The sequence below is a fragment of the Gobio gobio genome, assembly GCF_949357685.1.
Source record: "Gobio gobio genome assembly, chromosome: 1".
Taxonomy (NCBI): Eukaryota; Metazoa; Chordata; class Actinopteri; order Cypriniformes; family Gobionidae; genus Gobio; species Gobio gobio.
Window position 1 is genome coordinate 39,892,096 of NC_137097.1, and position 115,561 is coordinate 40,007,656.

General features: G+C 40.7%; 1 protein-coding gene across 1 annotated transcript; it reads right to left on the reverse strand.

Moving 5' to 3' along the window:
- Nucleotides 1-15,059: 15,059 nt before the first annotated feature.
- grin2ca (glutamate receptor, ionotropic, N-methyl D-aspartate 2Ca) lies at nucleotides 15,060-114,765 on the reverse strand. Its single transcript, XM_079829618.1, has 13 exons — nucleotides 114,310-114,765; nucleotides 86,688-87,129; nucleotides 66,954-67,552; nucleotides 61,451-61,565; nucleotides 48,676-48,887; nucleotides 30,796-30,964; nucleotides 30,238-30,391; nucleotides 28,915-29,040; nucleotides 24,618-24,847; nucleotides 19,629-19,789; nucleotides 19,342-19,529; nucleotides 19,032-19,264; nucleotides 15,060-17,262 (listed from the first exon to the last, which is right to left on the reverse strand). Exons 2-13 carry the CDS (start codon nucleotides 87,111-87,113, stop codon nucleotides 15,673-15,675), a joined length of 4,203 nt encoding a protein of 1,400 aa, XP_079685744.1. The 5' UTR covers nucleotides 87,114-87,129; nucleotides 114,310-114,765; the 3' UTR covers nucleotides 15,060-15,672.
- Between the last annotated feature and the right edge of the window lie 796 nt (nucleotides 114,766-115,561).

A 115,561-nucleotide genomic window follows, 5' to 3' on the forward strand; every position in this document is an offset into this window, starting at 1 on the left:
TTTAAAAGCTATTTTTTGTGGGCTGGCCATTTTACTTTCTATTGTGACTTTGTTCCATTTTGTACAAAGCATTTCATAATAAACTTCCTGGTTAAACAATACAGCACACTAGTGTGATAAACAGTAAAATGTATTCCATATGTCGTTGAATATTGACAAAATTATCCACAAATAATGCTTATTTTGTGTGTAAGCCCAGATCAATCAGATCCAAAAAGAAAAAAAAAAAAAAAACCTGTCCTAATTCAAAGAAAACACTTGGGGTTACTTGACTGTAACCCTGTTCCCTGATAAAGCGGAACGAGATGCTGCATAAGCTTTTGCAAATGGGGATGTCTTTGACATAACCAGCTGTGAAAATAGTGTGAAAACACGTCAATGAAATTGACCCGGGAGGTATTTATAGCCTCGGCTGGTGACGTCATAGGCGCACCTGCTGCACGAGGCTATAAATAGATGAGCTTCAGCTGGAGCAAACCAGATCTTCTTTGTTTGAAGACCAGTCCTGAAGCATCATCAGCACGGCCTAGCAATGCAGCATCTCGTTCCGCTTCATCAGGGAACAGGGTTACAGTCAAGTAACCCCAAGTGTTCCCTTTCAAAAGCTACACTCAATGCTGCATAAGCTTATGCAAATGGGAACGAGAATACCCACGCCGCCGTGCTTGATGGTGCCTGGACCCCTTACGGTTGTGTAGGTGTGCACAAGAACGCAAGAAGCCTCGGCATTAGCCTGTGATATCGACTCAAGGACATGAGAGCCCGGAGTGGCATGAGCATCCAAGCTATAAAGTCTTATGAATGTGTGCGGAGAGGACCAACCTGCCGCATCACAAACACTTTGTAAGGGAGCACCCCTTGCTAACACAGTAGAAGGGGCGACTCCCCTGGTGGAGTGAGCCCTTAATCCTATAGGCGAAGCTTGACCGCGCGCCTCATAGGCAAGAGCAATAGCATCCCTGACCCAATGTGACATTGTTTGATGGTGGCAGAACCTCTGTTACGGCCCCCATGGCAAACAAACAGTTGCTCTGACTTACGCCACTGGCTAGTGCGGTGGACGTAGGCCTGAAGAGCATGGACTGGACACAGTCTATGAAGTTTCTCCTGATCCGGCGTTGTGAACGGCAGAGGGCAGAAGGTTTCAAGAGTGACAGAATGTACAGTCGACAAAGGAACCATAGGCAGGTAGTCAGGGTGGGGATGCAAAATCACTTTCACCAAACCTGGGGCAAAATCTAAGCAGAATGGCGATATTGACAGAGCCTGCATGTCCCCAATTCTTTACAGAGAAGTTATAGCCATAAGAAAAACCATCTTTAGAGTCAGAAGTTTGTCAGACGCTGATTCTAAAGGTTCAAAGGGGGTCTCAACCAGACCCTCGAGGGCTAAAACTAAGTCCCATGAAGGGATCTTGGCTCTTAATGGAGGCCACAACTGCCTGGCACAACAAAGTGAGCAGGCAGAAGATGCCTCCCAAGCGGCACCCCATCCACCAGGGCATGGCAAGCCAAAAGAGCGGCCACATAAACCCTGAGTGGAGGGGCAAGCTAATGTTTCAAAGGGGGTCTCAACCAGACCCTCGAGGACTAAAGCTAAGTCCCATGAAGGGATCTTGGTTTTAACAGGTGGCCTCAACCGCCTACCCCACGAATGAAGCGAGCGAGTAGAGGATGTCTCCCGAGCGGCACCCCATCCACCAAGCCGTGGCAAGCCGAAAGAGCGGCCACATGAGACACTGAGAGTGGAGGGGCAGGTGCCTGATGACAACTTTTCTTGCAGAAAATCCAGAGCAGTTGACTGAATCTACATTGTGTCGTACACCACCTTTCAAAGACACCCCATTTATTAGCATAAACTTTCCGAGTGGAGGAAGCTCTAGCACTTAGGATGGTCTCAATAACTGCAGGCGAAAGCCCCGTGTCCCTCAGTTGGTGCCCTTCAGGGGCCAAATATGAAGGTTCCACAGGTCGGGCCTGGAATGGAATATCGTGCCCTCTGCCTGAGACAGAAGGTCCCTCTCTTCGCCGGAATCGCCCAAGGCGAGCCGTTGAGGAGAGACACTATCTCCGAGAACCAAACCCTGTTCGACCAACGCAGCGCTATCGATAAGAAGCAAGACCCTTGTTGGCGAACCCCGGCTAGAACTCCCAGGAGCAGAGCGACTGGAAGGAGGGCATACAGACGCATTTTGGGCCATGTATGAACCATCACATCCAGACCCAGCGGGGCTGGGTGACAGAGAGAAGCAGGGACATTGCGCTGTCTGAGAAGAGGCGAAGAGGTCCAATCCCTGTGGTCAGCTCTGTAAAATCTGATCCAGATCTGCTTGACTACTTCTGGGTGGAGTTTCCACCCCCCCATCTGTAACTCTGTCTGGACAGTAAATCTGCTCCCACATTCAACCGCCCTTGAATGTACACTGCTCGAGTGACAGGAACTTGTTCTGAGCCCAGAGAAAAATCTGTCTCGCTATTCTGATAGCGTGAGCACAGACCCCCCTGGTGATTATATATGAGATATTTAGCTGTACTGTCCACCCGCACTAGGACATGACAGCCCCTCAATTGGGGGAGAAAGTATTTCAGGACCAGAAATACAGCCGTCAACTCGAGGCAGTTAATGTGCCAACTTAGTTGATGACCCTCCCATTCCCGTTGGGCTGGACGACCACTCAAGGCCGCACCCCAGCCCATCAGGGAAGCGTCCGTCGTTAGCAACTTGCGACGACAAGGTACGCCTAGAGTGGGACCCAAGGCAAAAACCGGGGTCTGAACCACATAGTTAGTGTACGAAGCCACATGGCGCGCCACTTTATTTGCCTGAGGATTGGCCCTAAGCCCTCTGGCTTTGAGCCACAACTGAAACGGTCTTATGTGCAACAACCCCAAAGGGAAACCCGTGGATGCTGATGCCATTAGACCTAACACTCTGGTGCTGATGATCAGTAAGATCTTGGTCTAGCCTGACTTTGCTCAGGGAATACTTAATAGTCTTGATTCAAGCCACCTTGGTGACCAAAAACCGAACAAACCCTAGATAAGTCGTTCTCTGGGCAGGAGAAAGAACACTTTTCTTGGTGTTGAGTCTCAACCCTAGAGAAACTAGATGAGCTAACACACTGTGTTGAAGCACCATCTCATGTGATTGTGCTAATTTTAGCAATCGCCTCTGTAATTCAAAATTTGAATGCCCCGGAATCCCAATGGAGCCGGTAATACATCCATACATTTCGTATACGTGCGGTTACAAGGCTAGCCGAATGGAAGACCCGAAATTGGTAAGCTTTTGCCCCCAAGAGCGAAACTCAGGAACTTCCTGTGTTGTGGCAGTCTTTATATGCGAATACATGCGTCCTTCGGATCAATCGTGCCGAATCCAATCACAATGTTGAATATGCGACACAACCGCCTTCACTGTAACATCTGAACCTTGAGTACTTTAACTGCTTCACGGTTTAAGACTCGAAGATCTAAGATTGGACACCCCCCCACCCTACTGGGGACCAGGAAGTAACTGCTGTCACTTGTGACAGTACGAACGCCAACTCCGCCTTCACGGAAGTGGAGACCACGCCGTTCAAACACGGAGGACGACAAATAAATTAGTTTACCAATTTTTACTGTGCTTAACACCCATGCAGAAACGCCTGGCAGAAGTTCACACGCTGCCTGAGATTCTGAGAGTGACAATTTTAACACTTCCTGTTGAGGGGATGTTAGACGTTCTATGTCCTGGATGATAGCAGGATTTAAACACTGAACGTCTAACATTTCACTGGAAACCACTGCCCCCCCGAATCACCAGAGGCGGCGGGGATGGAGTGGTTTTGAGGATAACGGGGGGGGGGGGGGGGGGGGGGGGGGGGGGGCAAGCAAATGTTTGACATGCCCTGTCCCGTGGGGGCAGACTGGGCACCAGACCACCGGACTTTTTATATTGATGACAGTCCCGAGGTCTGCCCTGAGAGGTTGTTGAGGATGACGAGCTGGTCCCCAGTCTTTACGAGGGAGAGCACGACTCGCCACACTCTGCTTATTACCCCCCTAAATCTTGAAGGACCGAAGAGAGGTTATGTGGCTGACAGCCCCTCCCCTTGAATGCATTGAGGAAGAAACTGAGTGAACACTTCCTCATGTTTCTTCCACTCCTTTAAATCTGGCCACTACAGAGTAAACTGAGTCACCAAATGAACCACTCAAATCCTTCAGAAGGTCAGCCTGATATGCCTGCAAGACAGCCATTGTGTGCAGCGCAGCACCAGCCTGTCCCCTTATATTTATAATTCTTATATAAATCATATACAATATATATTATATATATATATTCCATATAAAATAATATACAATATATAATTCATACATATATAAGCTTTGCCCACGACAGCCGACGTTTATTTTCTACATGGCTTCGTGGGGAGGTATGTCTCTTTAATGAAAATGCAGACCCAGGCGAGAGATAGCTCGTGAGCGTCTCCACCTGGGGTATTCTCACATATCAACGCGATTTCGCACCCATGATAGTCGAAAATGTCGACGTCAAGGGTACAAAAACACGTGAAGTAAATGTTTTTTCTAGACAGAAACCTCAAGCTCACTGCGTTCGGGGATCTCTCATTCACGGTACCAGACAAACTGCCCTGGCCACCGCGCGAACAACCACCTCGATAAATTCCTCGTATGGATTCACCATCATGTGAGGAACGATCGCAGGCGGCTGCTCGAGGTCCGCGGACCCAGAGATTCATCATCATTCCCCGCGCGAGCCGAAGAAACGCTGGAGCGCGCTTCGGGATCACGCGGGGAAACATGCATTTGTTGAGCGAGCAAGCGAAAGGGACGGACCCGTCTCTTGCTCGTCAACAAACCCATTCGAGAGCTCCGAAAACTGGTGCGGACTGAAAGTAGCCCAGACGAGCATAAAGCATTCTAACTGCAAAGGCTTGCAATGCTCGCACTCGTCTGACTCAATGCAGCGACCGCATGCTCTTCCCCAAACACACACAGCAATAAACGTGTGCATCCAGTTCTGTTATTTGAAAGAGAACATGGATATACAGCGTTTTACTCTGCTGACTCGTTTCCAACTGATCAGATTTAACTAGAACTCTTTCCACTGTTTCTTTGTAACAGAGATGAGAAAGAGAGAGAAATCTGCACACTGCCATGTTGAAAACTAACTCCTAACAAAGATCTCGAGTTGAGTCTTGAAAGAGAGAGAGAATTTTTTATTTTTTTTTCAGAGACTTTGTAACACACCATAACACAGAGTTGGTCTGAAAACAAAAAGACCTGGTTTGCTCCAGCTGAAGCTCATCTATTTATAGCCTCGTGCAGCAGGTGCGCCTATGACGTCACCAGCCGAGGCTATAAATACCTCCCGGGTCAATTTCATTGACGTGTTTTCACACTATTTTCACAGCTGGTTATGTCAAAGACATCCCCATTTGCATAAGCTTATGCAGCATTGAGTGTAGCTTTTAAAAGGGAACAAAATTTTTGACCAGGAACTTCAATGGTGTTACAGGGTTTTCAACACAGCGTAAGGGTTAATATTAGGTTGGGGGTTGCTTAAATCCCTAACCGTAAATTTGAGCAACAGTAAATACATCCAAAAGAATGACTGAAAATGTAATGATGGCATAAGTTTAAGCAGGGATTTGCTCAACCCTTTCACATCTGAGTTCAGATTCATTTCATCCCCCTAAATTACAAAAACACTTTATGACCCCTGTGAGCCAGCCGATGCTGCTTGTAAACTTTGTGAAGTGGAACAATGAGTCTGTGTATTACAGTAGATTATTGTTGCTGTTTCTTCTGCACATATCATCAACTGTGTTTGGCCTTGAAAGAAATCAATGACTAAAAGGATCAGATATGCTTTTGTTAATTTTTGAAGAGAGTGAAACATAAAAACATACAGAGAGCATCAGCTTTTGTTTCTGCTCTGACAGCTGCAAGGCCATGCCGAACGTTGTGTGTGCGTGTTAGAAATCAGAAATGGTGAGAGAACATCACGTGTTCTTAGTATGTTTTTCATCTTCAAACAAAACTTGGGTCTTCAGCCGACAAAGTTTAAATCCCATCTGGCTAGCGCACTTCCCATAATGTTTATGCGGTAGGTCAGTAAGTGGAGAGTAGGTGCTCTTGTGGCTGTTCGAACACATTCGTCCACATAAACGTTTACACTACGAAAGCATTCTGGTCAAAATGCGATTTTGATTTTCGTTTTAGACCTCATTTACACCTGTTTTTAGCTTTGTCCACTTGTGATCCAATCGACTAAAATGCATCTTATTACCAGGTGTCAACAGGGCCTAAGTGTGCCTAACGCTATTCTTTCTCAGGAGAAAATAATTGCAAAAACAACACCAAAACTGAGCTTTGAGATAAATATTTGAATTTTAAGGATAGTTTGTAGGTGTTGCAGAATGACGTTTCAAGATGCATTTTTTACTTTTCCTGTTAACACATACGGCGTCTATAAAATATGAGATCTATGTAAATGCTTTTGCATTCTCTTGCAAATGTTTTGCCTTCCCTGAGAAACTTTGAGTTTGCACAAAATGTTTCCGTTTGAGTTTCTCAGGGGAAAGCAAGTTTTGCGAGCAAAAGATTTGAAATAATATCTCATATTATTCCCATCACCATGTCACCATGGCTCTGTAGTGTGGCAGGCGCCACTGCAGGTTTTTCATCAAATTCGTTATACTTGAATAGTTTAAAGGACTTAAATTAAGCAAAAATGAACTAACAGCTCTGGGTAATTAATGAATGAGCATTTAAACAATCTGGCCTCGTTTTCTCTCTTTTTCTATAATTAGTGGGAGACATAATGCATAAAATGTGTCTGAATGGCAATGTATATCAATGACTTTTAAATGTTTCGTGGTCATAAGGCATTTGTTACTGTGGGAATGTAGGAAGGCGAATCCTTAAATAATAATTGTACCCTACCAGAAACTGAATATCAGAACTAGAATTTGAATAATAGGTCTGTAACAGTTGGTCCACTGGAGGCAATTGTTGGAGAACCCAAGTGCAGTTTATTTACAAAGATTCAGACATGATCAAACATAGAACAGAAACTTGGCATGTCATGGCAAACATGGTATGAACAAAACTCACCAACAGCGGTTACAGGAAACAATACTCGACAAGGGAACAAGGCAAACATGAGGGCTTGAATACACAAAGACACACCTGTGAACAATCAAGACAATGAACCAATGATAACATGACACAAGAGACCAGGGAAGCACATGACATGATCATATGAGGGCACAATGGAATCACATGACAAACCAGGAAACATGACATTGAACATAACAAAAAGAGAACATGAACATGAAACAAAATCAAGACACTAGACATTACAGATCCCCCCTCTATGGGCGCCCAACAAAAACAAAAACACAAAACATTCAACAGTCCAAAAGGGCGGTCTTTGGGGAGGGATGGTGGGCCAGGCCCGTGCAGGGGGACAGGACATGGACCATGGCAAGGCAGTGGCGGGCTTGGGCCGTGGGGAATGGGTGGACCTGGGCCACGGGGCAGTTCAGGAAGCCAGGGAGGCATCATGTCATTGTCATTGTTTGTATGTGTGTACAATGCTGAGGAAGATCTGGAGCTGAAATTTAGATATGGGAATATGCATTTCATTCCCAACACCCACTGTAAGCAGTAGACCAATCGTAACAGATCTGACCAATCCGAGCCGAGACCAATCACAACAGACTGCATGGGCCATCTGACCAATCAGAGCAAAGTTGACCAATCACAGCAGACTGGACCATCTGACCAATCAGAGCAGAGTAGACCAATTGCAACAGACTGCATGGGCCATCTGACCAATCAGAGCAAAACAGACCAATCGCAACAGACTGGGCCGTCTGACAAATCAGAGCAGAGTAGGCTCGCGGAAAGGAGGAACGAAAGAACAAACCATTTTCTGACTGCAATGTATATTATGAGAAAATTCATTCGTTTTTTGACCATGGATAAATAAATAAAAAACCTTTAAAATAGCATAATTGGGGAACTTTAATGACATCATCCTCCAAGAAGTGAAATCCTTTTTTAAAAGTTCAAAAGTACTGCATAACAGGAAAAACTCAATATTACAAAACAAAGATTACGGAAAATGGCATGACAGAATGAAAAATTAATCAGGAAACTGAAAATGACATTCTTCTCAGTGGCGACCTTGAAGCACTCTTTCTTAATGAGAAATCTTGGTAATGATCACACTAGGGGTGTGTGTGTGTCAATTGAAAAAGAAAAAAAAAGGGAACAGAAAGCTGAAGGAAGGAGGATTTGTTTCGTTCGTTCTCCTCAGCTCACCCCCAGTCCATCATACACATGTCCACCCACATGAATGTATGTATGTATCCACGGTCTGCCATGCTCAAGAGATTAAACCCAATGGCCCGAAGCAGCTGGACGTCCGCCTGGCGTTAGGCTCCATCACATGACCTGAAACAGTTGGTGGCCTCAGCGTTAGGCATCAGTGCCACATAAGGACATTAGGGCTTCCTGTAACACTCAGCTAATGGTTTCCAGGAACCCACCCTACGATGCTTTCAACTCAGAGAGAGCGGACTTCAGAGATGATAACAACGGGCAGTAATTAGATTTCATGCTTATGCTATGCAAATGGAAATCAATCAATGCTGACATCAGCGGGAATCTTCAGAAGAAGCGCCATATAGACATTAATCAGAGTAGATGCCATGTTTAGTTTGTCATGGATAAAAAACAGGCTGTGAGGGATAAAACTACAGTTGAATATGTCATACTTTTTTGTATCTCATTGTCATCATTAAAACGAGGATATATAGGATCTCAAAACATTACAAATATTTTTTTCAAGTCAAATTAGTTCACCCAAAAACTAGTACACTGATGCACCACATTTGAATATATGCATGCACAAATGACTTGGATTTCAAGCTTTAAAAATAAAGCTTCTATATTGGCATCAATGGTTCATGAAGAACCTCTGGAACATTTGGAAGAAGTCCATGGAACCTTTCCATTGCACAAAAGCTTTGTTATAGTCGAAAAGGTTCAACATTTTTTTTTTTTTTTTTTTAATAACTTTTATCTGAAAGGAAACCCCTTTGGGAAACCTAAAATGGTTCTTCCATGGCATCACTACAGCAAAAAAAAAAAAAACCTTTTGGAACCTCTATTTTATGCTTTCATTTTATATAACAAGCAATGTTAACCTTCACCTAACCATCACCTTTATTGTTCCACGCAAGTGTGCCACATGAGTCCTGAAAAGTGAAGCCAAAGCGTCTCGATCGCACCCAGGTGACTGGATGCAGTATAGGTCATAAACCCCGCCCTCTCCATGAAATGTAATGGGACACAGACAAACTAAACACTCAAATTACACTTCAAATAATTTTTTTCCAAAGATGGCTTCTGTCATTTTAGGCAGTTTTTTTAATCACACTGTTCAAGTGTTTATTCTTTAAATAAGTTTGGTTTTAGTTAGTTAGGGAGGAGATATGAGCTTTAACAACTCGAGACCCAAGATGTCAATGCCATATTTGGACACTGGTGGCTTCACTTACTTCAATAGAAGAGAGTGAAGGCGTGTCGTCCATCTTTTTTTACAGTCTATGGTTTCACGACAAAAGTTCAAACCCTGGAAGACATGATATAAATTAGTAGCCTATACCAGTGTTTTTAAATATATGATATAATAATTAATCCCAATTAATCATATATCGATATTTGCTGAGAAAAGCCCAAAAGGATTGAATTGACAGTTTGCACTCTGACTGCATAAGAATATGCGTTGCATTTTAGGGAATTTTTTATCTTATTTTATATTTTATTCGATTTTTAATTCGATTTTTTATCAAGTTTGAAATTTGGAATTTTGGATATGCCTAGAGCATTTTCTGCTGAGGTGTTATTTTATTTTTTTAAATAATAAAAAAATAAGTTGAACGCATTCAATCAACAGCCTTATTGTGATTGTAATAAGTGCACTGTAAGTCGCTTTGTATAAAAGCGTCTGCCAAATGCGTAAATGTATATGTGTAACCGTTCTAATCTTTCCTTTCTTCACTTTGTGTTGTCTGCTGGACTTGTCCTCTTTCTCTCTCAAGCCTCAAGCCATTTCTCTCTCTCTTTCCTCACACACTCCTCCTCTACTGATAGGATTCGGAGAGCTATTCTCAAGGTGACTCCTAACATCTGGGAAAATTTATGGAGTGTGAGGTAATTTATTCAGGGTGAGGATGTGCAGGGAATGCTGCATCATAGCTGCTCTCTGTATGAAGAATATAAATTATTGTGTGTGTGCATGTAGCTATTGGCACAGAGAAGTATCATGAAATTAACATGTGATGAGATGACAGAAGATCACTTGGGTGCCTCTCAAATTTAATACATCAAGAATGAGCGTGTGGGTTAATTGGTGGAACTGTTGGTAACTGACAGTGTGCCACTTCATTGGAGCACAGAGATGCCAGTTTGCCCAGACACAGGAGCAAAGCACTGTCCCCAAAGAAATATAAATCTAATCAATGGATGTTATGACTCACTCTGGTATAAATTAAACACTATGATAACGGCCTTCATTGAAAAAGAGGGACAGAGCCATAGAAGTGTTGTTTTGATTCCAATTACAGATTTTTTAATTCAATTTAAGTTATTTCCAAGAGTCATTTCCACTGAATTAATTCATCTTATAATAAACAGTGCAGCTTACCTAATGAAAGGTATGAAAGTCAATATATTGTTTGCGGCTGTCCTTTAAAATCTTATTATTTCATTTGATCATTTTACATTAGTGCTGTTATGGTGTTTTGTTCTGTGATTTTGAATGAATTTGATTGAAACAATCACTCATAATACTTAAAATGATGCTCACTTGTCGCCTCCATAATGATGAATCATTGTACGAATCGTACATTGTACGAGTTGTTTCGATGAACTGAATCAAAAGATTTGAGTCAATGTTATGAAACACATTCCTTTGCTAGCTCTTAGGACATGTAGTTAGGAAATCGAGGGAAATAAACAATCACCCGGATTCAAATCCCACCTTTGCAATCGACTCACTATTCTCAACCGCTCGGAATCAGACAATTCAAGGGCCAAGGGTGGGAGTCACTTGTGATTGTTTTTTGGATCGATTCCCTGAGTCCAGAATAGCAAACCGTTAAATGACAGAGGCAGTGTAAAATTATTCATCAAAAATATTTAGCTGAAGCTAAACAGTGAAGAAAACGGAAACTCTGAATTGTTTTGCTAGCGGGTTAACAGAATTGCACGGATGTATTCTAAACATACAAGATTAATCAGTAAAGAACATAAACATTGCACTCTCTCTTTAATAAATGCATTAATAGTATTAGTCTGCTATCAGTAGCTCAAGCCTACGATACTCTAAAATAACGTTTTGAAATTAGCAATAGAGGCTTGGATTTAGATGCGTAGGCCTAAGAAGTTTTTCCTACACACAATAGCGTTTTAAGGACAAAAACCTGACAAACGTCTTGAAATACTTGAATTAAAATGAAAACGGTGTAAAAATGAACATTGCTCAGAACCGGCATTGTGACTTTAGCCTGTAGCATTCAGACTTTCTTCCGAAAAATTCGGAATCTAGTTATGCTGTTATTTGATCCATTATCCGAGCAGCTCATCTCTAACCACCCATGAGAGTCCATTTGCGTGACCAGCAGAGAGGGACCTCCCAATTGGGGCCAGATCCATCTGTACGCCCATAAAATAATGGATGATGAAGATCAGATGCCATCATGGTCCACAATCTGCTGCTGCCCCGCTAATGCATTCACACCGGCTTTACTGCCCATGTGCCACCTAACTCATGGTGCACACTGATGAGCTCCCCAAGATGTCATGGCATCTGCCCACAAAATCGAGGCTCATGCCAATGCACACAGAAAGGGCAGTACTTATAGTTTACAGCCGGGGTCTGTTAGAACCTGGGTGGACGCCAACCAGATTGTTGGCATTACTATTTGCATTAATGCGACATATACTGTCTGGCTCATATCCGCTTGTTTTATAGACAGTATTGATGTTTAAAAAAAATTCTTAGAACCACAGCCTATAATAAAATACCAAACCACAAAAAATAAGATAACGATACGTTCACAAGAGTTTATTTCAGAAACACATAGCAACAAACAGCGACAGTGATTTAAAGCGATAATGCAGTCAGAAGTAAGTGAAAGTTTTTGGATTTGAGATTGTCCATCTTTTATTCGAATGTGATGTGGTGAGTGTCAATAGCAGTGAAAACACTGGATCTCCTGTCTCAGCTTTATAGGAAGAGACAACAATAATTAAAGTAGGCCTCCAAAATCATTCATTTTCTCCAAGATTTCTCCATGATAACATTACATTGCTCTTTTTATTTGAGCATCCCGATCAGCCCTGTTTTGGCTTGTGCCTTTATAAAAATTATATTATTTTGTTTATTTATTATTTATTTTATTGTATTTATTTCCCAGTTTGGGAATTCTGTTTTATAGACAGTATTGATGTTTAAAAAAAAATCTTAGAACCATAGCCTATATAATAAAATACCAAACCACAAAAAATAAGATAACGATACATTCACAAGAGTTTATTTCAGAAACACATAGCAACAAACAGCGACAGTGATTTAAAGCGATAATGCAGTCAGAAGTAAGTGAAAGCTTTTGGATTTGAGATAACATAAGCGTTGGCAATGAGATTGTCCATCTTTTATTCGAATGCAATGTTGTAAGGGTCAATAGCAGTGAAAACACTGGATCTCCTGTCTCAGCTTTATAGGAAGAGACAACAATAATTAAAGTAGGCCTCCAAAATCATTCATTTTCTCCAAGATTTCTCCATGATATTCATTTGCACATCAGCCCTGTTTTGGCTTGTGCCTTTATAAAAATTATATTATTTTATTTATTTATTATTTATTTTATTGTATTTATTTCCCAGTTTGGGAATTCTGTTCGAAAAAAAAACATGTATTAAATATTTATAAAATATATTATTTTTGCCATTACACACTTTAAGACTTTTCAGATTTCTCTACATTGTTCTTTAAAACTGCAGCTTTTTATTCTTTAATTCTGCATTTTGCAGTTGCTGTTGTCACCCACTCAGACAATTGCAAACTCTCCCTTTATTTCCCTACACAACAGAATTCAGCATTCATTGATCACAGCTTTAATGACATTGTATGATCTGCCATGTCAACAATCCCGCCTTTCTTATTAGATACAATTAAATAAGGCCTCTTGAAACCATTATTCATCTCAGTGCAGTTATGAAAAATGATAGCTCATATTAGCTTAAAAATTGATTGCCCGAAGAACTGATCTGTCATCAAGCTTTGATAAATCTTAGCTGTGAAGTGCTTCCAGTATTGATGTTGTATTTGTTTCCTTCAAAAGTTATCGTGGAAACCTTAACCATGTGCTCTTCAGCCACACCCATTTTCCCCCAAAATCCCGCCCACCTGAGGTGCTGCTCAAGCACCTGAAATAGATCCATCCATCACGTCCTAGTTGTCATCGTCCGTTTCTCTCTCACTCATGTACATTCATGAGCCTCAAAGTCATCTAACTAGTATCTGCCAATGTCCGATTATTCATGTTGTGGCTCAAACACCATCATAGATTGGAGTGTGGAGATGAGAGGATAAGCCTCAGATTGTTTCTCCATGCAAACTGCATTCTCTTTTTGAGATGAGACAATAAATCTTGTGATTGGGAAGTTGGCGGATACAGTTGTTCTGATAACAATGACCGGGAAAATGAATTGCACACATTCACAGTCCAAATCTCCCTTAATGAAAAGCTTCTTCTGTCAGCAGCTTTGAATGACACGGTTACATGTGCTTTCTCTCTCTCTCCACCACCCCACCACATCCTTGCTGAAAGGAGAGTTCAAGGTTTCATTCTTCATTCAAGAGCTTGATCAACATGGTCACTTTTCCATCTTGTTCCATCTCAAGGGTACTAAATGAAGGTGGGTGGATGCCATAGGTCGATATCGTGTCCCTGCTAATTGGCTCACTGCCCAGATGTGCATCATCCTAAGTTGGCGTGATTAAACATACTATTCCCCATGGTCAATCAGCCCATTCGTCCAACCGTTATTATACTGACCTTTGCACTTTACAGGCGGAGCGCTGGAGCCCTTCCAGTCCTCCTGGGGCCCTCAGGAACGGCTAAGACCACAACGGTGCTCAACAGGAAAGATGAATGTTAGCGACCCACGTCACATCTTAAAGACATAGGAAGGTGAGAGGGATTAAACAGTTCTCGGAGAGCATGCAACAGCCACGCTGAGTCAGCGTTTGACCTACTCGCCATGCATCGACTTCACCACAGGCTGCTTCAAAACAGGAGGTCAGCAAATAAAAGACTGCTGTTTAATATCATACTGTGTTCGTGTATGCCTTTTTAATGCAGTCCATACATTCCCTGTGATTTACAGCAGAATCTGTAGATGTAATGGTTTTTCCATTTGGATAGTAATACATTTGCCCCTATGTAAAGTGAATCAAGAGTGAAATTGTATTCATGAAACATTCTTCCTCCTAGGTCATACATAATCTTGGCATACATTTATGTGGCTATATTCATGCAGCATTTTGTAGACACTGGTTGTCTAGACTCTATATTCCCAAGAACTTTAGGTGAGCAAGACATTTAAGTGAAAGTGTCTATAATATTGTTCACCAGTTACTGGATTAACAGTTAATTAAACTACGAAATGCATGAGATTTCATAAAGTTGTACATTTCGAAGCTAGTTCTTATTTTAAAAAGTTCCTTCTTTGGGAGGATCTGTAAAAGCCTGCCACACATTTCAGCACTGGGGGCATTAATCTTTCTTTTTTCCTTTTAATCTAATCATTTTCAAATTTCCAAAATAAATCCACCGTACGTTGGTAACACAAGGCCTTTTGGGAGGTTGTCTATACAAGATGATGTCTAATGACTTGAACATGCATCGTTTCCACTCTAATTTGTTGTGCTTTTTTTGCAGAAGACACAAAGACAGCAGTCCTTTTCAATCGGCCCTCAGGCCATCCCATCGTTTATTAAACCGTGAAATAGCTGTGGAACTACAGAAGGTAAATCAATTCTTCACCATTCTAAAAATCAGATCTTAATTACATCAGAGGAGTGACAAAATTTGACAATGAATGGCTTTCTCAAACCCCTGGGTTTAGAAAATTCTTGGAAGACATTTTTGTGTGGCTATGTTATAAAATTCTCCAGCGGTTCTCCAGATTCAAAATGGTTGAATACCCTGACACAAATAAAAACTAGATTTTCAATTTAAACCCTTTTGGTTTTAAAGCTGCCTTAAAACATGCAACATCCAATTGTTTGCAGAGAATGAGTGTAATTGGTGTAATGGCATTTAAAAACAGTTTAAATAACAATCAATCGATTATAGATTAAGAACAGTTCATTATTATTTTACTCTTATTTTTTAAAGTATACTGAAAGAAGTCTCCACAGTAATCACTTGTACATTCCCCCATCCCATCCCTGCTGTCTTAGGGTGTTATTGCACTGAGATTACCACCTTTAGCTTTTTTTCTTGACTTCGTTCTAGATAGCAGTTCCCAGTATTTTACCCTCACTGTTTGGGGGAAACTGTCTCTGGAGATCTCTTCAAACCTCTGACTCCAGACTAGATACCCTACCCCAGGGCCGTGGGGCAAAGGGACTATGTACGTTCCGTGCTACTAGAACCTGCCTGCGGTCCCTGCGCACGGAAGAGAATGGCACAGTGTGCAACGACTCCTCGTTTGAGCGCCCAGCCCCCTCATAGCTTCCAATAGCAGAGTTCTGGTACAATACGGGTCTGCTGCCTAACCGGGGCACCAAGGCGGCATTATCCGGGCAATGGTTGACACATGGAAACAGGTGGCAAGTGTCTTTGGAGTGCTCGTGGAAGTGAGCGGGTCCCTGCGGTAGAGGACCCAAGTACACCGGCAGGTCTGTGTAAGAGTTCAGGTACGTTGAGTAGTGTCCTTGCACTAGTGTGGAAGAGGAGCGCCGCAGGGCTGCCGTATTCTGTAGAATCGCCTCCCGGTACGAAGGAAGGCGGATGGACTTTGAGTACTTGAGCTTCTGTGTCTTGTACGGGTAGGAGCCCATGTGAGCTGGGTCCAGATAGGCTGGCTCCACAGCCATGTTGTAGCGAAGGTTGTTACCAGCGCTGCCATACATCTTCGAAGGCTTGGGATTGGTCACCACCACTCGAGGGAACAGATCAGGCATGTTGATGCAACTGGTAGAAGATGCAGAGGTGGAGGGCTTCTCATCCAGCTGCCGGATCCTGTCACCACCCCACGTGGCCCTGAGAAAAGAGGCGCGGCGGTTCATTTTATCTTTCCCCAGAAGAGGAACGTCATCCATCTCCGGTTCTAGATACAACTTGGTACAGGAGTTGCAGCTAGAGTTGGGTCTCTGGAAGTGGCTTCTCAAGCAGGGTGTGGTATGGGAATGGTTTTCCACAAGGTGGTTGCTTTTAAGCTCAGCCAGACAGGACTGGGGAACATCATAGTCGTCCCTCCGTCGAGTTTCCGGAGATGCTGCTACATAGCTGTGGGACCTCTTTTTGCGACCCAGACCTGCCATGTATTGTTTATGGCTTCCCGAAGGTTCCTGGTGTTCCACAAAGATGTCCGGTACCTGAAAGTCACGGTAAGAGACGTAGCGAGAGGTAGGGTGGTGACAGGACTGGTCCACGTACACGTGGGGTTTCGGGGCTGTCGGAGGTGGTGGGTCTCTCATGGCAATATGGGGACTACTGAGGCTAGATATAGGTAGTGTCCGTTCGTAGATGTGGTGGTGGCTGGTGCGTGCGGGAAGAGTGTAGCGCAGTGAGGTAGGCCGTGTTCCCACATGAGGCTTCTCCAGCAAGTGCTGAGTCGTGTTGTCCACGTTTTGAGGGTATGATGAGTGGTTGTCCATAACGCTAGCGATGCAGGGCAGGCGACTATGGCTGAAGTCTGTTCCTATGAGGCAGGTAGGAAGACTAGGTCTGGCTGACTCTGGATCACGCCGACTCCAGTTCTCTATTGTCTTTGTGGCATTGTCCAGGGAGTTTTCAACTCTTGCAGATGAGACAATGTCCTTAGCGGTTTGGAGCATCTTCAGCATGTTGGCCTGAGTGTAACTGGTGGTGACATCTGGGTTCTGCATGTTCCCTTTACGGTCCGTGTCTTCCACACCGTTAAAGCAGCTGTAGATTCCCTTCAGGGAAGAAATAAGAAAAATTTAGACTTTGTGCCATAGCAAACATAATTATTACTCTTTTCCCCTCATAATAGCATAATACAAGCTATCTATTCTTAAAAGCTATATATTGTGTGTTGTCTTACAATACTGAAAAATAAAGTACAGTCCTAATGAAGGGCAAAGTTCTGATAAAATCCAGTTGCTATAATTTTGCTGCAATGACCAAGATGTATTAAAGTGCCCCTTTTATGTTTTTTTTCAAATATTCCCTTTCATACAGTGTAATAGCTGTTTGTGAATGTAAACGTTCTGCAAAGTTGTAAAGTCGAAAGTGCATGATAAATAAAGTTATTTTCTTACAAAAGAAAGAATCGACTCTGAACCGCCTAAATGAGTCGTTTGTGTTTTGAATCCCACTACATCACTAGAAAACACATTTGCATAACGCCCGCCTATGCTGTACATTGTCCACCCACGAACAACTTGGTCAGCCTTCAAACACGTAATTTTACTGACTGCTTCTCAAATCAACGGGGAACCAGCTTGTTCCTCAGAATCACAACCTGTAAATATGAATAATCATTGATGTGTATATTTTCTGCCGGGTGTTCAAAATATGTAGTTTTCTGTTTAATATTGTTTATATTGTCCGGCTAACCGGCTAACTCACATTATTACTGTCTTACTGAAATACTTCTGCTGTCAGCTGTGGGCCACTATTACCTAAAACTGTGACTATTAATGCAGATTGTCATTCTTACTACTTTGAGTAAAGATGAAGGATGGAGCAAGATTTAGTTTTTTACAAAATTTAATGTTACATCAGTCATTTCACGTTAGTGCTGGGCTAACGTATGCGCCGTTATTGATACAGTTCCCACATGTGCACCGCAATAAATTAGAAATATACATATGGGTTTGTTGATGGACATAAGTTACTCTTGTTAATGTTATGGTAATGGGCTTTTGGCTTCAGAAACACGTGCTGTACATGATAGACCAATCACAACTGAATGGTCTATCTGACCAATCAGAGCAGAGTAGCTCGCGGAAAGGAGGAATTTAGAAAGACGAGTCGTTTGAGAATCATTGAAAACTGTGATTTTGTGTGTGTCAGAAAGTATTTTTTGACATTGGATGCATGTACACCTGTTATAGGAGTCCTAAAACAAAATTTAAAATAGCATAAAAGGGGCACCTTAAAATGATAAATTACTATCTTTTACCACATAAAAATTCTATTAGGCTGATTTTACATATGGTTAATTACCTAAAGAACTGTTAGTGACTGATAAGATTATCCGTTTATCAGTATTATAGTTATCTCTGAAAGTGGCTGTAATTAGCCAATAGAAAAGTAGCTGCACATACATTTGTAACATTCCACCTTTAAATGAGGTCTTTAAGTTTGTTAAGCTTAAGAATGTGCTTTAAAAGGGCTTTGGAAACTATTCCATAACCGTAGGACCCTAATTAAATTTTAACAGCTTTTCCCTTGACTTTTGGTGCTCATTCACAGCCTGGAGTTCCTCTGAAAATCAATTGCACCACATTTATGTTTCTGTTAAGTCTCTGTTAAGGTACGTTTAACCTTTCTTTGCAAAATTCTCTTTTTAACTATGTTCTTTCTTGTATATTTTATTTATATATTTTTTGCTACATTTTGCTTTGGTAAAAACAAACATAGAAAAGTAAAAATGCCTCATTTTGAATGAATTACTTTGCATTATGCACCATATAGTAGACTGGATTTCTAAGAATAAAATTTAACACATAAAATTTACCCTGCTAATAGCCAGCAAGAAGTCCAAACGCTCAGACTTGTGGACAGAATGCCGCAGCTTCCAGTACAGTAGATGTTCCCATGCAAAGACAAGCAGACTGAGACCCATAGCCACTAGAAGCATGTAAAACACTCCGGCCATGTTGTCAATGTCGAGCTTAGAGCTCATCACCTCTTTCTTCTCGTTACGACAGATACCAGTGAGCCACACCGTCTGCAGCTTCTGAGTTTCACCTGCGATAATACATAATACATTTCAGTCACACTTTTGAAGCAGAGCTCCTCAACCTAATGTAAGTTTCTGAGGTTACCGTCAGCAAGGAACTGGAGAAGAGCGAGGTCTATGGGGCGCTTCCAGCGAGATTCTTTCTGAAGGGCGATGCCGTAGCCTGTCGTAGCAAATACCTTCCCGCTACCGATGGTCACCAATTTACACCCTTCGTCTTTACCGGCCATGTAGTTAAGCACAGCCGCATCATATATGAAGGCATCCAGCTTCCTGTTAGCGGCAAAAAAATGACGTACGTTAGCGGAAAAGAGAATACACTGGAGGCAGACTTGTTTCAGAGATTCGGGTGAAAAATGACAGTAAACACACCCAGTTTTTAGGCTGTTGAGAGCATCTTCCACACCTTTTTGGTTGTACTTAACCATGTGGGAATGCATTTCGGGATAATTGCTCCTTATGTTTCGTTCTGTGCTGCCATTGGGCACGGTCCCAAACCGGAATGGAGGATATTGGTCTTGTGGTCTCTGGAACTGAAAGTTAGCATTTCAACAAGTTAGCATGTTCAAATTGAACTTTAAGAACAAAGTACAGCCCAAGTGGTAAAAGTACATGCCTGGATGAGTTACGTAGTTAAGGATTAGTGCATTTTAATAGATTCCAGCACCGCTAGATATGCCAGTAATGGCTTTTGGCTGGGAAAGCTATGCTGCTAGAAAGTGTGATTGATTTTTCTTTAAGCTGGATTTTTGCATGGGAATTTATTCTAGGTTCAGCCTTCGTTTTCACCCTCATCCAAGGTTTCCCACGATTCTGTATCTGCAAATGCCACATTAAATACATTCTAAATCCAAGTGAGAATATGACTGAAATTAATCCTCAGGAAGAAAGCTGGAAAAAAATGGCTGCAGTGATAACACTCGGACCAAAGCCACTGGGCCATCAACGCTCTTTTCTGTCTCAACCCCCAAGTGCTTCTCAGTCAATTAATTCTCTGCCCTGTTCAAATTGTAACATTTGAACCTCAGGTTTTCCTTATAAAGACGAGGAATTATCTCAGCTGCCTGGCCAAACATCCGAGGAATTCAATATTACTTTTCCCTTGCTAAATTTCTTCTCATTTAGTTTCTACATGATTACGGCCATGTTCATTAAGTGCAGTTAATGTAATATTAAAATAAATGTAATATAGCCACTAAGACAGCACTTCAGAACTCAAGGCATGAATAATTGTGCTGTAATATAGGTAACCTTGCTAGTGTGAATGAAGGAGAACTGTCTCTAAGGAACAGGTGGATGTAATTGTATTCCGGCTGAGAGCATGTGACAGACTCCAGTGCCAGTGAATGTGTCGTTTTAAGTGTGTATGCTGTCATCTGAGGGAAGACAGTATAAGTGTTGTCTTTCATCTGTCCCGTGGCCCTGAACACTTCAAAAGTTTACTGCTAACTAAGAAAAAATAGAGCATAGAGCAGATATTTCTTATAGGGATATATATATATATATACACTTGTTTTGACATAACTGTTGTGCATTAAAGGACAACTCCGGTGAAAAATGAACCTAGGGGTAATTAACACGTGGTTACCGAGTGGATCGTTCTCTGGAATGCATTTTCATGAAAATCGAATGTAAAGAGTTTTCTCTCTAAAAACAGATTAGCTTATAACACTAGTCTATGGGGCATAGAATAAGTAAAATTAAATCGTTAGTTAATACCACTAACAAGGCTCAAAATAGCCTCACACTAACACGGTAGCATAATGAGGGTCCCTACATGCAAACCGAAGCATTGAGAACTTTGTAAGTGTACAAAAAGTTTAATAAGAAGATACTTTATAAAGACAGTACATTACGCGTATACAGGTATACTCGTATACGTAATGGTATTACGCGTATACCATTACGCGTAATGGTCTTCTCACTGGCCTTCCCAAAAAGACCATTAGAAAGCTGCAGCTCATACAGAACGCTGCAGCCAGGATTCTGAGCAGAACCAGAAAATATGACCATATCACACCAGTCCTCAGGTCTTTACACTGGCTTCCAGTTACATTTAGGATCAATTTTAAAGTACTATTACTTGTATATAAATCACTCAATGACCTAGGAACTTAATACATTGCAGATATGCTGATTAAATACAAACCCACTCAGATCATCAGGATCAAGTCAATTAGAAATACCAAGGGTTCACTCAAAGCAAGGAGAGTCTGCTTTTAGCTATTATGCCAGCCGTAGCTGGAACCAGCTTCCTGAACAGATCAGATGTGCTCCAACAGTAGCCACTTTCAAATCCAGACTCAAAACACATCTGTTTAGCTGTGCATTTACTGAATGAGCTATGCCACCGTCTGATTGCACCATATCTTATGCATTTACTCAATGAGCTCTGTGCTTTGTCCGAACTGCTTGCACTTTAATTATGTGTTTCAATTTAACCCTGTTTTATTTTTAGTTTTTAATTATACTTTTATTTTTTATTATTTTTTATTTTGTTAAGGCTGTCTGGGTGGAAGAGGTTGAGAGACGGGGGAGTGATAAATCGAAATCCCTCCGCGCGAGGACGATCCGTTTATATCTGCTCTGACGGATAGATCTGTATAGCCTTGGTGGTAAGAGGAAGGACCGTGTAGATCCGCTCTGACGGTCGAACAAAGTAGAGATAGCCCTGGTGTTCCTGTCCAGGAAGATTTGTCTGTAAGGGTAATGTTTAAATGCACAGTTACCTGACAAATATTTTTTGAGAACTCCCTCCGGTGCGAGGAAGACCCGTTTAGATCTGCTCTGGCGGGTAAAACATCTAGAGAATGCCCTCAAGTTAGGCCAAGAAGATTTGTCTGTAAGGGTACTGTCTAAACGCACAGTTACCTGACAAATATTTTTAAAGTAAACCTGACTCTCCATTTTCTTCCACCCCAGATAGGGGATTTCATCTTTATTTTTATTTCCTTTTAATTCCTATTATAACTATGATACTATATATTTTTTTATTTTATTCACTTATGACTATTTTAACTTCATTTCTGCGTAAAGCACTTTGAATTGCCACTGTGTATGAAATGTGCTATACAAATAAAGTCGAGCCACGGTTGAATAATCCGCCATCTCCTTAGTTTGTATCCTTTGGAAGCACATGTCTCTGTTGCGTTCAGTTTTTTTTTAATTATTATTTTTATTTATTTCTTTTCTCTGTTGCGTTCAGTGCTTTCTTCTGGAAACAACGGACCATATGAGATTCCAAGCCACAGTTTAACACTTAGCACAGCGTTCGTGGCTCGATTTGTCGAGACTGTTTTCCAAGATGGCTCCTGTCTGTATACGCGTAATGTACTGTCTTTATAAAGTATCTTCTTATTAAACTGTTTGTACAGTTACAAAGTTCTCGATGCTTCGGTTGGCATGTAGGGACCCTCATTATGGTACCGTGTTAGTGTGAGGCTATTTTGAGCCTTGTTAGTGGTATTAACTAGCGATTTAATTTTATGTATTATATGCCCCATAGACTAGTGTTATAAGCTAATCTGTTTTTAGAGATAAAACTCTTTACATTCGATTTTCATGAAAAAGCATTCCCAGAGAACGATCTACTCTGTAACCATGTGTTAATTACCCCTAGGTTCATTTTTTCACCGGAGTTGTCCTTTAAGTTCACCACAAATGAAGTAATCAAAAAAAGTAATCAATTACCCTCCCTTCGTTCCAAACCCATAAGACTTTCGTTCATCTTTGAAAAACGAGAGATTTTTGACCCCCCATAGACAGCTATGTAACTACCACTTTGAAAGTTCATATACAGTTATAAACATATAAAGTTCATAAAGAGATCGTAAAAATAATCCATATGAATTGAGCGGTTTAGTCCACATTTTCTGAAGAGACACAATCGTTTTATATGATAAACAGATTTAAAGGTATAGTTCACCCAAAAATGAAAATTACCCATGATTTACTCACCCTCAAGCAAATTACTTTCTTCTTTCAGACGAACACAATCGGAGTTTTATTAAAAAATATCATTACTCTTCCAAGTTTGAGATTTTGAAGTCCAAAAAAGTGCATCCATCCATCATAAAAGTACTCCACACGGCTCCAGGGGGTTTATAAAGGCCTTTTTTGTAAGACAAATATCCATGTTTAAAAGTATATAAACTAAAATAACTATGATGGATGGATGTACTTTTTTGGGTTTCAAAATTTCAACCCCTATTCACTGCCATTATAAAGCTTGAGCTTGGATATTTTTTTATATAACTCTGATTGTATTCGTCTGAAAGAAGCTTGTCATATACACCAAGGATGGCTTGAGGGGAAGTAAATCATGGGGCAATTTTTATTTTTGGGTGAACTAACCCTTTAATTTAGGCTTTTATTCACATATAAACTTTGATCAGCTAGTTCACTCTCTCCCTGTCTCTTATTCTAATAAAAGTATTATTTTAACATAACAATATAAATTATTAATTATTATTATTAAAATAAGTTAACAATCTAGTATATATATATATATATATATATATATATATATATATATATATATATATATATATATATATATATATATATATATATATATATATATATATATATATATATATATATATATATATATATATATATATATATATATATATATATATGCTGCAAAAAACAACTGTACTAAACTGCAGCTGTCAAAGTTTGCAGTTTGAAAGCATTAGCCTGGTCTGTATGTGATATTCTTACCCTCTGGCTATTTTGCCCTTCAGGCATTTCATTCTTTGTGTAATGCCTGTCAGACACACTCCTGAATCTGAATTCCTACCAAAACATCTTGCTGTCAGTGTCTAAATCTCTGGTAGTCAACTCATGTGGCTCTTTAATGACAGTGTTGTGGCTTAAAGTCTCACTTTGTCTTCAAAATTGCTCTTTAACAGTTTCCATCTGAAGCTTGTCAGTTCTAACAGCTTTCAGCATCATTACAAATCACTTCACCTTGATATGTCCCTACACAACCAATTAGAACAGTGTCACACAGGTAGGATTATTTGGAGAATAAAAATGTTGCTTTAATGTTAGATTTTATTAATTGCGATAATTTTTTATATTATTTATATATATATATATATATATATATATATATATATATATATATATATATATATATATATATATATATAAAGAAAAATAGATATAAAAATATCAGCAAATAACACAAATTAGTGATTAGTACTCTTATCACAGTATTTAATCATGAAAGGGTACATTTCCACATATATTAGCAGCACAAATCCCTCTTATAGTTCCACAGAGTGATGCCTTTAATTAAAACTCGTGCTCTAGAATGGCCTTTTGGATAAGAGAGACACTGGCAGCTCTTACCTTCTTGTCACTAAGTCCAGAAACAGTGTCAATGTACTGCTCCTGGATCATGAAGGCGGCCAGGTTGGCTGTGTAGCTGGCCAGGAAGATCACGGCAAAGAAGGCCCACACCAGCACCATGATCTTACTGGTGGTGCCTTTGGGGTTTTCAATGGGCACTGAGTTGTTGAAGACGATCCCCCACAGCAGCCAGACTGACTTCCCAATGGTGAACGTCGGCCCACCTGGATCTGAGATACACAATATAAAGCTTCTTCAGGGTTTTTGCCATCATTCTTCATTATAGAGTTGATGTTAGGTTAAATTTAGAAATATTTTAAATTGATTATATTTATATAAAGTGAAAATAGCAGTATTTTATAGGTGATGCTATTTACACAAACTGAAAATAGCAGTATTTTTGTTACCTCAGTGTATTACCGTTATAAAACCATTAGCACATTATAAAAAAGTATGCAATAACAACATATTCAGTGTATATGATATGAATATTTTAGTGCTGTCAATCGATAAAAAAAAAACGAATTAATGACACATTTTCTATAATTAATCACAATTGATTGCAACTAACATTAAGTTTTTAAATATAATTTTATGTAAATAACGTAGAAACAACATAAAGATTGTATTTTATAAATATTTATAATATCTTTTTATTAAGCATTATCACCTGATACCAATACTGATGTCTCTATTACATGGACTTTTCTTTTCTCAATTTTAGCCATTAATTATAGCCATTCAACATTACAGTATAATTTAAAGCTATCGACTTTAAAATTTAATAGGCTTTAAATAATATAACAACATTTAATTTAAGTGAACATAAGCCCATTGTAATAAATGTCACATTTAGCTTTGCCTTAAATATATCAAACACTTCAGAGTCTTCACTGGATACATTATAAATGAAATATAGATTAGTCCTTATTAAAGCTACAAATGTTATTCAGTCAAGAGCAGTTAGTGATTTTCTCTTTTTCTTTTGTTCTTTGATTAACTTTAATGACAGACAGCAGTAGGTTTATTAGGCTGCTGTCACTTTAAGACCTGACACACATGGCGCAGATCTGACACAACTCTTTGCGTTCATTTAACATGTTTTAATTCATTTAAGACGCTGCTTATGAATACTCAAAACAGTAATTTTGACAAAAATGCCAATGCATTAACACGTTCATTTCGACAGCACTAGTATATTTATTAAAATCATAAATGAATGCCGCTTTATTGGGACATTAACTTGTCCATAAAGCCCTCCCCTACACCTACCCAATAAACACTTTATTACCATTATTAAATACCCATTAGGCACTTTATTTCCACTTTTTTGAGTTTTTTTATTTAAAAGAAACGTCCAGATATATGATGGAAAAAAGAGAAGAATGAGTTTGGAAAAGGTGGATTCGAACCTTACTCTCCTTGCCACTGCCCCTGTTATCAGATGGGTTTCTTAATTTTGTCTGGCTCAATCAGACAATGTCAATGTCAATTTTATTTATATAGCAGCTTTAAGAACCAAGGTTGACCAATGTGCTGCAGAATAAAAAAACATAACGATAAAACAATACAATACAATTATAAAAAAAAGTTTTTAACTTAGATTTAAAAGCAGATATTGATGATGCAGATCTAATACAGAAGGGCAGAGCATTCCACAGTCTGGGGGCAGCTAATGACATGGTAGACTACATTTCAGCTTCGACCACTGTAAACGCTCAAAATAACTAATTGGTTTGAGTAGAGCCAACTCAAATTAAACAAATTAGTTCAATCAAATTAACTTTTTTGAGTATTTAGAACTTTTGAGTTCACAAAACATTTTAAATAATCTGAATTGACCGTTTGCAAAGACCCGCCCCCTTTAGTTACTGTTGCTATGTCCGACAAGCCATGGCACTTTCACCCCACACATCATGATCTCACGCAGTGAAATACACATCGCAGAGCAAAGAGGACACTGACAAGCGTGGACAGACAGGACAGAGCAGGTTACTTTTAATATGAAACAAAGTATCAACTCTCAAATTTTGTCATTTTTTAAATAATTTTTTACAATAAATACAGTTTTATGGCTCTTTAATGTGTTGTGATCACTGTAGCGTCTCAGTTAAAGCTGCTCAAGAACCGATCATCTCTTCCTTCTAGTTAACTTATAGTATCAAATAAACATGAATGAACTTCAGAAGGAATGTTGTTTCAACCGCAGAAAGACGTCAGTACACACCATTTTTCAAGTTCAAGTCCACTGACGTTAATCTACGAACTCTCCTGACTGCTTTCTCTGACAAAATGGCGGAAGTCGGATTATGATTGGACAGATCGCTTGTCAATCAAACTCCTGGCAAACGGTAAATTGTTTCATTGTTTTTAGTTTTATGAACTTGTTTCTTTTAATTTAGACAAATTTAAATTGAACTGAAACTGGGCTGGGATTTCTATTTTTCTATTTCCCAGCATGCTTCGCCATGACACTCAAAAGGGAGAGTAAATGCTAAAATTAAGTGTTATATAATGATATTTGTGCAAGATTAATGTTAAGGTGGAGATTCAGTAGTGTTTAATGAAGAGTTTCTGTTAATTCGGTTCATGCTATCAAAGCATTGTTACCAATTAGCAAGATAGCATTTATAGAATTAGCTAGTTAAAGCTAGCCACATTTCCACTTGTAAAAATATTTAAGTTGATCATTTTAATTTAAATGTATGAATTAGCTTACTCAAATATTTTAGGTTAAGAGCAATTAAAAGGTATGAGTACAAAGCTTCTGCTTACTTAAACTTTAAATTTCTTAACTTAAAAAAATTGCATAACCATCTCTGGTTGGACAACCGGAGAGACAAAACTGGATGATCTATTGTCAATAAATCTGAAAGGTAAGGAGGAGCCAAAACGTTTGACGATTTAAACACTTAAAGAACACGCAACCAGTGCAAAGAACATAAAACCGGTGTAATGTGGTCCCGTTTTTTAGTACTGGTTAAAAGTCTGGTAGCTGCATTTTGAATGATCTGCAAGCCGGATAGAGCTGACTGGCCAATCCCTAAATACAGCGAGTTACAGTAATCCAATCTAGATGTGATAAAGGCATGAATTACTTTTTCAAACAGAATAGGTTTTACATTTGTTAGTAGACGAAGCTGAAAGAAACATTATTTGACCACTGTATTTATCCGTTTGTCAAATTTTAATCAGACAATGGTGGGCGGAGTTAGTGTAAATAGCCTCTGTCAACAGGGTGGGCTATTGATTACTTTGTGTAAATAGACACTCCATTAAATAATCCACTGGTGTATAATATTAGGCATTGTTATTGCCCTCACGGCACATTCTTTTCGAGGTCAGTTACATTCATAAATGAGATGTGTTGTTGCATAAGCGATGAGATTAAATAGAAAGCAAATAGAGACTTTGCTTAAGTATCTTGCGCTGTAGATGTTTTTCCTCAGGCCCCATTTACACTAGTGCGTTTTCGTTTTAAAATGAAAACGATCCTCGTCTATTACTGGTGTGTCAACTGCGTTTCAGAAGCTATCTCTGTCTACACTGCACGACCGAAAACGCATGTCACATGACCATTCACGCACACTGGGCATGCGCATACAGTAAACTGTTCTGGTCTGTTATTGTCGTGTTCAGGTAACTGTTTGCGTAATGTGGGCAGCCACACGATCATTTTCAAGTCTCCATTTTGGTCCATTTACACCAAAATGCAACCCTGGCATTTTCAAACTAAAACGGAGTCTGCAGTGTTTTCAAAGGTATCCATTTTCGAGGTTCGAAAATGCCGGAGTAGTAGACGACAGGTGTAACCTTAGCAAAAGTTAAGCGTTTTAAAAAGCAAAAACGTACAAGTGTTAAAGGGGTCTCAATAATCTCATGTGTGTCTCCTCTAAAGAGTCTCAAACTGTGCTCAGATTTCAAAGCCTACAATCAAAATATCTCAATACAAGCTCAAACATTTCTCAACAAACTCTTCCCCTGATCTAAGCAGGTCTCCACATTCATTATATAGCCCTTACTGTATATCAGTTATCTCATTTGTGTCTATTTTTATTTCTCCAAAATTGGATGACAAACAAATGAGATTAAGTTAAACTAATTAAACATAATTTACCTGTGCTGTGAAAGCACAGTTTCTGAGCAATAAAATATTCCTCTAATTACACGCATTACCTTTTCTCCTAGCTTATGTTCTGTCAAACCTGTTATGATTGATGAACAGAGTATCAGGTTGCCACTGTTTCTGACATCTGTCACAGGTCCTGAGGTGTTAGCAGAGGCGGTGAACACTGACCTTTGGCACTGACCAGGCTGCGGTTGTAGCCCACAGGACTAAAGTATTCAAACACAAACACAGTCACTGCCACGACTGTAAGACACATGACAAACATCATCACCCACACCGCTGGGCTGTAGGGCTCTGAAAGAGAGAGAGAGAGAGACAGACAGAGAGAGAGACGAGACAAAGACAGATGAACCAAATGACGCCATTCCCAAATTACATGGTTCTATTGTGGCAGGACTGCAAAGCCTATTTAAATTCTGATACATGCAAAATGAGGTGCAAATTAAAGTCAACATGATTCATATGCCATTAAACAAGAGTCACACGCGAGTAACACTGCACTGTAAATATTTATAACATCGTGTTTTATGAAATAACAGTATGCTTTTGTATTTTACTATGAATTCTGGGTTCTGGGGAGGTTTATTGTTATAATGGAAAAATGTGCAAAAGGATTTATGGGATGGCTAACCGACCACATCGGTGAATATAAAATAGTGTCAACACAGGATATAAGATTCCCAAACAAACACTGATGTAGTGGTTGAAGGTTGAACTGGGCTGGCAGCTGTTGATCTTTATCACAATACTGCTGTTTAATTACAAATTCTTTACAGAAAATGATAAATACGCCTTTCATTGTCACACATGTCACATTCCAGCCCACGTAAGAATAACCTCCAATCAATTTTTGCCACTTTATGAGCACATTTTAATAAAAAGAACACTGTTCAGGGAAAACTTTAGTTAAATCCTATGGAGTGTTCTGTATCGCTTATTTGAGTTTGCTAGTAGACAGTAGCCCCTTTCACACAACAATACCGGTAAATTACTGTAAAATAACCAGAATTACTTAACCGCTTAATACACAAATATGCTGTTCATAAAAGCAACAGCTTAATGGCTTTTTACCGGCAAGAGATTCACATCACATCACATCACACATCAGCAGCAAAATACTGGTAAATTCTGTGATGTCAGTCATCAGAAACTATCTTTAAATGCTGCACCGTTGTCTTCATCCAATGTGAGGAGAAGCATTTTAGTTTGACTATCTGAGTGCATGCATAACGGAAGATCAAACATATAAGCTTTTGACCAGCACAGTTGGTCACGTTTTTACAGCTAAAGCAATGTAAAAGTGGAAAATGTAAAATTATATATATAATTTTACATTTTCCACTTTTACATTGCTTTAGCTGTAAAAACGTGACCAACTGTGCTGTCTTTCTGTGTTTACAGTAATTACTGTTTCTGAATACTGTGAAATGTCAGTCAGGTACTGTTCCTTAATAGTGCTAATTTAGTTTGTTTTACAGTAGTATTTCTTACCCAAGAAGGCTGAAGGAGACACGGTTCCATTGCTCCTGGCCACCATCACACTGATGCCAGTCTCCACAAACGGCACAGAGAAGTCAATGATCTCAGAGCGCTCCTCATTTATGGTCAGAGAGCCAATGGCCATGTCTGCTCGCTTATAAAATACCTGAGAAGAAAGATTAGGGGGGAAAAAAGAGAAATTTCAGTTTATATAAAATGATTATGCAAGAGAGGTTAATTAAGATGTCTATACATCTTTAGCAGACAGTAATAAATAATATTATAAATAATATAAAAAATAAATAATATAAAAAATATTCATTTTTTAGTGAATTGTTGTTCTTTTATTGTCCGTAAACATGTTTGTTGTGGCTGTGCCTGTGCTAGTCCAATAATCACTGGGTGTGTCTGTGCGTCCAAGTAAGCCCTACGTTATGGGGACAAAATGTCTTCACAAAGACGGCAATAGCCAGAATCATTGGGGACATTTTTTGGTCCCCATGAGGAAAACAACTTATAAATCATACTAAGTGATGATTTTGGAAAATGTAAAAACTGATGTTTCCTCACCTCTCCGATCATACCGTTCCAGATCCCTCGTACCAGCTTGCCATGTTTGCCATTGGTGACCAGGTAGAGGTCGTAGGAGAACTTGATGTTGCGAGAGAGCTTTTTCAGGATATCGATGCAGAAGCCTTTGCAGCATAGTTTGGTGTATGGCTCAGTGTGTCCGACTATCCTGTGGGAACACAACGGGAACTTTATCAACTTATTTACCAACCGATGATAACAAACAAAACAATCAAAAAAGTCGGCAGGATGTTTTGTCTTCAGATTCAGCACTTTTCAATGGTAGTATTCACATGAATTTGAAAACCAAACCTACAAAGACAAATCACAGTCATTGCAATAGTGTTTTTTCCTCTATGTTCTTCGAGTGTGAACAAAAAGGGTTTATAAAATTACACATTTCAGAGTTTATAATGATGAACTGACCAAAACAAAGTCAATTTTTACAACTTTTGTAAATGTGAGTGGTGCATGACTGTGCAAAATGTACTGCCATTATGAGTCATTGCTTGGGGTTTACTAGGGCACCCATGCCTCAAAATTATTATGGTCTCTAGGCATGGGTGCTGATTTATGTTTCTGTACTCACACTTCCCCCACCCCCAAATTCATTTGCAAATACATTATCAACCAAAAATAAATACATCTTTATTTACTTCTGTTTCCATAAGCAAATGCTATCTGGGCTACGCAAGGTGAGAATATATGCTACAAATACCCCTCAAAACATTCTAGCTAATTACTCAATAATTAAATATTCTTGGTTTTAGTTTTTAAAGATTACTTTCCCTGAGATGGTGCGCTTGATGAATTCATTACACGAAAGTTATTCTTGTCTCGTGAAGAGAAACAAACGGACTGCAAATACATTACCAAAACCACCCAAACAAAACCACATTCTTCCCATGCGTGTTGTTGCATGTCTCTCTCTTGCTGATATACCTGATGATTTTGAAGTTAATTGCTTAAAATGCTATTTATTATCCTGCAAAAACAGAAAGCACACTTTTGTGTCAGGTTGTTATGTTGTAATACTAAATATAACAGGAGCATTGTGTGTATTATGACCCACTGGGACCCGATGTGAGATCCACCAATCAATCAGAGAGGTTCCCGAACTTCAATAGATTTTTTGATTGGTTAAAATGAATGGAGCATATCTCGTGTTCTTCATTGGCGACTATGTCTCTAGGGGTCCCTCCTTCAGTGTAAGTCAAGGATTTACATCTGCCAGGAGAAAATTGTAGGCTGAGTCGAATTGAAAGATTGCAGCTTTAAATTCTACAAGAGGCCATTCATGAGCCATGAACCATCATTGTAATCTTTGTTTTTGAGCAAATATTCCCACACGTAAACAAATACTCTCTTGACAAGAACACGGGTAAGTTCACAATGTAGTTGAACATGTTGCATCTGCATAGTTTGAATGATTTTAAAATGTCCCTGAATATTAAGACCAACCCTACAACTATGGCCTAAACATACTCGTCTTATGTCTTTCTGTGCAGCTTGAAGTATGCAAGAAGTTTCAAATATAGGTCAACTGTAATGGCCAATCAGAACATGGCCTTGTATATAATCTATTTGTTTCTGTCATTAGTTACTCAAACTATTTTTTTAATTATGTTCAGTGCCAAACCATTTGCCACAGTCAACAAATTAATATAAACCAGGCCATTTCTGTGTAGATACCTAAAATGAAAAACCTTTCAGAGATGGTTGTGCCTCATTAACATTACATTGTTTCCTCAATCTTGGCCCGTTTCCTGTTTCCTCGATTATGAATGTCGAGTCGAAACTTACATCCAATCACAAGTAATTAACGACAGCTCCAATAAATCCATTCACACTGTCTAATGGCAGTGACGGAGACTGTTTGGGCATTTTCTATGGCCAGACAGGGAAAAACAATGCATTCTGAATGTATAATACGCAGTCTTTATGGTTATAGTCTTTAAATAACATCAGTGCACACATGCAAAAGCAAGAAAACGTCCTCTGGGAAGGGTAGGGGAACCTAAAAATGGCAAGGAATTAAAAAAGGGAGGATTACGAGAGCATTGACAGCGAGAGGATGCGTGACGTCAGCAGTGAGTGGGCCGTAGTGGCCGTCACAACGGGTCCTTGTGTTTTGTCGCAGCTGTGACAGATGGAAGAACAGCCGGGCCAAAGCAAATCCAACTCAAATTAATCACAAACAAATAAAGATGGAAGAGAAACGGCCTGCAGGATGACTGGCCTCATGTTGGATAAGAGCTGGTACTGTACATACAGGATAAAACTGTTGCTCAGACATTCGCTTTGTTCTTATAGAAATGGATGTGATTGTGGTATTTACATAGTCATGTTATATTATTCTGTCTCCATCTGTTTGGCCTTGTTTAGACTAGCACAAAAAAAATCTGAACAGAAAAAAACATGAAATCCAATACATTAAATGACATTTTTACAAGCACAAGCCAAACAAAGATTTGTGCTAATTTTTCTCAGTCCAAATGATCAAATCAGATTTCATGTGGTTTTTAGATCAAATCAAACAGCAGCAAGCAGCAAAAAAGTAGAGTTCATTAAAACATATTAACTTATTGATTTAATTTTCTTCTTGTTTTATATTTATTTCAGCTTTATTTTAATGAATCAATGTTAATAGTTTTAGTTAACAATAACAACACTGAAACAAATACGAATAAATTAGAATATACATATTACATATGTATCTCTTTCTTATTTTAAGCTGTTATCCAAGATGAATGTTTCGATTCTGCCCTCACGAAAGACAATATATGCCAGAACATCCATTGCAAAAGCATGGTGAACCTACACAAGTTGAGGTTGTTACTTCAGCAACAATGTGGAAATATTAATACAACTGGATACAGAAACACAGTAAAAAGTGATCAGTTGACTTAACTTAAAAAAATTGAGGAAACCTGTTGCCTTAAAATTATTAATAATTAAAGTTAGTTCACCCAAAAATGAAAACCCTCATGTCGTTCGACACCCGTAAGTCCTCCGTTCATATTCGGAACAGAAATGAAGATATTTTAGTTGAAATCTGATGGCTCTGAAAGCCATCAGATTTCAACTAAAATATCTTCATTTGTGTTCCGAAGATGAACGGAGGACTTACGGGTGTCGAACGACATGGGGGTAAGTAATGACAGAATTTTCATTTTTGGGTGAACTAACCCTTTAAAGCAGCACTAGGTAACTTTTCAACCTTTATAATATATTTTCAAGACTCTTGTGATGATACATCGACTTACAATAGGTTGAATGACACGTCTGCCATAGCCTGACGGGGTCTGTATCGTTTTTAATCGTACTTTTAAACTTCGGGTTTCGGGTAGTAACCCGAGAAAAAAAAGAACTACAAAATTCGACTGCTTTACGGCATATACGTCACTTCCACCACCACCCCCACTTCCTTAAATTCGGACGTGCGAGCCCAACTATCATTTGTTTGCCGAATGTTATAGTCATGGCCGAAGCAGCACAGAAAAATAAGAAAGCAAAGGTTTTGTCGGAGGAAAGCAAAAAGAGGAAACGAGAAAGTGATCGGATTAAAGGCAGGACGAGGATCAACATTGGGCCAGCGTTGGCTCGTTGACGTGAACTGAAGGAGGAGGGGCTACATTCTTGCAAGTAAATATGTAAGACGTACAAAATCATATTTTAGGATACCTAACATGTCTGTGATATTTGTTTATTTGTCTTGCCTCAAGCTATAATGCAAATCGATTTTTCAAATTTGCAGATTAATCTATGGTAGCTTGATATTATAATATTGACGATATATGGTTATTACCTACCACTCAAACATTGAATTAAAGTATCATATAGATTCTGTAAAACGGGAACCAATAGACTAGGCTACAATAATGACGCTGGCTTGTAAACGTGAGCATCGCGATCATTTGGCGTTTAAAAAAAATAAATAAACCCATGAAATTATATTCATATGACATGCTGAAACATATGCCACTGTACCTGGGATGAAGACATTTCACACGCGACGCAAGCAGAACACCTGAATCTAAACTCCGGCAGTGTTCAGGGCTATCATGGTTGTCATGTCAACAAACGCACGTGCGATGCATCCCCTGATGTAGAATGACAGTTTACGACAGTAGTAGAGGACAATACTGTTTCCCAACTGTAGGGGGACCCCGAGAGCAAAACCTACCTAGTGCTGCTTTAAGTCAATAAACTTCATGCGTAATTAAAAAAAAATAAGTTATGCAGAATTGTCAAGTTCACATAACCTAAATTTCATTACATTTTCATTACAAAAATTACGCATGGTTTATTAACTTAATTTTAAGGCAATGTGTCTCCTCACTTTTTTAAGTTAAATCAACTGAATGTAATTTCAGAAAAGACTGGAGCTGTTGTCTGTCCATTAGCACATTAGTGACTGATTTTTGCCAAAGAAAACATTTTCCCAAATGAACCCTAACTGTGACACACCCTTGAAATCATAGACAGATGATAGATTAAAAAAAAAACATTGGTTGATAGTAATGTTATTTCAGGACAAACCTAATGTTGATCCAAGAACATGTCCTACTTAGCAAATTCAGTCTCTGATCTATGATGACACAAGTTTGAGTCGGATTTCCCATTCCCCGTCCCCTTCCTGTCCACTCTCCAAAAAGCAGAAAGTAATTCAAGAAATCAATAAGAAGTGCACATTCTTGCTGTTGTAGTGAGGTAGAGCTGCTGCTGGGAGAGTCAGTTAATGCATTCCTGAAGTGGTATAAATGTCCATCCAGTTCACATTAGCAAGACGTGGTAGAACAGCCATCCAAAACACTTTTTCTGCACATCAACAGGGTTACTTCCTAGAGAAATGCAATCGATAACCTTAAAATGTTTCCCGACTACATCTGATTCGAACTTAAATCTGTGCCTTTAGGAGCATTTTAGTGGCTCAGGTTTCTGTACTTGAGCAGTATTTGTTTTTAGAGCTCTGGTTCATTTCACAATGCCGGAGGAAAAATAAACAGCACAGCCTTCACCGAGATCTTCAATCTGGATTCACAACACAATTACAACCCTGGAAAACAATAGCGGGGTTTAATGTGGGCAATAAAGTATATCAAATATTCATACAAAGAAGCAGTATAAAGTTAGATTTGAAAGAAAATCTGAGTGCTTATGCAAAACTTGCTGCCATATGCTTTAGACGGAAGTTCAGCCAATGTCAAAACAGATTAGCATGAAAATTACAGAACACAGATGCAGCCAGATCATTTCCATAATGACCAACACAATCTAGCAAGACCAATGCAAGTTATCATCTGGTTTAAGAAATTTTTTTGGCCAGTAAATAATGGCTCAAATACCAGTAAATTGACGAGTGCAAACCTAAGTATATCACCTTACGTGATTAATTTAAATACTCTCCTCCCATAAATGTTGTGTGTGAAAGGGAAACTCCTACAAATGCATGCAATAAGGTCAGCTGCAAAAATAACCCTGTCCAAGCGCCAATTTTTCACTGCGTGTCTTTAGTAAATTCTGACAGTAGTTTGTTTAATGCCAAAAGAGGGTTTGTGCTGGAGCTGTTGGTAAATCTGGCCTCAAGTCTCTGTGATATTCCAACCTGATCTCACAGCAATTCGTAATTTTTTTTAAAGAGGTGGCTAATCCGTACGAATTTGATGAGTTGGTCAATTTGTATGATTTCGTATGAATGACCTACACCTAACCCCCGCACCTACAGTGAGGAAAATAAGTATTTGAACACCCTGCTATTTTGCAAGTTCTCCCACTTGGAATGGTCTGAAATTGTCATCGTAGGTGCATGTCCACTGTGAGAGACATAATCTAAAAAAAAAAAATCCAGAAATCACAATGTATGATTTTTTAACTATTTATTTGTATGATACAGCTGCAAATAAGTATTTGAACACCTGTCTATCGGCTAGAATTCTGAAACTCCTCAAAGACCTGTTAGTCTGCCTTTAAAATGTCCACCTCCACTCCATTTATTATCCTAAATTAGATGCACCTGTTTGAGGTCGTTAGCTCCATAAAGACACCTGTCTACCCCATACAATCAGTAAGAATCCAACTACTAACATGGCCAAGACCAAAGAGCTGTCCAAAGACACTAGAGACAAAATCGTACACCTCCACAAGGCTGGAAAGGGCTACGGGGAAATTGCCAAGCAGCTTGGTGAAAAAAGGTCCACTGTTGGAGCAATCATTAGGAAATGGAAGAAGCTAAACATGACTGTCAATCTCCCTCGGACTGGGGCTCCATGAGAGATTTCACCTCGTGGGGTCTCAATGATCCTAAGAAAGGTGAGAAATCAGCCCAGAACTACATGGGAGGAGCTGGTCAATGACCTGAAAAGAGCTGGGACCACCATTTCCAAGGTTACTGTTGGTAATACACTAAGACGTCATGGTTTGAAATCATGCATGGCACGGAAGGTTCCCCTTCTTAAACCAGCACATGTCCAGGCCCGTCTTAAGTTTGCCAATGACCATTAGAATGATCCAGAGGAGTCATGGGAGAAAGTCATGTGGTCAGATGAGACCAAAATATAACTTTTTGGTCATAATTCCACTAAACGTGTTTGGAGGAAGAAGAATGATGAGTACCATCCCAAGAACACCATCCCTACTGTGAAGCATGGTAGCATCATGCTTTGGGGGTGTTTTTCTGCACATGGGACAGGGCGACTGCACTGTATTAAGGAGAGGATGACCGGGACCATGTATTGTGAGATTTTGGGGAACAACCTCCTTCCCTCAGTTAGAGCATTGAAGATGGGTCGAGGCTGGTTCTTCCAATATGACAATGATCCGAAGTACACAGCCAGGATAACCAAGGAGTGGCTCTGTAAGAAGCATATCAAGGTTCTGGCGTGGCCTAGCCAGTCTCCAGACCTAAACCCAATAGAGAATTGGAGGGAGCTCAAACTCTGTGTTTCTCAGCGACAGATCAGAAACCTGACTGATCTAGAGAAGATCTGTGTGGAGGAGTGGGCCAAAATCCCTCCTGCAGTGCAAACCTGGTGAAGAACTACAGGAAACGTTTGACCTCTGTAATTGCAAACAAAGGCTACTGTACCAAATATTAACATTGATTTTCTCAGGTGTTCAAATACTTATTTGCAGCTGTATCATACAAATAAATAGTTAAAAAATCATACATTGTGATTTCTGGATTTTTCCAGAAAAATCTGCATGTCTCACAGTGGACATGCACCTATGATAACAATTTCAGACCCCTCCATGATTTCTAAGTGGGAGAACTTGCAAAATAGTAGGGTGTTCAAATACTTATTTTCCTCACTGTAAGACCTACCGATCAGTGCAGTATAGACAAATCGTACAAATTCATATGAGCCATGTTGTACGAATTAGCCACCTCGTACAAATATGTACGAATTGGTCGTGAGATAATGTTGGATATTCTGGTCTTAGCGCACCTCTCCTCAACAAGACAGGTAGCTTTAATTGTCATTCATGTCTGTGGCGCACATGGTGCTGGAAAAGTTACCAAAGTTTCTGACTTAAGGTTAGATGTTTGTTCAAATGCTTGCCTTAGAAAGCAGCAGTAATAAAGAAGCATGAATGAAGGAGAGAAAGAAAGAAAAGGAGATGGTGTGATGGTGCTGCAAAATGCACAGCGCTCAAATAACACGACGCTCTCTAACCTTCCCTGTAACCTCTTGACTAATGGTGTGCACCATAAAGGGGATTAGAGGCAATGAGTCACACTAAACACCCACCCACATGCACATGCTGTCATCACCATAAACCACGGTTACTATTTGTTTAACATCAACAGAGATACAACACAAACAGTCCATCCCTTCCTCACGTCACAACAGCTGGCGAGATTCATTAATTCAACGTCTCTGCAGGTTCACATTCAGTGGCCTCAAAATGTTTTTTGCACATTATTGGACTGCAAGTGTGTCATAAGTGTCCAAATACTTTTTGTGAGCCACTGTTTTCCATCTTGTGGGTGTTTTTCCCAGCCATGCTAACTTGTTTTGTTTTTTGTTCAGCTGTTTCAGGGAGCCCTCCGAAGCACTGATTTGGCCTCAAAGTAATGAGTAGAACATCCTGAGGGAATGACTCTTAAATAACATGTTAATGGGCCTACCACAAAGCTGTGTGTGTGTGTTTGGAGAGGGGAGGCAGACCGTGAGAGGTTTGAGACCCTCCGCTGAGTCCAGCGCAGCTTTAATCAGCTCTGCTAATTACTGCTCAGTTCTCATGAGGTGAAGCCGCAGTCCTGTGAGGATCCAGTTATCTTCATCCAGAGCTGAACGCAAGCAGGTTGTGAAGGACTGAAAACAGACAACTGACCCTAATGCTTTGCAAATAGAGCTGTCAATTTAAAAAAATTAAAATTACATGATTTGCTGAGACGCATTAATTAAATTAACTGCAAAGAACAGCATGTATCAATAGTTGCTAAAAAAATTAACATAGTAAAAAAAATACTTGTGGCAAAGCTTTAAATAGATAAAAAGTGGCTTTAGAAGTCAATATAACAATATAATATAATATAATATAATATAATAATTCATTTTTATTTCCATAATACTGAACATAATGTGCTCAAACTAGAGCTCAATGAATTAAAAAAATAATGTATTAAATTAGAAAATAATTATATACACTGTTTCATTCAATTAATTGCAAATATATATATTCCGGCAAATTTAGATTTGCTCTGCAAGTAGTCTGGCAAAGACCCCATTCAAACCCATTTCTAAACCCTAGAAATCGCGGCACCAATTAGAAACGTTGGGGCATTAGACGATAACGACAGCGCAGCGACATTGAAGCAGATTTGTACGTGGAGCATCACTCGTTCGAATCAGCTATTGCGTCTGTTTTAAGCGATTTAAACTTTTCCTTTTCGTTAAAACCCGAGCAAAGAACAACACTCGAAGCCTTCATATCTAAAAAAAAAAAAGATGTTATCGCTGTCTTACCGACTGGATTCGGCAAAAGTCTGATACCAGCTTGGCCCTTTGGTGGCTAAACGAATGGGTCTTAGCGAGAGCCCTCTGGTAGTGTTAAAAGGGTGGTAAACCACGATTTCACTATTCTAACTTTAGCTAACGTGTAATGTTGCTGCTTGAGCATAAACAACATCTGCAAAGTTACAACGTTCAAAGTTTAAAGCAAAGGGAGATATTTGCTTTTAAAGAAATCAGTTTCTAAGAACTACAGCAAACGGCCAGTAGGCGACTACAGACATTCCTCCAGGGTTGGTGACATCAACAGGCTCAATATTTACATAAACCCCTCCTCCGAGAATATTAAATAAGGGGGGGTGAGGCCATTTTGTATCGCAGCGCTGTTGTGGTATAACGTTAGTTAGGCTGGAGTGTTGTTGCCGCGATGCCAAGGAAACGCTGTTATTTTCATCCGGATTGCAGGTCTGGGGTACTTGCTCCGTTCAGCCTTCCTTGGGACGGGGGTGCGTTGCAGAGCGTTTAACATACAGCATGTTATATGCACGTGTGTTTGAGTCAGCGGGAAATCAGGCGCGCGCGGGGCTCCCTGCAGCACATATAACAGAGGACATCCACCGTCTTCGCGATTTCAATGCCAGATTTGCACAACGTCAGCTGCGTGAAAAAAACACTGCCGGTGCGTGGATGCACGACGCGCGCGCTGCACATTTCACGGAGGACAACACAATCTTCCACAAACTTCGCGAGTTCAATACAGGATATGCACAACGGCTTGTCCTGAAAGCTGGATTTACAAACAGAAGCTGTTTACGGGCTACAACCTGTAAGTCTGATTTATTTTTCATCGATGTGTTTTCCTGTAATAGGTTGTAGCAAGGAAGTAAACAGATGACAACGCTGTTCTGCAAACCAGTCTGTTAAAAGCTCATTCATACTTAACGTTATCCGACGAACACCTAACGTTACAAACACTAACGTTAAAATCTCAACAGCGAACCTGGCATTAGTGTAAATTATTCTTTGATTAGAGCTTTTATGTATTGTTTATCTACAGGCATGCTAAACATGGTTCTGTGTGTGATTTGGCTAACTTACTAGTTAAAGCCAGTGCTTAGTGTTCGTTTTGGGTTAGTTCTTGCGACAGATATTTGGCTATAATCGTTCTAAAAATACAAAAGTTAAAGTGCCATTCAGTAGCGATCATTATAGATCCGCAGTCTTTACTCTCGAGGACTGAACAGGTTCTGCTCGATCATCTTCACTCAAATGTTCTGGGTCTGATTCGGGCTCATATGGTTTTATTGACGCCGTTGTTTCTAATACTGACCAAAGCACAGCCTCCGGTAAGGGGCGTGACGTTTCCGACGTGCACTGCGGTTAGCGAATCACAACACACTGGGCCAGCTAACCAATCTGAGCCCACTGCGTATTTTTGAGGGACTGGCTTCATACAACCCGGAAAGCATCAGACCGTTTTACAAGGAGGGACAGAGCAGTGTAGAATAAAGGTCAAATATAGGAAAAATAAGGCAATTTTTTTTAAAACGAAGCATGAACACATGTTACAGTGCACCCCACAAACACAGTCAAGCCTTCAAAAGAATGTGTTTTACCACCCCTTTAATGTTTTACAAAATATAGTTTAAGTCCTTTTCAGGCGTGAATGTAGTTGTTTAAAGCTCAAATATGTGGTTTATTTATAAAGAGAGCGCCTTTTTTTAAATTTGATCTGCTGTTTTCGGAGTTGTGAGTTCCAGTGGTTCAGCGGCGCTCAATCGATCATTGAGCCCGCCGAGAGGCGCCTTTCCTCGGCCAGTCCTTCTGCCGTCTGCCGCTGGCTCTGATGTCTCTGTATGTCACAGGGTGTTTTGGTGATGGTTCATGTTCCTTGTTCCTCGTTCATGTTTTTAGTTTATCATGTTCTTGCTTTGTTTTAGTGTCATGTTCACAGTCTTGTCATGCACTTCCTGGTCTTGTCATGTGATTCCCATGCCCTCATGTGTTGTCATGTCATTGGTTCATTGTCTCATCACTGTTCACAGGTGTCACTTGTCTTGTCATTAGTCTGTGTGTGTATTTAAGCCCTCATGTTTGCCATGTGTCTTTGTCAAGTATTGAATGTTGTAACCCGCTGTTGGTGAGTTTCGTTATTGTCAAGTCAAGTCAAGTCAAGCCAAGTCAAGTCTTTGTTTTATGTTTGGATCTAGTCAAGTCAAGTCTTTGTTTTATGTTGAGATTTATGTTTTATTGTAAATAAACTGCACTTGGGTCCTTCAACTTGCCTCCAGTGGATCTTCGTTACAGAATACTTGACCCTCAACTATGGACCCAGCAGTTGCTCTGCTACGTTTACGCCAGGGGAATCGTCCTCTGGAAAATTATGTTCAGAACTTTTGTGGACTATGCAGTGAGGTAAACTTTAATGACGTGGCCCTCAAGGACATTTTTAGGTTTGGGCTTAGCGACCCTATCCGCTCACAGATGCCAGGGGGGAAGATCCATTTTTCCCTGGCCCAATATATTGACTATGCACTTCAGTTGAGTGGCTCATCTTTTACTGTGGGAACGGTGGATGAGGAGCTCCACGTTCCCACAGTACTCTCCACCCCAGTGAGCCCAGCCCACGTCCATGCTCCAGCCCACGTCCATGCTCCAGCCCACGTCCATGCTCCAGCCCACGTCCATGCTCCAGCCCACGTCCATGCTCCAGCCCACGTCCATGCTCCAGCCCACGTCCATGCTCCAGCCCACGTCCATGCTCCAGCCCACGTCCATGCTCCAGCCCACGTCCAGGCTCCAGCCCAAGGCCCCGTCCAGGCTCCAGCCCAAGGCCCCGTCCAGGCTCCAGCCCAAGGCCCCGTCCAGGCTCCAGCCCAAGGCCCCGTCCAGGCTCCAGCCCACGGCCCCGTCCAGGCTCCAGCCCACGGCCCCGCCCAAGAAAATGTTGGGGGGGGGCAAGGGGTACATGGAGGCCATGAAGGCCCCGCCTCTGTGGCCTGATGAACTCCCGTTACCGCCATGGCCTGATGAACTCCCGTTACCGCCATGGCCTGATGAACTCCCGTTACCGCCATGGCCTGATGAACTCCCGTTACCGCCATGGCCTGATGAACTGCCGTTACCGCCATGGCCCGGTGAACTGCCGTTACCGCCATGGCCTGATGAACTCCCGTTGCCGCCATGGCCCGGTGAACTGCCGTTGCCGCCATGGCCACCCACGCCTGAGGGTCCAGGTCCTCCCACGCCTGAGGGTCCAGGTCCTCCCACGCCTGAGGGTCCAGGTCCTCCCACGCCTGAGGGTCCAGGTCCTCCCACGCCTGAGGGTCCAGGTCCTCCCACGCCTGAGGGTCCAGGTCCTCCCACGCCACAGGGTCCAGGTCCGCCCACGCCACAGGGTCCAGGTCCGCCCACGCCACAGGGTCCAGGTCCGCCCACGCCACAGGGTCCAGGTCCGCCCACGCCACAGGGTCCAGGTCCGCCCACGCCACAGGGTCCTGGTCCGCCCACGCCACAGGGTCCAGGTCCGCCCACGCTCCCAGGCCCGTCCAGGTCATGTCTGGGTCCGGTGCCCCTGCACGGGCCTGGCCCACCATCCCTCCCCCAAGACCGCCCCCCAAGACTTTTTGTTAAGACTCTCGGTTAGGCCATGGGTGTTATGGTATTGTTTGGGCGTCAGGGGCCGCCCATAGAGGGGGGGATCTGTCACAGGGTGTTTTGGTGATGGTTCATGTTCCTTGTTCCTCGTTCATGTTTTTAGTTTATCATGTTCTTGCTTTGTTTTAGTGTCATGTTCACAGTCTTGTCATGCACTTCCTGGTCTTGTCATGTGATTCCCATGCCCTCATGTGTTGTCATGTCATTGGTTCATTGTCTCATCACTGTTCACAGGTGTCACTTGTCTTGTCATTAGTCTGTGTGTGTATTTAAGCCCTCATGTTTGCCATGTGTCTTTGTCAAGTATTGAATGTTGTAACCCGCTGTTGGTGAGTTTCGTTATTGTCAAGTCAAGTCAAGCCAAGTCAAGTCTTTGTTTTATGTTTGGATCTAGTCAAGTCAAGTCTTTGTTTTATGTTGAGATTTATGTTTTATTGTAAATAAACTGCACTTGGGTCCTTCAACTTGCCTCCAGTGGATCTTCGTTACACTGTAGTGGTTAAACCGTCTCATCTTGTGTAGATCTAACGGCTGATCTTTGCTCTCATTAATCTATAATTTGTTCCTAGACAGATCATTTTGTCTGAGGGCAAAGTGAAGTTTCATAACTTTATATTTTTAAGATATTAAACTTTACCGTTGTAGTCTCCTAGCGCTGACTTTGACTGAATTGCTTTATTTATTGTATAGCTTCTTACACCTTTTACTTATACTTTTATAATTGCTATTGATGATCACACATAAACTGACATTTAACAAAAAGAGACTGGGTTGTGTTTTGTGTCATATTTAATTTATTACAGTGATAATCATAGCCTATATTATGCCTATATTATGTGTGTGTGTGTTTTTTTTAAATGTAAACGAAAAGAGGCTGGGTTTTTTATATTTCGTTTTGTTATAAACATGCATTGAAGATAATATGCATTGCCTGCACTACATATATACTGAGTGATACTGTCAAGAACGCTGCTTGTCCATTAGCAGAGTAGGCGGACTAGTGTCCTCCCGTCCTCGGGAGTTCATTCTCCGGAGTCAAACTTGGTAAGTAACGGACGCAAGTCAGAAAAAAAAAAAAAAATTAAACATAATAGCCACACGAATGTGGTTCAGGCAACGCGTAGCTAGGCCTGCATTGATTATCTTATATATTTATAATAAAACGAAGTATAAAACACCCTGCCTCTTTTCGTTTACATTTTAAAAATAATATATTAAACACTAACATGTGGTTTAGGTAAGGTGACCAGATTTCTGAAATGGAAACCGGGGACATTTCCTATTTGAGAACACAAGTACAGACAAGAACGCATATTGAGAAACGGCCAGAGTCTCAGATGTTTCTCCGTCGCTCTGCATATGTCATCTCCCTCATCGCTCTGATTGGTTTTAGGTCTATCCAATTGCACCGAGAGGCATTTGAGCGACGCCCGTTGGTGACGCCCCTTTGGAAATGATTTGTCTATGAAGCTTTGCCAGACCATAACTCAGTTACTACTGAGAATGGTCTGGTTTTAACCAGGCTACCGAGGATCGCCAGTTTGCCAGCAAATACGTGAGAAAATGATTGAAATGTTTAAAAACAATGTTCCTCAAAGAAAGATAGGAAGAGATTTGGATATTTCACATTCAACAGTGCATAACATAATTAAAAGATTCAAGGAATCTGGAGGAATTTCAGTGCGTAAAGGACAAGGGCGCAAGCCTAAGCTGAACAACCGTGATCTCCGATCCCTCAGGCGGCACTGCATCAAGAATCGTCATTCATCTATAAGCGATATCACCACATGGGCTCAGGACTACTTTGGAAAACCTTTGTCAAGTACCACAATACGTAGTTACATCCACAAATGCCAGTTAAAACTGTACTGTGCCAAAAGGAAGCCCTATCTTAACAGTGTCCAGAAGCGCCGTCGACTTCTCTGGGCTCGGAGGCATCTGGGATGGACCATCACACAGTAGAAACGTGTACTGTGGTCAGATGAATCAGTATTTGAGGTATTTTTTGGGAGGAATGGACGCCGTGTGCTCCGGACCAAAGAAGAAAAGGATCATCCAGACTGTTATCATAAACAAGTCCAAAAGCCAGGGTCTGTCATGGTATGGGGTTGTGTCAGTGCCCTTGGCAAAGGTAACTTGCACTTCTGTGAAGGCACCATTAATGCTGAAAAGTACATAGAGATTTTGGAGCATTATATGCTGCCTTCAAGAAGACATCTTTTCCAGGGACGTACATGCATATTTCAACAAGACAATGCAAAACCACATTCTGCACACATTAGAAAGTCCTGGCTGCGGAGGAAGAGGGTACGGGTACTTGACTGGCCTGCCTGCAGTCCCGACCTGTCTCCAATAGAGAATGTGTGGCGCATTTTGAAGCGCAAAATGCGACAACAAAGACCCCGTACTGTTGCCCACCTTAAGACTTGTTTGCAGGAAGAATGGGACAAAATTACACCTGAAACACTTCATCACTTGGTGTCTTCAGTCCCTAAACTTCTTTTAAGTGTTGTGAAAAGGAATGGCAACATTACAAAGTGGTAAATGCTTTACTGTCCCAACTTTTTTTGAAATGTGTTGCAGGTCTGAATGACAGGAAAGGATGCATATTTACAAATGACATGAAGTTGACCAGACAAAACATGAAATATTTTTTGTTCATATTGTCTGCAATGAAATACAAGTCAAAGTAAATTTAGAAATCACTTCTTTTTTTTTTTATTTGCGTTTTCCATACTGTCCCAACTTTTTCTGATTTGGGGTTGTATATATATATATATATATATATATATATATATATTTATATTAATATTTGCAACAACAAAAAAGGCAGCAAATGAACAATAACAAAAATACATTATTGTGGCAGATTAAGTAGGTTGAGTAGACAAAAAGTAATATAATAGTTTTATTTCTATATTAGTAAACATAAGCCAAATCATCACAAAATCATGGTAATGCAAGCTCAAATTGCTTCCATGACATTATTTTTTTGATAAAAAGTACAAATAAACGTCCTAAAGCTACATACCGGAAAATGTTAAGTTAGTAGCATCAGTATTTTTAGTTACTCCCCAACCGCATTGCAAGTGTGTGTAAGATTTCCCTCAAACTGCTGCAATTAATTGACCTGAAATAGAAAACTGGCCATAGAAAAAGATTTTCTACACATCCCTGTTATAGTGGCCCTTTTGGCAAGGCTGAGAATGTAAAACTAATGTGTGTTGTGTTGCATTATGAATAGCATTATCAAATTTCCTTTATCCTTCTGTTTCCTTTAAGTAGTTTCTGCTGACATCTGTCTAATATTGTGGTCCCACTTTATATTAGGTGGACGTAACTACTATACTTACATAAAAAAAATAAGCACAATACTTATTGTGTTCAAGTGTTTTGCAAAACACTTTTGCTGATATTGAGGTGGGATACGTGTAAAGTTAGGGACAGGTGTGGTGGTGTGGGTAAGTTTAAGGGTAGGGTTAGGTGTAAGGGAAGTGTCAACTGTGTAATTATAAATGTAACTACAGAAATTAATTACATATGTAATTACATGCAGGTAATCATTAAAATGTAAGTACAATGTAAAAAACATGTATGTACACAATAAGTGCACTGTATCAAATGATTCATTTAAATGTTAGTACATAGTAATTAAGGGCACCTAATATAAAGTGGGTCCAATATTGTTTTATCTAATTCATTATTGCAGAAATCTGGAATCTTGTAACAGCAACACCTGACCATCTGGAACCAGAATTTTTTCCCAAAAGAAGAGCAGCAAAACAGTTATACAGTCACATTCTTTCATTCTGTTCAGTAATATTATAACGGCTCAGACCATTCTATCCCTTAAGATGAGCCCAGGTCTCCTTAGTTATCCATTGATAAAGTGCTGAAGCGTGCCTGTTTACAGTGAGTGTACTGTGCTCTGTGCTTGACTGACAACGACCACTGGAGGTTGGACTGGAGAAGGGTACCGAAGAGGCTTCTGGGTAATTCCCTCATCACTGGCAAGGTGAATGTACACTACTTGTCAAAATTTTGAGGTCAGAAAGATTTTTTTTGTTATACTTTTATTCCCCAAAGATGCATTAAATTATGGAAGCCCATTGCTGCAAAAAAGGGGGTGGGGTGGGGGATCATGTGTTTTGAAGATCATAATTAGGACATAAAAAGTGGAAATTATAATACACTGTCATGACCATAAGATAAAAAAGTCAAAGTTATGACATTAAAAATAATGACATAAAAAGCTGCAACTATGAGACAGAAAGACTAAATCTTCTTTCAAAGACTTCTTTCAAAATGTTGAGGAGAGGATTTTTTGGGGCATTAAAGGGGACATTATAATATACTGTCATAATCATAAGATACAAAAATCTAAACTATGACATCCCAAATTATTATGAGATAAAAAGTCATATGACATCAAATTCAAAGTTATAACATTAAAAAATAATGACAAAAAGCTGAGATAAAATACTAAATCTTCTTTCAAAGACTTCTTTCAAAAACAATACGAAAAACTTACCAACCAGTGTATAATTGAAATGATGTTGCTTTACATGTCATTGTTGTACCCTAGAGCAGTGTTTCCCAACCACGATCCTGGAGGCTCCCCAACACTGCACATTTTGCATGTCTCCTTTATCTGACACACCCATTTCAGGTCTTGGAGTCTCCACTAATAAGATGATCATTTGAATCAGGTGTGTTTAATTAGGGAGACATGCAAAATGTGCAATGTTGGTGGGCCTCCAGGATCGTGGTTGGGAAACACTGCCCTAGAGCATGTCAAATAAGTTAAATAATGTTTAAAATAGTTTTAGATGGTATATATAGCATGTCTCACCACATGACGTGCGGCCAAAAATGTTTTCATGTCAACACCAAATTAAGACTAGTGATGACCCTCCTCGATTTTCCTCGGCTCCATTTAGGCTTTGAAACTACAACCTTTGGGTAACCAGCTCAAAACTTTACCTCAAATACACACCAATACACCTGTTTAGGTTCAGGTTGTTTGTGGTTATCTTTTAGTTCGCCCAAAAATGAAAATTCTGTCATCATTTTCTGTCATCATTTAAATGTCTCAAAATGTTTTCAGTGTTATTTAGACCACAGCGTTCATCTGTTTTTGTTGCACAAAAGAAAGAAAGTCACATAAGTTTGTAACGGCACAAGAGAGAGTAAATGATGAATGAATTTTAATTTTGGGGTGGACTATTGACATTCACATTGTGAAGAGCAAAACACAGTTACTTACGTTTCTGTCTTGTTCGACTGCCGTCTACAGGGGACAGTGTTACTGAGACAGGTGCCAGTAATGGGATCCACAGCTTCTACAATTACAAAAGGCCTTTCCTCCAGTGTGGCGACTGTCAAGTGCCGGTTGTCAGACACAGGCTCTAGGAAGGTCCCGTAACGTGGCCAAACAGGGTACCTCGTCTGCAGGATACCATACTCATAATTCCCCACCTGTTAAAAAGACAGACCGCTTTTAAAGTGTTAGAGTTGACAAAAAAATATTGTATACTCGTAAAACAAAGGCAGAAACACAACATTTGGTATTTATTTATCTTCATCTTTCTCTATTTGCTGTGTTTACACTTGGGTTGTTATGTATTCATTGTGCAGAATTAGAGGCTTTTGTTAAATTTCCTCTTGAATGGGTTTAACACACATCATTGTTAGCCCTGTTAGAGCAAAGACAAGACCCATGAGAAAAATGCCATATACAATATTAAAACTTCTATTTCAACCTAATCAAGGAAATGAAAGCAAGGCTGTATTTAAATTACTTCAAGCCGATCCAAATCTCTGAGCAAGCACTTTCTGACAGTTACGCTTCATTAGTTTGGATGCAAGTAATCTTTGTGTGATAATTATATTCATTAGATTTTATGGTGCTTAGCAATATAGACAAATTGTAATATATTGGCTAGCTCCTTTCATCAACATATAGACCACAGCTCAGGGAAAACACAAAACCACATAGTGTAACTAATTACTGTTTTTTATTAGGCAAGACACTGCCCACACTTAATCATCCAGTGCGAAATCGGTCCCTGACTAGAATCACTCGTGAGGCTATTTTTCTGACAAATACTTATGTCGTGCTAATTCAGAAATGCCATAAATAACCATCAAATAATGTACAGTTCTTTGGGTTTCTTATTATCAGGACAGTCCTAATATCACAGATTCACAGAATACCACAGATTTGGTTAACAATAGATAAATTACAATAATTAATTCTGCCCTTCAGTGAGCCAAAGCTGCTGAAATATATGTCATTATACATGAAATGCAACACTACCAGCTGCTATCAGTGATAATAGAAATGGTTGTAATCATATTGCTGTTTTTCATATGTATACTGTAAGTTACCACTTATTATGGCAGTAAGTCAGTTATCAGTTCTACTTATGACAGTGTTGATAATCATATTGCTGGTTATCATACTGCAAGTAATCGTAAAGCAGTCCTTCCAGAAAAATGCGGCTTTTTTTTGTGATTGTTGCGGGCAAAAATCCATGATTATGCGGCACGTTTTCTTAAAAAATGTGATGGAAAATGCGGGATATTTATGCAATTTTATGCGATAAAATTGCGGGAACTTGCAAAAACTACAGTTTGATGAAAAAGAGAAAAAAAGCACTACATCACAGAAAGTGCTGGGAATATTTAAGTTTTCATCTTGTTTTATTGAAGACCTTAATAAACACATGGCTCAAATTTACAAAACATTGAGTCAAACAAGTTCTGTAGCTTTACAAAAGGAATATGCTACAACTTCTGAAAAAATTAATAAATAACTTCCTGTTTTACAGAGGTAGCTATACAAAAGACATTTGAGTGCTTCCAATGCACAAAGAGCAATCTCTTAAAGGGTTAGTTCACCCAAAAATGAAAATTCTGTCATTAATGACTTCCCCTCATGTTGTTGGACACCCGTAAGACCTGAAGATATTTTAGTTGAAATCTAAGAAAGGCCTCCATTGGCACAATGCACTGTGCACTCTCAAGACCCATAAAAGGTACTAAAGACATCGTTACAAAGTCCATCTCACTACAGTGGTTCTACAATAACTTTATGAAGCGACGAGAATAGTTTTTGTGCGAAAACCCCCCCCCCTAAATAAAGACTTATATAGTGATGGACTATCAAACTTCTATAACTTCGAAGCGTTATGAATCAGTGAGTCAATTCAGCGGTTTGGATCGCCAAAGTCACGTATTTCAGCAGTTTGAAACGCAATCTGAATCATGATTCAACTCGCTGATTCATAAGGCTTCGAAGCTTCATGATGCTGTTTTTTAAATCGGTCAACACACCGGGAAACTGCTTTGCGCGGTCTTTTGCTGTTATTTTTGTTGGCAAATGGGAATTTGCGTGCTTCATCATGGTTTCACTTCGGGTAATTACGTCACTTCAAAACGTTCCCATGGCAATAGGGGGAAATGGCGGCTCTTGTGTGAAGTAAACAAACATTTTTCAACTTTCTGCTAATATATATGACTTTTTTGCAACATATGCGGGGATTATGAAGTCATGCTAGCCCGCATATTTTGCACACGGAAATAGGCAATTTACTCGGCGAAAGTGCGGCGTATTTGAAAAAATGTGGCCCCCGCATAAATATGCGGACTTTGGCTGATTATGCATTAAATCATGCGATTGCATAATCGCGTTTTTCTGGAGGGACTGGTAAAGGCATTTATATATGACAACATATGTGTTTACGTTGTTTTAACGCACCAAAATAAGTTAAGCAATTTTCAACTATTTTATAAGTTATACAAGATTCAACACATTTTTTAAAGTAAGTTTGATATAATTTAAGTCTTTAAATTACTTTAAACATCCAAGTTGATTGTACTTAATTTAAGGTAGCAACTTTTTTTTACAGTGTACTGCTAGTAATCATAAAGTTTGTCAGTTTATATTGCATCTTATCATAGTATCGCTTATTACAGTGGAAGTTATGATAGTGTCAATTATAATAGTGCTGGTTATCATAGTGCTATTAATCACAATTTTAATCAGTACTGCTAGCTATCATTGTATTGATTATCACAGTGCTAGTAAATGTCGGTTATCATAGCGTTGGTTATCATAGTGCTAGTAATCATAAAGTTGTTTATACTTATAGTATCATATTGCTGATTATCATACTTGTAGTAATGATAAAGTTAAAACTTGTTGTTTAAATAATGTCAGTTATCCTATCATAGCCCTGGTTATCGTACTGCTAATAATTGTTTATACTGAAATTGTTTATAAAAAGCTGTTTATACTGGTAGTTATCATACTATTGATTATAATAGTGTCAGTTATCATAATGCTGTTAATCATAGTGTCTGTTACCAGAGTTATCATAGAGTTGGCTATAGAAACCCTAATCCCCAGAGTCTTGGTCTTGGTCTCAAACCCTCAGAGTCTTAAGCTGCGTCCGAAATTTCATACTGTCTGAGTAGGTACTACATTTGAATTTGAACTAACCTTCGCAACCGTTAAAAAAGCATGTTCAATAGTATGAATGTAATCCGGACGTACTACATCCGCCATGTTGTCATTGTCATGTGACCTACCAGCGTCAGTTAAGTCACTTCACCTCCATTCATAAATGATTTAATTAGGGAAGTATTCGATTTTGGATGCAGCTTTAGTCTCAACCCCTCAGAGTCTTGGTCTTGGTCTCAATCCCCCAGAGTCTTGGTCTTGGTCTCAACCCCTCATAGTCTTGGTCTCAACCCCTCTGAGTCTTGGCCTCTACCTCTCAGAGTCTTGATCTTGGTCTCAACCCCTCTGAGTCTTGGCCTCTACCCCTCAGAGTCTTGATCTTGGTCTCAACCCCTCAGAGTCTTGGTCTCAACCAGTGCTTGAAGTGGAAAAAATAAAGTGCCGGTACTCACCAGAGGGGGCGGGGCTTTGTTGGGGGCGTGGTTATGGGGGGATTGTTTAGTCAATAATTCAAGAAGGTCCGTATTTTAAAGCTCTTTCTAACTTGTTCTCAGCCTTAGAACTGACATATAGTTCTTGTAATTGTTTAACTATATAATTTGTTACAATAAGGGTTTATTTACAAAGCAAGACCATTGACGGCACCTAATTAGGCTACCATGCAGGCCAATGTTCACTTTTGTCTTTCTTTTTTCTAATCAAATAGCAACACAGTTAGAAACTATAGCTGGGTCATTCCTGGTTTGCGGTAACATTTTGGCTTCATAAATGTTTAAAAAAAAGGACATGATTTTCATGTTTTTAGCATTCTACCAAAATGGTGACATGCTTAACTAGTCGGAATACATATTGGTCAAGCTCAGGGACTAAAAAAATAATAATTATGGGTAGATTCATTGTTCAGACACGGGCCGTGAAGGTGTTCCACCCTGTTAGGGACATATACATAGTTATCACAAAATGTTAATCATGTAAATGTTAAACAATAACAAGTTTTTCTTGGATAGTATATGTCCCTTATGCCATCATGGTATTTTTTTTAATTCTTGAAACAATAAAAAAACTATTATTGATTAATAGAATGTCTTGATTATTAAGAACAGGTACTTTTTGTACCCATTTTTGCCAACAGGATGGTAAATAATAAAAAAATGTGTTCAAAAACATATTTTGTATATGCTGTTAATGATCCACACCTTCCAAAATAAAACATAAGTATGCAAAACATTTAACGTTGCTGTCAAATTATTATTTAAAAAAAGGACTCGCCTAACAGGGTGGAAGACCATAACAGTGGATGAGTTTTCCGTCATTGTCCTGCATGATTTGCCATCAGTAATGTGTGGCACTGCACCTATATAACATGGTTTTATATATAATATTTATATATGCATATATGTGTTTATAGAATTTGCACTATACACTAAATACGATTTATTCTATTAGAATTTCCACCCTGTTAGGTTTATAGATCTAACAGGGCGGAATCAACAGGGTGGAAAATTTTAAGATAAGTTAGCCGTAGCTCTTTGAGGGACAAACGTTTAGCTAGCTAACCTTCTACAGATAAACAGAACTTTTATAACTATGTCAGAAATGTTTTAACATTTTTTTGACCGGACAAACATTCTTCGTAACAGAGCCTAACAGGGTGGAACTTTAAGAGTGGGACAAGCAGGATAACATTTCAAAAACTAAAAAAAAGGTGAGAGTTGAAGCTTACTTAATTTTGTACGGTTGAATTCCAGCAGGAAAAACTAATTATGTAATTTCCTGAAAATTGTCTCAATGAAATTGTGGTCTTTTTTGGAAGTCGAGAAATACATACTAACAGGGTGGAAGATGACTTCAGGGACACAGTAAATGAAGACAATTGTAAAAAAAATAACTATAGTTTCACATGATTTATATGTATAACTAGAGGTAGTTTAGCCTATTCTATAACATAATATAAAAATATTTTGAGATTTTTATCATTTCATAGTTAATAGTTCTTGTGGAAGTTGATTACTTTGCACTGAGGACATGATAAAATGGAATGCATATATCAATAAAAAGGTGTGTAAAATACAAAATAGTATTTTTAATACCTATTATATCTGTTGAAGTGATAAAGAGGACCTACATTTATAATTTAAGCCATTTCTTATGTGACTCATTTTATAGAAAATATGAGTAAGTAAATCATAAAGACAGAAAAGTCACTGTATAAAAGGGAACGACCCAGCTACAACATGCGGCTGTTGTCATCGGTAGAAGTGATGCCACTCTCGTCCTCGTCACCACTTGTGACCGCGACACAAGTGCTTTGTATTTTAACCATAGATTTTAAACGAGCAGCTATGGTTGCGCGTTTCACACACCCTCTCCGGACCACTTTGAGTTGTTGTCGCTGACAGCGGCAAAAGCGACGCATGCGCTTTTCACTTGTAAAACTCAAGGGTGTATGGGTAATGTAGTCTCTGCTCGCAAATGAGCGTACCGGTACGCTAAAAGCACGTTCTGGGTGCACAGAGAGGTGGCGGTACGCTCAAGAGCTATATTTGGAAGTGGCGGTACTGAGTACCGGCGCGTACCGGCCCACTTAAAGCACTGGTCTCAACCCCTCAGAGTCTTGGGCTCAACCCCTCATAGTCTTGGTCTCAACCCCTCAGAGTCTTAGTCTTGGTCTCAACCTCTCATAGTCTTGGTCTCAACCCCTCAGAGTCTTAGTCTTGGTCTCAACCTCTCATAGTCTTGGTCTCAACCCCTCAGAGTCTTGGGCTCAACCCCTCATAGCCTTGGTCTCAACCCCTCATAGTCTTGGTCTCAACCCCTCAGAGTCTTAGGGCGTTTTCACACCTACCTTGTTTGGTCCGGATTTTCGGACTTTTCAGTTTGGTCCGAATCAAAATTACAGATGTGAAACCTCCCCCGTACCACGGTCCGGACCAAACAGACGAAATTTGGTCCGACAAAAAGAGGTAGTCTCGGTCCGGATCAAACTGAACAAAGGTTCGGTTCGTTTCTAGTGTGAAAGCATTTTCTGTATGGTTCGTACTTTCAGACCATTTACAGGAAGTTCCTGTTTATGTTTAAATATTATAACGTTATTTTTAAATTCAATCTAGGCTACATTGATTATGAAAAGTGAAAATATGCGCAATATGTCAGTAGACAGAAAGTCAGAAATAATTTTGAACGAAATTGTGTATGATTTTGCTTAGAAAGCATTTCTTTAATGGGAATTTCGTTTTGTATAAATTGTATCTTAATTTTAATCAACGTTTAATCAGATAATTGCCTGGATTTAATAAATAAGAAGCAAATAGTCTATAGCAGACAATAATCACGGGAGCGATCACATGCTTTACACATGAACTGGAGCGCGTCTCAAATAAACCGAAACTCAGCAGGCAACTTGCCTCACAAACATGAGAAATATGTGTATATAAAGCTTGAAATGTCCACTTTTAAGCGTAACGAATAAAAAATAGTCAAGCAATGCGCACTGTTCAATAGTGGCAACGATGATATGCGACCGTTCATTCAACTTGTCAAAGACGCTGACGTCAGACGCACGTCCGTTTACAAACCAATCAATGTCCAGATGCCGCCCACATAGATGATGACGAGTGGACGCAAGTGCGTCATGTAAAGTTCTTTAGTCCGCTCGCATGATTGCAATGTGAAACCAAACCAAAACTAACCGAATATATAAAAAGTATTAAAACATGAACTTCGGTTCGGACCTTGGTGCGGACTTTCAGGTGTGAAAACGCCCATAGTCTCAAATCCTTAGAGTCTTAGTCTCAAATCCTTAGAGTCTTGGTCTCAACCCCTCATAGTCTTGGTCTCAACCCCTCAGAGACTTTGTCTTGGTCTCAACCCCTCAGAGTCTTGGTCTCAACCACTCAGAGTCTTGGTCTTGATCTCAACCCCTCTGAGTCTTGGTCTGGGTCTCAACCACTCAGAGTCTTGGTCTTGGTCTCAACCTCTCAGAGTCTTGGACTCAACCCCTCAGAGTCTTGGTCTTGGTCTCAACCGCTCAGAGTCTTGGTCTCAACCACTCAGAGTCTTGGACTTAACCGCTCAGAGTCTTGGTCTCAACCACTAAGAGTCTTGGTCTCAACCGCTCAGAGTCTTGGTCTCAACCGCACAGAGTCTTGGTCTCAACCACTAAGAGTCTTGGTCTCAACCCCTCAGAGTCTTGGTCTCAACCGCACAGAGTCTTGGTCTCAACCGCACAGAGTCTTGGTCTCAACCACTCAGAGTCTTGGTCTCAACCCCTCAGAGTCTTGGTCTCAACCGCACAGAGTCTTGGTCTCAACCACTCAGAGTCTTGGTCTTGGTCTCAACCCCTCAGAGTCTTGGTCTCAACCACTCAGAGTCTTGGTCTTGGTCTCAACCGCTCAGAGTCTTGGTCTTGGTCTTGGTCTCAACCCCTCAGAGTCTTGGTCTGGGTCTCAACCGCTCAGAGTCTTGGTCTCAACCCCTCAGAGTCTTGGTCTCAACCGCTCAGAGTCTTGATATCAACCCCTCAGAGTCTTGGTCTCAACCACTCAGAGTCTTGGTCTCAACCGCTCAAGAGTCTTAGTCACAACCCCTCAGAGTCTTGGTCTTGGTCTCAACCCCTCAGAGTCTTGGTCTCAACCACTCAGAGTCTTGGTCTTGGTCTCAACCGCTCAGAGTCTTGGTCTCAACCCCTCAGAGTCTTGGTCTCAACCGCTCAGAGTGTTGGTCTCAACCACTCAAAGAGTCTTGGTCTCAACCCCTCAGAGTCTTGGTCTTGGTCTCAACCCCTCAGAGTCTTGGTCTGGGTCTCAACCCCTCAGAGTCTTGGTCTGGGTCTCAACCCCTCAGAGTCTTGGTCTGGGTCTCAATCCCTCAGAGTCTTGGTCTCAACCCCTCAGAGTCTTGGTCTCAACCACTCAGAGTCTTGGTCTTGGTCTCAACCACTCAGAATCTTGGTCTTGGTATCAACCCCTCAGAGTCTTGGTCTGGGTCTCAACCGCTCAAGAGTCTTGGTCACAACCCCTCAGAGTCTTGGTCTTGGTCTCAACCGCTCAGAGTCTTGGTCTCAACCCCTCAGAGTCTTGGTCTCAACCACTCAGAGTCTTGGTCTCAACCCCTCAGAGTCTTGGTCTTGGTCTCAACCCCTCAGATTCTTGGTCTGGGTCTCAACCCCTCAGAGTCTTGGTCTGGGTCTCAACCCCTCAGAGTCTTGGTCTCAACCACTCAGAGTCTTGGTCTCAACCACTCAGAGTCTTGGTCTCAACCACTCAGAGTCTTGGTCTTGGTCTCAACCCCTCAGAGTCTTGGTCTGGGTCTCAACCGCTCAGAGTCTTTGTCTCAACCACTCAGAGTCTTGGTCTCAACCCCTCAGATTCTTGGTCTCAACCACTCAGAGTCTTGGTCTCAACCACTCAGAGTCTTGGTCTTGGTCTCAACCCCTCAGAGTCTTGGTTTTGGTCTCTACCCCTCATATTCTTTTATTGGTCTCACACTGGTCTTCGTCTTGACTTGGTCTCAATTTAGGTGGTGTTGACTACAACACTACTGGACGTGCAAACTTTTTTACCATTAGAATTTATCTTTGCTTTATAATATGTCATTTGCGTATTCACAATTCAACTTTTTTTTTCTATCTTGCAGTAGTTTTAAAAGACACAATGGAGAGTCTTTACAGTGTTACTCTGAATCACAGTACAGTGACTGAAGCAAGGCCAACCTCTCACCTGAGGGCACCTTATTAGCAGCTTTTGACAAAAAGGTGTCATTGGAAGATGACACTAGCTAAGTAATAAGGAAAGATTTATCATCAGCTTTCAGCCTCACTGTGTTTGAAAAGTACAATCTGCTGCCTAATAAATTACCTACACAGTAAATTACATCAACAAAGCGAAGAGGCCTGGAATGGAAAAGCACTCTTTCAGCCCGGCGCTGAAATAGATGTGCAAAACAGACGTAGATAAGAGCTGTAGGCGAAGAGCTGAGGCAAAGGACAATGGACTTTACACTGAGAGACAGATCGCCAATGAGAACTGAGAGAGTCACGTGTACAACACAGAGAGACACTCCATTTCATCAAAAGAAGTTCATCATGCCTGCTGTAGTCATGCACCAAGACACCTTGTGAATATGTGAGCAGGATGAAAGAAGCCATTCTTTGAAGAAAGTAAAGAATCTCAATCTTTGTTTATCAGGCTCAAAGAGAGAAGATAAGAAAGCCACATAGTGACTGCAACACAAAGGGAGAAATCTGTTAAAGGAATAGTTCACAGAAATATGTAATCTCTGTCATCATTTACTCACCTTCATGTTGTTCTGAACCCGTATGATTTTTTTATTATTCCATGGGACACAAAAAGACAAAGACTCTTGCCCATTCACTTGCAATAGAGGACTGGTCTTTAGTTACCAAAAGGATGCAAAAGCTTCATTAAATTGTCATCAAATTAGTCCATAGAACTTCTTATGTCTTCTAAATTCATATGATAGCTTTGTGTGAATAATGTCATTATTTACTGAAAATCATAAACAGCTGCCATTGGTGTGAGAGAGAAGTAGCAATTTCTGATTTGTGAAAAATACCTTTTTTTGAAGCTTGATAGCTCTGATTCCCAACAGAAAAGAGCGACAGAGTCTTTGGAATTATTCCTTTTGTATTCCACAAAGAAAGTAAGTCATGTGGGTTTGGAATGACATGAGGGCGAGGAAATGATGACAGAATTTTTATTTATGGGTGAACTGTGCCTTTAAAGCACTAGACAGCAGTGAGATTAAATGGAGAGCAACATCAAATATTACTCATCAATCCTCAGTTTTGTAGTATCTCAGCTATACTATCTACATTTTAATAGCTCCATTGAGAAACATCTGTTACTAAGCTGATATTTAATCTAAGTCCGCTAAATCTCCTAAATTATGAAAGCGCATCATCTGAGCAATAGCTTTTTCCCAATTTTACTCTTGTAGGATGTTATTTGTTGGTGCATGTATGCTTATTAAACTGAAGAAATATATAAGCGAATTGGGGCAGAGGAGCCAGTGTCAATGTGATGCTACACCAGAGCTGGTCTGGTACAGTCCTCCTCTCGGGCTGCAAAAATGTCCACAAAGTCTCAGTGTCGCGTTCAGATTCTCACTGCTTCGCCGCCCCAACTCCTCAACAGTAACAGTCTCAGGTTATTGGGGGTGAATGGAGCGTGCAGTGTTAGTGGCTGGGATGCACTGGTCTGAGCTCCAGTACTCCCCTGGGGCTCCTCCTGAGTCTCTGTAGCTCTCGTGTGGCGGCTGGGGGCCGGAGCCGGCAAGCACTGGCGTCCAGGAGGCAGCTGCGGGGCGGCGGCTTCTCCATGACGGCTCCACTCTGACCGGAGTGGTACAGCCTCATTACCTAGGCAGAGGGTGGCCCCCAACACATCGACACGTGGGCCAACAAGTCCAAGCCAACAATGCACTCATCTCTTATGTCGGCGAGCCAGAACTCTTGTCTCCTCTGGCTAGTCCCCACCACCACAGACAACAACTTCATCCCAGGCATTACTGTCCTTTCACCCGTGACGGTGAGCAGTTCGATATTAGTGGGGATCCAGTCCTCTGGAAGAGAACCGGCCGTTCCTGACAACAGCAAGCAAATGGTAGACCCCGTATCCACCAAGGCGCTGCAGGGCTGCCGTCAACAACACAGTCCAAGTGCAGTCCTCTGGCAAGCCCGCAGCACCCCACAGTAGGGCCTTCGTTGTGGAGGGGTGCCGAAGAACGGGGTGAGGGTCCCATCGGCCCCGGGGGCTCGGGGCAAGGCAGTCCCTGGCGAAATGCCCTGGTTCACCGCAGCGGTAGCAGTCTCAGTCGGGGGTCACTGCTGGTTGGAACCGGCTGACAACCTCCTCCTCAGACCGGACCCTGACTACCTCCCATTCAACTACTCTTGTCAGGTGACGCTGGAGTGGAGATCAACCTGTCGCCGATCCAACCTGTAGCACCTCCTCAGCTCGCTCAGCCTCTCTCAGCGCCTCACTCAGATCTCGGGGTGACAACAGGCGGACATGTTGGCGGAGTCGCTCAGGTGTAAGGCCCCGCAGGAAGGCGTGGAGGCTCAGCTCTTCCCTCGCTGCTGCCGGGAAGGTAGGGTGACCCCTCCGCACGTAAACCTGAATGTCAGCGGCGAAGGCGCCCACACTCTCTCCTTCACATCGACGTCGGTTAGTCAGCTCCTCTCTGCTCTGTTCTGCAGAGGTTCTATGCCTGAAGCGGTGATGGAGAGCAGCGGAGAGGGCCTGGAGATCACGCCACTCTTCAGGGGACAGATCGATGAGGACTTGGAGTGCGGGACCCTCCAAGGCGAGTCGCTGCCTCCTCGCAGATCCATCTATCATGGAGAGCGGCCCACTTTTTTACATAATGCAATAATGAACTAAACCCACCAAAAATAACTTACTTATAAACACACATAACTTTGCTAAGGAAAAAACTCAACCATATTGCTTAAATAACGCATTAATAAACTCCAGACAAACAAATAGCCATAATAGACCTGGCTGCTAGCGCTGACAGCCGGGTCATTACAATATATATTTGGATGTTTTGAGAGTCATGCTCTTGCTAGCTCTGTATCAATGTCTAATAAATGTACAAAAACAAAAACAAAAAAAAAGACAGAATACCATAGTCATCCCATTCCACCTTGTTTTAAATAGCAGAAAGTGTTTGATTACAGCAGTCTTCATGTTTTCAGCACAGCATGGTGATTGTGTCGAGCCTGCCACCAAATCAGAATGGCCAACATCTCATTTGGAGCTTTGTTCTATTTTTCATGGCTTTCTCTCTCAGTGGTGATCCAGACAAGCATTGCATCACTCTCAGTTCCTGATATAACTTCACTCCACCTGGAGGGGAAAAAAAGCGTGGCCTATGCCAGGGAACTTTGGGCAAGATTCCATACCTAATATGAACCGAGTCCAACCTGAAGAAAATATCAATAGTGAGTAATTGCTTAAAGACAGCTGGACGCAGTTTTTTGAGGCCCTGAACCAAAACAAACAGTCTTTATGGGCACCTTTCCCACTGGCTGTTCAAACAGTGTTGGGGTTGCATGAAAGTAATCACTGTGATATTGTTGTGCACATTTACATGAATGAATTTGAGAAAGACTATGTTTCATTTTTTATTGGCTGCTACTGCTGATGGTTGAAGACGGGCCAAACACATTGAATGTGCTATCATTCATGCTGACCACTATAAAAACGTAGGCCATCTGAGAATAGTTTGGTCATAAAACCAGACGGTGCACAGAAGATGTCATCCAGCTCTGGTAAAAACATAAATGTTTAATAGGACGTTTTTTCACCCCTTCCAATTTCCATTCTTTAAACATAAAAAGTGAAAGTTGACACTTTTCAAACTAATAACACTAGGTGCGCGTGCTATTTATCAATGGCATTTTGAATCACAACTAGCCTGAAGGCAATTAAACCTGCGGAGGTGCATTCAAATTGATGACGCCATTGGTGGTACAACCTCTTAGTACATGACAGGATGAAAATTATTTTTTTTATAATTTTACAAACAAAAAAAACAACAACATTCTTACCTTATCCCACTGTCTCCCACGGTCCAGAGTGATTATAATCATGGAAGGGTTGACCAGATATCCATCATTGTTGAAGGAAAAGTCTGTGTTCTCCCATGACACATTCAGCATATGCCTGTGAAAAGAGTCGGACAGATATTTTATGAAATTTTTTTGGGAATCTCCACCCAGAACACCCAAGCAACTGCAAAGCAACATATAAAAAAATCACCCAAAATACCCAGCCATACAACCCCATAGCAACATACAAAAAACCCCTCATTACACACAAGCTATCAAATGCATAGCAACCATCTATTAAAACCTAGTAATCTCATAGCAACACACTAAAAAACTCCCAGAACACCCTAGCAACATACAAAAAAAAAACACGGAAAACACCCAAGCTATCAACCGCATAGAAACAGACGTAAAACCACCTGTTACGCCCTAGTAGCCTCATAGCAACGGCTATGAGGCTAACACAGCTTGGGTCAAATGCTTGGCAACACTTGTAAAACCACCTGTTACACCATAGTAGCCTCATAGCAATTGACTAAAAACCTCCCAGAAAACCCTAGCAACCCCATTGCAACATACAAAAAACACACATAATACCCAAGCTATTAACTGCATAGCAACACACGTAAAGCCACCTGTTACACCCGAGTAACATCATTGCAATGCACTATAATCCTCTGAGAACACCCTAGCAAACACACAGCAATGCAATAAAACCCCCCAGTACACCCTAACAACTGCATAGTAACGCACACCCAGAATGTCCTAGAAAAACAACATAATGCAATAAAAAACAGAACACCCTATAGTGCAGTCTCTTCGGCCCATCGTTGTGTGGTCTGTACGTTTTTCTGTCTCACAATGTCTCTGGTCTCATATAGCAGCAGACTTTTTTACTGATTTTTGGCCTCTCTGGGTTTCACATCCTGGTAATTATTGTTGGGCAATGACAAAACTTTTCAAACCTTTTCTGCTGAAACAAATTCCCAAAGTTGTAGAAAATGCCAAAACCATGCCAACACTCGGAGGCTTGGCTTGGCCTCCCCAAGGACACGGTCTCTGAGTTTTGTCAAGATTCTTCACTTTTCAAGGCTCTTCACTATAGCCATCTAAATCAACCTGCCTCCAAACGCAGGGTAGACCTCAGTGTAGAACTCATTAGCGTCAGGAGAATCATCCTATATCCCACCAGCAAAATTTTGCTGTGCTAAGACATTGCAGAGCAAGTTATGTACCGACGGTAATGTTTAAGGTTAGAGGGTTGAAAAATGTCTAAATCTGAGTATTGAAATTCAGCAAGATAGGACCTACTGTAAATGTTACCTCAAATCACAGATTGCATTGGCTCCTAAATGATCTAACTTTGATTTTTACCCACTGAACAATAAAATAGGTGAAACATGAGACAAATCTAGAGGATCTGAGCCAAGCAAACACATTTCAACCACACACAGTCAAGTCAACTTTATTTATATAGCGCTTTTAACAATGCCGATTGTTTCAAAGCAGCTTCACAGTGTTAAAAAGGAAGATAATGCAACAGAATTTCCGTACAGCCGTTCCGGAGAAAACGGTGATGTCATCAGTTCATTTCAATTATCATACAGTGACAATGTGGGCTTTAGATCAGTAATTAGATCAGTAATTTAGTTTATATGGTTAATTTAGTTTAATAATTAGATTTATTTGGATATTTAGTTGAAAAATGTATTGTCCCCAAAAAGCACCCTAGCAACCACATAGCAATGTGCTAAATTCCACTCAGAACATATTAGTAACCCCATAGCATCTTAGCAGTGACTATTCTTTTCAGAACATTCTCTTTGGAAAATATAAAATCTATTTTTAAACATTGTTACCTATCATCCAGCTCATTTCTTGTTCCTCTGTTTGTACTCCAGACAGATTTTGTGGTTTCTTTCATGTTTTGTCTGTCTCTGTGGAATTTGAACTGATCATTTTAGCTTTGAACCTTGGCTGTTTTGTCTTTTATAGTGTGAATGGTACATATTCTGAATACTCTCCATTAGAGACATCAAGAGTGCAATTTCTCTTCATAATACAAGCCAAAAAAGGTGTACTATTTTTACACATGGGCACTGACATTATTATTGTAGTCGATCAGCTAAAGTCTACACAGCACCCCAGATCAAGTGGAATATATTATCAGAAGAACAAACTCCATTAGCACTTTGAAAGTCTGATACTGAACATTGCATCACTGCCCATGTTATTGAAAATATTTGCTCTTATGCTCAAAGCATTATTAAATCAGATAATTACAGCCACATGATTCATCATGCACCATAATTCGGTCTCACTGTGGGTGGGATATTGGACAGCCTCATCTCTTCTATACACATCACACACACACACACACACACACACACACACACACACACACACACACACACACACAGCGTCCCAGCGGAGGTGATGAAAGCCCCCTGAGTATTATGGGCACGCTTAAGTGTCATCTGTGTGAAAAGCCAGCATAATCTGATAATCTGCTGTAATCTCATTAACAGGTAAAATGACTTAATCGCAAGAGCATTAAAATCAGACTTGATTAAAAACGGCCCATCAATAATGAGGGCGACTGTTCTGGATCGAGTTCATTTCAGTGGCATTTTATCGTTATGTCCCAAAACTGAATGAGTAACGAGAAAATAAATCCCCTCAAAAGCAAGATTATATTGTTGAAAAGTAATTCTCCTGGGGGAATGTTAATGTGTTCAGCTCTGCCTCACTGCCTACAAAGGCGGCTGTTTCTAAGAAAGTATGCTAACTGTCATGTAACCTCATGTATGAATTATTTAGAATGCTCTCCATAGGAACTCAAATACAAAGTCCCTTTAAGGCAAGTTACTTCAGCTGTCGGCCATTTTTGAAACGACTCTCGGGCAGCTATTTCAGACGTACAAGTGCAGCTCCTATCTCTTTGAATGGGGAAACATCAAATTCCCCAGAGCTGTTCGCCAATCTTACGATGAAATTTCATACTTGAAATCACCAATGAAATCTGACAACAGCTGTGTCATTTTTTTTCTTCTTCTAAATGCTCAAATCATGACAAAAAAAAAAATTCAGGATTGACTAGCCAATGTGCATGTGCAGTCCTAAACATAGTTTTAACTGGTTTAAAGTGATCTTTCAGCCTGGCCAAGCTAATTTTTTATCTCTAATCCTGACCTGTTGAAAAGTGTCCAAAACCCCTCTAAAACCAGCCAACAGATCCTCCTGATCAGGCTGGGAGACCAAGTAACACCAACAAACCAGTTCAGACTGGTTTAAGATGTTTTTTCAGCAGGGCCTACACTATTATCTACAATTCTCAGTAGGGGTGGGTGATATATGACCAAAATCGTATATCACGATATAAGTAATTTTTTTTCATGCTAACGATATCATGATCTAGTTATTTTTGCTTACATTTATTCAAGTTATTAAAGTTACAAAAGTGATTTAGTCAAGAGCAGTGAAATTGTGATTTGTTTGATTAACATCAAAGGATTTAATGTCATTAATTACTCAACCTAATGTCGCATAGGAGACTGACACGGAAGAGAAGATATTGTTAAATAAAGTCGTTATTTTTGTTTGTTTTTTGCACACAAAATTATTCTCTTCACTTCATTACATTTAGGTTGAACCACTGTAGTCACATGGACTATTTTAATGATGTTTTACTACCTTTCTGAGCTTTGAAAGTGGTCGTTGTGTTGTCAGAAAGCTCTCGGATTTCATCAAACATATCTTCATTTTGTGTTCCAAAGATGAACGAAAATCGTATGGGTTTGGAATGACATGACGGTGAAAAATTAATGATTTATGGGTGAACTAACCCTTTAATAAAGACAGCAGGTACATTTGGATGCTGTCACTTTAAGACCGGCTGCACAGATCCAATATAATCCATTCCACCTGCATTCTCTGAAAACTAGTCTTAATATCCCATGCAGTGTTGCTTCTCAAGTATAGTATATGTATATTGTTTCACCTAGGATCTTTTGATATTTTCACTTAATATTTTTGCAGTGAATGAACTCTTAAGGAAAAATACTACTTATGTGCTTATGTTAAAAGAATAACAGCACATAGGTTTTGAAGGACATGAGGGTGAGTAAATTCTTCCTTTGATTCTGGAATAAAACCACTTGTGGTCTCTCACAGCAATGCACACACACGTTCACAGATCTCCCGCATGATTTACAACCCAATGACCTTGGGCTGCACCAAACCTGGAGCACCTCTCTCTGCCTCGGCCGCTCAAACTCTGGCCCCCTTTGGATGATTAAAACATTTTCTGACCAAATAGGATTTGTTGTGTTCCCTGGCACAGATGGCACCAGATTGCTCTTTTGGGCAGCCCTGGCAAGAAAGGGCACATCACACGTTATATCTTCGCCCTGATCCCTGTATCTAAATCCGGATGGCACAGACTGGGCAATGTGCAGCAAAGTGAGCACCCTGGTTTTTGGCCCTGCTACAGAAAACTGTTGGCAGAAGTTCAAACTTTCCTGTCACTTTATATCCATCAACCCTAACTTTGCTTATGCGACCCTGTTGGGTCTGGAGTTTTTGTAACCTTATCGTAGATTTCACAACATAGCACAATTGGACACATGGATTTCCCAAATACCCCCGTCTGTTGTTCAAAATCTCTCCCATACCATGGCTGCATCTCAATTTACTTATCACATCTAAACAGCAAGCGGTATTAGGATTAGCGAGTCCCAAATCAAAGTACATTAAAATATCATGGCAAAGGTACTCCGACATTGTCTTATTTCTGATGGAATTTAAAGTACTATTGCTTAATTTCTATGACCTATTTCTGATGGACTTTTTCTGATAGAGTACATTACCCACAACCCCTTGCACTATAGAAAAGAAGACCTTTGTTATGCCAAAAATATCAATAAATGTGAGGAAATTCATTAATAGGGATGCACAACATCTGCCGATATCTTTTTAATTCATTGGTATCCACCAATTGTGTTCGTTTATCCTATTTTTACACTTAGATTAGCTTTGTCGCATCATCCAAACTCACTTAAAAGTCTTGATCTTTAAAAGCTCTTATAATTTAATAACACTGTTAAATGTAATCCTTAGTAAGTTATATCATTTTTCATAGATAGATAGATAGATAGACAGACAGACAGACAGACAGACAGACAGACAGACAGACAGACAGAGAGACAGACAGACAGACAGACAGACAGACAGATAAATAGATGATAGATAGATAGATAGATAGATAGATAGATAGATAGATAGATAGATAGATAGATAGATAGATAGATAGATAGATAGATAGATAGATAGATAGATAGATAAAACAAAGTAGAATATAATTTTAATGTCAGCTATCAGCCATAACATGAAGACAGTTAGCGGTATTATACTATATTATACTGACATTTAATATCATTGCATCCCTGGTGTTTGAATGTATGAAGGTTAAGGCTAATATTAATATAATATTTTGAAGACTCACCTGTAGAGACTGTCATTGGTGGATGGCCGAACCGGACTCAGACAATCCATGTGTCCATCAGGAATAAACCCTCTCTGCTTGCGGAAGCCCTCCACTCCTTTCACGACGATGGCAACACCATCCCTGACTCTGTTTCTCAAGCTCATCTTCCAGCGATCTGAGATAATGCTGAGCAATCCAATGGGGAAGCTGTCTGGAGGTGGCACGTTGGGGTTTCCCACTGCAAGGCTGGGGATAAACCAGATATACCCCGGTCCAACCAAACCCACTTCCCTGGCCATGGTGAAGAGGTACTGGGCCTCATCGTGCGAGCAGTACACCAGCAGCACCTGCGCGTCAATCTGCTGAAGTAATCGGTGGGCACGGAGGTCATTCATGCCGTCGGCAGACATGTCAAACGTCAAGATGTCCTGCATCTCCCAGAGGAAGTAAGATGTATCGATAAAGGAGCGGATGTAGTCCACATAGGAGTTGTATCCTGGGTACAGGCTGGTCACCACCACAAAGCTGTCCCAGTTGTACTCCTCCATCATCTTGAACATCCCATTAATCTGCTGTTCAATGGAAGAGCCCAGCTGAAGGAAGGTCGAACCGTCACCCTGCCAGAAACACAGGAAAGTCAGAGCTTGACATCATTCTCCCAATGGCTTTCTGGCTGTTAAAACCAAAATTCAATCAAGATTTCATAATGGTGTGAAATTGTCTAATTGCAATACTTTACTACTAGGCTACTACTAATAATAGTAACAATAATAATATTAAAGCTGCAAGAAGCATTTATCGGGGTTCAAGCAGTTTAAGGCCTTTAAGTATATGCATTAAAAGATATTAAGCTTTATTTTGCAAGCATGTAACCAAATAAGTCATAGAAGGAAAAGACCATTTACTGCCAATAAAGGCAAATTACCTTAGGAAATATATAGTTTTCAAAGCTTTTTAACAGCTATAGCGCCACCTATGGCCCAATCTCCATTAAAGTTTGCATGCTTGTTTAGAACCATATTTCGCATATGCTGACCTATTTTTGTGAAGTTCCACGTTTTCGTATGGAATTCATAGGCTTTTGCATGCACTTGACCACACCTATTCTATTACCCTATTATAGCTATCCAAAGGGTAATGTTTACATTTTTTTGGTAATTATTAATCTAGAGAGTCCAGAGAATTGTACTGCATTGGTTTTATTGAGTTTGAGTGAAAAACCTAGAACTAGTTCGCTAAAGTAGGTTTTTAACAGCAGTGGTTCTTGAGGCAAAGTTGTTCAGTATGAGGAGATCTGTCAAATTATATGAATATTGTGTGGCTATGTGAAACACCACGTGATTACAGAGGCTTAAAACTCTTTAGTGCCACCTAGTGGCCGATTTATTTAAAAAATCTCACAGACCTCTAGGGCCATGAGTTGAACTTGCAAACCGAGTTTCGTTCCGATTGGCTTCCGTCAACCTTGTCTAATAATAGGTGCTCACACTCCATTGGCCGATGGTTTGGTCTGCCTGATCAGTTTTAGATGGAGAATGATGCATCATGGGAAAATTAACAATAACAATAGGGTTTCAGCACTTTTTGAACCCTTAATAATAATTATTACTATTATAAACCTAAATTAAATATAATAACTCTTGCATATTACTTAAGAATACTATTTATTATTATTAACTATTTATTTATATTTATATATTAATATTAATCATCGTCATCTTCATCTGACAACATAACTTCATGCATTTTTATAGAATATGATATTCAGTGTTCTGTGTATTGACTGTTCAAATCAAATGTGAATGCAGCTCATCAAATGAAATTATATATTTTATTATTATAATTAATGTTATATAATAAGTTATACAATCATTATAATTATATTCATACAATATTTTTAAAAATATATAATCCTAATTTATATTAATAATAATTGTTATTATTAATATTATTATGATAAATGTAAACTTAAATGTAAAAACAATTACATATTACTATAGCATACTAACTACTAAATATTTCTATTTAATCATCATCATCATCATCATCATCATCATCATCATCATCATCATTATTATCAACATCTGAATAAACAACAGCATAACATCAATATTGAATCAAAATGACATTCAAAAATGTATTCTGAACTGTATAATCTTACAGCTCATTTAATGAAATCATAGAGGCGTAACTATTTGTTTTATAAATGTTCTTTAATTGTGCTTAATGTGGCACAAATAAAGCACACCCTGCAAATGAGTTTACACAAAAAAAGTTACATGGCAATTAAAAAGTCATTGCATATATATGGCCCGTAATTACATTCTTCAATACTATTCAGGCGAAACAGGTTTTGACTTTGAGGTTGCATGTCCAATCATCCATGCACAACAATTATATCATTTTACAACATAATACCAGTTACAATTTTGTCCAAAAAACGTGATTTCATCCAGAAATTGTAAGGTAAATTACAATGCATGTGGAGAATATAAAGGCAATAAAAAATGTGTCCAAAAACACATTTACACTCTCAGAAAACAAGGTACAAAAGCTGTCACCCTTTCAAAAGGCACAGCTTTGTACCAAAAGTTTACATGTACCTACAGTAAATGGTACATATTAGAACCATTTTAAAGGATATTGTCCCAGTGACAACTTTTGTACCATTTTTTCTGTGTATCTGAAATAAAAGCTACCTTATTTAAAACATAATGAATACACTACCTAATAAACTGTCAAATATCCAAAACTTCCTGAAATCTGAGCAAATATCTGACTGCCTGAACATGACATTTGGTTATAAAAGGTTTATCCACAGAGAAAGATTGCAAACATCTCAGATAAACCGAAGAGATGATATTTATAGTGTGTATAACAGCATTTATCATTTCAGAAACCGTATGGTGACTGAATCTAAACTTGACCGAGTTTTTCTCTAGGAGATGAAGGCCAACTGCTACCACCAGAGGATATTCATATTGAACCGTTTCCGGAGAGAGACTTTCAGTGTTACACAGTGATGTCCTTCAGACAAACGCATTGGGAAAGTAGGCTAAGCCTGTTAACGGAAGATGTTCCGGTTTATTCCACCTGTTCGCTGACCTCTTTAACTGCTCTAAAAATCACAATGCTTGAATGTTTGTGTCATTGAATGACCATTGCATTAAAAAAAAAAACTACAAGGTGTGAGACAAAAGAATGGTTAGAGTAATATAATGGGTTGGGTATTCATAAGCTGGTCCCATTACAAAAGTACAAGCCTATTTTCATATTGCTATAGATCTCTGGAGCTCAGACAGCAAATCTGAATCAAATCTGAGTCTGAACATTTTGACAGGATCGACCTCAATATTTATCACTCTGTAGATCTGCGTCTGTGTCCTTCCGTTCTTGAGTCTTTGATTGCTGTTCTAAAGACTTTTAAATCACCCTAATTAGCTCCTTATCAGAAGTGACTCATTTCAATTGAATCCCTGACAGGATGACTACAGTTCGCCAAACATCCAAAGCTGTCATTAGATTGTTTAATGTTATTGATTCGGACAGATTTTTAAGCTAATTCTGCCTGATTATTATAGTTAAAATACCACAATATTTGTCCGAGTGCTGTCACGTTTATGGCAGGGGTTTTCAGGGACTCCCAAATACAATGCACTTGAAACCTAAAATATCAAGGCAGTACATGAATAAAAAACTACATGTTTGAGGAAAGAAAAACAAGAAAAAGAAAACTGCAAAATTAAAAATCTGCCCTCTATATTTTTATTGTACAAGCCATAAGGAATTATTCAAATAATACTAGCAAAATATGTACTTTGTAATATGTTGAAGGCATACAGAATCTAATATTTGATGTATAAAAGTAAAGAGAAACATCTTTCAATTACATTTTAATTTTTAATAAATAAATAAACAGAAATATATATTTCATAATGTTACAAAAGATTAAAAGATTTCTAGTCATATAAATACTGTTCTTTTGAACTCTCTATTAATCAAGTAAAAATTAAAAAAAATCATGGTTTCATGGGAAATAGTTATTTTAACCCTCTTGTGCTCCTCACATGGCAGTCCAAAATAACAATTGTTTTTAATCTTTTGCATTTTTAAGGTAGTTATAATCCATTTATTACCTGTTGACCAATTTTTGAGCATAGACTTGCAAATGAAATTTCGTAAATCTTGAATGCTTTTTGGAGCATAGACTTAAGTTTGGTGTCTTTTTAAAGACACTTTGTCGGATTATTGCTGAAATAAAATAAAATAAAAAAATCACAAAAATACTATTTTAATATTTTTAATGAAATATATATTTAACTCTAAAACTGCAATAAAATTAAAGCCATGAATCTATACAAGTTGTGTTCCAAATTTGAAATTGATATCTCAAAAAATTAGCTTTCAGTAAGATTTTGTTTCGGCGCAGTACCAAAACTTGAAATTAGTTTTCCATTCGTTTCCATTGCGGAAATACAAGTGTGACAAGTTTTTTCTGGAACACAGAGTACTGACGAATAGGAATCTCGCTCACAAGAGCCAATCTACTTTGAGTGTAATAAAAGAGCCAATGCACATTGGCATGCAATGATTGCACCAGGTGCTCATGCCATGCAGCGCGGGTATAAATGAGACACAGGTGATTGCTTCAAATCAGCCTTTTGCTGAGGAGCCGAGTAGGTAGACGGCACCCCAGCAGGGTACAGAGGACATGGAGACGGGACGTGGCATCTCCGTTCCCTCCTTCAGGGAACGAGGGTTACATACGTAACCGAGATGTTCACATTCAGTCTGTCACTCTTGACGCCAAATAGGAATCCCTACCAAAGCGTCATGGCCTCTGCCCCCTTCTAATGCCCCGTGTGAGCCACCTGAGCTCTCTTACCTGATGAGACGTGGGCTCACACCGGGAAGTCCATCACTGCTGTTCCGCATGACCCGCTTAGTGATATATTGGATAACACTGGGAAAGCGTGCCCTAGTGAAAGGGAACGCTGCAAAGCCCCCTCGAAGGAGTTATGAGGAGTACAAGCTGAGCCGTAGCCCGCAACAGAGGGAGGGGGCTCAATCCCCTGACGGGAAGGCTCTCCCAAGGGAAAGACACGGGCTTCCCGTAGGAGCGACCGTGGACAGATATATGGGGTCCCCGCAGGGTCACTCATATAACCCGAACCCAATACCGGTTCTCAAGGATTCAGCGGCAAGGGGCCGAGGGTGATGGAGGACTCACAGAGTTTGCTTCTGGAGAGTAAACACCATAGCGCAGCAAGCCGACAAGAGCCGGGGCCTCTCAGTGTTTCTACCCATTTGAGGTGAGAACACAGGAGGAAAGCGGCTCTACACGTAGGCTATAGAATCTAGCGAACATGTTCGGTGTCGCCCAGCCCGCAGCTCTACAGATGTCTGACAGCGAGGTTGCCACGTGCCAGCGCCCAGGAGAATGGCAACACTTCTAGTAGAGTGTGCTCGCACCCTGAGCGGACAGGGCACACCTTGTGCTTGGAAAGTCAAGATAATGGCATCCACTATCCAGTGGGCCATCTTCTGCTTGGACACAGCCTTTCCCTTCTGCTAGCCTCCGTGACAGACAAAGAGCTAATCTGAGGTCCTGAAGCTTTGAGTTCTATCCACGTAGATCTGCAGAGCACGGACGGGACAGAGCAAAGCTAGGGCTGGGTCTGCCTCCTCCAGGGGAAGCGCTTGCAGGTTCACCACCTGGTCCCTGAAGGGAGTGGTAGGAACCTTGGGCACATAGCCAGGCCGAGGTCTCAGTACCACGTGGGTGTCACTCGGCCCGAACTCTAGGCACGATTCGTCGACCGAAAAAGCCTGCAGGTCCCCTACCCTCTTGATGGAGGCCAGTGCAGCCAACAGCAAAGTCTTCATAGAGAGAATCTTTAGCTCTGCTGACTGCAAAGGCTCAAATGGGGCATTCTGAAGTGCTCAGAGCACCAGAGCAAGATCCCAAGAGGGTAATGAAGGAGGACGAGGAGGATTTAACCGTCTCGCCCCCCTGACGGAATGTAACCGTCTTACATTCTACGTGGTCGTGATAGGCGGATATTGCAACAACAGAGACCTTGAGGGTGGAGGGCGATAGCCTATGCTCCAACCCTTGATGCAGGAAGGAAAGCACAGACGCGATCGAACATCTTCGGGGGTCTTCTCGGCGAGAAGAACACCACTCGACGAACAGGTTCCACTTCAAGGCGTAAGCCTGTCTTGTAGACAGTGCTCGTGCTGAAGTGATGGCGTTAACTACCTCTTGGGGTAAGTCACCTAGAACCTCTGTGTCCCGTCCAAGGGCCAGACATGAGGCATATACTAAGTTCTGGGAACCAAGCGCGCTGTCCGCTCGACCGAATCCAATTCCATACCGACAAAAGAGTGGAATACTGAATTTGTTTTTTGTGCAAGTTAGATGAGTAAATGCCTGCTCACATTTAGTCTAGAACTACAACAACCATCAGCGCACACAATGCCTCTGCACGATTTCTCTGACAGGAGAACTGTCAGTCAATAAATGGGAAAACAAAGTAACTTACATTACTTATTTGAAAAAGTAACTCAGATAATTTGTTGTAAGTATTGTATTGTTACTTCACTAGTTACTTGAAAAAGTAATCTGATTACGTTACTCGCATTACTTGTAATGCATTACCCCAACACTGGAGTGTGTTTTAGGGAAGTTTAATTTGGGCAAAAAGTGCCCATATGCTATTCATGTTTTTAACCTACAATCACACATACACACTCACTTTTTCACCCCTTCTCTCTGGTTTTCTCTAGATATCTCCCCTCATTATTCAACTATAGGTGTCCTGGTCCAGTGAGAAGATAAATATTATAGCTTAGCTGCGTATGCATGCTTTATCTCCAAAGCAAACTTCTCTCTGTGTGTCCCTCCATGTGTGTGAGAGATAGAGAGTCCACTGTGTTGAACTCACACAGACTTGTGGCTCTGTGCACGGCCAGATAAAGCAAATCTCTCGCTTTGTGTCTCTGAGGAGCTTCTAGGCAAACCCAGTAAACCAATACAACTTCATATATATATAAGAAATCATATATATTGGCAAAAAGAAAGATGTGTTCATTTGCTATTCCATTTCCTCTTGCCTGAAAACAGTTAAAATAGTATCAGTGTCTATGCCACTTGTGCAGCCGAAAGGAGTGTGAGCGCCACATTGATCCATGATTGACTGCTGAGAGGAAACACACAATGATTTCATCCTCGTCGTACGGTTGACGTATGAATGCTTGCTTCGCTACGAGATTAGATTCTGTACGTGGCCCGCAAGAATAACACAGTCCAAATAAATAAATTTTTGTTGGCTAGATTGGATTCAGGTTGTTGCGTAGGATCAGAAGCATTGCCATGAATGTCTAAAGGTTTTTACCTTTTTTTCCCCAAGGTAACAGATGACCAAACTAGCCATATGACTACTGTATGTTTGGCTCGGTAAGAGAGATACGGAGTAATGTTACAAGATGTAATTGTATGTCATGAAGCACAAAACTCTCAGAGCAAAGTAAGTTTCTATACTAATATCCCTCCATGTTTTATTGTTCAAGCATACTTCTTAAAAACAGGAAATGGGATGAAGGAGAAAGAACTTGGTTGTCACATTTTGTATCTGTTTATCTGTTCATGTCTGAGCTTCTAGATAAGTTTTCTAATCTGTTAATTAGTTCAGTTCTCCTCCGTTCTCTCCCTGTTTGTTCTTATGGTTACTGATTGGTTTAGTTGTTCAGGTGTGTTTAGTTAATTAGCCCCTCTTGTTTGCTGTCTATTTTAATTCCTGTGTTTCTTTCAGTTCTTTGTCAGTTCTATATTGTAGGGGAGAGCGGGGCACAATGCGGGGTTAGTTGTAACACACATGGTTTAACACTTTCCACACATGCCAGGATGACGAAACTTAGTGTATTTACTAGTTGCCATATCAACATTATTTAGAGAAAAAATTGCATCAAAATTAAAAAATCTTTGGAAGATATGACTGAACATTTATGTAACTATAGCAAAAGTAAAATTCTTAAGTAAATTTTTCATCTCTGTTTTTTGTGTTTATTTAAAATAAGATAAATCTGATTTTATTGTAATCTTATATCTGTTATTTAACAGTTGAGATCGTTCTTTTATGCAGATCTAACCAGCAGAAGACACAAGTCGGGTTTAAATCCCAGTTGCACAGGTGCGGTGTGTTGTAACGCTGCGTTACAATGAGCCCCTATTAGAACTACGCTTTAGTTTCTAATTTCTATACTTTTATGAATTCTACTGAGAAACCATGAGAAAAAGGTGAATAAAGGCTGAGAGTCAATGTTCAGAAATTATTAATTATTATGTCTTTAACTATGCTGTATAGCTGTGTTTTGAGGTGTGTTTGTTGCATGTCAAACTTAATAATTTGTTTATTTTTAATGATTAAAAATGCCATTATTTTATTTAAAAAAGTTAATGATTGTATTTTATTGACAAAATATTTTAGTTTGTCTCTAAATATTTTTTTATTAGATCAGATAACATTTTAAGCTGTCATTTGGTCATGTTACAATGTGCCCTTCGCTTTACCCCACCTATGCTATGGGGCATGTTGTCACATTTCACTTCCATTCTTTCAGGGTAAATCAAGAAAAAAGTATACACTGTATTAATTAAACAAAATCACATAATTGTACTAGACGTGGGAAATTAATGTGGGAAAAAATAAATACTCTGGATTTACACAAACGAAAGTCAAAAAGTGTTAGGTTGTGCCCCGCTCTCCCCTATTTAGTTGGTTGCTCTGTTCCAGTTTGTGAATTTTGTGAAGTTTTGAGTTTGTTTGTGAATAAAGACTGCTGCACTTAGATCCTGTTTCATCTCTGCTGCAATCAACTTGGACAGAAGAACTGACCTTTAAAATATGGATCTAGCAGCAGTAAATCTGGACTTGGCTGGCCGTGACCTGACTGAATACCTCATGAAGATCCTGACCAAGAGAGGCTACCGCTTCACCACCACAGCATCTGTTCCAATGAGATAATTTCCTGAGTCTGTTCCTGTGAGAGAAATTCCTGAGCTCCAGCCCCTGAGTCCAGTGACAGCTCTAGCCCCTGACCCCAGAGTCCAGCGACGGCTCCAGCCACTGACCAGAGTCCAGTGATGGCTCCAACGCATGACCAGAGTCCAGTGATGACGCCAGCCCATAACCAGAGTCCAGTGACGGCTCCAGCTCATGACCAGAGTCCAGTGACAGCTCCAGCCCCTGACCAGAGGCCAGTGACAGCTCCATAACCAGAGTCCAGTGACGGCTCCAGCCCATGACCAGAGTCCAGTGACAGCTCCAGCCCCTGACCAGAGTCCAGTGACAGCTCCAGCCCATGACCAGAGTCCAGTGACAGCTCCAGCCCATGACCAGAGTCCAGTGACAGCTCCAGCCCATGACCAGAGGCCAGTGACAGCTCCATAACCAGAGTCCAGTGATGGCTCCAGCCCATAACCAGAGTCCAGTGATGACGCCAGCCCATAATCAGAGTCCAGTGACGGCTCCAGTCCATGACCAGAGTCCAGTGACAGCTCCAGCCCCTGACCAGAGGCCAGTGATGGCTCCAGCCCATGACCAGAGTCCAGTGACAGCTAGACCTGTCACGATTATAAAAATAATCGTTTGATCGCGATTAATTGGTCTAATCGCGGTCATTACAGGTGATCGTTATTATTGCCCACTATTAGAAGACACAAGGGGGCCCTGTAGTTAGTAGCGGGAAGTTCGGATCATTTTACAGACTCGGATCTTTGAATCTCGTTCAGCAAAATGAAAAAAAAAAAAAAATTTGAGTCATTTCAGCATAACAGGAAGAACGAAAGACTCGGACCCCGCGGAATGCGAACCTCGAAAGATGAACTAATAATTTCTCTTTCCGGTTCTGACAGCATAGTCTACTATAGGACTGACAGGAAGAACGAAAGACTCAACCCGAACTCGAGGGATGAACTAACATTTTCTGTTTCATGTACAGAACCTATGGGATTTTGCGCACACGCGCGGCCAACAAAATGAACGGATCACTCTCTGAGACAACTCGGTAGTCCCGAGTCATATTAAGAATCATTCGTTCATGAACGACGTACCTGCAGCACTCTACTTCTACCGGTCTCCCTCTGAATTCATTACGCTGAGCATTACGTTCAAATTATATTGCCCTGTTGATTTCTCCATCCTGAGTTAGAGCAGCCCAGTTATTCAACAAAGATGGATTTAGTTTCAAAGCCGAAAACGACAACGCCAATCAACATGACATCATGGCTTTGCTTAACTTTCTAAAGCCAAATGGCGTGTTATCTGTACGCATTTTGAGCTATCCGCGTGTATGTCTACGCTGTGTGATTCCGCGTGTATGTGTACGCCGAAACAAACCATAATCTCCACGTGTATGTCTACGCAGTGTGATTCCGCGTGTATGTGTACGCCGAAACAAACCATAATCTCCACGTGTATGTCTACGCAGTGTGATTCCGCGTGTATGTGTACGCCGAAACAAACCATAATCTCCACGTGTATGTCTACGCAGTGCGATTCCGCTTGTATGTGTACGCCGAAACAAACCATAATCTCCACGTGTATGTCTACGCAGTGCGATTCCGCTTGTATGTGTACGCCGAAACGAACCATCATCTCCGCGTGTATGTCTACGCCGTGTGATTCCGCGTGAATGTAAATGGATTTATAAACATACTAAATTATGTTTTTTTTTTGAAAATGTAAAAGTGCAGAATGTTTCTTGTGATGGGTAGGTTTAGGGGCTTAGGTTTAAGTGTGTGTGTGTGTGTGTGTGTGATGGGTAGGGGCAGTGTAGGGGATAGAATGAAACGGCGTTGATAAACACGTTAAAAAGCGATTATGCGTCTTGATAGCACTCCAAAATGGCATAGCGAATTGGCGTGTCATACATAGGTTTCCTTTAATTTCCAAGTTGGCGAGAAAGTAGCCTACATGTGCATATGTGCAACAAGTACTGCTTCTGAAAGAATGTTCAGTACAGCTGGCAACATTGTCACCCCAGTTAGATGCTGTCTTAAGCCAGAAAAAGTCAACATGCTAGTGTTTCTTTCCCGTAATCTATCAAGCCATTAAGGAGCATGATTGTTTTTATTTCATAATTTGATTTTTATGGCCTGTTCTGTTATGGTCATAGTTTATATTTGTGATTCATTGTTTCTGTTATTTACAGAATTTTCAAAGTTGTAAAATATATTTATATTTTACTTTAGTTTGGAATGAGATATTGACAGTCCTTTATGTGTTATGGTAAATTTATGGTGATTGTTTCTATTATTTATACTTTCATATACATTTACATTGTTTCTTTAAATGTACACATTTCTGAAAGATACATATTTTTCATTGATTAAATTACTTTAATATTTAAAGGCTTTAAGTGTATTAATGTGTTATTGCAAGTGACAACTTACAAGGGATTCAATTAAATAATCACAACAATTTGTATGACAATTAATCGACAAAGCCCTAAAACAGGCAATTAATCGCCAAAGCCCTAAAACAGACAATTAATCGTCATAATCGCAATTATTTATTGGACAATTAATCGTCAGCCAAATTTCATAATCGTGACAGCCCTAGTGACAGCTCCAGCCCATGACCAGAGTCCAGTGACAGCTCCAGCCCATGACCAGAGTCCAGTGACAGCTCCAGCCCCTGACCAGAGGCCAGTGACAGCTCCATAACCAGAGTCCAGTGATGGCTCCAGCCCATAACCAGAGTCCAGTGATGACGCCAGCCCATAACCAGAGTCCAGTGACGGCTCCAGCCCATGACCAGAGTCCAGTGACGGCTTCAGCCCATAACCAGAGTCCAGTGACGGCTCCAGCCCATGACCAGAGTCCAGTGACGGCTCCTGCCCCTGACCAGAGGCCAGTGACAGCTCCATGACCAGAATCCAGTGATGGCTCCAGCCCATAACCAGAGTCCAGTGATAGCTTCAGCCCATAACCAGAGTCCAGTGATGGCTCCAGCCCATGACCAGAGTACAGTGATGGCTCCAGCCCATAACCAGAGCCCAGTGATAGCTTCAGCCCATAACCAGAGTCCAGTGATGGCTCCAGCCCATGACCAGAGTCCAGTGACAGCTCCAGCCCCTGACCAGAGGCCAGTGACAGCTCCATAACCAGAGTCCAGTGATGGCTCCAGCCCATAACCAGAGTCCAGTGATGACGCCAGCCCATAACCAGAGTCCAGTGATGACGCCAGCCCATAACCAGAGTCCAGTGACGGCTCCAGCCCATGACCAGAGTCCAGTGACGGCTTCAGCCCATAACCAGAGTCCAGTGACGGCTCCAGCCCATGACCAGAGTCCAGTGACGGCTCCAGCCCCTGACCAGAGGCCAGTGACAGCTCCATGACCAGAATCCAGTGATGGCTCCAGCCCATAACCAGAGTCCAGTGATAGCTTCAGCCCATAACCAGAGTCCAGTGATGGCTCCAGCCCATGACCAGAGTACAGTGATGGCTCCAGCCCATAACCAGAGCCCAGTGATAGCTTCAGCCCATAACCAGAGTCCAGTGATGGCTCCAGCCCGTGACCAGAGTCCAGTGATGGATCCAGCCCATAACCAGAGCCCAGTGATAGCTTCAGCCCATGACCAGAGTCCAGTGATGGCTCCAGCCCATAACCAGAGTCCAGTGACAGCTCCAGCCCATGACCAGAGTCCAGTGACGACTCCAGCCCATGACCAGAGTCCAGTGACAGCTCCAGCCCATGACCAGAGTCCAGTGATAGCTTCAGCCCATAACCAGAGTCTAGTGATGGCTCCAGCCCATGACCAGAGTCCAGTGACAGCTCCAGCCCCTGACCAGAGGACAGTGACGGCTCCATGACCAGAGTCCAATGATGGCTCCAGCCCATAACCAGAGTCCAGTGATAGCTCCAGCCCATAACCAGAGTCCAGTGACAGCTCCAGCCCATGACCAGAGTCCAGTGACGGCTCCAGCCCATGACCAGAGTCCAGTGATGGCTCCAGCCCATAACCAGAGTCCAGTGACAGCTCCAGCCCCTGACCAGAGGCCAGTGATGGCTACAACCCATGACCAGAGTCCAGTGATGGCTCCAGCCCATAACCAGAGTCCAGTGATGGCTCCAGCCCATGACCAGAGTCCAGTGATGGCTCCAGCCCCTGACTAGAGTCCAGGGATGGCTCCAACCAATGACCAGAATCCAGTGACGGCTCCAGCCCATGACCAGAGTCCAGTGATGGCTCCAGCCCATGACCAGAGTCCAATGATGGCTCCAGCCCATGACCAGAGTCCAGTGACAGCTCCAGCCCCTGACCAGAGGCCAGTGACAGCTCCATGACCAGAGTCCAGTGATGGCTCCAGCCCATAACTAAAGCCCAGTGATAGCTTCAGCCCATAACCAGAGTCCAGTCATGGCTCCAGCCCATGACCAGAGTCCAGTGATGGCTCCAGCCCATAACCAGAGCCCAGTGATAGCTTCAGCCCATAACCAGAGTCCAGTGAAAGCTTCAGCCCATAACCAGAGTCCAGTGATGGCTCCTGCCCATGACCAGAATCCAGTGATGGCTCCAGCCCATAATCAGAGCCCAGTGATAGCTTCAGCCCATGACCAGAGTCCAGTGATAGCTTCAGCCCATAACCAGAGTCCAGTGATGGCTCTAGCCCATAACCAGAGTCCAGTGATAGCTTCAGCCCATAACCAGAGTCCAGTGATGGCTCCAGCCCATGACCAGAGTCCAGTGATGGCTCCAGCCCATAATCAGAGCCCAGTGATAGCTTCAGCCCATGACCAGAGTCCAGTGATGGCTCCAGCCCATAACCAGAGTCCAGTGACAGCTCCAGCCCCTGACCAGAGGCCAGTGACGGCTCCATGACCAGAGTCCAATGATGGCTCCAGCCCATAACCAGAGTCCAGTGATAGCTCCAGCCCATAACCAGAGTCCAGTGACAGCTCCAGCCCATGACCAGAGTCCAGTGACGGCTCCAGCCCATGACTAGAGTCCAGTGACAGCTCTAGCCCATGACTAGAGTCCAGTCATGGCTCCAGCCCATGACCAGAGTCCAGTGATGGCTCCAGCCCATAACCAGAGTCCAGTCATGGCTCCAGCCCATGACCAGAGTCCAGTGATGGCTCCAGCCCATAACCAGAGTCCAGTGACAGCTCCAGCCCATGACCAGAGTCCAGTGACGGCTCCAGCCCATGACTAGAGTCCAGTGACAGCTCCAGCTCATGACCAGAGTCCAGTGACAGCTCCAGCCCATGACCAGAGTCCAGTGACGACTCTAGCCCATGACTAGAGTGCAGTGACAGCTCCAGCCCCTGACCAGAGGCCAGTGATGGCTCCAACCCATGACCAGAGTCCAGTGATGGCGCCAGCCCCTGACCAGAGGCCAGTGATGGCTCCAACCCATGACCAGAGTCCAGTGATGGCGCCAGCCCATAACCAGAGTCCAGTGATGGCTCTAGCCCCTGACTAGAGTCCAGGGATGGCTCCAACCCATGACCAGAGTCCAGTGATGGCTCTAGCCCATGACCAGAGTCCAATGATGGCTCCAGCCCCTGACCAGAGTCCAGCAATGGCTCCAGCCCCTGACCAGTGTCCATAGAGGACTCCAACCCGTGAACTCGCTCCAGCCCATGACCAGAGTCCAGCGACGGCTTCAGCCCCTGACCAGTGTCCAGAGAGGACTCCAACCCATGAACGTGCTCCAGCCAATGTACCCGCTCCAGAGTCTGCTCCAGCTCAAGAGCCCACTCCATTTCAAAACTCCCTAGCTCCTCCCAAGACATTTTTTTTAAGCGATGGCTCCAGCCCCTGACCAGAGTCCAGCGATGGCTCCAGCCCCTGACCAGTGTCCATAGAGGACTCCAACCTGTGAACTCGCTCCAGCCCATGACCAGAGTCCAGTGACGGCTTCAGCCCCTGACCAGTGTCCATAGAGGACTCCAACCCGTGAACTCGCTCCAGCCCATGACCAGAGTCCAGCGACAGCTTCAGCCCCTGACCAGTGTCCAGAGAGGACTCCAACCCGTGAACACGCTCCAGCCAATGTACCCGCTCCAGAGTCTGCTCCAGCTCAAGAGCCCACTCCATTTCAAAACTCCCTAGCTCCTCCCAAGAATTTTTTTTTTAGGGGGTGCTATACATCCTACGGTGCTCCACGGAGGCCGAGCTGCCCTGGTCCCCTGAACTGCTCACCCTCCCACCCCTTGGATCTCTGCTGCATCTCTGCTGCAACCAACTGTGACAGTGGTACATTTGCATTTGTCTGTCTCACCATATTATTACAGTAATATTTTAGGTTACTATGGTTACATACACCAGGTAATTTCTGTTAAACAGCCACTGATTGTAACTACTCTAAAGGAAATGTGTCTTAAAGTCATAGTGACCTTGTCCTGCAGTTTTGAGTGCCAATGGTCTTGTATGATTGGATACTGAATTTTACTTAGTTTTAGTGGACATTCTGCCACTTGGCAGGCCTGACACTTATTCATAAGACTAGTACAGACTAGTAAAATAAGGCTCAAACTTGTAAAAAAAATAATAAAAAATATTCTGCATGGCCGCGACATCAGACGTTTAAATATTTTGACAATAAAGTTGCAAGGAAAGTGTCCTCAAAGGGGACATTATTCTAAAACTCTGTACGGAATTGAATGTACAAAAACAATGACCAACGAGAACCAATCTCACATTTACCTTGCCATAAACATTATATATTGCCAAAACAATGACATTAAGTCAAGAGGAATGACTAAGCACTTCCTCCCCAAAGAAAGACAATTATAAAAACATTTAATGTGGCAATGTACTAGGACACTAAGACAGTGGAAATTCACTTTGTACCACTGATTATAGATACTACAAACAAACTGATGACCCTAGAAGATAAACGCAATGTGTTATGGATTAAAATGTGTTGAGATTATTCTCAAAACATTATAAAAAAAACCTGAATCATAGGGTTTTTTTAGGGGGAGGGAGGGGGTTAATTTTAACGTGGCACTAAAATGCCATCACATAGTCCTCAGATTGAGACAATTTAGGCCACCAGATCTGCTGCAAGGGAGACTGATGGAATTTCTCTGTTTTACTATATGCAGGAAAGGTGGGCAGCAGGGAGGCCATCTGGTGTAACGGTGGCATTCATCAGTCAGAACCTGAGATACCTGTCAACAGTCCACTGGGTGCAGCTGTGCCCGCCTGCCAATGAAAGCTTTAAACTTAGAGCTATAAAATAATAGTTCAACCCTTTAAACTCTCATCATATCACACATACTATGGCAATATGTCTTTACAAGTATATAAGAACATTTTGTATAGGCTAGTGGTATTGCATACCCATGTTTCATGTTTTTATAAATGAATGTCTTAAGATGGTGAAAATACGACAAATACATTTTCTCATGATTATGACAGTTTACCAGACTAAAGTTAATAAACACATCACAGACAAAACAACTAGGATTGTAGAAAAATATCTTACAAAACAATGTGGGATAAATATTAAAGCCATTGAGAGAACTTTTCTTTTGATTCTCCCACTAAGAAATCCTATATTTTCATCTCAATAAGCTCTATAAACACAATATTACTTGTTCTCCAACAAATACAGATCATCATAACAACCGTAAATATACTACTTAACCTAAGTGCATGAAGTTTGGGATGATTATGCACAAAAATACCACCTCAAAGACAATAAAAGACTCTCTTAAATATGTTTCCAGGTTCAATTTTCAGATTCAGTATGACAGAATTGATGATTTCAATACAGTAAACACTAATCCATCTATCATTCAGAACATACGTAAAATGTAGCCTAATACTTTTTTTAGTCTGGTCAAAAATGCAATAACATTTATTAAATGTTGGACTTGCAATATTCTCCCGCTAGCTGTTATGCACTGCAGTCCTTTAGTAATAACGATTTACATAGCCAGAAATATTGATTAAGCATTAAAAACAAGGAATTGTTATTGTTATTGTTATTGAGTGTTTTGAATATAAATAGTCAGATGGCAAAATACTGCTACAGAATCACAAAGCAACAGTTTCAAATCTCTAGATGCCATAAACTAGACGTCAGCAGCAGTCCATTTTATAGCTTCATCTGGTGCCCTAAATAAACATTATATTTCTATATTTATCCCTGGACCTGCTCTATGTCATTGTTCATAGCCATTTGCATAGAACCAATAAAACAAACAGGGATCATCTATTGTCCCTCTCAGCTCCATTTTAAACTGAAGCGAAGGTCAGCTGATCTTGGTTTCACTGCAGTGGTCTGAACAACACAGTGACGCATGTAGAAAGAAGATGGAGCTAAAACTCCTGATGTATTATAGTTCTCTAATGAGTCATCCATATCCAGACTCTTTCACAAATAACCAACGACTCTAGACAAACTGCTAGAAAAAAGAAATTACTTTGAAGATTATAATACATGTTATATGTGCGCAGTAATTTTCTATGATGTACCGCCAAACTGTGACACTTATCAAACACACAAAAGGAGACAACAAAAATATTCACATTTCCAATCTGATTGGTCTAAAATTAGCAGGGTCCATTATTTGAATGCACCATCGCTGTGGTATTATCAATTTCATATTTATCCGGCCCTAAACATCATTTATGAAAAGATAAAGTAAAGCAAATTAAAGCTTAATGTTAACTGCACTACAAAACTTTGGAAAACCAACCCAATGGCAAACTAAATTCAAGCAGGGGAAACCGATTGAGCTTATAAATAATGAAAACATGATGAATGATGATTCTCTAATTAGCTATTTCGCCAGTTCTGTGCCGAAAAACATGGGTTTCTGGAAATTAACACTGGACTCAATGCTGTGTCCCAAGACATTTTTAGCATTGAGAGAATTGTGCCTATTTTTTTCATTACTTTTGAGTCAGAAGTATTTTATTAACAAAGTTTACAATGGCCAATTAAATCCACCAGCTTCTTCAGACCTCTTCAGCAGATTTTGCTTTCACCCTAGAGCTATTGGTGCAGACCAAATCTGTTTGACGTCAGAGATTGGTTTATTTGGTTGCCGTGAATGTGTTTTACATTTTTTAAATTATTACCTTAATAATTACCTAGCAAAAGTTGTAAACAACCGCCAGTAGCGTTCATGGTGGTACTAATTTCATAACATTTACATTAATGCATTAAGCATTTTTCTAAAACAACTTACTGTACATTGCATTCAAGCACAATTTTTCTTTTCAATTCATGCACCATCATGCTCTTCTCTTTGAGCTACAGGAATGTTACTCATGTTGATTACGCTGTACCACTGTTTCAACTCAAAAGTAGCAAAGTAGTCTGCATTTAACATAGGGCACGCGTTCCCTGGTAATCGAACCCATGACAATGCCGTTGCTAGCGACATGCTCTACTGTTTTGAGCTATAGGAATACAAGAAGTAAGATGTGAAAACAGCTTTAAGTTCTATTGTAGGGACTTTTATTTTGACACTATGAATGCTGTTATGTATACTTGATTCTGGGGTTCTAATAATTTTAACAAAGTAAGAGGGGTCATACAAAATGCATGTTTTATTTTATTTAGTACTGTCCTGAATAAGAAATTTTACATAAAAGATGTTTACATATAGTCCACAAGACAAAAAAATAGCTGAATTTATAAAAATGAAGCCTTATTCTTAATAATGTGTGTCATTATGTGGATGGTCCACAGCTGTTTTTTGTTTTGTGATGGTTGTTCATGAGTCCCTTGTTTGTCCTGAGCAGATAAACTGCCCAACGTTCTTCAGAAGGAAACTTTGAAGAGCTGTTCTTCAAAAAGTTTTCACCCCCCGGCTCTTAATGTGTTGTGTTTCCTTCTGGAACATCACCGAATGTTTGAACCTTTTTTGATAGTTGTGCTTGAGTCCCTCAATCGTCCTCAGTGTGAAAAGATGGATCTCAAAATCCTACAGTCACTGCTGGAAAGGGTTAAAATATGCAAAAGATGCTGGAAAACTAAAGAATTTGCAGGAACTGGAGGATTTTTTTGAAGAACGTTGGGCAGTTTAACAGCTCAGGACAAACTAGAAACTTAAGAATAACCATCACAAGACAAAAAAACACCCGTGGATCACCCGAGTAACAACACAGGGTATTAAGAATCAAGGGTTCATAAACTTTTGAATGGGGTCATTTTTATAAATTCAGCTGTTTTTTTGTCTTGTGGACTATATGTAAACCTCTTTTATGTTATATCATCTTTTAATATCTTATTCAGGACAGTCCTAAATAAAAAAAATAACTCACATTTTCACAGATTCTACAAGGGGAGTGTAAATTTCTGAGCAAGACTGTATATCAGACCCCTGTCCCTATTTCCTCCATAGATGTGCTATTATGGCGCTCTCTTTCTTCTAAAATAATAACATTATTTCATCTCAAATCAATATTTCATGTTTATTTATTTATATATTTGCTAAGCAGCCGTGCAATTAGCGAATGTGCAGTCAGCCAAAAATAAACCCCTTCTGGGTGATTCAGGACCTCTCCACTTCACATCAGGGTCTCAATGACCCTGTCAGGGTTTATTTGCATGCTGACTGTACTTTTTCCCTAAAGAATCTTTGATGCAGACCGTGACCTGTGAAAAACCTGTGAAAAAACTGAGGGAATTTAATCTCAGCATGAACACCCAAAAATCAGAGTTTACCCATCCAGGTCAGGCGACTTTAGAAACTGGCACAGTGCTCGACTCTGACCTTGTGAGGCAGAACGACGGCAGATCCCCCACTGATGCCCACTATGGGCACGGCCGTCTGCGTGGAGATGAAGTCCAGGATCTGCGCCACGGCCTCAGATCCAATGTTATCTTCAAAGACCACCCCGTGCACCCTGTTAGCAGCCAGTGTGTCGCAGATGCGCGTCAGTAGAGTGCGTGGGTTGGTGTTGTTCACCAGCACAGTGATGGGGTTCACCTCCAGCGGCAGGTCCAGGAAGTTCTCCCGGCTCAGTCGCCCCTTGATCTCCAGCTGGTAGGCGGAGCCGCTGAACACCACCGCCACGTTCACGGTGGGCTCAACCATCCCGAACGGTCGGCACTGGCAGCGGGGGGTGGAGCAGACAGACAGCAGCAGCAGCAATGGCAGCCACAGTGTGTCGCTGAGACAGCCTAGATGAACGCCCATCTCAGTCTCCTACTGCCTAGATTGAAGAAAACACAAAAGGGGCGTGAATTACAGGGGATGCTGGGGTTTAATGGTGGTTGACCTCCTAAGTAAGGTTTGAAGCACTACAGAAAAAAGTCAAAACAAAAGTAAATGTGTTAATGCAGCAAACATTAACTACGTACATATGAGCCCAAATAATCTGTTAGTAATCGGCTTGATCGGATTGAAAAGCCTTCATGTAAAACACCTCGCATGTAAATGAAAATGATTGGATTCAGTCGGATTGGTGAAAATGTATGGATGTAAACATAGCTAATGTGAGGGAAAACCAATGTTTTAGTAATCATAGCTATTTTGCTGCCTTTATGTCAAATTACAACTCTAAGATTTGACTCCAAAATTTACTTTTAACTTTAAAATTTATCCATGTGTGGTTTTGTTGTTGATGGCAGAAAGAATCTCAAACTGTAGCAAAATATAAAGGAAGTTATGTTTGTAGTTGCCTAAGAAAGACACTACCTGCACATTTGACATTGTTATTTTATTTACATGTATAAAAAATAAAAATAAAAAAAAGAACATTTGGATTTCATGCGATGAAACTCAGCCGATAAATAAACTCATTTTATTATTCAGTATGGCTTAATCAGCCTAACCATAAAACTAGGTTACACAAAAAAGTAAGTGTAAAAAGAGACAGATCAGGTAGAACTAGTTACTTAAAGTAGTCAGCATGTTTTCCTGTTAAGCTGAAGTCTACTTCCTCAAACCATTTCCTCCAACAACCTTCATTCTGGCTTGTTATGCCAACATTTCACCATCCATTTAATTCCTAATGATACATGATACTATTCATGAACTTTTGTGTTGAGATTTAAAAAAGATAAATTAATACTTGTATTCATTAAACATGCATTAAATTGATCACAAGTGACATTTATAATATAAATAAAGATTTAGTGCTTTATTTAATGCAAATAAATGCTGTTCATTTAACTTTATATTCATCAAAGAATCCTGAAAAATAAAATGCATCATGGTTTCCACAACATTTTTTAAGCAGCATCTGTTTTCAACATTGATAATAATCATAAATGTTTTCTTGAGCAGCAAATCCTCATATTATAATGATTTCTGAAGGATCATGTGACACCGAAGACTGGAGTAATGATGATGATAAATTCAGCTTTGATCACAGGAATAAATTACACTTTACTATATATTCACATAGTAAACAGCTGTTTTATATAATAAATGCAGCCTTGGTGAGCAGAAGATACTAAACATTAAAAAGGATGTCAGTTAGCACTGCATTATTCATATACTTTATTGTCAATAAATACCTTGAGATGGCTTGAAAAACACACATGAACCATCTACTGTCGAAATCATGTGTTTGTCGTCGCGTTTCATCAGTCATAATTATTTGTATTCAGCTGCTGGTTCAGTGCTGTGAATGCCTTTGGAACGTGATTACTTCTACGAATCCATTTTGGACTTTCTGTGAGAGAGCGCCCTCCGGCTTCGAGAATTAGAGTGTTGCACGAGAGAGTTAGCACTACATGATGTTCAGATCGCCTTGTTTTTGGATACGAATAAAATGACAGGTCATGTATTTTATTTTGTGTCTTTGAATTTAAATCAAGATTTATTCACATTGGCTTCTACGTAAACAAACTTGCCCGTGTAACAGACGTAGGCCAGTAAGAGCGGTGCGACTAGACGTCGGTTCGAATCCCCCACGGAGCGGGTCGACTTGGACCGGTGAGACTCGGTAAAGTGCGGTTATATCGCTATGTTGATGTAATTCAACGCACAGCTTCGTTGTTTATAGAGAGAGAGGCTGAACAGACACCGGTACGAATCTCTTTCTCTTGATAATTAATTCAAATAAATGCTATAATTTATTCATTCAAATAAATGTATTCTTACGCACTACTTTATCTCTGTGTCTGATTCAAAGCGGGCAGAATGCTAGATCTAACTAGCCATAACTGATGAAAATAGCCGTCGTTTTACAGTTTTCCGGTCAAATATTGCGCTGCAAACATCAATAACAGCTTTAAGTTGTCAGTGTTGGCAAATGGTCAAGCGGGCTAATCCACTGCTAGCTGTGCATTGAACGATTTTAACGCACAACGTGGAGGCAAAAAACAAGCGGAGCCAGATCACGCTGCGCATGCGGAAACAAATGTGCGCATGGAGTGTTCCATTTGTTGTTTGTTTGTTTGTTTTTGCCTTTAAATGCTTTTCTGAAAATACGCTTAGGCGGAGATCAGTGCCATCTGAAAAATAGCCTTATTTGGGGTTATCGAAGGAAATAGAAAAAATGGGGGCAATTGCGTTATTGATGTTGATCCACCTGAGTCTGTGCTTGTACGAACCGGCAAGAATTCAATATTCCCGATATTTCTTTTTCAATGGTACTACAAGCCCTACAGTGTGAAGCAAACTGTGGAATGTTTATATCCTGAGCTTGGAAGTCTAGCCTATCTCCACACAAGCTAAAACATAAATGCTCAAAACAAAAGGATTCATCCTTTAAAATCCGAAAGAGGGGTCGAAAAGGAGGTGTTTGTCAGAAACGGAAAAATCGAAGTCTTTCCTAAATTCCTCTTCCCACACTAGTTTTGCTTCAGGTTTTGGTGAAATACCAGCACGATTTCAGGAACGTTTGCGCGATGGCTCTCACGAGACTTGGCTTTCTGAAGGGGATTTAGATCTGAGTCTACGACTTGATGACTTTGGTGTGCCTGTTCGCATGGACCGAGATACAATGGTAACCGGCAAAGCGCATGGAGGTGGCCGTATGTCTTTATATTAGAAAGAACTGGTGCAAATCTGTGTCTGTCAAGGAGAGAGTGTTCACGAAAGACATTAAGCTATTGTCTGTGGTGTACCTCAGTATTTGCCACAGGAGTTTCCCAAGTTATACGTGACAGGTTGTTTATATTCATCCCCGAGCAAACGAGGAAAATGCAACAAGGGAGATTGAGCGTGTGCATCTCCTGACCCACCAAATTTTATCCTTGGAGATTTTAATAATTGTACATTGGAGAAAGCACTGGGCCATTTTAATCAGTATGTAACCTGTCCTACACGTAAAGACAACATTTTTGATCTGTTTTATGGATCCATTAAAAGAGCCTAAAAGTCAATTGGCAAGTCCCCCCTAGGAACTTTAGATCATAACATGGTATTACTTGTTCCTGTATATAAAACTGTTTTGAAATGTGAAAAGTCACAGTTAATCAAGGTGAAATCTTGGCCCGAAGAGACAACACTATGTTTACAAGGGTGTTTGGAATGTACAGATTGGACTGTTTTTATGGACTCTGGTAATAATGACATTGATGAAGTAAAAGACGTGATTAGTAGCTAAGTTACATTTTGTGAAGATACGTTAATCCCTGTGAAATCATTTAGGAAATGTCCAAATAGTAAACCAAGGTTTATGAAATCAATCAAGACGTCTGACGTCTCGTCTAACAAAAAGAAATAGGGAAATCAAATTTTAAATTAAGAGGACTGAAAAATGTTTATGCAGTCTATGGAAGATCTTGAGTTAAAACTGAAAAGAGGCAGATCTAGGTTCTGTTTGGGAGGGGATGTTTTTAATAACAGGTCAGGCTAGTAGCAAGCAAATTAATAATGAAATTAGTCTGAATGGTTTCAGTTCAGATGCAGTTCTGTCTCAGGATTATGATTTTGCACAGGAAATTGTTCTTTAGACCCCTTTCAATTTGCATATATAGGGATAAACGAGGTGTAGAGGATGCAGTAGCAACCCTTCTACACTTAGTACTTCAGCATTTACCAAACATTTCAAACATTTGCCAAATTACTCTTTATTGATTTTTCATCTGCTTTCAATACTGTTCAGCCAGTGTCATCTACCAGGTCACATCAAGGATGTCAAGTCAACTGTATTTATATAGCGCTTTTTGCAATGGAGATTGTTTCAAAGCAGCTTCACAGTGTTAAACAGGAAAATAATTCAACAGAATTTGATTCGGCTGTACAGCCGCTCTGGAGAAAACGGTGATGTCATCTAGCTCATTTCAATTATCATACAGTGACAATGTGGGCAGATCAGTAATTTAGTTGATGCAGTTAATTTAGTTTAGTAATTACATTTATTTGGATATTTAGTTGAAAATTTAGTGTCCCCAACTAAGAAAGCCAGTTGGATGTGTCCTCTCTCCTTTATTATTTATTTTGTATACTAATGACTGTAAGAGTAACTTTGAAAATAGACATATTATAAAATTTGCAGATGACTGTAATTATTAGTTTATCGAGTGAGGGGGACTCAATGCATGGTCCTGTGGTTGATGATTTCATTACCTGGTGTCAGGATGCTTTTTTTTTTTTTAAACTTAATTTTATTAAAACCAAAGAGATGATTATTGAATTTAGCTCGAGGAAGCAATCTATTCAGTACAAGCAAACAACTATAAATGGTATGGGTGTTGAGAAGTATAAGTATTTGGGCGCCATTTTAGATAATTTGACTTTTTCACCAAATACCGAACCCCTGTGTAAGAGGGGGCAACAGAGGTTGTCCTGCTGGAGGAAACTAAGGTCTATTTATGTGGATAAAACATTGATGTGTATGTTTTACAGATCTTATATTGAGTCGTTTTTATCTTTTTCATTGCTTTGCTGGTTTAATTCCATAAACATGAAAAATAAGAACTGTCTGGAAAAGATTGTAAGTCAGGGAAGTAAATAATTGGGAAGAAGCAGATGTGTATGGCCCAGCTGTATCAAAGGCACATGTTGGGAAAAGTACAGAGTATATTGTTAAATGAGTCACACCCCATGCACCATGAGTTTCACCTCCTGCTCTCTGGTATTCGTTTTAGAACTCCTATTAGCAAAACAAATCGGTTTAGACATTAATTTATCCCCTCAGCTGTCAAATTTTTAAATGTTGGGTAAAATGTTGTTGTTTGACGATCGTATGTATTTTTATACATACCCGTGTATGGTGATTGTCTTGTGCTTGCATGATGCAACCAAATTGGAAATGAATAAAGATGAACTGAACTGAATTATCCGAACTAGTCGTGGATTATCCCTTACATGATATTACATTAGGTTACTCCAACAAAAATAATTTTAGGAGTCAGATCAGGTAAAAATCATATTGTTCCTGAATCATTATTCCCAGGGGAAAAATGCTTTGTAATCCATGTAAAAACTTTTCCAGACTCTGAAAATTATTTCATAACTAACTCCCAAATCAGGAACATTGATGGATAAAATGGTCATTAAGCAGATAAAAAGGAAGGCAGTTTCATGTTGACCTCAAGGTCCAGTTTTAAAGCGTATAATTTGCACTCTAAAGTTACACATGGAATTTAACTGTAGTGCACACAAAGAGCAAAAGGTGTGGCATTGTAAAAGGATCAGTTTCATCCATGTAACAACATTGCCATAATACTTCATAATCCAAACATCCAAGTTGTTCTGTTGTCAGTCGGCATTAACGTAGCAAGCAAACCTTTTAGATCTATTTTGTATTAAACGTTAGAGGCCATTAGAGTTGTATTGCACGTTTAGTCATGCTCAGGAGTCACTGGTTGTCCAGCTGCTACTAAGAGCCACTGCTTTCAAACCACATCTAACAGATGGCCGGTAAAAAATCTCCTTTTCTCAACAAATGGAGAATGTGGGGAATTATGACCCCTAACTTGTGTGCCTTTTTGGCCTTTATTTTTGGAGAGTGTCTAAAATAATCTCTGAAATGCAAAGTCATAGGCAATAGATGCTAGAAACAGTGGCCTTAAAGTTACATTAAGCCGCCAATATGCATAGAAAAACCTTAGACATTGAAAAAAAATTGAGGTTAATTTGACATTTCACTTATCATCTTCCATTTATGATTCGCCCAATCTTCCTTTTAAATCAGATCCAGCAATATCAAAGCAGCAAGCCTTGAACAGCATCGGTATTGACATGTAGGGTTATCCGTCAGACTCAGCACTGTTTTTAAAGGGATTCTGGTCTTTGAATGGCTTTGGCTGTCCGGCCGCCTGGAGGCGAGTGCTGTGGAGATGCCACTTTTAACATGCTGACCAAATTTACAGTGTCTCATGAGCCAGACACCATGTAATCCCTCCGTAATCCCCCCTAGTATGTCATGCTTCGCGGCCTGATGGTATCACCTCATCTGATGGTCTCGTGTGGCACAGAAGTCTGCTGTAATGCCTTTATTCCTGCACCGACCCTGCACAGCTGGTCCACATGTTATATGTGTCATATGTACCATACAGTTTAAGAGGTTTAAGGTCAGTAAGATTTTTTAATGGTTTTAAAGGAAGTCTCTTTATGCTCGCCAAGGCTGCATTGACATGATTTTAAAAAAAGTAAAAATAGAAATATTGTGTAATATTATTACTATTAATTGCTGTGATGTCAAAGTTGTATTTTCAGCATCATTACTCCAGTCTTCAGTGTCACATGATCCTTCAGACCCCCCCCCCCCCCCCCCCCAAAAAAAGCATTAACTTCTAAAAGCATAAAACAATCTTACAATCTTAAAGCATAAAACAATCTTACAAACCCCAAACTTTTAAAGAGTAGTCCTAGTGTGTATTTCTCTAACCGATATATAAATAGACATTGTAACAGAGACTTTCAACTTTCAGGAATGTTATTACCTTGAAATTGTCTTGTTTCAACAGTATGTGCTAACCTTAAAGGGACAGTTCACTCAAAAATGAAACTTCTGTCATCTGGAACGTGCCCTCATGTTGTTCCAAACCTGTATGACTTTCTTTCTGCTGTGAATGACGACATAATTTCAATTTTGGGTTAAAATATCCCTTTAAAGCCATTTACTGTAGCATATGCAAAGGATAAATTCTGCTATCCAATGAATTATTGATAAACAGCGGCGTACAAAATTTTACAGATTGGCCAATTGGCTCATCAGTGATTTAATCAAACACTTTGCTTTTGTCGATATGGCCTTTTAATTCAGGTATCTGTCAAACAGACAAATGAACCATATTAAAACATGTGGTGAATTTGATTAAAGCACATTATTGGTAAACATGAGCTAAAACAAGGTGATTTATATGGTGACAGTGACAGATTTCAACACAGCAGTTGGCAGATTAAACATGCATGCTTACTCGGAGGAAAGAGACGCACGACACACAGTCCACATGGCCTTGTTACCCTTACACAAATATACATCAAGTGGAACAAAAAAAAAACAGGCACAATCTCATTTTTTCCCCCCAATGTTCTGTCATACGAGTGCACTGGCTACACACTCATTTAAATGCACAAGCTTGTCTGTTTGGTTGATTGATTACATTTACTCGTTTGCTATAACAGCTGTGAGAAATGTTCAGCAATTTATTGATATAAATTGCTACTATAACTGATGTGAATGCAGACGGTGTGGTGCATTATTCATAAGTAAAGCCATGTACATGAGTTAATAGGGTTGCTGAATCAAACCGTTTTTAAATATCTGTCTTGACTAATGTTCATCAGAAATTAAGCGGCACCTGTGTTGAATCTCACAAAACCTGTCACGAATGTCACACTGCATCATTAACACATTAAAAATGTAATTAATAAAATGTATGCAAAATTAATTTAGTTAATGATATAATTAATATAATTTAGATAATATAAGTTCCCTTTCAAAATGTAATTATTAAAATGTATGCAATATATGAATGTATTAGAAATTAATTTAGGTAATAATATAAAATAATATAATATAGACAATATAAGTTCCCTTTCAGTCGGTCACATTCAACGTTACATCGACATAACCGACGTATTGGGATCATGTGTAATGAGGGTTACAACAGAGATGATAAGAAGTGACACTTCCTCATTGTCATTACTATAATGCAAAAAAGATATACTGTTTGTACAACATTTATGAATAAATAACTAGAAAAGAATCATAATAATATTATTAATAATAAGGTACTTTACCCTTTTAAAGCTGATTAAACTTGCTTTTGAATAATATAAATTATTATAGTTAATATAATATAATATAGACATTATTTTCATGACAATTAACAACTCAACTTCCAGCTCTCAATACACTAATGCAAAAATCATATATTTAAATTATTTACAGAATTAATAAATACATGAATGAACAAATAAACAAACAAACAAAAAAATATTTAATTTTTTTATACCAAAGGTAAAAGAGGGCAAATGTTTGGATGACTGAATCTGTATAATCTACAGTTTAGAGCTAAAATGCACAGCCTGACACAACATAAAAAATTTTTTCTCTCTATACAAGCTTAAAGGTGCAGTAAGCAATTTCTGAGAAAAACTGAAAGTGGATCAGACCGAGCAGCACAACACACTTGTAGCCAATCAGCAGTAAGGGGTGTGTTCTCTCATGATGGGGGAGGAGAGATAGAGAGCCAATCAGCTGTAGGGGGTGTGTCCTCTCTTGATGGGGGAGGAGAGAGAGCTGAGCAAGAGGAAGATTTGAAGAAAGACTGTAGAAAGAGAGATGGCTGAGAGACATTACAAAAGAGAAAAGCTCAGAGGAATATCACTGGAGAAAGAAGAGTTGTTAAGGCAAGAGCTTTAGGATAGGGATGGGCATTTCAAGCAAAAATAATATTCGAAGATCGCTGGGAATCATTCGATTTTTATTCGAAAATCGCAACTCCTCCCCCGCATGCACGCATGTAAGGCTACACACATATAAACAGAGAGAGGGAGAGAGACCATTCACACTCTCAATCTGTATGATAACAAACTGTTTAATTCATTAGGGAATAGGCTATATCAACTCAAGCCATATCATTATTGTAACATGCTGAAACATATGACTGTTATTTGACATTGCCCCAAGTTACCGCAACCGTTATAGCCTATGCCACAAGTCTACAGTGTGCGCGTGAGGCGGTGTGTTCTTCTGTTGTCTCAGGGTGTTTTTACTCGGGCAGTTTAGTTCGAAATGGAGCATGGTTCGCATGAAAAATTGCTAATGTGAAAGCTTACACACAGAGCTTGGTGTGCACTGAGGTACCAAACCCGAGAACACACAACCGGAGTTCGGTTGCACTCGACGTGCCACGATTCACGTGAATGTGCAAACAACTCTCGGTGCGCACTAGTTCTGGAAGAAAAGTAACCAGCCATTGCGTTTTAGCCAATTACAATGTCATTAGTTCAATAACATATGTATATGTAAGTGATGATAGTGTTGATGATTTACCTGAAATACGATCGCGAGACTGCAGTGTATTCGCGCATAGAGTGCAATCATGGCAGCAAATTAATGGAAATTCACTGTCTCCTCAAAAGAGTCTGTTTGCAAGCAGCAAAGCCGCCTTCAAGCGACACACATACGGTTAACCCAAGTGTCATTTATTCAGCTGCACATAATAGCACCAAATTAATAATAATAAAAAATAAAAAAACAATTTTTAAATATATATTTTTTATATATATATATTTATATATATATTTGACCCGCGTTCTGTTTTCTATCATGCCCGTCCACGTTTGTGATGACGTAAGATGAACGCAAATGCACCAGGGGGGTTCAAGTTGAGTGAGAAACCAGACCAGCGCTGCAGAGGCGGAGGGAAGAATCACGCTCGACCAGCCGCAAACATGCCCGGTATAAAACACCCTGAGACATGACTGACAGCTTTTAGGTGCGTTATTGGCAGCGCCTCCCTCTGGTTACATGAACGCGTCACCACCACATCAGCACCGAAAACATGGGGATTTTTTTTGGGACGATAATCGCACAAACTATTCGATATTCTATAATTACATAGACTAATCGAATATTCGAAAATTGCGACCCATCCCTACTTTAGGACCCGCATTAATATTAGAAAAGCTTTCTAGCACAGGAAAGACCGAAGCGGGAAGGGCTGAAAATGGACGCAAAGTTTGTGTTGTTTCTGCGACATACGTGAATAACATTGGTTTTGCAATGTTTCAAAGGACCAAGATATGCTGTTGTTTTAATGTTAGCTCTAGTAACTGAACAGTTCTTCTTTGTCCTTTGTTCGCCATCTTAGCTTTATTTTTCTAACTCAGACATCTTGAAGTACATATCAATTCTCTAATTGCACCCCGAGGAATGAGGAGCGAGGAAGCTTCCTGAGGAGTCCTAAGGGGGTGGAGCTCAGACGCAAAGAAAGGAAGCGAGGGAAGGAAACAAGGATGCACAAATAAGAAATGAGAAGCACCCACTCTCTTGCATTGCGTGCTCATGCATTTTGGGGGTGGAGCAACGAAAGCAGGGGTCTGTTTGTTTGGGGGCCTTTTAAATATCAACAGTGTTCAATCTGTTTCTCAGAAATCTCTTACTACACCTTTAATAAGTAGAGATAGCTTTAAACAAGCAATTTGTTGGTTGTTTTCCCTGAGAAACGTAAACACTTGCTCTGTTCGTTTGAGTAACCCAACAAGACCAATACAGAGACTCAACCAACATACTCTTTGTGGGTGGGACTATCTGTTTGTCCAACCAATAATGGAACAAAGAGGAAAGTATCCGGAAACAACAGTCATTATTTTTCCAATTCCCTTTGGTGACTCTCGCGGCACACAGATAAAACACTTCACCTTTAAGAGTCGTAATCCAGTCTACCAATCTACAAGTCTATAATTTATACTCCATTTCCCCTCGTCTCTCTCAAACAGTCGCACTATTTTATTCTCTCACTCCCTCTGTGGGTTTAATATGTGTCACTGTCCTTGTCTGTCCCAAGCAGCTATGAGTAGAAAGTTTGTGTGTCTGCTCAGATTAGTGACCTCTCTGATTTGGCTCTGTGTAAATCAGGGCTGCCTCTGAGAACATAGACAAGATTAGATCAAAGTACAGACTGCAGATCCAGCCTGGCATGAAGCGCCCCATCACACTCGACTCCCTTCTGTTCCTTACTCTTTTTTGGACATGTGTATTGTTTGTGCAATGTCTTGAGCAATAAAATATGGAGATTAAGTGTGCATACTGCAGGCCTGATCAAATCTCTTGCAGCATGAACTTAATACAGTGCTTCAAACCTCAAAGAAATGTTCAACACCCTCTAGTGGATGATAGAAGGAAGAAAATCTACAATCACAAAGTTCTTATTGATTGCTATTGATACCGTACATCAATTTTAACAAGACTACCAAAATAGCCCAACATATTTCTGTATGCTCCACCCGTTTCAGAGCGGAAATCTGGTTTTGTAAGTTCTGAGGCTTTCAAAATTGGTAACTTCAAGGTCATTGTCACGTTTAAAAATAACTAAATTAAAAGTCCTCACACATTGGGAGGAACTATACATTTCGTTCTTATAAGTATTTCCATCCCTCCATGAGCTCATTTTCCATTCATTTACAGCATTCTGGACCTTTTATATGTCAAATAGAATTATATTCCAACTCCAGTTCTATCACACTCCGATTCCGTCAAATTCCTCATAATGGTACAGTGACATTTAAAGATGCTCTCCTTCCCATAACTCCCTACTTCACAAGGCACATATCCACCAGAGTTGACTGTAATATCAAGAGGAAAAAAAGGAAATACTAGGCCAACGTATTAAGCTCTCAAAAATCTTCTCTTCCTGTGCTTGACCTATCAGATGAAATACAATTGAATATTGCACAAGAATTACAGCATACCGGCAAAAATTCATGCAAGAGCCAAAAGACTCTTTAACATCCTGTGTAGCTTTACATATTATAATCACTATATAAATATAGAAAGTGACACGTCCTCATTGTCATTACTGTAATGCAAAACATCTATATTGTTTTACAGCATTTATGAATAAATTAATAGAAAAATAATGAAAATAATAATAACAATAAAGTACTTTACCCTGTTAAAGCTGATTAAACATGCTTTGAATAATGTAAAAAAAAAAAGTTTATAAAAAAATTAACAATATGGTGTATTATAATGTCTAAGCTTATTTAAAATGCTTTGAATAAATGTTTGGCTGGTTAAACATCTTGCTTAGCAAACTGTTCCCATTAACATGGTCATGGGCTTGTAGGGGATTTGAAAGGGTAATTTCAAATTACACACACCTTCACTGATCTCATTTTTGGACAAACAGCCTTGTCAATAAACAGACGCTATTATTGTCACATCAGATCAAGGTCAGTGCTCCATTTTAATCTGAATCTTCGTGACTGGCGTTGACAAATTTTTTAAACTGAAGCATTCATTCAGCCTGCCATCAGATTTCACCTCTTAGCTATATCGTAACTCCACAACTGTCTGTCTGAGTCTGTCATCGACCATGACAATCTCCAGGTTCATATTTACTTGTGTTGTCTTGATTAAATGATGCCTGTCATTATGGCCTTGTGATAAACATCAGTAACAAGCTGTCACATTAATGCGAAAATAACTTTCTCTCTATTCCGCCCACTTCTACGGCTCTCAGGCTCCACAGTATGCTTCCAGGTTGCACGCAGCTGACTGTACTGTACGGTATTGCCAGAATTATCAGAGCACACACTAAAATAATGAAATAAATATTAACTAAATAACATTAAATGTGACATGAAACACCCCAATGTGCATAAATGTGCCATACAAGAAATTTGGTGATAATATAATTACTAATAACAATAACAATTTACTGTAAAAGTACATATTTTGTCTTGTTAAATATTATATTTCCACCAATAAAATCTCTGTTATGACCTGTCATGTTTATCATTAATATAATTAATTTAATATATAATATAATTAATACAATACAATATAATTAATATAATATAACAAACTGACATTATTTTAATGACAAATAATCCCTCCACTTTTAATTGTCAATACAGAAATGCAAAAAAAAAATGTTGTATGGTAACCCTCGTTTCCTGAAGTAGGGAACGGAGATGTACATCAGAGATGATCTGACGAAATGGGATCACGCAAGGGAGACCAATCCTCTTTGAGTGTAACCAAACGAGCCAATGAACATTGGCATGCGGTATTTGCATCCTGTGCCCCGCTCGCACGATGCGGATATAAATACGAAAGCAGATACCACTTCAGATTACTTTTCACTGAGGAGCCAAGTCTGTGACCCGGTTGCAGCAAAGTACAGCAGGTAGGGCGACGGGACGTACGTCTCTGTTCCCTCCTTCAGGGAATGAGGTTTACCATACATAACCGAGACGTTCCCTTTCAGTCAGTCACTCTCGACGTACGTCAGAGATGATCCGACGAAATGGAGTGGAGCCCGTGGAGTGGAGAGCAGGAGAGTGTTCTCTGTCGAGGAAAAGACACTTGATTAGCCATTAGGGTAGCTGTATTGTGTAAAAATATACATATGGGGTGCTGCAGGGACCACTGCATATGGACACCCAGCCTACTACAGGTTCAAGCTTCAACGAGTAATAGGCCTTGCATCAGATGCTCCACCACGTCTGACTGCCGGAGGGTGATGGAGGAACTCACCTGATTAGCCGTTACTGGGTAACCAATTGGTGCAATGAACGCATGTATCTGGCCTGACGGCGAGAATGCTGCAGAAAGCCGACACTTGAGCGATCTCCCCGCGCTACTGGCCACTGGAGGCGAGTACACAGGGGGAAACTGGCTCTACACGAAGGCTATAAAATCTAGTTAATGTGTTAGGTGTCACCCAGCCCGCAGCTCTACAGATATCTCTCAGCGAGGCACCTTGAGCCAGTGCCCAGGAGGAAGCAAAACTCCAATTACAGTGTGCTCGCAACCCAAACAGGCAAGGTGTGTCTTGGGCTTGGTACGCCAAGACAATAGCATCCACTATCCAGTGGGCAACCTCTGCTTGGAGACAGCTTTTCCCTTCTGCTGGGCTCCGTAACAGACGAAGAGCTGCTCTGAGGTCCTGAATCTTTGCGCTCTGTCCACGTAGTACCAAAGAGTGCAGACGGGACAGAAAAAAGCTAGGGCTGGGTCTGCCTCCTCCAAGGGCAGTGCTTGCAGGTTCACTACCTTGTCTCTGAATGAAGTGGTAGGAACCTTGGGCACATATCCAAGCCAGGGTCTCAGGATCAGCCGGCCCGAACTTCAGGCACGATTCGTTGACTGAAAAAGCCTGCAGATCCCCTACCCTCTTGATCGAGGCCAATGCTACAAGGAGGACTGGCTTAACTGACAGGATCTTCAACTCCACTGACAGCAAAGGCTCAAAGGGACCAGAGACAGGTCCCAAGAGGTTATGGGGTGTGGACGAGGAGGATTTAACCTTCTTGCACCATAGGAACCTAACGGTCAGATTGATGTTTTCATAGTGACTTACCTTCAACTGCATTGTGATGTACAGCAATCGCGGCAACATACACTTTGAGGGTGGAGGGAGACAGCCTTCCCTCCAACCCATTTTGCAAGAAGGAAAGCACAGTTCTAATCGAGCAGCTTCAAGGGTTTTCCCGGCATGAAGAGCACTGATCGATGAACAGGTTCCACTTCAACTCATAGAGGCGCCTTGTAGAGACTTGGATTTTCAAGAGGTCTGGACGTGGGTGCCATAGGGTGCAGCGTCTCTGAAAAAGAAAGTCCTTCCTCAGAGGAATAGGCCAGGGAGGTGCTGTCGCGAGGAGCATCAGTTCTGGGAACCAGATCCGGTTGGGCAAGTAACAAGACCTGCTCCTCGTCGTTCCTGACTTTGCACAGAGTCTGTGCAAGAAGGCTCACTGGGGGAAAAGCATACTTGTGTAGGTCCCAGGGCCAGCTGTGTGTCAGTGCATCCGTGCCGAGGGTTCCGTCAGTCAGAGAATAGAACAACTGGCAATGGGTCGAGTCCGGAGGGGCAAGCAGGTCTACCTGTGCAGCACGAAGAGGTACCATATCAGCTGGACCACCTGAGGAAGAAGTCGCCAGTCTCCTGAAAGCGCAGGCTGTCATGAGAGCTCATCGGCTGCACGATTGAACATGCCATGGATGTGAATGGCATGAAGCGACCTCAGATGCTTCTGACTCCATAGGAGGAGATGTTAGAAACCGTACCACAGACGTAGGGCAGTGAGGTGGAGGGCAGGGACCCGACCCAAGAGGCAAAGTGTCCTGAAGTGGGGTCTGAGTGCGCAAAGCAGCACCTACCTGCCTTCACGGTTGGACAGAGGGTACGAGAGAAGGCATGGTAGCATTCTCAAGCCCTACGCTGCTGTCCGCTGGAGACTAAAGGAGAGGCTGAGAGTGGCGAGGCTTGTGGCATCGCACACTGTCTTTCTCACCTCCTTCCTCAGCAGGGAATGAGAGCGGTGAGGCATAACATCGTGCACTGTTGTCCTCGCACCACTGAGAAGAGGGGAACGAGAGTGGCGAGGCTCCGCGGGTCATGAGAGGGGGGAACATTTTAGTGCAGATTTTGCCACCTTTTTGATGTTCCATATTTTGGCACCCATTTAGTTTTATGATGCACATCCGGGGGAAAAAACACGGGGGCTGGCAAAGTGATTTACGCATTGCACTACGCCCCAGCCACCCGGGGAAGCATGGCTGTCAACTCTGAATCTGATTCAGCATGAGCACACATATAATCTTAATTTCCAGAGCATAATAGCCCTCTCTTCGATGCAGCGATTGACATCTGTCCTCTGCTGGAGCCCCGAATGAAACGCTAGGTCCCCTATGAAAAGGTGCAGCAATCCCATCTGTAAGCTACCAGGCATGTGAGACAGTAAGCGTGGCCGTCAAACTTGATGGCACACAGCGCGCTGAACACTCAAGCCCTTATGAAAAAGGCAAGACAAACAATTCCCCGATCTAGCTAAAAAAAAAGGCTACTTTGGCTGACGTGGTCATGCTCTCATGAGAGAACATGAACCACCCACGAACAGCATACTGCAATGTGATTGAGGAGGTGGTCTTGTCGGGGAAGCATTCACTGCATTCACTGTGATCCTCAGGTCACCAAAGTGTATTAGCCAAAGTAGCCTTTTTTTTAGCTAGATCGGGGAATAGGCAAAGGGACTCATAGTCTCGACCGCACATCTAGAGTGCAGAGTGACGTGCTGGGTTACTGGGTTACCGGTGCTTGAGCCCCTACCCCTTTAATCGTAAAAGTGCCCTTTTCGATCGTACCACAGTGCCCCCGCAATTTCTACCGGAGGCAATTTAACCAACAACAAACTGAATAATGTAATTAATATAATATAATAATTAATGTTATTAATATAATATAATATCATATAATACAATATAACAAATATAAGATAGATATCTGACAGGGTATCTGACCACGCTTTAACCACAAAGTCACACCAACATGCTTTTGACTCCATAGGAGGAGATGGCGGGCGAGTTTCTCTAGTTGCCCTGCATCTTCTTATGCGCTTATCACACTATGCTTAACTCTAGGTTAAGGCTACTTTAATCCCTGGGATATGAAGTCCTGAAGTCCTATGAAGTTCCAGAGCTTTTGCGGTTTCAACTCTGAACCCAAGGTAAAGTATAAGCAGTGAAACACTACACGGTAACCCAGGGTTAAAAATGACCCCAATGAAAAGCCCATTACGCATCAGGACACACGACTGCCCTGAGACTTTTGCTGATTCTCTTGTGGTTTGTATTTGACAGTGTATTTTAGCATGTGCACGTGCTCACAGGACGCTCATTAAGGCTGCTGCATGACTGTGGCTTAACGAGCCATTAAAGAGCCATTAAGACTCATTAAAGCACAGTCATGCAGCAGTCGTGCTGGCTTAACATGGCACTGACTGATTCTGAGAGCTGCTGCAGGTAATCAAAAGCCTCACAAGGTGACTGATCCAACATTGTACAGCCTTCTAGAACTTTCCTACGTCCGAATATCACTGCATGTGAATGCATAAAAAAAAAAAAAACATCTTTAGTCACCGGCAGTCACAACGATCCAGATTAAAATAGAGGGTTGACCTTGATCTGCATTGGCAGATACCAAATGTAATTGCAACTAGATTTTTACATTATCTAAACAAAATATAAGTGGTGTTTGCCTGTGCATGCCAACATAACGCGGTTAGGTAACGCATAAAGGTGCTGTGGGTGGTTGCCAAGATGTTGCTATGCGGTTGCTAAGGTATACAGTATTAAGTGGTTGCTAGCTGGTAATTTACTAAGCAAAAAGAGTCTGCATAAAATTCTCTATGACATTCTAGTTCCTCTTTGGTGTGTTTTACTGTAAACAAAGCATGTATGACTTGTAATAGCACTCAAGTTGTTAGCTAACTGCTACAACATGACTCCTCCCTCCCTTGAACGTTGTAAAAAATCCTTCCCTCGCAGGTGAAAATTACCCAAAGCCCTATAATGATACTTTTTTGCCCATTCAGATACACATGTAGACATTATAAAATCATTGTTTGGTAAAGTTTTAGCAGTTTTAGGGTTTTCTATGTGTACCTAAGCAATCCTCTTTTATGACTAACAAACATGGTGGCTATCTCTTTTCTATCTATCAATTTTTTTACACTCTTGATATCCACTAGTAAATAATGAATTATCATAAAAAATGTGACATGACAGCCACAGAAGTGTCCTGCAGTGTGACATGCTATACCTAAACAAAAACAAAAAAAAATATTATGCATGCATTTTTTTATGATCTGATATTTTATGGTCCGATCAAAAAAAAATTATAATAATCATCACACTTCCAATAGAAGGTCAGTACAAGATCATTGTATTTTTCCACACAGTGTGCTTTGCTTTATATTGCAAATTTTAAAAACTTGACCATCAGAAAGGACACGGATCTGGTCCTGGACCAGCGCCTAGGACATTCCGTAAATATCTCTATTAACCCAGAGTCCTAGAAGGATGCAAAGAGTCCATCCATCAAGATCCTTTCCCCCAAACACGTTTCTCACTCACTGTCAACCTTCTTAGCACAACAAGCCGATTTTCTTTTTTCTTTTTTTGGTCTGTTTTTGCGTGAGAGTGAGGATTTTTTTCCAGACTGTTTAACTGTAATAACATCTGAAAGGCAGCAGATTACGCTGGAATTGAAAATGTGTTGCAGGGGCAACGATCCATTTTACTTGACACATGTAGCCGTAGACTCCATATATCTTATATGGCACCACTGTTAAAGCTAAACTCTAGTGCATGTTGGGTAATGGTGTGCAGCAAAACCATACTGGGTTGTCTTGTATGCATAGATACAGTGTGTGTGTGTGTGTGTGTGTGTGTGTGTGTGTGTGTGTGTGTATGTGGTTCATTATCATGCTATTTGGAGTGTGGGATCATGATAAGACGGCCTTAAGCTGAGGTTGTGGTCTCTGCCACAGAATCTCCCCTCATCCAGATGTCATCAGACTGCTTTAACAGCAGCGTATTTGATTCCCTCGGCTCACACATAACACTCGCTTTCTCCAGCTCGCACTGCCACAAACCCACTAGCACAGAATAATCCGCGTATAAACATACCACTTTGTTTTGTAATCTGGCTTGTGGATTGACACCCATCCACCCCTCGTTCTGCCATGTGTTGAAAACGTAGTAACTTTCAGTGATCCCTTGCACAGGGAAGGGACACAGCTGTGTTAGTTACATATGAAGTGTGAAAAATACTATTTACAAAAATAATGATCTTCTACTATACTGAGTTATTTCACCCAAAAGTGAAAATTCTGTCATAATTTACTCACCCTCATGTTGTTCAGAACCAGTAAGATTTTCGTTTATCTTTGAAACACAAATTAAGATATTTTTAATGAAACCTGAGAGAATTCTGTTACGCAGCACGTTTGAGCTTCAGCAAGAACCAATGAGGTTCATTCTCATTTAACGCAGCACGTTTGAGCTTCCTCAAGAACCAATGAGGTTCATTCTCATGTGTTACGCAGCACGTTTGAGATTTCAACCAATGAGGTTCATTCTCTTGTGTTACGCAGCACGTTTGAGCTTCAGCAAGAACCAATGAGGTTCATTCTAGTGTTACGCAGCACGTTTGAGCTTCCACAAGAACCAATGAGGTTCATTCTCATGTGTTACGCAGCACGTTTGAGATTTCAACCAATGAGGTTCATTCTCTTGTGTTACGCAGCACGTTTGAGCTTCCACAAGAACCAATGAGGTTCATTCTCATGTGTTACGCAGCACGTTTGAGATTTCAACCAATGAGGTTCATTCTCTTGTTACGCAGCACGTTTGAGCTTCCACAAGAACCAATGAGGTTCATTCTCATGTGTTACGCAGCACGTTTGAGATTTCAACCAATGAGGTTCATTCTCGTGTTACGCAGCACGTTTGAGCTTCCACAAGAACCAATGAGGTTCATTCTCGTGTTACGCAGCACGTTTGAGCTTCCTCAAGAACCAATGAGGTTCATTCTCATGTGTTACGCAGCACGTTTGAGATTTCAACCAATGAGGTTCATTCTCTTGTTACGCAGCACGTTTGAGCTTCCACAAGAACCAATGAGGTTCATTCTAGTGTTACGCAGCACGTTTGAGCTTCCACAAGAACCAATGAGGTTCATTCTCATGTTACGCAGCACGTTTGAGATTTCAACCAATGAGGTTCATTCTCTTGTTACGCAGCACGTTTGAGCTTCCACAAGAACCAATGAGGTTCATTCTAGTGTTACGCAGCACGTTTGAGCTTCCACAAGAACCAATGAGGTTCATTCTCATGTGTTACGCAGCACGTTTGAGCTTCCTCAAGAACCAATGAGGTTCATTCTCATGTGTTACGCAGCACGTTTGAGATTTCAACCAATGAGGTTCATTCTCGTGTTATGCAGCACGTTTGAGCTTCCACAAGAACCAATGAGGTTCATTCTCATGTTACGCAGCACGTTTGAGCTTCCACAAGAACCAATGAGGTTCATTCTCATGTTACGCAGCACGTTTGAGCTTCCTCAAGAACCAATGAGGTTCATTCTCATGTGTTACGCAGCACGTTTGAGCTTCCACAAGAACCAATGAGGTTCATTCTCATGTTACGCAGCACGTTTGAGCTTCCTCAAGAACCAATTAGGTTAATTCTCTTGTTACGCAGCACATTGAGCTTCCTCAAGAACCAATTAGGTTAATTCTCTTGTTACGCAGCACATTTGAGCTTCAGCAAGAACCAATGAGGTTCATTCTCATGTTACGCAGCATGTTTGAGCTTCCACAAGAACCAATGAGGTTCATTCTCATGTTACGCATCACATTTGAGATTCCACAAGAACCAATGAGGTTCATTCTTGTGTTACGCAGCACGTTTGAGCTTCAGCAAGAACCAATGAGGTTTATTCTCGTTTTACGCAGCACGTTTGACCTTCCTCAAGAACCAGTGAGGTTTATTCTTGTGTTACGCAGCACGTTTGAGCTTCAGCAAGAACCAATGAGGTTCATTCTCATGTGACACAGCACATTTGAGCTTCCACAAGAACCAATGAGGTTCATTCTCGTGTTATGCAGCACGTTTGACCTTAAAGGTCCCATGGCATGGCATTTTTCTATTATTTTATAATGTTTCCTGAGGTGTACTTATATTGTTAGTATGATTTTTACATCATAAAATATCATAATTTAGAAATAAAAGGCATTTTTCTATACTGCTGTTTGCCCTGTGGCTGAAGGCCCTGTTACAAGAGGCGTGTCTGCTGTGAGACTTCAGTAAAAACGCCCACTGTTGTGATTGGCTGACATCTTTGCATTTGATATGAGCGGAGGGGGCGTGGTTTAACGAGGTCTACGAGGCACGAGCAGGCACGAGCTGCTGCCAGAGAGACGGATGGACCGGAGTTCACTTCACATCGGTTCTGTCAGTCTCAGTTCAGTGAACTGTTTTAGTAACAGCATATACTTCAGGTTATTAGTCTATTTCTAGTCGGAGGGACTGTCACTCATGTCAGAAAGTTAGTAACTTTAGTAAATTATGGATCAGCGCTGACTGGAGACGCGAACCGTTTAGAACGATTCAGTCCGATTTGGTGAACTGATTCGGTTCACTAAAAAGAACCGGTTCAAAAGAAAAATCGTTCGTGAACCGGACATCACTAATGTACCAGAAACTGAGCTCAGCGATTGCTAACAAAGTTATTTATAGTAACTACTGAGTTATGAGAGCGCTGTCAGTCAGCGCGAGTTTATTGTGTTTGTATTTGAGAGTTCTGAATAAACACCAGTCACACCGAGTCCGTCTTCATCATTATTACCAACTTTGTAACACATGCAAAGTACCATTACAGCTGTCGAGATGAACGAGTTATGAGTAAGTGTTGATAATACCATTATTTTTAGATGTTCCTATCATATGGAAAGCGTCAGTGACGCGCATTGAGTACACAGCGCAAACAAAGACACAACAGCAGTAATCGAATGTAATCCAGTTTATTGTGGGAATAGCTGGCTAGCCTAGCCCAGATACCCTCACGCTTACCCCCCTTCTGCTTAATCTCGTGCCGCGTAAGGCGCCTCCGCTGTGGGCCAGATGCAGTACTGGGGGTCAGGGATGTTGGAGGCCGACCGGACAGTTCAGCCCGAGCCTCGGCGTGTGTAAGGTTTATCTCTAAAGATGTAACGACTATATGCACATTGTAGAACCGATAGACGCGACGAGGACGTACAAAAACATTGACTCACAAGATAGAAAACACGAAAACACCGTTCTGTCGGGAGAGAGAGAAGCTGCAGCGTGTGCACGAATAATAAATAATTAGCTACACATAAGAAATCACTGATCACAGATCAGAAGGAACTGAAAAAAGACTTCTGTTTTCATTTGTACATCCAAACACTGAGAAACTGCCAGCGTTCACTCGTTCACAAGCAATGATGCAATGATCTCTCGAGCGCTTGCATGGGCTAGATTCTCTGGGCGGGGGAAAGGGAGGTAACCCTTCCTGCTTGGACGTCAAACCAGGAGACTTCAGGATTGGCTCGTCTGGCCTGAACCTCATAAAATGAAAATTTCATGCCATGGGACCTTTAAGTTGGAATTAACTATTGAACAAAGCTAAATACATGAGGATATACCATGACAACTAAATTTAAAGGTTAGATCAGGTAGAAAAAGCTCCAACAAACGCAGGTTACTACTTTTGATAGTGAACTCAACAAGTCAAAAGAGTCCACGACCAAATCTGATATTCCCTGCTTTTACGCAAGTCTATGTGATTTTTTCAGGTAAAGTTTGATCACATTGAAATGTAAAGCACTCTAAAATTTAGGGTTAGTGATTTGAACAAACTCTTAACCTTAAGTATGAACAATAAACAACTATAAATGCAAATTATAAATATACGTTTGCAAACGCATTCTTTTTTTTTTTTTTAAGTTACATGAATATTACACAGATGCAATATTGACATTAAGAGTTTAATGCTGCAGTGCAGGGGAGCAGGGATATGCTGGTTTTTGCTGTTGTTTTCTTTGCATCCTACAGCGTTGTGTTTCTTCTTTGCCAGAGGACATTATAGTGGACAGGGTGCACTTGGATTGCATTCTGAATGCAAATACAAGCACGTGTTTTGTTGACAGTAACACCTGAGCGTGCCAACAGAGGTTCCCCGCATCCGAATTTAGAGAGACTTGTGCATAATCACGTTTCCACCTGCAGTTGAAGGAGAAATGTTCATTTCCTGCCCGTTTCTCAAAGGAATTACACTGATTGACAGATTATGTGGCCATGGGAGCTTGTTGCTTAAGAAATGTACAATTTCCCCTACATGACCTTGGAGCAATCTTGCAAGCTCTGCTTTTTCATCTGGCCCACAGTGGGTGTGTCATGGTTGTCATGTAATCGTGTTGGGTTGTACTCATTTGCATCAATCAATCAATCAATCAATCAATCAATCAATCAATCAATCAATCAATCAATCAATCAATCAATCAATCAATCAATCAATCTCTATCCATCCATCCATCCATCCATCCATCCATCTATCTACTGTCAGCCTATTGTTCTATCGTTCTGCATATCATCTATCTTTCTGTCTATCCATCTAAAGTTCTATCCATGTATCTATCTATCTAACATTCTATCATTCTATGATCGATCTATCTATCCATCCATCTATCTTTGTTAAAACACATGCTGCATGTGTTTGACATAAAATAATTATTAAAAAAGTCTGAAGGTCACCATATTTTGAGAATGGCTGTTAAGTGTGTGTGATGTTGTTGTTGTTAACAAGTTCTCACCGATGGAGTCAGTTTAAAGTCATTTAAGCATTTCATTAAGCTGATCAGCTCTGGGCGACACGTAATGTAACAACTTGCTGACAAGGCATTGTCCTGTGGTGTGATGCAGTGCTGGATGTTATTCTTGAGAGACAGATCTTATCAAGCAGTGTGAGCAGAGCCAGTCACTCATTTCAAAAACTGGACAACACAACAGTCTTAAAGGAACAGTTCACCCAATCACCCAAAAAACATTAGCATTTACTCACTGGTTTTAGTTTTGGTCAGTTCCACACAAGCAATTGTATTAATTTCCAGATATGTGGAATGTAGTGCACAAGCCCCCTAGGGCCAGATTTACTAAACATGGCAAATTAGCGTGAGAGTGCAAAACCCCAAAAAGCGCAGATAGGACTGGAAAGTTCTGCGCGATGCACAAATTAAAGAGCACAGACGCAGCCGGATCATTTCCAAAATGACCAACACGATTAATCAGTTAGCGTCTAAGACATGGCGCAAACCTTAGTAAATCACCTTGCATGATTCATTTAAAACTCTACTCCCATACATGTAGCATCTGTAAGGCAAATTCCAACAAATGCATATGCAATAAGGTCAGCCGCAAAAATAACCCTGTCCACGCTAAATTTTCACTGTCTAGTTGTCTAGTGTCTAGTTTTTTAATGCCAAAAGAAGAGCAGCATTAACATTCTGAAAAACATGTAAAACTCTCATGTCAAGGTTCACAAAAGAAAGAAAGGGCTGGAAACTACACAAGGGAGAGTAAATGATGCCAGAATTTTAATTTTGGGGTGAACAGCCATAGCTCAAACAGTCTGAATTTACAGCACTGTCATTAAGGCTTTCAGCGTCATCTTCATGAAACCACATCAATTCATTAGACTGCCAGCAAGAACAGCACTACTCTACTGCCCCAGTCTAATTCATTTACTGTCTCTGTGCAAAGATTGCATGTCGTTCTGTGGCATTAGGTGATCTCAGACAGCATAATGAATGTAATGTAATTCCTCACATCAACTGTTGAAATGTTTCAGTCCCACTGCGACTACAGTGTGTTTGTTCTTCTGGGATGTAGCATTGTGTGTGTGTGTGAGAGATATTTTTGTGTGCATCTATGAGACAAACATTGCCTGTGTTTTGTGCGGATGTGTTGAATGTTCGGGCCGTAGTAGGGATTAAGACAACATCTGTTTAGAAATGTCTGTTTGACTGCTGAGTTGACCCATTTGCTCTGGTCAACACCCTGCTACACACAGAGGAAAAAAACTTACATTATGTTCAACAACAAAAAAAATACACACTTTCTGAAGAAAACATGTGGTGCTTGTCCATGCAAACATTGCCACTATTATGTTAGTGTGTTGTAAGTCTTTGCCAGGGTGTTGCTATGCAGTTGCTGAGATTAAAACTAAAACAAGTTGTCAACCTTCTGCTATTTTATGGAGAATAAATGTCTGCAACGAAATGCAAATGCAATTGATTTTAAAGAAAAAAAGAAAATGCAAGTGGTGCTTGCCAGTGAGAAACTCACCATGGGTGTTGCTATACAGTGGGGTTATGCAAAAATCAGATCTGAAGAATCTGCTCAATTTCAATTCAATTGTTTGAATTTGAATCAAATTAGCTACATCCCATAGGAACTTGAACTGGATTTTTAATTGGATATAAAGGATCCATCATCCATCCATCTGTATCTGTCAATCAACCTGCAAACTTCAAACTTCTTTCAATTTATTAAAAAAAAATTCTTCAAAGTTTGCATTGGCAACGTTTGCTTTTCTAGTTAAAGATTAGTGACCTGAATTTCTTTGAATTCCAATTCATTTTACTTGTACGACTTCATATTCAAATGTGTATTGCGTATCCTGTTTGCTACCTTAATTCATGTTGAATTCAAATTCTTAGAATTTAAAAAGCATTCTCCGGTCAATGACATGCTTACATCATTTTCAGTACACTGTTTGGAAAGAAATTGTCTAATTTATGTTTAAATTAAATCTTGTTTTTATGTAGAGAATCTGATGGGATTAGTGTTGAGTTGTGAGTATTTTGACAGATAAGGTGAGTGGCTCTATGCTCCTTGTGTTCTGTGTAAGCAGGGAACAGATGCATTGATCCCAGGGTTTGCTGGCTCCGCACTGCACTGACTGGTCCACCACACAACAGGGTGGACATACACACGCACACTGACATAGAAGCGCACATGGGCATTTGAGCACACACTCACCCTCTCCATGTCTTGGCTCAACTGTCCCAAGCCTCTCTTTTTGGGGAAAGATCATGTTTTTTTTAAGATTGTGTGAGCCACTATTACTATTGCTCATCCTTAACCCAATAAAGCCTGTATCACATTTGATAGTCTCGTTTAAGGCCAATTTAATATCACAATACATATCATTTCTAAGCAGCTTTACAGAAAATGCATGCGTCTACATTACAATTTAGAGTGATTTGTTATCAGAGGAGACTGTGTCCAAGTTATGTATTTCAGAAATGTACATATACAAATCACACAGTTAGCTAACAATGTATTAATTTAAGGCAGAAACAATGAGCTCGTTGAAGCAATGAATGCATGTTGTTAACACATTTCATATGTCAGACTTTAAAGGGTTAAGGGAGTTGAACAACTGAACAAACCATGAGGAGGGACCTGATCAACATCTAGGTACTAAAATTTCATAGTTACTATTACATTCAGCCAATAAACAACCACCAAGAAGCCAATCGAGACACCCTGGCAACTACCTAAGAATGAAAAAAACCCTGTTATTGTTGCGGCATGTTTTAGATGGGCATCTATACATGCTGAGACAGTGTGACACAAGCCCAAGTCTTGAATGCAGAGAGAACACCTCATAGTCTTGACGTAACAGTCAGCCACTTGACGTAACTGTCCTACACTTCTACAACGTACGCTGTGTCCTTCATAGCACACACTACAGATGCAGTGCCAACCCTACACAGATCTTCTGTACGTTTCTCAGCAAATATCCTAGTAGAAACATCTAAATCCAGCCTACGTGTGTATTTAGATACGCAGCTTAACTCTAGACATTTTTCTTCGTGAGGGCAAAGTTCATTTTTATTTTTGAAAGATAAGGTCATAAAACACTGTTATAATTCTTCTTACAGAGAAAAAGTGTTACTCTGATAGCACTGCTCTGAAGGAGAACGAGAACACAAGGGCAATCAGGTCATTCTACAAGATCTTTCTACAAAATGATTTTTATTAATCATTTCCAGTCCTGTTTAACCATTGAATCATTTCCCCTGAAAAACATCTCGATGTGACTGACGACTGAAGAGCTATAATTATGATTGTGATGATGTTTTTCAATTTGCCCTAGAGCAAATATTTGCTGGGCTCTTTCTAATTTTGAAACTGTCACCCACCACTGCGATTTCCTAATAACTTTCCCTGCTCTTTTTCCTGACCATTTTGTACAAGATTACTTGTGATTGGATCTGATAGCTTTCTCCTTTGTCTTTTTCTAGCCATCCCAAATACCTCTCTTTTCATTATCCACCTTGTTCTTTTGAAGCACCCTCTTCTCACTATGAAAGTGGCACATTATCACAGCTTCAGCGGGACGAATCCCAAATGCGTCAGTGTGTGCTCCATAATAACTGCTCCCAACAGTAATTACTGAAAGCTGTCATTGCTTGCTATCCAAGATCTCTCAGTTCACCTCTCAACGGAATTCAATTTCTAGTCGCTTTAACATTCCAGCACAATGGCTTTAACGGGAAACGCACTCCATCTGCTGTGAGAGGTGATTGATCTTTGTAGTACCTGCAAGTCGAAAACCACAAAGCGACATACTGCAGACACAACATGCTTTAACCTACGGGGGGGTTCACACTTGTGAAAGAAAACTTCAATTTCAACAAGCATCCAACCTGTGGGTGCACTGGCTTGAGATGACACAGTTTCTCAGCCCCGTCCGAACACAGTAAGGCACTTTCAGGATGATTCATAACACAAACACACTTGGCATTTGCACACATATCCTAAATAAATCTGCTATTAAAACACTGAAAGCACAAATTAACAGGTGCGCAACTTCAAAAATCCCATCTAAAGTGTGTCTACATGCGTGCGCCAGAAGTGAAGGTGATCAGTTACCTGCTTTGGCAAACCACATCCAGCCCGGACGCCCGACAGCACATTTTCTCCTCCGTGACTCGTCCTGATTTTTTTCTTCTTCTTTTTCTTCCCCCGTCCCACCCTCCTTCTTTCTCTCCCTCTCTCTCTCGTGGCTCTCGTTTGATTCTATTTCAGTGTAGACAGAACAGCCCACTGTGACAGTGGCATGGTCTCTAGCAGTTTGGCAGAAGGTCACATCATCTTCCGTGAGGGGAGGGTGGGACGGATGGAGGGAGGGGGGGAGGAAAAGAGGAGGTAGCGTGGAGTGATGGAGGGAGAGCGGATGCCAGAGGAGAAATGAGAGGCAGGAGACGGCTGTCCACAAGTGTCCTGATGCAGATGCGCATAGAGCTCCTTGTCCAGGGCGGTCACTGGTTAGGTGGACACATGTGTCTCAGCTTTCATTGGACAGGTCCAAGTCTGTCCGCATCTCATCTGCATCCGAATGAAACGGAAAAAAATATACGGTTTACATATCAGTCAATATAAAGCACAATTGATTTTCTTTTTTCAGAACTTTGCCATTTTGTGTCAAAAAGAACAGGTAAAATAGAATGTGGAATTTCCTGTTGTTCCGTGTGAACATGAACAAAAAGAACAAAGGAATATGCCATGTATTTTCAGAGTTTCTTTTTAGTCCAAAGAACAAATTGTAACCTTTCGTTTACCTTGATAACTTGTTTCCGCCTCATTTTTCCAGTGTAGTCCTCATTCCAGTAAAAGACCCCATGGATTACTCCAAAAACTGGCAGTTGGAAGGGCACACAGGTGGCACAGGCCGACAGGTGGAGCTTCTTGTTTTAGCAGGCTGTTGATTGCTGGCCAACAGATATTTTAGCTTCCTATTCCCTCGAGTTTGTATGTATTTTCTTGTCTTCCGTAGTTGAAGGTGCCTCATTTCCCCTGACCCCTGATGTTTTGAGTTGATGTGCTCAGCTGTGGCTGTAGAGTGCAGTTGCAGTTCTCAGATTACTGTAGTTGTAATCCCGGCTCCTTCTGCACTCCATTTCAGAGGCAGGACTTGTGAGCCGTAATCATTATGTGGTAAGGATTTATTCAAACTCTCTCTCTCTCTCTCTTCATAACCCTCCTCCCTCCCTTCTCTCTTCCTCTAAACCATCTTCTCTCTCTCTCTCTCTCTCTCTCTCTCTCTTTAAATAACTCTTCTTAAACAGATGGCTTTCATGATTGTGAGCCATTTCTACTCATATTCTTTGAAGTCCAGACAAAT

What these genes read in the sequence shown, in the direction of transcription:
- grin2ca (XM_079829618.1), bottom strand. Translation starts at nt 87,113, where the DNA reads ATGGGCGTTCATCTAGGCTGTCTCAGCGACACACTGTGGCTGCCATTG. An exon ending in CCGTCGTTCTGCCTCACAAG is followed by an intron (nt 67,553 to 86,687) that starts GTCAGAGTCGAG and finishes TGTTTCTGGCAG; the next exon opens with GGTGACGGTTCGACCTTCCT. An exon ending in GTCTCCTTCAGCCTTCTTGG is followed by an intron (nt 29,041 to 30,237) that starts GTAAGAAATACT and finishes TCTCTCTTTCAG; the next exon opens with AGCCCTACAGCCCAGCGGTG.